Here is a 143,742-nt window from a genome sequence, read left to right as displayed (position 1 = left end):
TTGGGTAGAGGGAACCTCAGTTGAGAAAATGCTTCCACCAGCTTGGCCTGTGGGTCATTTTTTGGTTCATGATTAATGTGGGAGGGCACCGATCATCGTGAGCAGTGCCACCCCTGGGCAGATGGTCCTGGGTGTAATGAGAAAACAGGCTGAGCAAACCACAGGGAGCAGACCGGTTGGTGGCGTCCCTCCATGGTTTCTGTATCAGTTTATGCCTCCAGGTTCCTGCCCTGAGCTCCTGCTGGGTAGGACTTCCTTTGATGATGGAATGTGGTGAGGAAGTAGGACAAAAATCAACCCCTTTATCCACAAGTTTCTTATAGTCATGGTGTCTTATCACGGCAGTAGAAATCCTAACGAAGACGGTAGATGTGTTGTGTGTGCCGAGAAACGTGCACATTAGTACACATGCTCTCAGGAGGCCAGAGGCATCGGATCCCTGAGAGCTGAACTTATAGGCAGTGGTGAGTCACCTGACATGAATGCTAGAAACTGAAGTCAGAGCAGAACGTGTTTTTAACTGCTAAGTCATCTCTCTAACAACATCATTTAAAAATAGCTTACTGTGCTGGGTGTGGTTGCACACTCAGGCAAGCATATCTTTATGAGTTCAAGACCAGCCTGGTCTATATATTGAGACACTGTTTCCAATAATAACGATGATGATAGTGATGGTGATGATGATGGCAGTGACCATAAAAGTAGCATTCCTTTCTATTCTTCACCCTAACTTCCCAAAAGAAGCCACTTTCAACTCTTAGTTCTTCAACCTGGTATTTGCTTCTCCATTGCTTACTTGTTTTGATTTTAATTTTACAATTGTTTATTTACTTACTTATTTCTCTGTGTGTTTGCTTGTGTGTGCAAACATGTGCCCCAGCACTTCTGTGAAGGCGTGAAAGTCAAAGGGCAACTCTTTTCTCTCTTTCATGAGGGTTCAGGCGCCAAGCTCAGATCAACAGTCTTGGCAGGTAACGCTTTTACCCGCTGAGATGTCTCGCTGACTCCTCCCTCTGTGTTTTATACTGCTAATCTATTTATAACTTTTAGATAGTGTCCACTACGTTCCTTCCTTAGGTGGTCTCTACTGAATTCCAGATCGGACTATCATCTACTGCTAACGTGATACTTGGGTCTACAACTTTACTGTCTACACAGAACCTTCTTACCCTTCTCCCCTCAGGAAATGGCCTTTGCATTCCTCCAGTTGACTAGATCTTCAACCTTGGGGTGCCCCCACCCCCAACCTCTACCTACTGTGGTAGTCGGTGTTAATAGCTTTATAGAATATGGAATCATCTAGGAGATGGATCTCTGCCTGTAGGGAGGTCGATGCGAGAAGACACATCTTACCTGGAGCAGGCCCGCTCTCTGGGCGGAGCATCCTGGTCTGTATACAAATGGAGAAGGGGAAGTGAACGCTAGCATGCTTTCACCTCCACGGTCATGGTTGTGATTGTGACGTGAGCAGGTGACATCACCTTGACTTCCCTGCTCTGACAAACATACCTTCAAGTGTGATCTAAAGCTTTCGTCAGAGTCGTTTAGAACTCTAAATGACTAGAACTCAGCCACTGGAAAAGGACCTCACTGTCCTATGCCCACAGAACATCTGCGTACTGTCACCAAAACGTATCTCAAACCTGGTTTCAGGGATTAAAAAAGTTCTACATTGTAAAGGAAACAGACAGCTGCAGAAAGGGAGAGAAATCTTTGCTCGCTGTGCATCTGACTGAAGATTAATATCTAGAGTACACAAGGAACTAAACGACACTGAGTGGCAATGGGGCCAGGTGTGGTGGCACACGCCTTTAATCCCACACTTTGGAGGCAGAGGCAAATAGACCTCTATAAGCCCAAAGCCCATCTGGTCTACACAACAAGTTCCAGGGGTGACACAATGAGACCTTCTCTCAGAAAACGAAAAGAAGATTGAAAAATAATACAATGGTTTGAACGAGATGTCCCCCAGACTCAGGCATTTGAGCACTCGGTCCATAGTTGGTGGTGCTTTTTGTGAAGTTTGGGGAGTTGTGACCTTGTTGGAGAATGTACATCTCTTGACATCCCCTGTGCACTTCCTGTCTGCTTTGTACTTGAGGCTCAAAATGTGAGCCCTCAGCTTCCTATTCCTGCTGCCATGCTTGTCTCCAGCCACCTCCGTCCACCATCGGTACCCACACTTTATCCTGAACCCCATGCCCATAATTCCTTAGCCGGGGCCGCCAGCTTGGTCTCTACTGAACCACACATCTCACACTGCCTCATCAAACCCCTATTGCTCTGGAAACACGAGCCCACATGGACGTTGCCTTCTACACTTGCCTTGGTGTGGTTTCACACAACCGTGGAAAAGTAGGTGATCAATAAATGAGCTAATAAAACAGCCAACTGTTTTCAAAAGATAAATCCAAATGGCAGATAAACATGGAAAACTGTGCCTTTCAATAGTCACCAGGAAAAGCACAGTAAAACACCACCAAGATTCTCTCTTACCTCGGTCAGGCTGATGGCCCTGAAGAACCCAAATTACAACAAACAGTGGGAGGGATGTGGGAGGTAGGGAACCCCATACACTGAAGAAGCGGTATGAATCGTATAGCCACTGTGGAAATCAGTATGGAGCTTCCTCCAAAAGCCTCAAAAACAGATCTGTATGACCCAGCTGTCATAGTCACTCGTAGAATGCCAGGTCAGCATGTTGCAAAGACACTGCATGCCCACATGTCATCACAGCACGATTAAGTAGCTAAGTAACAGGACCAACTCACATGTCCAAACATGGAGGATACAGCAATGTGGCACATATACACAGAGGAATTGTTAACAGCCATGAAGAATGAAATCCTGCTGTCTGCAGGAAAATGGGTGCAGCCGGAGATATGATAATATGATTATATTAAGTCAATGAAGCCAGGCTTGGAAAGACAAGTAGAACGTGCTTCCTCTACCTCTGGTCCCTAGACTTTATAGAGAGTTGAAAGTGGACACATTGTATGAACGCAGAAACACTAACAATACAGACGGGAGTAGAAAGTGCCTAACAGGAAGTAGAAGGGCTGGGAACAAGACTACAGGAGCATGTGGGAAGTATGATGGATGCTTGTATGAAAATGTCCTCACGTAACACAATTCACATTCAAACAAACTGTTCTGTAAGTTGCCTTGGCCATGGTGTTTAGTCTCAATGCATCAATAAAATAATATATACTTAAAATTAAACTTAAAAGGAATCCATTCCCCAAGTCGACCATTTCTTGCCACCCCTTCCTCTGCCCTCCCACATCTAGGATGGGGCTGACTGTCTCAGACATCGCAATGGTTTTTCTTCCCGTCCCCACTCTTGCCCTCTCAGCAGTGAATTCTCCACCCAGCAGCCAGACTTGTCTTTGCAAAGGTCAGTGAATCCTGTCAAATCTCTGCTCACATCTCTCCAGCACTTCCTGTTTCCCTCAGAGATCTGCCTCTGCTCTGTCTTTGGTCTAATCTTCTACTCTCCCCTTCCGGCTTTCACCCAGTAGCAGAGTGAGGCTTCCTGGCTGTGCCCCAGGCACTGTAAACTTGTTTTCACCACCCCCAACCCAACACCCCCTACCCTTACCCCTGCATCTACAAAGCTCCTTTCTACATAGTGGTGTGGCTTACTCCTTGATTTCCAACCGCTCACTGTCCAAATGTCCCCTTATTGCAGTGGCTGTCTGTGATCAGTCCTCATGAATGAATGAACACCCTCTTATAACTCTCTACATACCTCTTATCTCACTTTATCTCTCCTCCCCATGTTTATCACCACCTGACACATTACATTTTTTTTTCCTGTCTGCTTTCTTCCCTGGGAAGGTGGGGAATGTGTCTGCTATGAGTATGTCCTGATCCAGAGCCTAGAGTGTGCCTGGAATACAGACAGGCACTCAATAAATATTTGATGATGGAATGAACTAATAAGAAGTGTCAATAAGTACATGCATTCAACCTCTAGACTGATGCTTGGAGCAGAGTTTTATATTCTACATTAAGTTCCCCCTCTTTGTTGCTTTCCCCAGAAGCAGTGCCTCAGTAGCCAGCAGGATCCCTGGTGCCTGGCACTGGGCCACCCTCCATAAAGTATTCTCCTGAATATAACACTTTAGGGATTTCCAAGAACACAGGGGCAGAGCCATTCCTTAGCTTGAAGGCTGATCTCTGAGGTGTACTTGGGAGTGAGCCTGTTACACTCTCAGTTAAGAAATTCCACAGCCTCATGCAGCCTCTGTGCAAGCATTTACCGCTTTGGAGCCTAATGGGCATGGAACACCTTGCTAAGACACTCTCTGACTCAACACTTTCTCTCAGCCATCACTCTACTCACCCCTGCTGACTGATGTAAAAAAAAAGTTCCTTGCTTGACCTCGGTGGACCTGGGGAACAGCTGGATTCTGGCATCTGTGTAATCATCCTTCCTCCCTTGGCAACTGTTACAACTTGCCAGGGCGCTCTTTGCTGATGTCTGTCAAATTTGCATTGGAAACCCTGGGTGTTCAACGAGGAGGGTCTTCATCTTTAGAGGTCTCATCTCTGTTCTCTCCCAGAGGAGGGGGCCTGGCTGGTAATTGGCAGGGCTCCCCCAAAAACCTTCCTAGCCTTTCTTAGTGCTGGTGATGCCATTTTGGGCACACCTCCCAATTTGTTACAACAGGGGACCCAGCGTCCTTAGAAGTCGCGTATGCTGCCATGGGTAAGAGGGGCAATGGTCTCTGCATGAACTTGAATTCTTTTGCGTTGGTGCTGAGCGACCTACAGGAAAACAAATGATGTGACCCTACCCAGTCGCCCCCTCCCTCCATCGTAGTGCTCCCTTTATCCCCAGCCCCTCCTCCATCGCACTCCTTCTTGGAGGTGGTTGTATCTCTGGCCCTTAGCGTTCTTTTACAACGTGAAGGTCTCCAGCACGTCCTTCTAAACTCCTTGCTTTCTTTAAAACGAAAAGGTGTCTTTGCAGAGTTTCTGAACTTCAGCCGGCCATGTTGGGCAAACACATCTGTTTTATGAGAAAGTCCCCTGCGGCTAGGTTCAGGAGGCCCCATGCAGACAGAGGTCAGAGGCCAAGGATCAGGAGAGCTTTTACCAATTGATACAGTTTAGCAACAGTCACTCAGAAAGAGTGTCTTTTCAGAAAGCTGCATGCTTGAAGGTTAAATCCATGCTTGGGTACAACATACAAGAGGTAGAAAGTTCATTGTTTTAAATGCTACATCGCCGCCACCAGCAGCCAAACCTACCTCATTTGCCCTAGCAGGGGATGGGGTAAGGGTGGGGGGTGGGGAGGGGTTGGGGGTGGGTGTTCTGTGTAAGATGACTGGGTTGGCACCTCCTTGTTGGTACCCACCACGTGCTCTCAGCAATTTGGATAACACTGGCTTTTGCCTTTAAGTTTTTCTGACTCAGAACCATTTTATTCAAAGCGCCCTAGATCGTGGGCGATTATTAAGAAGAAGGACTCAGGCTCATTCGTCTGGAAAGGTGTGCAGGATTCCAGGCTATAATAGGAACTCCCTCTTCCTCACCACCCCATGCCTGAGCAGTGACCCACTGGGCTCTAAGGAGGGGCTTCTTGCTCAGAGTCAGCTTGCTGGGCAGCCCCCTGGAGTCAGTTCATGACCCCAGTGCGGTGCGGTGGGGAGTGAGATGCTGACCTCTGTACCTCTCCTAGGTGAGAGGAGAACAACTCTTCTTTTCCCTCCTGGAGCCTCAGAATCTTGCCTGTGGTTAACTCTCCTACGGATTGTCTCTTGGCAGGTGTGGGCTGTGAGCCCAGTTCCAGCGCGACCTTTCTTTTGTTTCTTTTTTTTTTTTTTTTTTTTCCGGAGCTGGGGACCAACCCAGGGCCTCGCTAGGCAAGCGCTCTACCGCTGAGCTAAATCCCCAACCCCCAGAGCGACCTTTCTTAAAGGGCCCTCCTTCCCATGGTGTCCTTGTCTTTGCTCCCTTTAAGGGTTTTTCAGAAACCCTTGCACGGACCCCAGTGTTTTCCTGGCTTCTGACCTTATGTTCTTCCCTCTACCTGCTGCTGAGTTTCCTCTTACCAAGGATGTAGGCCAGCCGGCAGGACAACTTCTGCGCCTGCAGCTCCACACGGCACTGTACAGACCAGCTGCCTTAGTACCAAATAAATAAACAGTGTTTGTTTTTGATGGTGATAAGTAGCCGTGAGCAGACAGAGGAGAATAAAAGCTCAGGGACTGCACATTCCTTTTCTAACGCTTCCATCAACTCCTCCTGTGACCTTGACTTTGTAATACTTATCGCAAGTACAGGGAACTTCAGATAACTTTCCCAGGGCTATTTTGAGTAATACATACTAATTGATTAAATCGCATAGTGCTTACAAAACAGTTTGTAAATGCAAAGCTTGCCTGCAACACACTAAGTGATTCTGCCTGTTTAATAAATAAATGGACTGAAGGAGAAATGCTCACATTGTTTGTGGTCTCCCCCGCCCCCTCTTAACCTATAAAAAATGGGAGCTAACAGGTGAAGGCACTTCTTGCTCTGAAACCCTGGGATTTGATCTCTAGAACTCACAACCAGATGGGTAGAAGAAAGAAAATCCACTCCGCACAGTTGCGGATCTCTACGAATGCACACACACACACACACACACACACACACACACACACACACACACACCCTACCCCTGTTTTAGACATGAGACAGGGAGGCACAGCGCAGGTCAGTAAATCTGCAAAGTCTCAAGGCCAGGAGTCAGGGCCATGGTGCTGGACTTGTTCCTTCATTTTCAGGGTTGCCCTTCTCCTCTCTGCCTTAATGACCGCCTGTGTGCTTCTAGTTTTCTCTCAAGCCAGTATGGAAAAGTTTTTGTAATTCTGTTAGAATATGTGGAGGATTTGAATGGAGTAATTTGTAGCGAACGCTTGTTGAATCATTTACAGTCGCACCTATCAGAGCATTAAATTCTGACCTCATGATGTTAGTTAGCACTGTTGTTTCCACCTCACAACTAAGGCACAGAGATGTTAAGAAATTTGGAGGCGGTAGGGTCACACAGCTATGCAGGGGCAGAGGTCAGCTTTGTATTCCGAGATGTCTCTGACCAGATTACTACAGATATTCCTCAGTTAGGCTGTGGTTATGTCTCAATAATCAGAAATTATTATCAATAGAAAATGAAGGTCACAACCACTGAGTGTTCCTTGGTGACTTAGATCTTTTTTTTTTTTCTTTTTTTCCGGAGCTGGGGACCGAACCCAGGGCCTTGCGGTTGCTAGGCAAGCGCTCTACCACTGAGCTAAATCCCCAACCCCTGGTGACTTAGATCTTACATGTCCTTCCAACACTTCTATATTAAATGCTTGGCCCTCTTAGGATACGGACTTGCCCCTAAAAGATGGTGATCATTTAAAAAATATTCCCAGATCCCATAGCAGGAAGAAAGAAACCAGGAAGTGACTTCCTGCAGCTCTCTTTGGGACAGAGATGTCAGACACTACCTGTTGGTCTGACTGTCTGTCTGTGACTTGTCAGCTCTCTGTTTACATGCCCTGGCTCCTCTGTGTTCTTGCTACCTACACTAAGTTGAACTAAATCACAAGATGTAGAACTTCCTGCTACTCCTCCCTCACTGTTTATAAAAGTCACACCTTTCCTTTGTCCAGGGGATTTATCTAGAGACTCCTGGGGGTGGGGGGAATATGCTCAGAGAAGTGTTCTGAAAGGCTTCTTTCTAAAGAGGATGTTCTCCTCTCCTCCAGTCATTCCTCTTTGGTGGTACCTTTCTCTCTCTTTCCTTCCCCTCTCTGTCTTTCTCTGTCTCTGTCTCTGCCACTTGCTCTCCTTCCCTCCCTCCTCCCTCCCTCTTCCCTCCCTCTCTCCTTCCTCCCTCCCTCCTTCCCTCCCTTTCTTTCCTCTCTGTCTGTCTCTCTCTCCTCTCTCCTTCTCACTCTTAATGAAGCTCCTTGGTCCGATATTTCAATCACCAAATACTGTATTGCTTCTGTCTAAACTTCCTTTCCCCACCACATTGAGTTCTGATGCTCCAGACATCAAGCATCGAGCACAGATGCTGAGGCTGTAGCAGGGAGAAAACGGTGTAACAGCATTGCCACATTCTGTGACTGTGATCGGACACGGGAAAGAGACTAATCCACACCTGTAATCTCATTCTTGCCAACTCAGAGTTCAGGGGGCCAAGAAAGAGAGATTATGAGTTTAGGCTAGCCTGATCTACTTAGGAAGACCCTGCCTCAACCATTCTACTTCCTCAAAAACCCTAAAACCTAGCTGGATGTGGTGGTGCACGCCTTTAATCCTAGCACTTGGGAGGCAGAGGCAGGCAGATCTCTGAGTTTGAGGCCAGCCTGGTCTACAGGACAGAGAGAGCTACACAGAGAAATCCTGTCTTGAAATGCGAAAATAAAATAAAAGTCAAGTCTACAGAAAGCCTAGAAGGTTGTAGTGTGGGACAGATTGGGTTTTTTTCTTTCTTTCTTTTTTTTTTTTTTTTTTTCCCGGAGCTGGGGACCGAACCCAGGGCCTAGCGCTTGCTAGGCAAGCGCTGTACCACTGAGCTAAATTCCCAACCCCCAGATTGAGTTTAAATGTCACCTCTGCCCCTCATTACCCTGACTGACGAGTTGTCATTGTCAACTTGACACAAGTCACCTGGGAAGAGCAAACCTCAGCTGGGACATTCCTCAGACCAGATTAACTCGTGCCCAGGCCTTAGAGAGATTGTCTTCCCTGATGGCTGATGTAAGAGGGCCCAGCTAACTCTGGGTGGCCCCATCCCTACACAGGGGCCCTGGTCTGTGTAGGAAAGCCTGCTAAGCAAGAGTCAGAGAGTAAACCAGCAAGCACTATTCTTCTATGGTTCAGTGCTTCCCTTGAGTTGCTTTGGACAGTGTTTTACAGTAACAGAATTCGAGGTCATCCTCAGATACATAGTGAGTTCAAGGCTCCTGTGGGCTATAAGATTTCCTGACAGACAAACAAACAAACAAACAAACAGACAAACAGAATCCAGCCGGATATCATGCTGTTCACTCATAATCCCAGCCTATTGTTTTCTAGGCTCAGGGTTACAAGTTCAAGGTCAGCCTGAACAACTAAATGAGACCTTGCTTTCGCAAATTAAAAACTGGAGTTCGACGGTTTGGTGCTTCAGGTCGCTTGTTGCTCTTGCAGAGGACCCAAGTTCTGGCTCCGGCCTCACCTGTCCGTTTCAGTGGATCCAGAACTCTGACCTCAGTGGGCACCAGCACATGCGTGGTGCACTTACATACATGTGAGCACTCATCACATAATAAAATAAAGAAATCCTTTTGAATTAAAAAAATTAAAAAATTAAACAATGTAAAAGAAAAGCCCGGTGGTAGAGTACTGGTCTGGGATGTGGGGGGTTCTGGGTTCAATTCTCGGTACCAGAAAACAGTTGGGAGGTTTGGGTTTACAATCAGTCATCCTCATATGTTCTGGGCTGTTGGCCAGGCAGACATCATGTGTGAACATGTCAGAAATAAACAGTTCGCCTCATGGCCAGAAGAAAGCCCGAGGTAGGACAGACCTTTTCTCAAAAAACAAAGATGAAAAAAAGAAGAGAATAGCAGGGATCCCACAGACACCAAAGGGGGACTGGATACATGCTTCCCCATCCCAACAGCTCTGGGTGGCTTCTCTTCCTGTCCTCATCCCAAACCTACTAAAATCCAAATGTAAACATCAGACCTGGAAGGGAGTGAGGATGTCATGACCGTCCCCGGTGCTCCTCTCTAGTAGATGTAAAGTTTTCACTGGGCATCTCCTTGGTCCCAGGAAGTAGGACAGGATACAGCCATAAGCAGCACAGGTGGGGCCTATGAGAACTAAGTGGTTTCCAGAGGCCCAGCAGGGGTGGGTTTCCCGGAGGCCATCTTGGGTTGCTGCAGGAGTCTGGGCGGTTCACAAAAGGCCCTGCATCCTAAGCTTACTCCCTAACTTCCCTCTAGGGAGGGCTAGTGGAAATCCTAAGATACAGGGCCCAGTGGGAGGTTTTAGGTCATTGGGACATGTCTTTCTGAGACACTGGTCTCTTTCCCTATTTACATTTGCTCTGAGGTGAATGGACTCCTTCCCGCAAGTATGCTGCCTGCCCAGTGGGCCCCAAAACAATGTGGCCTGTTGGCTGAGCACTGATATTGCCAGACCTGTGAGTCTTTTGTGTACCGTTGTTTGCAGTTCTAAAGACTGAGCCTGGGACCTCGCATATTCCAGGCAAATACATGGCTGAAGTGTTTGCTTGTTTCTTTTAAATAAAATGTTATCACATTTATTTGTGTGTAGCGGAGGTCCCTTGCAGGAGTCTGCTCTTTGCCTCCAGACATGCAGGTTCCGAGCATTGTACTTGGGTTTTCAGGCTTTAGGAAGGTACCTCTACCCACTGAGCCATCGCCAAACCCACTTTTGTTTTTTGGGGGACGTTTTGTTTTGTGTGTTATGCTGCCCTCTGCTTCGGGTCTCCTGTGTCTCTTCCCGTCTATCCCAGCGGCGAGCCAGGACTAAGAAGAGTCACAGAAGATGCAACGAGAAAATGACGCTGGGAATCTACTTCCTGCCCAGTAGCTTCGGAGAGCGCTCACCACATGGAGGGAACTCAGGCTCCAGGCCAAGAGCGCTCTGCCTCAACCTCCTTCCTCCTCTGTCTTATTCCCCTCTGGGGTCGAGTTCAAGAATCATCTCATGTTCTGTTTGATTTACTTTTCCAATGAATGTCATCTCCAGGGCTAGCTTGTTGGAGACACTACTCAACTGGGCCAGGCTGGCTTGAGTGGTGTCTTATAATGTGGAGAGAAAAAATAAACAGTACTCAGCCGTCCCAAGTCACCGAGCCAGACAGTTTTTTGGATTCCTTTAAATGTTCTTCAAGACTAGCCCCTCATTTGTTTATTTTGGGTTAAGGGTCACAGTAAAACTTGTTTAACTATGGTGCTAGGATTTTTTTTTCTGACACCATTTTGCAAGTGAGCAAACTAAGCAAATATATCGAGTATTTTGAGAAGACATGCTCAAAGCTCTCGAAAGCCAAGGAACTCTTGGTGACTCAAGCACTTGGCATCGAGGGAGATACTTAGCAGACAGGATCATGCCCTTCACCTTCTCTGTGGACTTACCCTCCATGAAAGTCAGTTCACGGAGTTGTTGCTGGAATCTAATGTCTACTTCTAGCCCAGACTTTCCTATCAGGAAGTATAGATGACTTTCACCCTTGTGATTTTTTATTTCCTGGAGAACATTTAAGAAGAACAAAGCAGAGTCGTGGGACTTGAGGGGAAACCCCAGAAGCAACATGGGTCTGAAATCTCCATCCTTCTCAGCCACCTGCAAAGCATCATCCTGGGGTAGTCAACTGTCACCTTTTGCAGAGGTCCTGCTTACAGTGACTGCCTGACCCGCCTGCCTTGCTCAGGGCTGGCCTTGTCCCTATGCACAATTGTACGCACAACACCCAAGATGATTCTCAAAGTGTATGGTAGATCATGGTTCCCTTAAGTAATAAATAACCTTTAGTAACTTTTATTCTCCGGGACTGGCCTTCATTCTTACCTCACATTTCCTGCTTGTGCCACCAGGCTAACCCATTGTCCTATAGGTACATAGGTCCCCCCCCCCCCCCCGCCCAGTTCTACTAGGTTTCCACCCCCTACGAGCACTTTATCATATTCTGATCTACTAAGAAACACTCTCTCTGCCTGTGATGGCTTGTATAGGCTCGGCCAAGGAAGGTGTGGCCCTGTGGGAGTAGGTGTGGTCTTGTTGGAGTAGACGTGTCATTGTGGGCGTGGGCTATGAGACCCTCATCCTAGCTACCTGGAAATCAACCTTCCACTAGCAGCCTTCAGATGAAAATGTAGAACTCTCAGCTCCCCCTGCACCATACCTGCCTGGATGCCGCCATATTCCCGCCTGGATGGTAATGGCCTGAACCTCTGAACCTGTAAGCCAGCCCCAGTTAAATGTTGTCCTTATAAGAGTTGTCTTGGTCATGGTGTCTTTTCACAGTAGTAAAACCCTAAAACACTGCCCATGCCTCTCTCAAGTGACTCTCCTCTGTCAGAGTAAACATCACTCCCTCTTGGATCATTTCCCTGACTATCCTACTTAAACAAGACTTTTGTTTTCGAAACAGTAGCCTAGAATGGCCTTTAGCCAGACACTTCTTGTCATTTGTCTCTTCTTTAGTGTGCTCTGTCTCTCTGTCTCTATCTCTGTGTCTGTCTGTCTGTCTGTCTGTCTGTCTGTCTGTCTGTCTCCGGTCTCTTGTAGTTCATGATGACCTCATGATGACCTTTGGCTGCCTATGTAGCCAAAGATGAGCTTGGACTCTGGACCCTTGAGTTCCTGATCCTTCTGTCTACACTTTCAGTGTGATGGTATCACAACATGCCTGGCTTTTACATTTTAATTAATTTATTTTTTAAAATGTTTATTTACACTCTCTCTGTCTCTGTCTCTGTCTGTCTCTGTCTGTCTCCTTTCCCCCCTCTCTGAGTGTGTGTGTGTGTGTCTGTGTCTGTGTCTGTGTGCGTGCGTGTGTTCGTGTGTGTTCGTGTGTGTGTGTGTATGTGTGTGTGTACATACGCTATGATACATGTATATGGATCAGAGGACAACTCAGTGGGAGTCAGTTCTCTCCTTCCACTGTATGGGTTTTGGAGCTCCAATTCAGGTCACCAGGTCTTGTGACATGCGCCTTTGCCTACTGAGGCATCCCACCAACCCTCAAGTTTTAATTGTCTTAAACCACATGTGACAAACTTAAGTTTCACAAACTGTAAATGGCATGTATGACATGTATACTTTCAGATTTATTTGTTGTTGGTTCTTTCCTCATCCAGTTCTTTATATCCACTGGGGGCAGGGAGTCAGTCCCTCAGAATTTGCTGTCTTGTCCTTTATGGGTGCCATGAATATAAAGGTAAGCTTCATCTCATTCTCTGTTCCATTACTGCTGTCTCTTCAGTGTCTACTCAGCGCTCGGCACACGGTGCAGGGCACTGTGTTAGCTGCTGTGTATAAACTTCCCAGGTAGAGCTTTCTAAAGTGACTTAAGCGCTGTGACTGCAAACCCTCAGTGTAGGCTCTACCGAGTGTTCCTCACACTCTCAGGCTGTCAGTTCCAGGGGCCTCACAGGAGCCCATTTAACCTGGGCGTAACTCGTCTCAGGCCAGTTTCCCGTACTTGAAGCTTAAAGGGTTCATATAAAAACCTCAATGTCTACTTTTCTTAAGAAGTCAGGAGATCTAACTGGTCAAGGCCACGTTACCATATGATTATGAATTCCCTCCTTCCCTCCCTCTCTCCCTCCTTCCTCTCTTTCCTTCCTCTCTATTTCTTTTACTTTATTTTGGTGCTGGAGGCCAAACTCAGGGCTTTGTACATCCTAAACTGGTGTTCTACCACTGGGCTACGTCCCCAGCTTCTATCATGGTTTGGCTCTATAGCCTTGGCTACGTGGGAATTCCCAGAGATAGATCTGCCTGCCTTTGTCTCCCAAGTGCTGGGATCAAAGGTGTGCGCCACCACTGTCCTGTTCAACCGCATCACTTATCTTACAATCTCCCTCAGCCTCACCACCATTCCCCATTATTCCCAGCAGCAGCAGCAGCAGCATCTGCCTCACCAGCCATCTTGGAAATTCGAGTTTTTAATACAGATGTTTGAAAACACCCTTCCAATATAGAAGCAAATTGTTTCCGCTTGCTCTAGAAGGTTTAGAGCTGCATTTGATCAGAGAATACTCCCGCTCTGTGGACAGCAGGGTGCAAATCCAAAGAAATGGTTGCTCCCAAGTAAATCTGCATCGATTTCAAAACGATAATTAAATTTGGGGTAAGCTTTTTGCTTTTCGCCTCTCTTCACTTGTTTTGGTCACTGTGAGGAAAAAAATAGTCCCGCTGAGGGCAAAACATCCAGTACTCCCGAGTTTGATTTAGCCTCGCAATTAGATACATTTTTATGAGTACTAATTGTCCCTTAAAATAAGCCGGAATGCTGCGAAAATGGGTGTCACAGTCTAAAATTACTCATCTATTTTGAAGTCTAATTCATAGCTCCCACTTAAATGTTTATAGATTATAGTAAAAAAAAAAAGCAAGAACTATCAAAATTATAAAATGTTTGAGTTTAATGTATGAGGAATTTGTCATTCGTGATTTAATTACGTAGCTCTTTGCAGCTGCTCGGGCTCCTCCTGAAATAAAAATATCTCATTCTCAGCTCTGGAAACCAGAAGTGTTAGCACAACAGAGTTTGCTCCTTGATTTTCTTAAAATGAACTTTTGTTTGTATTATGTTTTCTTTATGTGTGCACGGATGTGAGGAGGAGCGCGTGTGACATGGCCCGCACACTGGGGCCAGAGGACAGCTTGCAGGAGTCAGTTCCCTTCTTCACCCTGTCTTGTGGGTCCTGGGCTTTGAACTCAGGTCATCAGACTTAGCAGCAGGCACCTTTACCCACCGAGCCATCTCACTGGCCCACTTCTTTTCCTTTTGAAGTGTGAGCAAAGAGAATATGGAAAGTTGGAAAATTTTTCCCTATTTTTTTTTTTTTTTGGTTCTTTTTTTTTGGAGCTGGGGATCGAACCCAGGGCCTTGCGCTTCCTAGGCAAGCGCTCTACCGCTGAGCTAAATCCCCAACCCCTTCCCTATTTTTTTAAAATCTTTTTTTTTTGTTGTTGTTGTTGTTGTTTTGTTTTGTGTTGTGATGTTGGAGGGTTTTTGGTTGTTCTTTTAAGTTTTTTTTTTTTAATATTACTTAGTTAATATATATGAGTACACCGTCCCTGTCTTTAGACTCACCAGAAGAGGGAATCAGATCCCATTACAGATGTCTGTGAGCCACCACCATGGGGTTGCTGGGAATCAAGCGTGAGAACCTCTGGAAGAGCAGTGCTCCTAACCACTGAGCCATCCTTCCAGTGCCCCATTGCTTTTGTTTTAAAGGTAGGTTCGCCCTGTAGAGCGCTGGCTGGCTGGCCTGGAACTTAGTATGTAGACCAGGCTGGTTACAAACACACAGAGATCCAACTGCCTCTGCCTCTCACTTGCTGAGATTAAAGACACGTGCCACCATGTGTGGATCTCACGCACCCTCGGGTTGGCCTTAAATCTGTTTCGTAACCCAGGACGACTTTGAGGTATTAATGCTCCTGCTTCCATCTTTCGAGTGCTAGGATACATCACTGCCGGGCTTGTGTGGTGTTAGGGATCCAATCCGGGGCTTCCCACATGTCAAGAAGCCCTCCAGCAACTGGACTACATCTCCAGCCTGTGGGAAATCATCATTTTAAGACATAAAAATCTTAACAAGTGGGAAAGGAGTGCAGCTTGGATAAGGAGTAATCTGGGTCTCTAATTCACATTTTCTCTCCAGCCTGGGGAAGCCAAGCTTCAGGGTGGCGTGAAGGAATTTGCTTATTTATTTATTTTGAAACAGGATCTTGCTATGTTTCCTAAACTGAATTGCCGGGCTGGAGCTAGAACTGCAGGTGTCCCCGCCAAGCCAGGCTAATGAGTGTTCACTAAAACCATTGAAGTCTTTGGTGTTTCTGATTATTTGGTGTCATTTTGATGCTAGGCATCCATATTTTGTAAGGCTCCTTGGGTGTTATCTGATGATCAGTAAACTTAGGGGACTAATTGCCTAATTCCTGAAAACTTTAGACACGTGATATCTATCCATAACCCATCATCTTGTTTGCACACTCAAGAAAGACTAGAATCTATGAACACCCTGAGGATTCCCCGCTCCTGCATTGCCAGGCTGATCTGGTCCTTCTATCCCAATCATCTCAGACTCTGTGGCTAATCTAGGGGGTCTTCAGAGGCTAGCAGCTGGAAAGCTTACCATCTAGGTACCATTTTGTAACCAGATGAGTAAAGTCAATTTCATCCTGATGCTGCATCCATGAAGCAAAGGAGCGAAGACTCATAAACTGGCCCATAAAACAAGGATCACAAACTGGTGACCCCAGGTCCCATCCAACCTGCCCGTTGGTTTTTCCTGGATTTGTATATTGTTGGAACATGGATGCCATATAGGTTCAAAATAGGAATATTTCACTTTTGCAAATCCAGATGTTTCATCTTCTCTTGGGAAGTTGTAATTTTTGCAACACTTGGCCTCTCATTCTTTCTGGTGACGGTTGCTTGGGGAGTGCAGCATCCACACCTTTAAAAAGGACCATGAGTGGGGTTCTTATATCCCCTGATGTACATGAGCCAGCTCATACATTCCCTGCTTGGTGTCTGAAGCTGTTGAAGTTGTGGACTTTGGTCCCAAGGTCATTTGTGGGTCTAGAATTTCTTGGTTCTCTGGGTTGTGTAGAGAGCTGAGATCTTTTTAACCAAGCTGATACCAGCAGAGCTTCCTCTATGGCTCCAGTTCCTGCTTAATCTTTGATCAAGAAAGCCAGTTCTGCTGGAGTGGACAGCTGAAGGGATGGGGTGTCTGCTGCTTCTTCAGAGAGGACACAGAGCATTGAAATCTCAATGTTTCCAAATCCCTAACACAGTAGTTGGTCGGCACACATCTTTGCACAACTGGTTCCAACAAGAGTCATCACATGATTAAATTACAGGTTAGTGCAAGTTATAATGAAAATTATAAAGCACCGAGTCCAATGTCTTTGTACCAATATAATAATTACTTCGTGGCTAGGGTTACTGAAAATAAGTGTCTTTTCAGGTAAAACAAAAGGTAGAGAAATCTCAAAGGCATTGTAAGCCCTGGGGTGGGGTGGCTAAGGGAGAGGAATTTGAGTTCTGGATACTTTAGAACTGAGAAAGCTGTTTGCGAATGAATCCAGTCTCCCTGACAAGTATCAGAAGGGTGGTTCTACTTACAGTCTGTGATAAAACTCTGTGACCTAAAGCAACTTGAGGAGGAGTAGATTCATTTGGCTTATACTTCTAGGCCACAATTCATCATTGAAGAGAGTCGGGGTAAGGAATCAAGGAAGGAACATGAAGGCAGGAACTGTGGTGGGACGCTGCTCACTGGCTCACCTTCTGGGTCGTTCACTGGCTCCTGTTTAACTAGTTTTCTTATACAACTCATGACTACTTGCCCAGGAAATAGTGGTACCCCCTGTGGGATGGGCCTTCTTATATCAATTAATAATCAAGATAACCCCTCATCGATATGTTCATAGACTAACCTGATCTAGACAATTCCTCAGTTGAAACTTCTCCTCTCTGATGACTTGAGGTTGTGTTGAGTTAACGGTTAAGACTGGCCAGAACACTGATCAAGAAAGAATGGGTTTATCACACCACTGCCCTCCGACTTCCTTCAAGAGTGGCCAGTGCAGACAGTGTTCTGAGCTTCCCAAGGTTAGTGTGTCAAAAACATACTTCCTATGATCACCAAGTCAACCCAACATGCCCATGGACCTACATTTATGGATATGATGTTATGCTTTTCTTGAATTCCTATTCTATTTTATGTGTATGGGTGTTTTTTTTTTTTTTTTTGGTTCTTTTTTTTGGAGCTGGGGACCGAACCCAGGGCCTTGCGCTTCCTAGGCAAGCGCTCTACCACTGAGCTAAATCCCCAACCCCGTGTATGGGTGTTTATCTGCATATCTAACTGTACATCAGTTGTGTGCCTAGTGCTCATGGAGACCAGAAGAAGGCATTGGATCCCCTGGAACTGGAGTTACAGATGTTGTACTGGTATGGTACTGTGTGGGTGCTGAGATTTGAATCCAGGTCTTCTGGAAGAGCAGTTCATAGGCTTAACCACCAATCCATCTCTCTAGCTTCTTTCTTTTTAAGATTCATTTTTATTTATGTATATATGTGTGCTCCCATATATATATATATATATATATATATATATATATATATATATATATATATGTATGGAGTGTGTGTGCAGGTGCCCTTGGAAGCCTTAAGGGGACCTGGAGTTGGATCTCCTGGGACTGGACTTATGGGAAGCTATGAGCTGCTTGTTTTGGGAGCTGGGAACCGAACTCTGGTTCTCTGGGAGAACAGCAAGTGTTCTTAACTACTGATCTATCTCTCCTGATGCATAATTCTATGTTTAAAAGAGAGATAAAATTTGAGCCCGTGAAACAGCAAAGGATACTTAAATATCTGTGCGAGGAAAATATCCACTGTATTTTTAAATGGGGTGTGTGTGTGTGTGTGTGTGTGTGTGTGTGTGTGTGTGTGTGTGCGCGTGCCATAGATACAAGCATACTACATGTGTGTGAAGTCAGAAAACAACTTACTGGCTGGTTCGCACGCACTTCTGTGTTGAGGGAAGGTTTCTCTTGTGTTTGTTTGTTTGTTTGTTTGTTTGTTTGTTTGTTTCTGCTGCTGTGCTGTGATTTCCAACCCAGCTGGTCCATGAACTTCCAGGTGACTCTCCCGTCTCCACTTCCCGTCTCTCTGTAGAAATGCTGTAATGACAGATGTGCACCGCTGGGTCCAGCTCTTTACATAGGTTCCAGTCGGGTAGTCAGACTTGACTTATTAGCACATTTACCCACTGAACTATCCCCTGGACCTCAGCTGGATGTTTTAAAGCAGACTATTGTTGAGAAATAATCAATGTACTGTGGAAATGGGGTGTGGTGTCAGTATGCCTGGGCCTGGAGAGGTGATGTAGTTGAGGGGTGAAAGAGTAAAGAATATTTATGCAAAAGAGTCTCCAATTAGCAATACACGATCCTGGTCTGTTGAGACTGGCATTAAAGCTTCATAGGAAATGAGAGACATTAAAAGAAGCAAGAATTGGCAAGTTATGAGGCTAGAAAGCTATGTTACAGCCAAATCAGAAAGGTCCCAAGTGCCAAGGGCCCCGAGGCAGTCAGACATTACCTTTAGATAAGAGTGAACTGCTTAAGGTTTTTGCATGAGCCATCAGAATTACCATGCTTTTATTTTAGTCTGAAAACTGTCACCACAGTGTCCAGCAGTCACTAGAGAGATGAGTATGATTGGGATAGGGAGAGAGGGGGAAGAATCAGTTAATTTGAGGTTTCTAACTTGGGTTTGTCATTATCTTTAATCTTATGAAATGTAAAATATTGGTTAATTTATATTTTGTTTAATGGCGTTTCTTAAATGTTAATTTAGGGCTAGTCTTGAATGATACCCCACCCCCCATAAAGTGATTTTTCATTCTTCTTTTTATTGAGGAATAGATATTCTGTGTGTGTGTGTGTGTGTGTGTGTGTGTGTGTGTGTGTGTGTGTGTGTGACTATGTGCACATGTACTGGGAATTGAACTTGGAGCCTGGGTCATGCTAGATAGGGCTTAGCCACTCTGCTGTAACTTCAGTCCTCAAATTATCAGTGGAATTTCTAAGGCTGGGATGTAGGTCAGTTAGGTTAGATTTGCCTCTCCTCCATGCATGAAGCCCTGGATTCCATCATCAGCACCATGTAAAACAAGATGCAGTGATGCACATCTGTAATCCTAGCATTTACTGGGGAGTAAATGCAAGTAGCCAAGGAGTCTAAGGTATGCTGGGGCACTGTGGCTTAAACCCTTAATCTCAGCACCTGGGAGGCAGAGCCTGATGGATTGCTTTGAGCTTGTAGTGGGACCGTGTCTCAAAAACAAAACAGGAAAAGACTGTGGAAGAGCATTCTCTGCCACATGAGGAGTTCAAGGATACCTAGGTTGCACAGATCCTGTCAGACAGAGAGAGAGAGAGAGAGAGAGAGAGAGAGAGAGAGAGAGAGAGAGAGAGAAGAAAACATGTATTATTTTACTCTACTATACTTCATCGTTAAATGATATGTCAAAACTAACCACATTTGTTTAAGGATCACCCTGATATCATCAATTTATAGACCCTTTCTTTGGATGTTTGAATTTCCTGGGGCCTTTTCTGGTTTTGTCTTTTGCTTTCAATGTATGCAGTATTTTCTAGTTTTCCAGTCAGGCGATGGACAGACATGGGTCTTCCAGACAGCTGGGGCTAAATGGAAAGTACTTTTTCTTTCTTTTTTCCCCCTTTCTTCCTCTTCTTTCTCTCCCTCTTTTTTCTTCCTCTTCTTCCTTCCTTTCTCATCCTCCCTCCCTCCTTCCCTCCCTCCTTTCCTCCCTCCCTCCCTTCCTCCTGTCCTCCCTTCCTTTCTTTCTTCTTGTTTTGAGATATGCTCTGGCTGTCCTGGAAACTGCTGCTGCAGACCAGGCTGGTCTCAAACTCATAGAGATCCACCTGCCTCAGTCTCTTGAGTGCAGAATGGAAACTACTAAGTGAAATGTAGTCTAAGCAAGACATCCGATTATGACAGTCTACAAGAAAATAAATGGCACACGACCCACTGAGACAACTATGGTGTGCTCACCTTGGTTCATTCCATATACGACCTGTCTCAGCCTGACAGAAAACAGGTGATTAGGGGTAATGTTTACCAATGACTGTCCTTTGGGGCTTTCAGAGGGAAAAGGAGCTCCACCATTGAAAATAAAATTACAACATGTGAAGCATCTTTTTGCTGGGTTTGGGCTCAGTACAGTGCTGCGTTAGGACATTACATAACTGTTCAATTCCTATGACTATGGAAAGTGACAGCCGAAAGGGGAAAGAGGACTGCTTCGTGAATTTCACATAACATGGGACACATTCTGCCACTGATACACATAACTGAAGAAAAAGAAGCACTTCGCAATGCCCTGGAACATTTTGAGTTGCGGGGGCTTGGAGAGAAGGGGCCTGAGAAAGAGATACACACATCTAGTGAATGGGCCAGGGCCCACGGGTAATGCTCGACATTTCTCAAAACAGCCACCCACAGCAAACTTGACATTTCATTATCTTGCTAATACTTTTATTATGTTGAAGAACTGCTCACAAACTCCTTTATGAATATTTTTATTAAATATTACTATTCCTAATTATAGATCAATATTATTGTAATAAAAATAATCCAGTGTCAGAATGTTTTAGTTGGAAGAGGTGACACAGAGTTGACATTTTCATTTTAAAGTCTAATTTTCATTTATTTATTAATTTTTGGCAGGGATTAAAAAATCCTGTATTTTGTGCAAAAAAAAAAAAAAAAAAAAAGGTAGGGTCGGAGTCATCAGCTTCCACATTTCTAGAAGGGGACATTGGTGGACAAGAGGACTGTTTGTGAACATGTCTGCTATGTAATGTGAAAAACAAAGGCTTGGTCAGGGATCTCCTGCCTGTGTCTGCTCTGATAGACTATCCCTAGGGTAAGGCCTCTGAAGTCAGACAGGTCTGGACTGGGAAACACTCTGCCTCTGTGAGCTTCAGAATAAGTTACTGACTTCCTACCTCAGTCTCTATATCTGCAAATGAAAGCGATAATCTCTGAAGCATGTGTATGTGTGCGTCGTGTATGTATGCGCATGTGTGATGTGTGTACTTGTGTGTATGTGTGTGTGTGTGTGTATGAAAGAGAGAGAGAGAGAGAGAGAGAGAGAGAGAGAGAGAGAGAGAAAGCCAGTTCATCTACAGCAGGCTTCATCACCTTTGAAGCTGATGCTTTTGGGGCCAGGGAATGCATGGCTGTGTTGGTGGCTGTCCCTTGCTTTGGGAAAGTGTTTATGACCCATCCACTCGATGCTTGTATCAGCTCCCAATTCCCTTCTCTCCTCGTCCTGACAATTCGAAATGCCCCAGATATATTTGCCAAATGTCTCCTGGTTGACAACGCCTGCTCCCCAAATCTCTAACTTTCAGAATTGATCTGGTGCATAACAGGTTCTCAAAGAAGATTAGCTGTTACTGTCATCATCGTCGTCGTCGTCGTCGTCGTCGTCGTCATCATCATCATCATCGTCGTCGGTACTGCTTTCAGGAGCAGCAATTTTATGCTCACAAAAACCCTTGTTCCTTTTGTTGGACTTCATAAAAATGTGAGAAAAAATATTAAAAAGGTCAAATACAAGAGGGAGAGAAAGAATGGTCCAAAAAAAAAAAAAAAAAAAAAAAAAAAAACCCTACAATCAGCTCCCAAACATTCTGTCTAAACACAGTGATTTTCTCTCTTTTCATTTGTAAGGAGAAGTGACCCTATATGCAACCTCTTAGGTGCTTCTCAAATATTTCCCAAATTTTACCAGGTTCTGCAGCTGCCTGTGACGAAAAGGTTGTCACTGTGCAGAGCTGGCCATGCAAGGAAGGGGGAAAATAGCCTGGCTAAATCACTGGCATACTATTATACAAGTTTCGCTCTGGTGAGCCAAGCCGTCCTCGACTGTAATTTCCGTGTATTTCCTCACCTCTCACCTCCCTCCACAGTTATTACTTAACCCACTGACCCACATAGCTGCTTATTAACATTTAATACATGTCCAAGTGTTCGTGGGCTTTGAACAAAACATGAAGAAGTTTCTGATTCGCTTTCAGCTCGCTGCCCTTGAACCGTTACATGAGAACATCTGTAAAGTTCGGCCCCGCCGTGGCTCTAACCAGGGCACATATTATGAAGAAGAGGCAGGCCCTCCCCCGCATGCATGCAAGCTTTCATTCATTTAACAGAGAGTGACGAGCTCTGATGAACTCCTATTGTAATGGCTCTGTTACAGAAAGGAGGTCACAGTGCAGACTCACAATGCTCCACAGAATCTATTCTCTTCTCGTTGTTGGGAAAGCAGGAGATGGGCAGACCGAATGAGTCAAAGGCATATTCATTCAAACAGGTCCTGGAAACCCCTAGCCCTGTACTTTAGGGCTCGGCAATATTTTTGTGCTGGTTGGTTTTTGAGTCAAATTGATACAAATCTCCACGTATCTGAGAAGAAGGAATCACCATGGAGGAACTGCCTCCATCAGATTGGCCTTGGTTGATGACTAATGTGGGTGGGGCCAGCTCATTGTGGGGGTGGAGCCACCACTAGATAGGCAGTTCCTGACTTTGCTTGAAGAGAGACTGTGTAATAATAATCTCTTTCCTTCCCAAGTTGCTCGTGATTCTGGTATTTATTGCAGCAATAGAAGCCCCAACTTAGATAGTTCCCTGCGTTTTAAAATCAAATGAGAGGTGGATGTGGTGATGCATACCTGGAAACCTAGCACTGGGGAAACTGAGGCAGGAAGGTGGAGAGCTGCAGTCTATCCTGGCAATGTACAAAGTAAACTCAAGGCAAGGTGCACACTAGAAATGAACCTCCCCGTTCATTCTCTGTTCCCCAGTGCATTCCACTGTCTCAGCCAAAGAGGAGCCATGGCGTTTGGTGAGTTTCCTTTTGATGACCATGTAGAATCCTGGGGTTCCTCATCCCCCTTGGTCAAAGCTTGTTGAGTCATCCACAGCTCCACAGTGTTCAGCTTAACATCTGGCCCCATTTAAATCACCCCACACATACGTACCTGTGAATTCCTTTTGGCCTTTAACAACCCATCTTCACAGAGACCAATGGCTGTCCACCCTCCTAATGCTACGGCCCTTTCACACAGTTCCTCGTGGTGTGATGACCCTCCCAGCCATAAAGTTATCTTGTTGTTACTTCATAACTGTCCTAGTAAATTTGCCACTGTCGTGAACCACAATGTAAATATCTGATATGAGACCTTTGTAAGGGTCTCAACCCATCAGTTGAGAACCACTGGGCTTAGAAAACTGTCATTCTTACTTACCAGGCACAGATAACCTCTGAACATATTAATAAAATGGATCTTGAGAGGATGGATGAAGGCTACACAGAGGAGGAGATTCTGGCCATGATGGAGATATAGGGAAAATTGTTCACCACGAGCTACATTAAAAACAAAACAAAACAAACCCCAAACCTGGTCACCTGAGGTCAGTATATTCATAAGGAAGATGCTGTTCCAAGAAGCCAGTGTGCCCAATTACAAAGCTTCCCAGTGTGCAAACAAAAGAACACCCTAGTCCCTGTGCCTGAGCTGGACTGGCTCTGGCTGACTGGTGTAATTTACCTCCCAGTCACCCCAATGCTTTCCAACTGCTCTGTGCCGGGCTCCAGGCTGTCTGGGAGAGAGGCTGACTGGCTCCGTGACCCTGGGACTGCAGTCTGTGATGCAGACTACGGTTTTTGTGTTAATAACAAACATTAACTTATTTTTTGGTGGCGTTGGACTCCTCGGGTGCTACCAGGCCCCTCTCGATCACTGTGCCGTATTACCTGTCAACCTTTCCATAACAGTGTCCACAGTGGACAGGACGGTTGGAGGAGAATCGGGGCTGGATTTATGGTCAGAGACTTGAGTTTAAATGTCTGCACAGCTGTTTATTGAAACAGATAGACTTTGGCCAAACCACTTATCCTCACTGAGCCACAATTAGTTTTCTGGGCTATAAAATGGAGTTAGGAAAAGACGTATCTATCTGTCACGGAGTCTGCAGACACAGCTAGCTCCCTGCACTTTATGTGAATTATTTACTCGTGTGATTGTCATAGCCTTCGGAGGTAGTTAATACCCTAGTCTCACCCCATTTTACAGAGGAGAAAACTGAGGGGTAGCGGGGAGTTAAATAAGGCCCAATATTCTATGCTATAAAAGCAAAGCAAGGAAAGCCCACTAGTGGTCCAGGCATGAAGAGGGATAGACGGAGGGAAGTGTGGTTTCCACAGCTCTTCTCCTTTTTAAAAGTCACGTTCTTAAAACAAACTCACAAATGAAAACGTGCAGCTAGACTAAGGTAGCCGCTCAGACATAAACTCAGTCCCAAGCGCTCAGTGAACTCCTGTGGAGTTAGAACGGCCATTCTGAAGTCCCAGAGCTTTCCTGGGGTTTTACAGGGTCACTCTCAATTCCATTTTTAGGGAGGGAGGGAGGGATGGAAAGAAGGCAGGCAGGCAGGCAGGCAGGCAGGCAGGCAGGCAGGAAGGAAGGAAGGAAGGAAGGAAGGAAGGAAGGAAGGAAGGTAGGAAGGAAGGAAGGAAGGAGAGAAAGAAGAAAAAACCTTCCACACGAACCCAGTCCTTTTACTCCTGGGCATGTATCAGAGAACTCCATGTCTGCCCATAGAGATCTTTGCCCTGTTTATTGCTGCTCTGTCGATGACAACAGGAAAAGGGAGCCAACTTCAATGTCTATCAAAAGGTGAACGGATTATGAAAATTACCCATACAAAATGGGGGATTATTCAGCTGTAAAGAAAAATAAAATCTGTAGGAAAATGGATAGGTTCTAGAGCTCAGAAGGAAACATATTCCCCTGACATGGGAATCCTCCACTGTAATGATTTTGTATAGAGGAAGCCAAAAAGATGGCAAATTATAGCATTTAGAGAAGAGGCCAGGGAAGGGTAATATTAGATGACCAGGAGCACACAACGCAGGCAGAGATGTGAGTCACGAAGGAGGGTGTAAAATTAATTATTGCTCTATTTTCAACTCTGCCATAATTGTTTTTTTTTCTTAGCAGACAAAGGCTTCCTTTATTTTAATGACTGGCCCATGTGATCTATTACCGAGGCCACTAAGTACAGACAGGAGAGAGATAACTTTAAAAATATGGAACATCATAAATTTGCATGCCCTGCTTGCTCAGGGACCACGCTAATTTTCTTTGTATTGTTCCAATCGTAGTGTATATGCTGCTGAAGAAAACATGGTCATCTTCCTTCCTCCCTTCCTCCCTCCCTCCCTTCCTCCCTCCCTTCCTCCCTTCCTCCCTTCCTTCCTTCCTTCCTTCCTTCCTTCCTTCCTTCCTCCCTTCCTCCCTTCCTCCCTTCCTCCCTCCCTCCCTTCCTCCCTCCCTTCCTCCCTCCCTCCCTTCCTCCCTCCCTCCCTCCCTTCCTCCCTCCCTCCCTTCCTCCCTCCCTTCCTCCCTTTCTTCTTCCTTCCTTCCTTCCCTTATGGTTAGATAAGTCCAAAACTCCTTTTAATCCAGAGCTGGCCAGTACACAGTTGGCCAACACTTCTCCCCTTAAACTGTTTTCCCCTAGACAAAGACTAATAAAATCTTAGAGCTGGGTGTAACCTCTGAGAGTGTCAAGGGAAAACTTCTCAATTTTAGACAGGATGACTCTGGGTTCGGAGCATCCAAGGGGGCTTGAATGCCAAGCATTGACCGAGCGGCCCACATCTGGCTGTTCCCATGGTTTCTCTCCATTTTGGTAAAGGTAAACATGCACGGTAATGTAGTGTCCCCCTCACCCCCCACCCCCAGACCTCTCACACAACATCAACAGCCACTTGGCCAATCCCATGCAGTCTGTGTTCCTCCCATCCCCCACCTCCTTCTCCTGTCTCCCTTCCACTAGAAACATTTAAGTGATTCTCCACCATCAAAACACTTTCTCAGGGGCTGGGTGTGGTGGCTCACACCTTTGATTCCCGTACTAGGAGACAAATCTCCGTGAGTTTGAGGCCAGCCTGATCGAGGCACAGCACACAGAAAGCGTATCTCAAAAAACAAAACCAAACACAACAGAAAAGCCCTGGAAGGTCTCTGATTTTAAGGTCAGTACCAGGTTATTAACACACCAGGATAACTAAACCTGATTTTAAATTTGACAGGATTTAAAAATCACAAGGTATATGAGGGTGCTTCAAGGAGATTTAACTGATGTGGGCTGGGGCCCTGCACTGAATAAAACAGAGAGTAAACCAAACACCAGCCTCTGTACCTCTTTGCTTCTTAACTGATGATGAGCGAGCTCCAACCTCTTCAGGTCCTTCTGCCTTGACTTCCCGGCTATGACAGACTGCATCTTCAAACTGTGAGCCAACACCAACCCTTTCTTCCTTATGCTGACTGTCCATAATGCAACACACTAAAAAACGTAACAGTTTTGGAGTCCGGAGAGGTGGCTTGGGGGTTAAGAGCACTTGCTGCTTTTGGAGCAGACTGATTCCCAGTATACACATGGGGTGTGAGGTCATAGCCATGTGTGACTTCAATTCTAGGGGCTCTGACATCCTGTCCTGAGTTCCATAGGCATCGGGCACACACGGACAAAAACACTCATACACATAAAATTAAATTATCTAAAGCCTAAAATAAATAAATAAAAAGAGCTAGGGTTGTAGTGGCCACACCTAAAACCTCAGCATTGGGAGGTAGAGGCCAGCCTATTCTATATAGGAAGTTGCAGGATAGCCACAGCACGATAACAATACCCTATCTCTAAGCAAGCGAGCAAGCAAAAAACAACTTTGCTTAAAAATCATCAAATATCAAAGGTCAGAGCAACGGGCTTGGAGGCGGGAGTGATCTGCGAGCGAAACCTTCACCATGAGTCTCCTCAATAAGCCCAAGAGTGAGATGAACCCCAAGGAGCTGCAGAAGCGGGAGGAGGAGGAATTCAACACCGGTCCCCTCTCGGTGCTCACGCAGTCGGTCAACGACACGCAAGTGCTCATTAACTGTTGCAACAAGAAACTCCTGGGCCCGGTGAAGGCCTTTGACCGGCACTACAACATGGTGCTGGAAAATGTGAAGGAGATGTCCCCAAGAGGAGCAAGGGCAAGAAGAAGTCCAAGGCTGTCAACAAGGACCGCTACATCTCCAAGACGTTCCTGCGCGGGGACTGGGTCATTGTGGTGCTGCAGAAGCCGCTCATTGCCCGCAAGTAAAATGGAGGACGGCTTCGGCCTTCTGAGAGCTTGCTCTCTGCATGGCTGAGTCCTGCAGAGCCCTGCCCAATGGGCTAGACATAAAACCTTGTGCTTTTTGTTTAAAAAAAAACATCAAATATGCTTTCAAGGTTTGAATTGTTTTATTTGTCACAGATTTTGAAAGATAGTTGTTATGATGCTGTGGAGAAGACAGGCATGAGGCTTTAAAGGAGTCTGCCTTTCATTCGAAACAGGTATGTATGGAGCTGGATCCAGCTCATAGTGGATAAAACCATAGTGCACCATGGTGCAGAGCTGGACAGACCACAGAGAGGCTATTTAGGCTGTCAGGGTCCCAAGCCTGCTCTGTACTTCCTAACCAGTGACCATAGGTAAGTGAGTGTCTTCCTTTACTCAGGAAACACCAGCAGGGCTATATGCCAACATGGTTATGACCTGTTAATAAGTCATACAGGCGACTCTAATAGAAAGTGATCCTCTCTGGTGATTATGTCAAAAAGAATAACACATAACTGTTATTATATGTTATTATTATAATGACGATAATTTTGGCCAGGAATTGCTTTCTTGTCTTTATTTTTTTCTATGAAGTTCAGGCTGGCCTGGTATGTGTTATGTATCCCAGGCTGACTTTGAACATTCAACAATTCTGCCGACATAGTAGCAGTTAACCCCCTTAAAGGGGAAGCTTTCCTTCTTTCTCTCTCTTTTCTGAACATGCTTTTCCTAACACTTCGAATTTCACTCTTTCTCCAGCGCTCCTCTCCCTATGCCTTGTGGATGCTTTTCTGCTGTGTGACTGACTTCCTAGCCTGCCTAATTTCTCCTCTCCATTTTCCTCTTCTGGGAGACCACTGAGATTCCAGCTAGCTTACCCTGGGGTGGTTTTATTTGTTTGTTTGTTGTTTTGTTTTCTTTTAAGCTCAAATAAGACTGTCCTTGGCCTTCCACTTGAGTTCATCTTTAAATTCTTTTATTAATAAGACTGAGAACCCAAGAGGGAGCCCTGAATTTCCCCAGAGACACTGCCTCTGGGCAGGGATTGCAGACATCCTACAGTATACTTAGCTAGGAATTCCCATTTTGTTCTTTTTTCTTTTGGACAGAGTTTCATGTATCCACTGATGGCCTTGAACTTGTTAGCAGAGAAGGACTTGAACTTCTGACTCTCCTTTTCTTCGTGTCATCTCTCTAGTGCTTAGGAGTTCAAGTCTGTGCTTGCACACCTCTGGTCCGCACCACGTTTATACCATGATGGGCATCAAACCCAGTGTTTTACACATGGCAGTCCAGCACTCTCCTAACTGCGTGTTCCTGAATGACACAGGGTGTGTAGAGGTGGGCATGAGGAGGTCAGAGGACCACTTTCTGGAGTTGGTTTTCTCTTCTCACCTTTATACAAGTTCAAAGGATCAAACTCCCAGGTTGCCAGGTTTTGGGGGCAGATACCTTTGGCTGCTGAGCCACCCCTCAGGTTCTGAAATTGCCTTTCTATTGGTGTCTCTGTAGAGCCTGGAGGAAGCTCTGGGGCAGTTTCCCTCCTCTGGAAAGTTCTTTGAGGCAAAGGTCAGAAGCATTCAGCCAGGTCTTAGTTGTTTTTATTCCCACAGGGGGCTCAGATCTCAGAAGAGAGCCAAGATTGTCAGGGAACTCTAAAGAACTCTGCCTATACTCTGGAGGCTGAGGCAGGGGTATCTTTAGGTGTAAACCAGCCTAGGCTACAAAATGAGTTCAAGATGACTAATAAGATCCTGTCTGAAGATATAAGAGAATAAATAAACAGTCCCCCTAACCACGGGTAGCAACAGAGGCATCTGTTTGTAACTCAGTGGTGGGAATGCCATCAGAAATGTCCTAGGATGGATGATAAATTATGCATATCCAGTGCAGAGCATCAGGCCTGTTTTTAAAGAGCACAAAGTTTGCTCATCTCTCCCCCATTTACCTCCACTCTCTTGCCTTTCTTCCCCAGGGCCATATATTACGCCATCCCCAGTCACTTTAACCTCTGAAGCCTGGGGACTAGCCATGAGCTGAGCGTCTTAGCGTTTGCATCTGGGAATGGTCTATGCCGCAGCGTACAATCTTTTCCTTGTCTGCCTATTAAGAGTAAAAGATAGACGTTAATGGGAACTGTTCACTTGCAAGGTTTAGGAACTGCCCAAAGTCTGCAGACGACTGTGTGTCCCAGTCTTCCACCAATCAGGAAACCTGGTTGCTCCAGTCTCTTAGTTAAATACATATTTACTTCTTGTATTCACTCAATCATGTCAGACTTGTAGACGTAAAGTGTTTCTAACTCCTGTAGCGGCAGGCAGCATGACTTCTTTATTGGGTAAGAAGGAAAATACAGAATGATGAGGAGGTCATGGTGTTTATTGTGCAATTAATGTAGATTTTGATTGCATACATTTATCACAATGATAACGACGGTAACGACATTGAATTTCTTGGGAACAAAGCAAACCCTGATGGAAATTTTAAAACTCTAAAGAAAATGCACTGAGACACATTGTCAATAATTCGGTTTTGCAAATATAGGGTGCCTATTAGGTGCACAGGTTTTGTTTGTGCAATCCTCCTGAGAGCCACAGTTGAATTACAATGCAGTTTCCTCAAAGAATTATTATTTAGTGGAGAGACTATGACAAGGTTACAGATAATTGTCATGCAAGCCGAAGAAAGATGCATGACTTAAGAGGCATCCCGACCGTGTTCGGAGGGAATTTATGAACTCTGAATGCCTCTCCTTTTTGCAGGGGGCAACATAGGTTTAGATAACAGAGCCTGCTGTTGTTTACTTTTCTCCCATGCTTGGGATCAAATCCAGGCCCCTGCACATGGCAGGCAAGAAGTTCTATCGCTGAAATAAGTCCCTGGTCTTGTTTTTAACCTTTAAAAAAATATTTAAGACACCATAAAAAAATATTTAAGACACCATTTTACTAAATTGTTCAGGCTGTAAGACAGACTTTACAGCCTCTTAATTTTGTGGTCATCCTGCCTCAGCTTCCTAAGTAGCTGGAATCAGAAACCTGCACTACCAGCTCTAGCTTTTTAAAGAAAGAAAGACACAAATGACTTTTTGAGCAGTGTGTGGGATTAGGTGCTGGGTCCCTTTAATCTCAGCACTAGGGAGGCAGAGGCAGGCAGACCTCTGTGAGTTCAAGGCCAATGTTGTCTTCATAGGGAGCTCTAGGTCAGCCAAGGTCACACATCACACAGTAAGGTCTTATCAGAAACAAATAAGTAAATAATAACTAACGGAATAAATAAATAAATAATAAATAAATAAATAAATAAATAAATAAATAAATAACGGCAGCTCTCAGGAATGATCGACTGCTCATAATCATGAGTGTGTGTGTGTGTGTGTGTGTGTGTGTGTTTGTATGACTACAGGGTTGTTTGTATTTTCCAGAGTCAGGGTCTTACTAAGTAATACAGGTTTGCTTAAAATTCACAATCCTCCTGCCTCAAACCTTTTGAACATGCTGTTAGAGACATGTACCCCTTAGCCTGGACGTGGGATATTCTAGGCTTTCTGATATTAGACATCTGGTAGGAGATAACGCCAAGGATGGAAGCTAGAGCCTTGTTCCTGCTAGATTCATGGGCCTCCCTTTTCAATTTTACTCTAGAGCACAATCCCTTGTGGTTGGAATTCTGCCTCCACAAGCTCAGGGTGGCATGTGAGAGCAGGTACGTACAGTCACCCCGAACCTCCATGTTGGGCTGGGGGACCAGGGTGGTAGAGTGATTGTCTAGCATTCACAGAGTCTTGATCCCACCCACCAGGATAAGAACAGGCGCCACTGCTCATACCTGCTAAATGAACACCAAGAAGCTGAGACGGGAGACTCAGAAGTTGTTAAGGCAGCCTCCCCCACCCCCGCCCCAGTTCACCAGGATTACAGTGATTGAGCATGAGTTAGTCTCTTCAGGAGTCCAATTCTGTTTCAAATATCTGCAAGTTTTTAGGCTACTTCTTGCCTGGGTTTCCTCTTCTGCAACACCAGGAGAAGAAAAGAACCTACCTTGGAAGTTTAAATGAGTTAATGCCTAAAACGAACTTAAGAGTAGTGGCAGGGACTGTCAAGATTTCTGTTTTTGTCTTGTTTGACCTCTCAAAGGGGTTCGATACAGATGACACCCTTTGCTCTGGAGGGCGGGGGGATGTCGTCTTCTGCTACACACAGCTCCTTTGTCTTTCCGACCCTCTCCTGCTTACAGGGCTACTTTTCAGCGGTTCCTTTTCTTTCTGTTAAAGGACAGAATTACAACAATGTATTTAAGAGTTATTTTTATTTTAGTATGTTCGCGTGAGGGAGGCCGTATGATGTATGTGTGGGTGTATGATGAAATGAGAGAGAGAGAGAGAGAGAGAGAGAGAGAGAGAGAGAGAGAGAGATACTCAGGCATGCAAAAGCCATGAGAGTACATGGGGAGGTTAGAGGACAATTTTAGGGAGTCAGCTCTCTCCTCCTCTTTGAGGCAAGGTCTCTATGATTCTGCTGGGGTTCATGTTCTGGGATGTCTGGTTCACGGGTGGCTGGGGGCTTCTCCTGCCTCCAGCTGTGGCCTCACTTTAGGATTCCTGGGATTACAGACTGACTCACTCACTTCTTCCAGCTTTTCACGTGGGGTCTGGGGTTGAAGTCTGCTTGCCAGGGTGATGTGGAAATGCTTTGCCCGCTAAGGCAACTCGCTGACTCTATTTTTATTTGTATTTGTGGCTGGGGATCAAAAGCACGTTTCGTAAAGGTATATAGATTTTGATTGGCTCTCTTTTCAATGCCAGAATGGAGGTCACACAGAAGTCCATAAATTCGAAAAAGTGTTCCAAAGAGCAAAGCCAAGGAGGCTTGTTTTAAAGACAGAAAAAGACTGAAGAAAGTTAGAAATAAGAACCAGGCTTGTCATATCAGCGTTACTGTCCTTGCAAGGTAAGACAGGAAGCAGTCCAGGAGAAAACTTGGTGAACAGTCAGTTGCTTCAGGTTATTTTTGTAGGATCAGGACAGAGGGGACTCTGTTATCTGTTATCTGTGTCTGGCTGAAACAACCGGTACAGGAAACCAGACTGCAGTCACTCCCAGCTTTTTCTGTGAAGGGTCACCAAATAGCCTCGCTTCAGTCTGGTAATGCTGGATTTTAGCATGAGTGACTCCATATTGATTTTTTGATCTAGCCTGTCGGATCTGGCCCAAAACAATGGCTTCCTGCAATTTTCCTTTAATATGCCTGTCCTTTCCATGTGGGCAATTCCCTAAGGAGACATCTGCCCTCTGCTTTCCTTGTCATACACTCTCAATGGAGTGAGCTCAATCTGACCCAGGCTGCAACCACCTCTCTGGGACGGTTTTAGCGCAGAGCTCCAAGCCTGCATGTTTGCATAGATACATTACACTTTTCACCATGTTCTTCCTACTGAGTTTTCCCATCTTTTAACTCATCCTTCCTCACTTTTTTCAAAATCTTAACCCACCTGGCTACTTTATCGTTAGTGACGCTTTGATCTCCAGAGGATGAGGGTCATATTTCTTGGCTTATAAAGACTTTTGTCTATGATTGGTCCAGACCTTCATCTGCAGACTCCGTTTCCCTACCCTTTCTGTCTCTCTTGTTCTTCACATTCTGCAAGCCATTTCTTGTCTCAGGCCCTCTGAAGGGGGTGGGAAAGGGGACTTCTCACTGTTTGCCCAGTTGGTCTCCTTCCTCTCTTTCCCCTTGTTATCTTCTTGGACTTGAAGAATTTAATGGCCACCTCTTTGAGGATGTCTCTGGAGGTCACTGCGTGTAAGATTTAGGTGTTTCTTTGGCTTCATCATGCAGTGAGTAACTATTAAAAAACTTGTCAATGTTGTCCTTGCCACTCCCACGTGGTTTTCGTCTTTCCCTGGGAATTCTATGAGGGCGGTAGCAGCAGCGGCAGCAGCAGCGGCAGCAGCAGCGGCAGCAGCCATGTTTCCTTTAATTTCATATTCTATGGACCTAACACAGTAAAGCTGTTCAAAATATAGAGTGAAAGCTGCAGCCGAGACCATTCTTACAAGCCATGAGGTGCCTTTGTGAGCTGGGTGTCCCACAGTGTGTGTCGTGTAGACACATCCTTAACTTCATGGATAGAAGATGTTCAGATGACTGTTGACAAAGCAAGGACTATTAAACAACAAGTTAGAAAGCTTTATACTGGTGGTGGAAGCGGCACGGCACCATTAAAGGTCCGTCAGGGAACACTTCCGGTCTGCAAGGCAAAATCTCTGGCCTCGGTGGAGATCCAGCATTGTAGATGGGCAGGGTTAATCTAGCCAAGGGGCCAACACGCAGGAAGGTGGGACAGCCCCCAGGAAGACGAGTTTGCCTTAAGGCGTGCTGAAGAGATAGACCGACTAATTTATCCCTTTAGTAAGGTAACTTACTTTTCCTTCCCAGAATTGTCTAACTCAGTCTGTACAGGATCACTGATCTATAGCTTCATAAAGTCTGCCAGAAAAGCATCAAGTTTTCTTTTTCTTGTTTCTACCCTCGTCCTAAAAATGCTTTCCCTAACACTTTGGGCTTCAAGCACTCTCAAGACCCATTCCCTACCCTGTGGCCACGTGCTGATCTCTCCACACAGACTTAACCTTAGCAGCAAGGTTCTTTTCTTCCCTTTTCCCATTTTTGATAGCTGCTGAGATTTACCTCTGGCTTCTTTGGGTGTGGGTGTGGGTGTGGGTGTGGGTGTGGGTGTGGGTGTGGGTGTGGGTGTGGCTGGTTGCCTGGGATGGGAGGAGTGGGTTCGAGGGTTCTTTTAAACTCTAATAAAATTGTCTTCAAGCTTCTCTTGAGTCTCCTCTTAAATTCTTTTATCAGTGAAACTAAGAACTCCTAGAAGAAAGACCAACTTCCCTGGTAACATCAGGTGACTACAAGGGGATTCTCTCAAAGTTTCTGATAACAACCCCTTCCTTCACTTCTAAGAATCCATCTAAGTCAATACTTAGAGGCAAGCAATCTTCACCAGGATGTTCATGAGCAAGTAATTCATGATAGTCAAACACACTGAGAAAAATGCAGAAATGAGGACTGGAGACATAGCTCAGTGATGAGAGCATGGAAGGGCTGTTCTTCCAGAGGCACAGGGTTCAATTCCCAGCACCCACATAGCAGTTTCCAACAGTCTGCAACTCCAATTCTAGAGGATCCACCATCTTCCTCTGACCAATGTACAGACATAGAAACAGGCAAAACACCCATAGACATAAAATAAAATCATAAAATAAAAATAATTCTGTAATAAAATTACAGAAATATTTAAGCGTTCAGAATCGGGGTACGGCTATAGGATTGTACAATAGGTTGTTTCATAGAATCCTAAGTGATACAGAACAACATTTATATTACTTATGAAATACATGGATTGAAAAATAAACAAATTTAGTATGACTTTAAATCATACAAGGGTGAAATACTCACTCATGTTCAGAGAAAAGGTTGGGGGAAACCATTAAAATGAGCTGTTTGATGTTGACAACTTGATTGATTTTTTTTTGCTTTTTTCTTTCTGATTGTTGGTATTTCCTAAATCATCTAAAATAAATGTCCTTACTTTCAGAATCCAAACTATTAAAAGCAAAAAGCTGGCTGTGGCACATGCCTGTAGTACCAGCACTTGTGAGGTAGAGGCAGAAGGATCGGGAGTTCAAAACCGTCCTCAGTTGTATAGTGAAGTCAATTTAGAAATTTTGGTTGTGTGAGACTACAGTAAACAACAACAACAACAACAACAAAACCACCACCACCACCATCAAAAAATCCTTACAATGTAGCCCTGGCTGACCTATAACTCCTATGTAGATAGGCTGGCCTTGAACTCACAGATTGGCTTGCCTCTGCTTTCTGTGTTCTGTGATTAAAGGTGTTGTGCTACTATGCTGGGTTCAATGTCTTTTGATCTATCTGTGCAGCGTTATTTTTCTCTCTAGTGAAAAACCTACATTTTTCTTTGGATACATATCCTTCAGTATTTTGGACTACAGAACATAGGTGAAATGGACCCACCCCCAGCTCCTTTGTGGGGTGGGTCTATGAAACACACCTAGCCAATCAATGTTTTCTGAAACTCACAATGTAGACCAAGCTGGCCTCGAACTCACGGAAATCTGCATGCCTCTGCCTCCCTAGTGCTGCCACCACACCCAGCCCCAATCCGTGTCTCCTACTGATGAGCAAGTGACTTAAGACCAGCAAGTGAGGCTCAGTCACTACTTAGGTTGATGGGGCGGAAGAGCTCCAGCCTCTGCTGGCAGCAGGAAGCTGGACACCTAGCTGCTTGTGTACACATCACACCAGCAGAGCAACACAGGGCAAGTGTCCCCGAGAGATGGAGATGGAGGGGAAAATCCATTCACATCCAACACACATGTGTGTGCACACACACCACTGTCACCACCGCCATCCCCATTCAAACCCTGACAGCTTCGAGTTCCCAGATGCCAGAGAATGTGCAACGAAAGTATCCCTGAGTCTTTCCGATGTTAGCACCAAAAGAGATGCTGTTTCTTTGTTTGCTTGTTTAAGTCAGTCTGCAATATATTCCTACAATCGGCAGCCAACAGCCCCTCACTAAAATAATGACAAAGACAGAAAACTACATAAAACACAATCGCGACAGCATCTAGAGTTATCCCAACATATAGTACAGAACTGACCCGTCTGTTCTCTCTGAGAGAGAACACAGTTTCATCTTTGAAAATGTTCAGTTGGACAGTGCTCACCTACAACGTGGTTCATTCCTGTAGCCCTGCACTAATAGCGTCTTGTACATGTCTTCTTGCAGTACAAAGCAGGCAGGGGGTACTATTGAAAACAGCTAGCAACCCTAAAAGCACAGTTCCTGGAGGCTCTCTGCTGTGCTCAGCATTCAGCCTGTAATTGCTGGCTCTAAGGAGATGTGAGGTGGGTGTCTCAGGAGTGGGCTGGAATAAGGGCCACTTAGGATGTGTTCAGGGGATGCCTTTTAAAAACAAATCAGTACAATAAGATTTCAATATTCTGCCAGCCAATATGGCCTTGTGGAGTGTACTAGCTCAACGTGAGCCCTGTTCTCAGATGTTATTGCTTCTTATCAGAACGGCTGTTTGCCCTGTTACACGGTGAATTCCTACAGGCAGACATTCTGTCTTATTAATTTGTGTATAGGCTTTGGTGCCTACTGGCAAGTCCTGGGCATTCAATAATGCTTGTTGAGTGGTAAATTCGACTGGCAATTTAATTCCCCACTCTGCTTTTTATTTTTCTGAACAGAAATTTCTTGCCTGGAATTAGATTGCAATATGGTTTCTTTTCACCACACTTCTGAAGATGTCAGCTTCTCCAATGTCAGTTGATTGAAGAATTGTAATTTCTCCTCTCGCAGGCATAATGTTGATCTTTTAACTCACAGTGGATTTTTCTTTTCCTTAACCCAAGATGGATTTTAGAAATAAATCAAGGTCCCAGACGTGTTTGGGGATCCCAGAAGGGGCTGCTTGAGCGGAATCACTTACCTTGGCCAACCCCAAAGTGAAGTGTCACTTGATGCCGCTCTGCAAATGTATGGCCGGAACAATTTACTAGGACGTTGGGCGTGGGTCCCACCTCAGATCCTGAGGATTGTGAGCATGGGGTCACATCTACTAGCAGGGCCTAGCTCTTCCTTGCTGCCCCGTAGGTGCTCCAAAGTGTGCTTTGAAGGGAGGGACAAATCAAATGCTATCAGGAGAGGCAGTTGTAGACCTGGACCATTTGATCACTCTCTAGGACTGATGAATTTTAAGTGAATAGTTTTAAAAATGAGTTTTCTTAAACCTGTCACTATCCAAAAGGGTGGCTTCAATGTTAAATGGTGCCAGAAAGCTGGGAAGTGATAGATATATATTTTCAAAGAGGCCACATGCTTTTAATTTTTTTCCGGTGAATATCTCCCTTTTATTTTTCTATTCTTAAAAATATTTAAATATTTTATGTATTATCTATCTATCCAAATATCTATCTATCATCTATCTATTATCTATCTATCTATCTATCTATCTATCTATCTATCTATTACATTTTTGTGGCTGTGTGTCTGCCCTGCTTTAAACTCCTAAACAGGAGGCACCTTCAATAAATAATCAATCAACCAATCAATCAATCAAGAGAAATTATAAAGAATATGTAGGGGAAACTTATGGTAACCAGAAAAAAATCTTGGAATGAGGCCTCACACTCAAACAGTAACTACTAAGTGTGCAATCCTGGTGTGCTTTAAGATCCACAATAATAAACGTTTATTCTCTCTGCTTCATGAGGTTAACTGTAAACCCGGATACTGGGATACAAAACTATAAGAACCTTTCCAGAGCAGATTGTTATTGTCCACTCACAGATAGCCACGGTGACTGTAAAATGTTCCTAGGTAGAAACTGTCTTAAGATTATTACTTTAGGAGTTGGAGAGATAGGTCAATAGTTAAGAACAAGAAAATTAAGACTAATTGAGCTCCAGGAACCCACAAGGTGATCCACAAACATCTGTAATTCCAGTTTCAGGGGATCTGACATCCTTCTTCTGACTTCCCTGGGCACCAGTTACACACGTGGCACACACACATTCACGTAAATAAAACACTCATACACATTAAAGAAAAACTTTAAAAGAAAATTATTTTACTTTTTTCTTGCCCCTAAGGCGGACCAGAGTCGGAGGGAGGTGGGGAAAGGGGCGCGAGGGGCGGGGGGGAGATTGAGGGTGAGATAAAAATAATAACACAAAAGAAAAGGCACCCAAATGCAAATGGGCTTTAAAAACCATTATTTCAAAGCTAACTACTTCACCGGGAGCCTCTTCTTACTCCACTGGCCCAGTTTCCACAAGTCTCAGCAGGAGCTTGGTTGGGTGGAGGTCCACGCTGGCCAATAGAAATCAGCTGTATTCTTACAGGTTTCGCAGCAGGTGGAGAAACTGAGCGTGAAAAATTACTTAAACGTGGGCTCGGTCTTTTACCGAGGTCAGGGACGCCCGCCTGATTTGTCCTCCTCTACTAACAGGAACAGAAAGAAATGTTGGGGACCCAGTTTCCTAATCCCTTCGCCCCGCAATCCCGACTAGTAACACCTCCATCATTAGCCGAGTATATTCTCCCCGCTCCTGAGAGTGTTGGAGGGACCTGTGGTTGTCCTTTATTGTCTAGAGAGCACCTGCCAGGTGGCTGGCCCGTGCCTAATGCGCGCGTGGCGCCTGGCTTCACAAAGCGCGGGCAGCACCTGCGTGGTCAGCCAGCCGCCTCGGGCTGAAGAACCACCGACGGAGGGAGAGCGCTGGGAGGGAGAGGATTCTGGGTGGAGGGCCTATGGGGGCTCCAGGTCTTAGAGGGCACAGCGCCCCTGGAATCAGCATATTCCAGTCCGAGAGCCCCGGGCACCAGGCAGCGGGAGGGAGTGCGACCCGGGCGGGAGAAGGGAGGGGCGTGGCCACGCGCTGGGAGGAGGGCTGGAGGAGGGGCTGTCGCGCGCCGCTAGTGGCTCTGGGGGCTCGGCTTTGCCGCGCTCCGTGCACTTGGGCGAGAGCTGTAGCAGAGAGAGGAGCTCAGAGTCTAGCGCAGCCACCGCGATGAGAGGCGCTCGCGGCGCCTGGGATCTGCTCTGCGTCCTGTTGGTCCTGCTCCGTGGCCAGACAGGTGGGAAAGAGCGGCAGGCAGGAGGATTGCACCCCCTGTGGGCGCAGCCCGGGTCCGGGAGGGGTGCCACCTGGGTGCGTCCAGAGTGGTAGCTTTTGGCTTTTCCCAAGCCTGTGTGTTACAGCTACAGCGAAGGTGGCGGGCGGACGCTCGACTCCGGTGGCTCGCCTCGCTCACCTGAGCTGGGAGACCGCAGCCCAGGCAATGGAGACCCGGGGCCGAGGGTCTTCTGGGAGCCGGGACAGCGGCTGCAGGCTGCGGGCGAGTTTGGTGATGCTTTTGTGCCGACTAAGCGCGGCCTCGGGCTTCGCAGGGAGAGCGTCCTCTTTCCTAGTGAGGTGCTGCCACGGCTCCCTTTTTGTTAAAAGTTGCGCGTGGGTGACCGGCGCCCGGGAGGACCAGCCCACGGGTCCCCGGACGCACGCTGGGCAAACTTGGAGAGCCTTTTCTCGGGGCCGCTGCTTCCCCAGCTCGGGCGCTCTTTGTGCACAGTGCTGGGGGCTCAACCGCAGCCGCTCTCGTCGTGCGCGGCGCCACCCGTGGAGACGAATCTTGGGCTTGCTTGTCCCCTCCCCCCCGTTTTTTTGCACGGGGAGCACGCGGCGTGAGGCTCTGGGGCGGGACCCCACGAGCCTGTAGGTGGCGGCTATGGGGACAACTTGAGCCGGGCGTGTGGCGAGCAGCCGCTAGGTTGCAGACTTTTTCCTTTTGTAAATCTCGTGCTAGAGACTCGCCCCTCTCTGCAGCCGCACGGTGTTCATTGCTGCCACGCGCCAAGGGAGCTGCTGTAGCCTACGTTGGCTGCCAGCTTCTGGGAAGCAGCGACTGCGTGCGGGGACGCAGCTGTTCTTGCCACCTCGTGCGGGCTGCAGCAGGACCAAGTCAGCCCGCTCCAGCTTTGGAAACCTCTGGTTTTAGTGTGTGTGCCTTGTAATCGCAGGTGGCCTTTTTTGCGGGGGATCCCGAGATCCTGACACCCTCTCCCTCGTGATAGCCATACTCAGGGCTGCCTAGGGAGGCTAGGTGGTGGGGGTGAGGGGTGAGAGTAAGCGTCCTGCAAATAGCATTTGTTTCTGTTCTGAAAACCTTGTTACCTCTGGAGGGTAACTTGGGTCTCCAGATCTTGAGGCTCCTGGAGCTCCTCAGCCCTGCCCCTTTTTGCCAGGTGTCGCTGGTGCACTGCCTGTGCAGGTTGCCTGATTAGTCCCGGAAAGCTTACTCTCTCCCAGGTCATTTTCAAAACAAAACCCAGGAACCTTTTAAGGTTACCCTGATGCACTAGAGAACAATCTGCGCGCTGGAGTAAAGCGTCAGATGGCCAGCATCTCTGTGACCTGTTTTGAGCCTACCGTTTGGCGGTTGCGTTTTCCTGATCTCATTCCCTCAATGCTTTTGAAAGGCCGGGAGAGGGCTTTCCTGTGGGGGAAGCCTTGCAACGGAACCTCTGCACTAGGGGAGGGGTCATGGGGGGTCACAAATGAGTGTTCAGATTCCTAGGTGTATTTGACCAGTTAGCTGAAAATGACCCCAGTGATCTTTGTGTTTTCCACCTTGTTCTGCTTTAGACCAAGGTGGAGCACCACAAAGATCACAGTTCCCTTTTGAAAACAGAAACGGGTCAGTGGTGTGCATTTTCCCCCTGGTTAGTGTGCTCTGGCCAGTAACTTTTTGGCAAAGGGAATTTGAAGGTCTGATTCCTGGCACACAGTGTGTTTGTAATTCCCTTCTCTACCCCAGTTTCTAACCTTCTTTGCCTCCCTGGTTGTGTGCCCTTGGGCGGTCATTTAAATTGGGAGTGGGTGGGGGGCTTGGGTTTCCCTGAAGGTACTTGAAAACATTTGCATCATGAAGGATCAGGGGGAGTTCAGAATTTCAGAAAGCTGCTTTCTTGTCTAAGGGCCATTTGGGGTGTGTGTGTGTGTGTGTGTGTGTGTGTGTGTGTGTGTTTTTTACTGTTTTGCTCCCGGCTTAGGTTTAGCGGGAAGCAGTTTGTATTTTTGTTTATGTTGTAGCCTTTGGAGGGCTAACATGTGCCTGCTTTGCAGTTACCCCTCCTTCCAGGGCATTTACAGCTCAACAGGATGGCTCAACAGGATGGCCCTAGAACAGTGAATCAGACGTCCCCCTGTTCCTGCAGGTGCAAGCCTCTAGTCATTCATGCACCTGGCATTCTGGTTTATGATCCTGCTGGAAATAATCTGATAGTTCCGTGTGAAGAGATAGACCCTAATAGTTAAACTTCTCCCCCATTCCGGGCTTTCCCCACCCATCCACACATTCCTTTTTCCTATGACGTTATAAATGGCATGCCTGCCGTGCTTGTGCAACACGCTTTCTAGTGTGCTTTCCATATTATATCATGGATGTGCTTTGTGCATATGTGGGGCTTCACAATCAGCAAATGCCTGCCAGGCCTCGAACTGAGAGCTTTGCCTGCCATTTCTGTACTCAGGGGGCACAGGAGGTTGGACCACAACAGCGTCTATTCCCTCTCCTCTACTGTTTTCCAATTGGAGGATAAGTCACTTGGCCAAAACAGCCAGCGAAGGAAGCCGAGCTCAGCTCCATGTGCATCCCTTATACAGAGTCTGTTGTAAAGTAAGATACTTACAAAAGTATTTAATGAGTGGTTACAATAAGTCCAGCCCTGTTGGAGGTTTTGGGGGTCCAGGACTGCTCATCTGGGTAAGATGGCTTCAGGCTGCCTGTTTTAGGATGTTTTGGTTAGTCTTCTCAATTTGAGGGATAATTTGCCAGGACGGTTCACTGCTGTATAGCTTGAATGGGGTATTCGAGACTATCATATGAGGGTTTTGGTGGGGGGACAGGAAGATAAGTTATCTCTAAAATGAAGTTGAAAACCATTCCCAGCCCCCTCAAATAGAAATGACGATAGCATTCTATATTTGTCCCTGATACCTGGCTGATCTCAGTGGCTGCTTGCCGTGGCCAAGTATGGTGAAATACAGTGACCATTCACCATACTCCCAGAAGAAATTCTCATCAGCAACGTGCCAAGCATTTTGTGGGCTTCCCTGTGGCTCACTGAAGTGGCAGATGTTGTTTTGGTCATGGGTTCTGCCACTGTTGTTGACAGTCCATAGAAGTTACTCTTAGGAGTTTTGAGTCATTTCCTTCAGGATCCTCTAGCTGATTAAAGAGGAGCTTGAGGAAATGAGCCAAACCAGCCATGGTGTCCAGAGCAATTCTTTGCCAGATTGAGGTCTGGGACCGCCCCTTAGAAGTGGTGGTGGCAAGGCCACAGTCTCCTTTCTCCAGAATGAAATTAGGTTCAAGAGTTGGCAGGCCGGGATGCAGAAAGTGTTGTAGTCATGTGTGGTAACTTTTCCAAAAGTGGGATTAGAAGACATTTATAGGGATCCAAGTATGCAAAATTTCATATGCAGCTTCAACAGCACCAGTCGATATTTTCACGGGGCAAGCAGAGCTTGGAAGGGAGTTATCGGTGGGAGGGAGACATTTGAATGGAGGACTGACTAATCCAGCAAGGCTCTTGTTGAAAAAATGGGAGCAAGGCTGGCCCCCTGGCTGGGATTCCTGAGTCATCGTCTGCCTTAGTTTTTGATAAAGAAGGAGTAGTTTGAAGCCAGTAGCCAGCTCGTGGGCATGCTTGTTTGACTGGCTGGATGCTTCTAGAAAACAAGGGAGATGGTTTCTACTAATGGTCCAACCTGGTCATTTCCCCACCTATCCTGTGCTCTGTGTTCCACTTTGGCCATGGTATATGTTTCCATGCACACCTTGACTGCTGGGTTTCTTCCAACAGAGCTACAGAATGTAACGTTTAAGTTCGATGATGATGATGATGATGATGATGATGATGATGATGATGATGATGATTGTTGTTATTATTATTATTAAGGGCAGGTGGCATCAGAGTTAAGAGCTTGGAATTAACATCTGTGAGTTTTAATCCCAGAATGCCACTTACCCGAGGTGTGCTCAGGGACCAGATGTCTAACCCTTCTGAGGTTTGCTGTCCGCATCTGTATAAGGGGAGAGGGGTAATGGGGGCTCCGGTGCAGAAGCTGGGGGTTGGTTGCTGGAGGGTCTGTATGAGATGTGCTTAGCGTGGAGCTCCTCAGAGGAAGTGGGTGGTCTCCAGGATGCTTGGATTTTATCACCCTCTTTCAGCTTAGTCTCTTAGGGGAAAAAACGCAACTGCTCTCAAACCAGATTACACTGCTTGTTGTGGCTTTTTTTCTTTTTTTCTTTTTCTTTTTTCTTTTTGGTATTAAGATAAAATTTATGTCATGAATGACTAGTTTTTTTTTTTTTTTTAATCTGCTGCGGTGATGTGTGCTGCTTTTTCCCTATCTCTATAATCAACATCCCCTCATTTGACTTTCTGCCGAAGGGCAGACAAAAAGTTTGGGATAAAAGTTTAGGGAGAGAGAATCCAGGTAAACCTCTCCTCCTCTGGTCCCCCTTCCGAAGGAAGTGGCTTCGAAAACACCAAATGGGAGTGGCTCTCCTGGACTACTTCCCCAGGAGTACAGGGCCCTCGTGAACTTGCCCTTGGCTGGGTTCCGACCCACAGCAGGCTGGAAACCGCTGCTTTAACGGCTCTGACACTCACGGGACCACACTTTAAACACAGGCAAGGCTGGTGAACACTGTGGATCAGTTTAACGACGTTTATCAATCCCCTGCTGGGTCCTCACAGGGACAGCAGATAGGAGCTCCGGTGGGAGGGGACGCCCTCAGAGTAAAGCTGGGGGTGCATACCCATGGAGGGGGTGTGGGTGGCCATCATTTTCAAAGACAGGAGCTTCAAGTCTGGTTGGGCGGTATTAGCAGAACTAGGGGGCGGTAGACATGCGCACGGGAGATCTTACTTTGAGATAAGAGGGCACAGTACCTCACAGAAGGGGAGCAGGGCTTCTGCCGCTGTGATAGTTGAAAGAATTAGGACAGATGTGGAACACGATGTTCAGATCTGACTTGAGGACCATCCAGTCTTCGGTCTGGTCAGGTGGCTGAGGGCACGGAAATGGAGGATAAGAAGGTAGAAATGTGGCCCCAGATTAGATTAGCCTCAAGGAACGGGGAGGGGGGGAGGGAGGGAGGGAGGGAGGGAGGGAGGGAGGGAGTTTATTTAGTGTTGAGCTTGGTCCAGATTGTGAAGAAGGCCTTGAAGGCCAGGCCAAGGTGGACTTGACTGGGAACAAGGTCACCTGTTGGGGCCACCTGCTTTGCCTTCTGTCCAATTAAGCACAGCATGGAGAACAGTGCCATGCCCTGCCCCCAAATGTGGGATATCCTTATTATAGGAGGTCAGGATGAAGGAGAGGGGTTTTTGTTATCTGTTTGGATTTTGGGTTTGTTTGTTTTTTTTCTTTTTAAACTAAAATGTGTTTATCCAGAAATTGACCCCTTTTTGACATTTTGGAATGCACAGTTCAGAGTACTAAGAACATTCCCATTGTTATGGACCTAGCCTTATCACTTCATCTTGCAAAACTGAAACTCTGTACCCATTAGAAAACCCCTACCCCCGCTAGTACTGTCACTGGACTGTTCTGTATGTGTACTCTAGGCAGACCCCACAATGGCTGCCTTCTTCTGGTTGGCTTGTTTTAGTACCATGCTGTTTTCAGGGGTCTTCTGTGTGTGTAAGGCAGGAATAAATGTTTGTATTTTTTGAGACAAGGTCTTGCCATGTTAACCCAACAGGCTTCTTAATCCTTAACAACCCTGCCTCTGCCTGTCTGGTTCCTGAAGGACCTGTACGCTTCACCATACCTGGCCGGGGTTTCCTCCTTTTAAGGCTGACCAGTTTTCATTCTCTTCAATGTAAGCTCCGTGTCTTGTTTCTCCATTCACAGCTAGTGGGCACCTGGATTGCTTCTACCTTCCGGGAACTGCGAATGATCTTCAAGGGGACACTTTGAAGGGCTATTACCAAGAGTGTGTCTTAGTGGGAAACAGCACAGGAGGACAAATCATTTACATTCTTAGTGCTATTGGACGAAGGGATGGGAAGCCCTGTGGGTTAGGAATATTCTGGAAATGATCGAGAAAGCCCTAGAGACCCAAGGGGGATAAAGACGGCATCTGCCTGGCACCCAGGAAGGAAAGAGAACTGGGGTTCCGCTGATGTAGGTCCCTGGGAGTAATGGCGAATGGCAGGCGGGTGGGTAGGGTTCACGGGACAGGCTGAGAGTAGGAAGAGGCTCTTTGTGGGAAAAAGTAATGTGCTGGGCTCCACAGGGCTTGGGTTGCATTTACCTCAGACTCAATTTCACAGACACAAAGCTCGATATCAGTGAAATTCTTTTTCGGGTCAGGGCCATATAAGTAATAAATGAAACCCCAAAGTCTCGAACTCCGGCTCGACGCTATTATGAGAGGATTTGGGGGATTATGATGGGCTCTGTGTTAAGTGTGTGCCAGTCATACGGTGGATGGAGCGATGTCACGAAAGGAACTGTCCAGTGGAGGTGTGAATAAGATGTTTTGGGTGTAGACGCAGACACAGAACTGATGAGCAGTTTGAGAAGCAAGGCCTTCGAGGGCAACGTAAAGAAACTGGATTTATTAAACCTGGGGATGATAAAGGAAGGGAGGTTGGCTTAGTGGCTGTCAGTCTTCGAGTATTTATAGTCTCTGACTAGAATGGTACAAGCTGCCAATGGCATACATTGCTTCAGAAGGAGACTGGGATTTTTAATTTTTTTTTTTTTGGAAAAAAATTTTTTTAATTTTTTTTTTTTGAAAAAAATTTTTTTAATTGTGGGCTGAAAAAAGACTACCACAGTTGGTTAATGGATCTCTGTGGGAGGTAGGGGAAAGCCAAATGCCATTTTGATATGGTCCCATCCTGCCTAACTCAGTTGGCTTGATGTCCCTTTTATGGTCTTACCATCCTCATTACGTAATCTGGAGACGGGACAGTAACGACACTTTTGTTTTCTCACTTGTTGGCTGTGGGGTGTTTCTTAGATGTAGTGTGAAGACTCCTAGGTTTTTGACCCCCATGGAAAACAGCCAGCGAGGAAGCCACAGCCTAAAAATAGGTTATTGATCTGTTGGGATAGGTCATCTAACCACAGAGCAAACTGAGCTGTGTAGTGAATGGAGTGCCAAGATAAGAGAACTGAGGAAGTCTGAGGTCTAGAGAGTTCCATCCTCACCTAGAGGTGGTGGCATGGTGTTGGGGGTCTCGTGTGTGAGGAAATCACCCCACACTGTGGCTAGGCAGAAAGCCCAGCTGAATGCAAGATGCTCGGCTGGGATGTGGGAGGCAGGAGGCACCACCACCGTCCTTTTCTGTTGATCCTGTGGCTTAACTATGACTCTTCTTCCCATCCTCCCTTTGCCTTTGGTCATTTCACAGTCATGGTTCAAAGACACACGGTAGATCCACCAGGGATCTGGGCTAAGGTGGCAGAAACTGCTCTCCCGCTCACTAGCTTCTGATCAGTAACATTGTGTAAGAATGAACGAAGCTATGTGTAAGGTGGGGTCCCGGGCTCTAGGGACCTCAGTGCTTGGCAGACCCACCGGAATGTCACATGTCATCAGATTAGTTGACAGTCTGGTCATACGCCTTACAGCTGGGTTAGATGACAAGGCTTCAGTGGGCTCAGAGGCCCTCCGGGGACCTGAAATAAATCATAAAGACCGGGCTGCGATTCAGTCAGTGCCTGAACAGCCAAGGTGTTGAGGGAGCCAAGAGGCTCCCATAGAAAGAGGCTCTGGAGGATGGAGTGCAAGGTGACAGGGCCTAATCTTTAGGGCACCTGGATTTTTCAGAATTCTTCAGAAATTGAAGCATTTCCCACAATGCCATATGTGATGAGATTTTTTTTTTTTAAATGAAATCTGGTCAAGTAATTGCCTATTCAGAGAAAAATAACTTTTTAAAAAATGGAAAAGTATGCATCTCACTTGTGCATGTGATTATGCCTGTGTATGTATCATGCAAATCCAGTTCGGGTTTGAACTGGAGTTGTTTTTGAGTCCACAGCTAATTACACCACTCCTCAATCCTCCCCGCAACCCCCCTGCAAGCTACTCCCAGCCATGATTACAGTTATCTGAACTCCTGACGGTGGCAAAGAGCTGCTTCTTCGATTACTGACAAACCCAACCTCTAGTGAGTAGAGGAGTAGGTTTGCATGCAACAGGTTTTAAAAGCCTTTTTTTAAAAAATAAAATTCTTGTGGTCCAGCAAAACCGGGGATGAACGAGACCTTACGTAAGGTCTTTGCTGGGGCTGGAGTACACAGGTTCTTGTCTGAGTCCATGGCCACTGGGTACTAGAAGGCTCTTAGGTGTGCTGACGGGCCTCCTCTCTAAAACAGTATTGGAAAGAATGCTAGGTCACAGGCGTCCATATATCCGGGAATGAGATCGTTTCTGGGTATATGGACTGTATTTTGTTTGGAGTTCGGGAAACTGGAATTGCCTTTGGACCCAACAAAGATGGGCAGAATACTGCCACCTAGGAGAAGATGTAGGTCCTTGACCCTTGCCTGGGAATAATACCTCACCCTTGCCCTATCAGGTCACTAGAAAAATGGAAAAGGGGTCCTCTTGTCTTCCTGGCTTGTGCCTTTTAAATTAATTGTAAAGCAGAATATCCAGCTTGCCTCAGGTGACAGGTGTTTCAAAGGATGAGGAACCGGGGACTTCCGAACTTTCTGAAACCACTGTAATTTGCATATAATACTCTACTCTTAAGTGGAGGGATTGCTCTATATCTGAGAACAGAGGAGAGGGTGGCTGCAATGGACCTTGGCAGTGACCCAGTCAATATTGGGTGGAAGAATTCAAAGAATGGAATCCAGTGCAGATTTAGGGGGGAAATACACTGTGGATATTGGAAGTGTTCAGGGTAGTGGCGTTCATTGGCTGTTATTCTACAAGGCTAGTGTTCGCTTAGAAAGGGGAATAGAATTGTATTTTAAAAGCCCAGACTCTTAAGAGAAACTAGACAGGTATTGTAGAGGTAAGTGTTAGGGGGTAGAGTTATTCTAAATGTGTTTCCACTCCCATCCTAAGTGTCAGGGCAGATAACCTCTATTGCTGTTGGAAAGGTTTTTGATTTAATAAATGGGTGATATTTGATTGACTGGTAAATGTAGACTGTTGTTTTTTGTTTCTGCTGTTTGTTTAACAAGGTTTCAGGCTAGCTTGCTACACATTATGCTTCGGGTGGACCCCAAGCCCTTGATCTTTCTGCTCATCCTCCCAAGTGCTGGGATGATAAGCACATGCCACACAACCAGGTTGGGGTTTCTTAACAGGAAGGCATTAGAATAGCCAGTAGCAAATTCATCCTTGAATGTGTTTTTGTGTTTATTTCCATATAATATGTATGCTTAATGCAGGGAAATAGAAGCTACATTTTCAGCTGAACCAGAACCAGGAAGCATCACTTTGATAGAAAAGGACCCACCGCCCCAGTTTTAAAATAAGCTAGCATATGCAGGAGGGGTTCTGAGTTTCTTCTTCAGATCTGAATGTGTTGCCTAATTTACATTTCCAGCATTTTCAAGGGACATTACTTAAAATCATCCTCCGGTTTAGAACCGCTGTCTCCTTAAGGGGCTGGGAGAGGGAGTGCCAGTGAGCAAGGAGCATCTTCTGAGACAGGAAGCGCAGGGGACAGCAGCAGTGTCCGCTTCTGTTTTGCTGCTCTTAAACAGAGTAGCTATTAAAGTTGGGTGGGTGAGTATCCTAGATCTGGGACTTATGTTCTAGTGAATCCTTTCCTCTCAAGAGCCCAGGAAAGCAGGGAGGGAAAGAGTAAAGAAAGAAATATGAAGGCCCTTCTCAACAAAAATCTACTGAATTCAGACTTAATGACCAGTGGTGTCTGGTCTGTGAAGGGACAAGCAGAGAAAGGCCTGAGAGGGCAAACTAGGAGGTCAGGGCTAGGAGATGGGTTTGCAAGATTGGAGTGGAGGTCAGTGGGAATTTTGGGATGATTCCCAGTAAGGACTGACCATTGGTTGTTGACCCAGAGGATTGCCATTTGACTCTTTGACTGTCATATATGACAGGGACCAAATCAGAATTGAAACACTGGGTCATTCCCCCTTCAGGATTTTGGGGAATCTTTAGGGTGCCATGATGTCTTGTCAGTGTGAAGATTTGGAACCCTTTGTTCTAGAACATATCAGAATGTTCCTTTTTCATAGCTGAGGGAGATGTTTCAAATGCTATTTGGATCTTTAGGAGGGTGGGGGAGAGGGGCTGGTTCTACACCACATATTAAAGTCTACAAGGCTGTACTGGGACAAAGTACAGCTTAGATATTTACGGCCCATAAGTCCCACTCCTGTTGCCATGTCTGGTCTGGAGGAAGTACCAGCAGAGGACTGGCACGGGAGGGACCATATTGAGGTTTATTTATTTAATTTTTGCACCTTAGCCTTTAGAATGGCCTTTCAGATATCCAGAAAGTGTTAAGCTCTCAGCTCTACAGTTTTAAAAATGGGATTTGCCGAACTGAGAATTGAGACTCGGGAATTAGGACTAGAAGTTTTTAATCTGTCTGTCCTTGGATAGTGGACATCTGGTCCTCGTGGAGGGATCTAGGGACAAATAATAGTCCCCTCTCAGCTGGAACTGGGAAGGACACCCCTACGTTTGGCTGACAGACCCAGTTGAAGGTTTTAGGGGGAAGCCGGAGGTGCTTGACCTGTGGCTTCAAGCACTGTTGATGAAATCACTGGCTTTGGACATGCACTGTGGATTTCTACCGGTCTACAGAATCATTTGTCTGAAGTACTTGTTCTGTTTGACAGCTTGTTCTGATCCAGGGTAATTGGCGTTGTTAGGAGGACCTACTGTTTGGGGTGGGAATCTCAGGGCCAGTGTTTATCTAGACCTTTGTTCTTCTTTATACTTGCTTTGTTCTTGTTGTAACACACACCATGACCAAAGCAACTCGGGGAGGAAAGAGTTTATTTATTTTACTGTACAGGTTAGCAGTTTAACGTCCAGGGAAGTAAAGACAGGAACCTGGAGACAGGAACTGAGGAAAGGACAGTGGAGGGGAACTGCTTCCTGGCTTTCTCCAACCTGGCTTGCCCAGCCTGCTTTCTTACACAGCTCAGGACACCCCCTCCACCCCCCTGCCTAGGAATGACACCATTCACAGTGGCCAGGGCCCTCCTACAGCAGTCAGCAAATAGAAAAAGCATTACAGACAAATCCACGGGCCGACTGGATCAAGACAATTCCTCTGTCTAGGTTTCCTCTCCCCAGGTGACCCTAGGTTGAGTCAAGTTGATAATAAAAACTTTTCAGTATAATCATGTTTAAATTTACTACCCACTTGACGAAGAAAGAGTAAACACATTTTGAAAAGCATCAGGTAACCTCCGATTCTATTGTTCCCCGGTCTATTTGAAAATGTTGGCAGCCATTTTTGTTTCAACATGGAGGAGCATTCAACTTGATTAAGTTGCACTGCTGCTGGTGTTTTTAAGACATTGTTTTATGTAGCCCAGGCTGGCTTCAAATTTAATATGTAGCCGAGGATACTTCAAACTCCTGGTCTTCCTGTCCCCACCTCTCAAAAGCTGATGTCACAGGTGAGAGTCACCACACCTGACCAACATGTTTCTTTTCCACAGTGGCATTTCAAGGACAACACAGTGAGCTCTCAGATCCACAAGGCCAGTCTTTGAGCCTTGCCCCTCACTTCATTCCTATGAAGCTTAATTTTCCTCCATAAATATTTTCAGTAGGAAGCTCTAACATACCAATTTCCTTTTGTAAACAGTCACGGTGTCACATCCGATCACTGCACTGCCCCCCCCCCCCCCAAGCCTCCCGACACACGGGGGCAGGGACACTTTACTCAAGCAGGAACACAAATCCTAGCTCTACCCCTCTGTGGAATATTCAGTTCTCACCTTTCCCCTGTGGAAAATAATATAAAAGTATAAACAAGTTTGTAAATATTTGACTGAAGCTAAGAGGGAGCTTCGACTTGGAGGTCCCGCCCACCCCCCCACATTGCCTCTTGAGGGGCTTCATTCAGCCTTTGTGCCTGTGGAAGAGGCTGCGTTTGCCCTGTCACTTCAGTACAAATTATGCTGATTGCACCCCTCCAACAATTAGCATGTTTCAGTCTCTGCATTTCCTGCAAACTGTTGATTGAGTGGTTGATCATGATCACATTCTGTTTTTAAAGAGAATGCTGGGTAGACATTGTATCTCTTTAGTAGACCTTTAAGTATTTGCCATGACAACAGTGTCCTTCTAATAGGTGCCTTTGGACAGATACCTTTAGAAGCACTCCTGTCTGCCTTTTCTGAGAGCTGTTTTTCTATTGGTTTTTCTACCGTGAGTGACATTTAAATTAGCCACTAGTCTGCTCTGTTTCTTTTGTGCCAGGAGCTGGGGATTTGAAGGAGTAAGTACCCATTTCCCCCTTGCTAGTTATCTGTTTGCAGAACTCGCTCTCTCGTTTCCAATCAATTCTGGCTGTGACAGGGACTCACCTACTCTCCACCATCACTTCCTTTTCGTGCTGAAAGTCAGCCTGCATCCAGTGTTGAGGGGGATGCCTGGTCATGCGCCTCTTTCTGAAGGGATGCATGCCCGGGGAAGCATCTCAATGATGTGCTCAGGGCAGCTTGTCTGTGGTCTTTGTTCTAAAGGTCATTTGTCTGATGGAAAGCCTCAGCCTTTCCTGTCTTTGCTCAGGTATCTTTAATATTCTTCCTGTTTTGTCTTTTTGCCGTAAAGTGCTGTCAAAGCCAGACTCCAGTCTGATTTTCTTTTGCCTCTGATTTGGTGGCACATTTACCTAGATCCCCGTCGGGAAGCTTTCTTTACTGTGTGCAGGACAGCCATTTGTAAGTGTTGACTGTTCCAGTTAGTCTTCCTGGGGAGGAGATCGAAGTCTTGACATAGAATCGAGCATGGCTTTCATTTCCCCTCCCTCAAGAGTTGTTGAAGGTGAAAAGTTTTCTTAGTTCTCCACTGGCTTCAGTGCCACCAGCAGCATGTGTTGGATAGTCTCTCTGTCTTCCAGACCTGCCATTTTCTCAGAAATCCTTTTAGTTCCTTTATCATTTGTTTAGAGTCAATTTTTTTCTTTCTAGTTCTTTTAAGCCCCAGGGTTCTTCTGTGTCTTTCAGACTGGCCTCAAATTCTGGCTCTTCTGCCTCCGCCTCCCAGATCCTGGGATCACAGGAGGGCCATTGTACTCCGAGAGGAGTTCTTGTTTTTGTTCTTGTGTTCTGTATTTAATCCAGTTGCTCTTTAGTTCTTTCACCGACTCTGGAGATCTCCATTTTTTTCCTCAACACGCTTCCAAGTTTTAAAATTATTTACTTGTATATGTCTCTGGGTATATGCATGCATACATGTATGTGCACATGTATGCTTTTGTATGTGTGAATGAGATCAGAAGAAGGCACTGGGTGCTCTGGATTGTTCTCCACCTATTTCTTTGAGGCAGGGTCTCCTCAAGGTCCTTGAATCTGCAGCTTGGGTTTTCTCTGATAGACTAGAAGTCAGTAATCCTCGGCGGTCCTGGCTCCTTCCATGTTCCCTCGAGTCTGGGATTACAGGTGTGCGTGGGATGCCAACTGTTGTTACCTCTCTAGAGGCAGTGGTACCTGAGAGAATGGAGCCGATAAATGAGGCAGACTAAAGTCTTATGCTGTCTGCTCAGACTAAAGTCTTGCGACTTTATTGATTTGTTTTTTATTTTTAATAGTCTGAAGGTTAAGAAAGTCACATGGATAAATTCTCACGAGTTCGTTGTATCCAATCACAAGGACAAGCACATGGAAAACACGTTTTACCCTAGAAGCACATAAAGGATCGTGTAAACATTTAATTATACCAGCAAGCATAATGAGGAATATGAAGTAAATTCACTTCTGTCCGCTATACCTGGGAGGAGCAGGAAAACCTTGTTATGTGGGTGTTGGGATCTGAGCTCTAGTCCTCATGGCTGCAAAGCAAGTATTCTTTTTTTTTTTTTCTTTATTAACTTGAGTATTTCTTATTTACATTTCGATTGTTATTCCCTTTCCTGTTTTCCGGGCCAACATCCCCCTAGCCCTCCCCCCATTACCACCCTCCCTCCAACAATCACATTCACTGGGGGTTCAGTCTTAGCAGGACCCAGGGCTTCCCCTTCCACTGGTGCTCTTACTAGGATATATATTGCTACCTATGGGGTCAGAGTCCAGGGTCAGTCCATGTATAGTCTTTGGGTCGTGGCTTAGTCCCTGGAAGCTCTGGTTGCTTGGCATTGTTGTTCATATGGGGTCTCAAGCCCCTTCAAGCTCTTCCAGTCCTTTCTCTGATTCCTTCATCGGGGGTCCCGTTCTCAGTGCAGTGGTTTGCTGCTGGCATTCACCCAAGTATTTGCTGTACTCTGGCTGTGTCTCTCAGGAGAGATCTACATCCGGCTCCTGTCGGCCTGCACTTCTTTGCAAAGCAAGTATTCTTAACCAGTGAGCTATCTGCTCAGCTCCCTGTGTTAGTGTTCTGACTATACTGCTCTCTGTGGCTTGTTTTATTTGCTTAATCGTGTGTGTGTGTGTGTGTGTGTGTGTGTGTGTGTGTGTGTGTAGAGGGTAACTTTGAAATGCTATTTCATAATTTAATTTCGGATCCTTCTGAAGTTTATTTTTGTTGATCTCTTAACAAGTCTATTTGTTATGTGTGGAGGTCTGAGGACGACTTTTCAGTGTTGGTTTTCTCCTCCCAGGGGTCATTATCAAGCAAGCCTTCTTAGTGTCCCTTTGGTGGTTTTGGTTGCTTTTGCTTTTTGAGACAGGGTCTCACCATGTATCCCTGGCCAGCCTGGAGTTCATTATGTAGATCAGGCTGACCTTGAACTCCCAGAAATTCAGCTGCCTGTACCTTCTGAATGCTAGGATTAAAACCGTGATTCACTGTGCCAGTCTTTTATTTTTATTTTTATCTTTTTTATTTTATTATTTTTTTTTTGAGGTAGGTTTCATGTACGCCAGGCTGGCCTCGAACCCACAATGTAGTTGTGGTTGGCTTTCAGCTTGAGTCTCTTTCCATTACTTCTTGCCTACTGGAATTACAGGGCCGTGCCACCAGCTGAAAGACTTTACTTTCTATATCAGAGGTGTCGCCTGCTTTTAGTTTCTCTTAAATAACTCTTTGGAATTCAGTAGTAGCTCTCTTGTACTCTGGGGAGGGCAGACCAATACCATCTCCTAAGTATGGCCGGCCGGAGAGCTCTGCTCTTGTGTTAACTAAGGGATAATCTTACTCTGCCTTTCATGCCTCTCCCTAACCCTTGTCCCCAGGTCTTCCTTCTTCTCCTTGCCCCTATTCTGTCCTTAGGTCCTATCCCTAGCTCTGTCTACCCTTGTGGGGCTTCACCTGGGGTTGTTAGTTCGGAGGGATCAATCTCTCTCACTCCAGAACACTCCAGCACATTGAATATACATGAGTCGCAGTCTCCTGCACTCCCTGTCTGTGTGGTTCTTCTCAGAACAAACTCTGGGCCGAGCCATGTTTGCTGCTGGTAGTTTGTCCCAACTCTCACACAGGGCTGAGATGTTATACGCTGGGCTCTCTGCTCATTGGTTCACACAGGCTGTGATGTCATATGCTGGGCTCTCTGCTCATTGGTTCACACAGGCTGTGATGTCATACGCTGGACTCTCTGCTCATTGGTTCACACAGCGCTGTGATGTCATACGCTGGGCTCTGCTCATTGGTTCACACAGGCTGTGATGTCATACTCTGAGCGACTCCCACATGGAGTCACACGGGACTGTGAGAATGTGATGTCATACACCCGGCGCCCGGCACGCACACCAAGTCATGCAGGGCTATGAGTCTTTTGAAGTGTTGAATTCTGTGCTGTTCGCCCAGATGTTGAGATTCATCAGCTGTGTTACCACTCCTGAAGCCAAAACAGCCCCCAAACTCTTCAAAGTCACTTTTAACCTTATGGTTCTGTTAATTTATGGATTTGCCAAGCCTGGACCAAAGTGAAATATTAAATGACTGGCTGATGCCTTTGAAAATACAATTTCCTTTTAAAATACAATTTAAAAACATTTGTCGCTGGAGACCAGAGTTGCGTTTGTAAACTATCTGAAAACAGATCTGTGTGAAAACAAATACTTCCTGCCCCTCTGATATCAGCTGTCTGAGCTATTGTTTACGGCAAAGCGTTATGGTAGAAATCAGGCAGGAGAGCAGGAAGCTCTTTAGGGAGTTGTCTTTGAGGACCATTTGTAAGAACCAACATTCTTTGCCATTGTCTGGTAAAAGATTCTTGAGTTCTGAAGGAGACAGTCTTTTTTTTTTTAAGTTTTGAATACCATATATACCATATAATAAAGGTATCATTGCTACCTAATTGGGCACATTCTCACCCCATCTCTTACACCCCTAGTGGAAAAATTTGCATATTTCTAATTATAATAATTTGAAAAAATGTTACCGATTGACATATTAATTTAAATTTCCAGAAATCTTAAAATTTTCTTCGTCCAACTTGGGTCTCTTCTACTTGGTCCTGATTTCAGTTCTCACACTGACAGGTTTCTAGCCAGGGGTGGAGGTGAGCGAGGGCCTTAAATGCCTTTAACCCCAGCACCTGGGAGGCAGAGGCCAACTGGTCTACATAGGGAATGCTGGGATCAAATGGGCTCTGTCTCAACAAACAAACAAACAAACAAACAAACAAACGTGCTTACAATTCTAGAGTGGGCTTCCCTTCCACACCCTCAGGGATGGCCATAGGAAGCTGTGTGGAAAGAACTGGAACTTTCTCAATGGACGTACTGGATGGTTTGTTGTTCTTGTTTTTCTCAGTCCTAGAGAACAGTAAATCGGTTTCAGGCATTTTTCTCTTGTTCCCTACAGCACTGAGATCATTTTACTTAGGATGAATTCCTTGCAAAAAGGAAGCAGGCTTAAATGTGTGGCTCTGAGTGACTGTCACCCCAGAAAAATTAAGAGAAAAGTGAACACTCATTAAGCAAATTGACAGCAAGCAGCCTGATGAATGTTGAATCAAATCTGAATCCACCAATCTCGTCCATTAGTGTGCTTTTACACCAGGGCAATTGTTTGGGTCTAATCATTTTCTATTTTGCGTATTGAATGTGGAATGGCTACAGAATTAACCATTGCAGGGTAATTATCTGATTAGCAATTGAGAAAACAGTCACTGGCTGGTATCTGACCACTCACCAAGAAAAGCTTGGTGGGTGACCGACGGCCTTGGGTGCAGGCTTCTGAGGGGGACCCTGAAACCGACCGTTGGGAGCCAGACATTTACTAGAAGGGTTATTAGTGCTACAGACAGACAGACCACAGCACGGTGAGCGCTCTGAGGATGGTTCAGGCCCCAGTGTCACAGACAGTGTGATGGGGTTCAGAAGAGACAGCAGTTTCCTAGGGCAGCCGGGGTCCCTTTTCAGAGTTCTCTGAGGAAAGAGGCAGCAAGGTTCTGCATCCATTGCAGGCAGCATTTATTTCTAGTGGAGAGAGGTAACAGTCCTGGTCAAGCACGGCCCACGTGAGGGGGACCCCTGTGTAAGGGGACCCCTGAGCTCCATATTGTACCCAGAGTGGGCTAGGAGACCCCAGAGCGGGAGCATGGGAAGACGGAGTGCCAGGTCCTCCGACTCACTGAGCCAGATTGAGGTCTGATGCGCTGCAGAAGTTGTTCTGGAGTCCTGTAGCTGTGACTGGTGCATTCTGCAACATTTCCCACTTGAAAGCTCGGGGATCTGAGAAATCTGTGCATGACTGGCTGCCAAGGCTTGTCAGGGGGACCCAGCGCGAGGCCGATTTCTAGGTGTAAAAGCCAGGCAGATTTGCTCACTCAAGAAAATCTGTTTCTGCAGGTTCTCCCCGAGTTCCAAGATAGAGATCCTGGTAAGGTTTCTTGCTACACCAATGGCTAAGTGTCCTGAGTCTGAGGGTTTTCTTTTGTCTTGGTTTTTCCCCACTAGGCGATGGACTACTTTGTAGGGTCAGGGGCTACCATACCAGTTCATACACTCTCTCCACCAAATCATGGTTTCCAGTCCCTTTATTTAACTAGGCTGTCAGGGGAAGCTGCTGCAGGCTGAAGGCTGAGAAGGGGTCAGAATGTCTGGGCTTCATCCCAGCCCAAGGCTCAGGGCCCCTTGAGTCCCTTGAAGTTCAGACTGGGTGCTGTTCTCAGTTCTCTATCTGGCAGCCTAAGAAAGATAGATGGACGTTTCAGTTAGTCGGGACAGGAAATCAGACAGCTACAGTCCTGGGCGCTGTGCAGAGGTTTCCAGAAGCATGCGTGTGCGGCTGAGGGAGGCAAAGCAGAGGCCTTGCTGCAGGTGATATTTTCATAGGATAAATAGGGTTAGTACCTGCCTTGATGCCAACCTTTCAGAGGCTACCGCCCACCCAGCATTGCTCACGTACGTGGAGGTATACAGATATCCCCTCGGGAGGCCAGGTTACCTCCTGCTTATCACCCACAGCTGCCTTGGCTTCCATAAAGATATGGCATCTGCTTACTGCTTGGGGCACAGTGCTCCTCCATGACTCCCTGGTGCACCCCACTTTCCAGCTCCTGCGTCTCCCCTTACAATCCTCTTTCACCCCTAGGGTAGATCAGGTCAGCTCCTTTGTGCTGCCTGGTTCTTCACACTTCTCACAGAGTAATTATATAAATGTGTAATTATTGGTTTGTTGCTCAACCGGGAGCTAACTATAAACAGCGCGCGTGAGCATGGGGAGGTCTTGTACACTGTTGCTCCAAGGGCCCAGCACACAGCGAGACTTCAGTGTGGTATTTTTGGGTGATGGGGATGGAGGTAAGTCTAGTCTTTACCCTTATTTCAAGGACATCTGAGCTTAAGGATTCTGCTGAGTTTTAGGAAGGCTGCTGTGGTGTAGCTGGTGTCTTGGCTTGGTTTTAAGCTCAGTTCTGGCTGTGGGGTGTCTGAGAGAACAAGCTCTTGATGGTCAGTCCTCCAGGGAGATGGCAGAAGGAGACCCTGCACTTGGAGATCTTGGAGATGTCGTGATGTGGAGTCGGAGGCCAGCGGCCTGCATTGGGAAAGGTGCTGGGAAAGTTTTCATGGAAACGAGTGCTATCTTGTCTCCCCCAGGGCTTCTGAGCACAGCCACCCACTTGTGCCCAGAAGTGGAGTAGTGGGGTATCCTGTTCTTTCCACACAGTAACAGAAGAGAGACGGAGGGACTAGAAGGATGGATTAATGGTTAAAAGTGCTTTCTGCTTTTCTAGAGGAGTCAGTTAGGTTCCAGCAACCAGTTTAGGTACCCATAACCAACCACCTTAGCTTCGGGGGCCCAGTGCCCCCTTCTGGCTTTTGAGGGTGTGTGCACATGGACAGACAGACAGACACACACACACACACACACATACATAGGCACACACAACACACACAAATAAAAACGTAAAGAAGCACCCAGTGGCCTGCTAATTGGTTTTGCCCTGGCTAAAACTTCCTATTCCCTTTCTAGAAGGTGACAGCTTGGGAACTACATCTCAGCAGCTGCAGCCTTAGATGGGGGCATTTTTCTAAAATAAGAGACTGAGCCTCATTGGTCTTTATGAGGGGAGTTGGCAGTGACATTCATGCACGTCATTTATAAAAACAGCGTAGCCTTAAGAAGTGTTTTCTTGTGAAGATGGCGTTTCAAGACCTCAAGAGTAAAAATGCTCACGTGCTTATGGGAAATCTTGCTTTGAGTAGTGAAACTAGCAATCTGTTGACTACTTGGAATCATTGCATGCACACATACTCTGTTTCCAGTGCTGAGAACTGAAACAAGGGCCTCCTGCCTGCTCTCCAAACACTGCGGCTGAGCTACACATCAAAGGCCCTCGACATTCTTTCTCATACCTGTTGCAAGATTCTGCTTTGGTTTAGTAAATTAGGAACACCGTAAATTTAGGAACAAACGCTTTTTTAAGAGGTGTGTGAGAACTGTAGTGTAGGGAGCTGATTAGGGCTGTTGGTGCCCCAAAGGGATGTGATTTTTGTTTCGCAGTGGCCATTGTTTTAACATCATCAAGTACCATTTTCCTCCTAACTTCAGGGAATGCTGCATCATCTCCCCTCCAACCCCCAGCCTTCCTGTTTGCTCGGCTCAGGGTTTTCTTGGTACTTTCTTTGGCACTCTGGGTACCACCAGGTCCTTATCTTCTGGCCGTGACATCACATCTGAAAGGAATTAGAGGGGGTGTGTGGATCCTGAACAACTCCATGCATGGCTTGTAGACATCTCCACTGAGGCCTGAGAGGCCAGCTGGCTTCTCTGAAACTTCACTGCTTTGGTTGCCTCAGGATCCCCGTGTGGCCCCAAAACCTACTTTGGTGTCCCTGTATTCCTATGGTGTCACCTGCTTACCCAAGCTCAGGGCAGCATCTGTCACTTATACCCTCTGGTCTGGCTTCTGGTCTAGACATTAAAAAGGGCTGTACCCCCACCACGCCGCCATCCGTCCCCACTCCCGAGAACTTCAGGCTACAACTGCTCACTTTTCATCCTTGCTTTTTTCTGGGGATGAGCACATGCAGGCCACCCAGGCTGAGCCTCTGCCCTTGACCAGAGACTATTTTCCTTCCTTCTGGTAAGGCTTCCCACCAAGAAGGGTGCTTTGAGTTCCTCAGGGAGCCCCCTTAAGTTCTGCAAGTTCTACACAGACTTGCTGTCTTCCTGGAAATCTCTAGCACCTACAAAACAGATTCTCCCCTTTGGCAAGGTAACAGGAAGACGGGAGAGATGGGCTCACCAAATGGTTCTCTGCGGGATTTGCCCGGGGCCTGTTAGCCAGGGCTGCAGTGTACGGTCGCCCTGGAGTAGAAGTCTGTGGCAGAACAGTTTAACAACTGCCTCTGCCCTTTCCTCCAGCAACTGCCTCAGGTACAGTTTCTTGTGGGAAACATGACTGCTTTCGTCCCCGCCTCCGTAAGATGACATCTTGACAGTAGAAACAGAAGGAAAAATTTCCTGTTTGCAAGTTGTGTGGGAAAAGGGAAGGTACAATTTTCCTTATTTGACAGGTTCCTTAAAAGTAGTTTTTAGAGTATATTTCTGAGGAGAATGTATTGACTTACCCATTATGAAGAAAATTAGCATACCCGTCTAGTTTAGTCAAGTGTAATTAATGCGGAACATCTTTCAAAGCTGGGAAGTCAGAGAGGCCTCTCCAAAGTGTTGATCACAGTTGAAAATGCCTCAGGGAAACCATCCAAATGTCAGGATGAGTAGAAAAAAAAAAGAAGTGTGGCCCAAACGAGCGCTGGAACGTTAGCCTTGAATGGGGATGGGGTTCTGACATGGTACAGCATGTCTGTGACACTCCAAGGGAAACATGTCAGCCACACAAGAACAAATAGCGTATGCGGACTCTTCTTCAAGGTACCCAGAAGGCCCGGTTTGTAGAGAGATAGAAAGCGGGCTCGGGAGCCCGGGCAGAAAGGAGTGTAGAGGTACTAGCTGCTGGGCGGGGAAGATGGAAACGTGAGGAAATGAACAGTGATGGTGACTGCCCAGTCACACTGAAAGATCCCACGCAGAGAGACCCTTACTCAAGTCTTGGGAAATCGCGGACCCCAGACACAGAGAGACCATTTTGGATGTAATAAGCAAAGGCGAGGTTTATTACGGAGACCTATTACAGAGATCTCCGGGCCGACACGTATCCCGCGCAGGAGACAGAGGTGTCGGCCCCGAAACTCAAAAGTCAGAGGGTTATATAGAGAAGGCTAGGGGGTTTTGGCGTGGTTACATACAATTGGCTCATTCAAACATAGCAGTGAGAACAAAGCAGAAAGAGTACGTGCTAGAAGTCAGGGGCTTATCAGGGGCTGGAGGACACCTAGTTGAAATATGGCCCTGAGTGAGCTGGGGGGAGATGTCTTCCTGCCAGACGTCCCATGAATCAGTCTCATTAACTCAGGCTGGTTCCTGCATTCCTTTTTTTATGGCTTGTCAGTCCTGCCTGAACAGTGTTTCCTGTGCTCCTTTATCTTTATGGCCTGCTAGTCTTGGCTGCAGGGCTTAGCCCTGGGTCTGTGGCCTTTTGGGGTTTATTTTTTTAATTTTTATATTTTTAAACCTAGAATTTATATAATTTTCTTTTCATTCCTGTCTTCTCCTATTAAATAATTCTAATCTTAGAATTTTGATATCAAGTATTATTTGGTCTCACCAGTTGTCCTAACTGACTGGTACTGTTGTCTCAGAACCATCAACCGCACAGCACCCACTCGATTTTTAACAAAAGCAATTAACCTGTTTGTCACGCAGGAGCCAAAAACTAAAACCAAGAAAATTATTAATAATGGCCCAGCTGTAGCAGAGAGTAGGGTAGTCATCCAGGGAGATCTACTAAACTAGCTCTCGAACTATCTCTGATGTGTTTTTCTGTCTGTCTGTCTTTTGTCTAACCTTTTTTTAAGTTTATTTATGGAGTCTTTAATTACTCCTGAATGGTCTGTATAGAAGCAACATTTTTCTTTCAGTATAGCACACAGACTCCTTCTTTAAGGAATATCAGGTCTAATCTTTTCTTATTTTGAAGGACTACCTCTGAGAGGGAAGTTAGGTATTCTTGGAGGTCAGCTAAAAAGTCTTTGGCATCAGGATTCTATCTGGACACTATCTAAACCTATATACCAAGGTCATGACTGTCTTTCAGAACTTCTAAACTTATATAGGTTGTGATCCCTGAGGCACAGTCCCAAGAAGTGTTAGGAGTACTAACATATGTAATGTTACATCATTTGTAATAGAAATCAAGCCTATCCCCACACCTATCTCGATGGAACCCAGGACAAACGTGACTAAATTTCCCTCTAGGTCCCAGCTCTCAGCCCTAACAGCTAGTACACGGCTGGTGAGGGCTGAGAACTGACGGCTGTCAGGGTGGTCAGCAGCACCAGGTATGGTCCTTTCCAGCGAGGATCGAGTGTCTGGGCTCAGTGTAGCTGCTTCCGACCTGGAACTGATGGGATGTCTCAGGGGTCTCCGGGGCATAGGCTGCTGTCAGCTGTGAGCAGATTTCTTTCTGTATCACCTGTAGGTCTTTTAGCCTGGCACACAAATCATTATTACTATGACATGTTGGTTCAGTAACATCATCTAATACAGTCAGGGGAGCTGAGGCCCCATATAAGATCTCAAAGGGGGTAAGGCTGAATTTGGAAGGGGTATTTCTTGCTCTGAAGAGAGCAGGAGGGAAGGAGTGTCACCCAGTCTGTGCCAGTCTCCATGGTCAATTTGGTCAGGGTCTCTTTTAGAGTTCTATTTATTTACTCTACCTGAATTGAGCTTTGAGGTCTGTAAATACAATGTAATTTTTAATCGACCTCTAAATACTTGGCCACACCCTGGCTTACCTTGGCAACGAAAGTAGGACCGTTGTCTGACCAGATTACCTTGGGCATTCCAGACCTGGGGAAGATTTCTTTCAGTATCTTCTTGATGATTGTAGAGGCCGTCTCTCGTTTGGTGAGGAAAGCTTCTATCTATTCCTGAAAAAGTATCTACAAGCACTAGGAGATACTTGTGATTATATTTTTCTGGTTTTATCTCAGTGAAGTTCACTTTGACTTTTTATTAAACTCTCTAGGTCTCTTTGTCTTGTTTGTTTGTTAAGCATTTGTTTACTGACGTATCTTATATTTTTTACTGTCTCTCTTGGCTAAAATCTTAAAGTCTATTACATATACCTTAACTACTTGGACAAACTTTTTATCTCCTAAATGAGTCCATTTCTGTATTTGGCAAAGTGAGTCTTTTCTTTGTTTTCTGGGGAGTATAGCCTTCCCCTCAAGTGTGTCATTGTCTTTTTATCTTTTAAACAACTTGGGCCTTTTCTAAGTGAGGCCATCCCTTAGTCTAATCCTAGTTCTCAGTGGCTGTCTCTTGCAGGCCTGTAACCAGGATAGGCTCCTGTATAGCCATTTCCCGAGCCACTTTATCTGTTTTGTCACTGCCCCATGTCACTGAATCTCTTCCCTCCTGTTTTCCTGGGCAATGAATAGTACTCACAGTTGTTGGCTTTATCAGGGCATCCAAGAGATGGCAAAGGCATCTGTGGCGCTGATGTGCTGGGGGGGTAGAGGTTCAGCCATTCTAGATGACATTGTGTTGTCCACCATGGCAGCACCCACTTGTCTCTGACCTTCATTCATGAAGAGAACTGTTCCTGTCTGTGGACAAGGTCCTCGGCTTTCAGCAGGGATCAATCAGCCAGTCGCAGAGGTCTTTCCTCCACCCATGTGCTTCTGTCAGTGTTTGACACTCGTGCTGTGGTGGCTCCAGGTCCGGATTGGGCAGCAAGGTGACCAGATTGTCCCCAACCGGTGGAGAATCTAGTCCATGGCAGCTGACCAGTGGTCCCATCTTTGGACACTCTATCAGCCACTCTATCACAGTTTAAGTCCTGGATTGGGTGATAATTGTTAGTGCCCGGCTGGCAGGAACGGTGTGTTTCAGGCAGAAAAGCACTAAGCCATTCAACTCCCAGCATCAGTTACTGGTGTACTGAGACAGGTCTTAAGCTCCACATACACAGTCTATAGATATGTATACACATGGCCTCATCCAGCCATTTCAGCCCACGCAAGCCAATTTGGAGAGCAATTTTCTCATGAGCAAGGGATGGGGGCAGTCAGGGATGACTATGAACTAGTGGGTTACCCGGCCCACGCCAAGGTCCACTGTTCTTCGGGCAGTCCATAAGTATTGTTCGTTGTAAGTAGCTCCTTGCACTCAAGGTCTTTGGATATTGGCCCACAGGGGGGCATAGGAGCACAGAGCATTGGGTCCCTGTATCCACAAAACAACTGGGCGGGCTTCCCTTCTATCTCTGTGTATAGCCAGCACCAAGAGGCTCTCCAGTGTCCCCTCTTGTTCTTTCTGGGGCAGTCCCTGACCCAATATCCTTTTTCTTCGTATTAGGCACACTGATCTTTAGTCAGGAATTCTCTTCTGTTGCCAGGTACTATCTTCCTAGGTTCCCTAACTACTGTGGCCAGTATATGTTCCTCTCTCGTCTTTTATCTCTCTTTATCTCTCTAACTTCCTCTTCTTTTTGTCTCTCTTTTTTTTTTTAGCTTTCTGTTCTTTTTACCTCTTTCTCTGTAACTTGTACTAACTCTCAGCAACTTAACTTAACCCTTTAAATTTTTGTAACTTTTTCTTCATATCCTTTCTTTATCTTAGCCAGATTGGTGGGGCATTTTTTAGCCCCTCAGAGACCCACCCTTGGAGCCTGGCGGCAGACCTGGCACTCCCTACCTTTAGGCGTCTGAAAAGAGCAGGCAGAAGTGAGGGCCTTCCATCCATCTCTGGAACACTTTTTCTGGCCTCTAGTAGGATTTTGTCTTTCCTCGGTGATAAAGAAGACCTGTAACAGTTACTAACAAGCATCTCAAATGGGATGGTGAGAAAACAAGAGAATCTTGAGAATAGAGGTCCACTGAAGAGGGCAAATAGCATTTAGTCACACAGCTAAGCCAGGAGGCTTTCTTGGGACAAAAAGACCTTGTGTCTGTGAAACAGAGAAGTGAGCAGAGGGGCAGTCTATCTGTTACAGGTTGTCTCTCTGGACTTAGATTTTCCCTTAAGGAGTACCTTCCTTTAGTGTCAGCTCAGTGGCTTTATCGCTCAAGAGACCCATCCTCTAAATGGCACTAGGCTTCCAGTAACAACTAATAACAAAAGGGTGGAGAGACGATTAGAACCTGGGTGTTAGATACTAAGCAGCTGACAAAAGAATTGTAACCAGTTCACCTGGGGCTTCTTGTCTCTTATATCTAATAAAGAGATTGTTAATACTATAGTACCAACCTTTAATAAAAAAAACTATAGCTCTCTCCATGTCTCTGAATATCAGGACTGTAGTAGTAGTCCTTTACCAAACTGTCTCAGTGGGCTAAGGGCCCATGGAAACGAAAACATTAATCCTGACCTCGGCCACAGCCAAAGCCTGAATTCTAAATTCAAACTGGCAAAACAAAACAAAGTTCTTTACAGTTTGTTGTAGATTCTTTGAAACTATTTTAGGGGCTTCTCTGCCCCCCAACCTGGTACATTTCTACCACAGGGGCAGGAACTGGCTGCTGTGGGGATAGGATCAAAGGCATTCTCCATGCTAATGATGACCAGTGAGAAAAGTAATTTAATGCTGGAGACTGGCTCCTCTCTTGGAATAGGGCCAGCAGATAAGGCAGGCTCCTTAAAGAACTTCTCTTAATGAGCACCCTCTTTCTGTGAGCAAGAGTTGAAGGTCTGGTCACTAAAAGCAGAAATTCCTTTCTTGTTCTTGTTTTTTTTAGAGTCCTCTCCCACCTCACTTTTAGCCTTTTTAGATCATTCTTCATGTAGCATTTCTAACACAGCCTGTCCCTTTTTTATAGCCTGTTGACAGCATTTCTGATCTTTTAGGCAGCTATGCACTAAGTGTCATACCGGCTGAAACTCCGCCTTTAAGATTCCTTGTTCCCAGGCAAAATTTAAATCTTCCCCAGCTTATCACAGCTGTCTACCGTGAGATTCCCAGAGATAGCGAACCAAGGTGTAGCAATTTACTAAAAAATCTCTCTATAGTGTTTCTTTTTATCTTAAGCCTTTTCCTTTTAAACAGCTCCTGAAGAGCCAGAAAAATTGGGTGAGACTTGAGAAGTCCCCATGCTCGCTGCAGCAGCTCCGCAGCTAATTTCGCTCCCCCCTACTGTGTGCTGCGAGCACAAGCACAGATAAAACACTATGTTTTAAAAATTAACGTTGGCTATCAACCAACACACTGCCACTAGAGCGGGGTCCATAAAATTAAGTTTCTTACTCACTATACTTGTTTCATACCGGAGGCCTAATCTGGGGAACTTTTTTATTTATGAGCGGTTTCTTCCTCAAGGCTTTTGTTAATGTCTGTTTACACAACTGTTAACAGCAGCTAGGCTGATCAAGGGGAGTAAAGGGTGGCGCCTCTCTCCTTGGGAGGAGGCTCAAGAGAGAAAGACAAAACTCCCTGGCAGAAAACAATTTTTCTCAAGCAAATTATTTTTAACTCTTAACTTAAGCACCAAGAGGACCAAGTAAAACTCTTTGACGAACAAAGCAAACAGTTTCATGATTTCAAACACAGTCGTCAGTCCAAGATTCAAACACAGTCGTCAGTCCAAAATTCAAACACAGTCGTCAGTCCAAAATTCAAACACAGTCGTCAGTCCAAAATTCAAAAACGAAACAAAAGCCAAAAAGACACTCGACAATACCACAGAAAACAAGCCAGACAAACAATATCAAGACAAAGCATCTTATAACCAACTTTCACAGATGCCTGGTACCTTCAGTACGTGGCCCAAACTGCAGCTTAACCTTAGCTGCTTTTGGGATGAGATGGACCATCTGATTCCACCTCCCAACAGGATTCCAGAGTGTCCTCTTGTCCTAACGACTAAGCACACTTGTCCGTGCCTATATTTAAATAGGCAGCCGAACTCGACCTCTGACGGAGTGGGATTCCTCGTCCACTCCCGCCTAGGTAAAAGGAGCATTCCATCTCCTTTGTTCCAGAAAACCAGAGTCAGGTCCTCCTGACTGTCCATAGCCGGGCTCTCCCGACTGTTCTCCGCCCGTGGAACGTCTTCCAGGGGCTGCAGCCTTGCGGGCCCGGGGCGTCCCCCCTTCCGCAGCCAGGGGGTCCTCACGGACCACAAAGGCAGCTGCACTGAGTGGGGATACACATCCACTCTCCTACAGGGCAGGAATACACATCCACCCTCTTACCACAGGGCAGGAATACACATCCACCCTCTCAGCACAAGGCAGGAACACACATCTGCCCTCTTACCACAGGGCAGGAATACCCATCTGCCCTCTTAACACTGACCAGTACTAAGACACACATATATACACACACGGCGGAACCAAAACAGAGACAGACACAGACTGACAATTGCGGCGCCGCTCACACAGAAACACTCAGACAAACATCCAACTCACCTCCAAGGGGTCTTCGGAGTCTGGGGTAGTCGCGCAGATCCCGGACGAGCCCCCATAAATATGAAAGATCCCACGCAGAGAGACCCTTACTCAAGTCTTGGGAAATCGCGGACCCCAGACACAGAGAGACCATTTTGGATGTAATAAGCAAAGGCGAGGTTTATTACGGAGACCTATTACAGAGATCTCCGGGCCGACACGTATCCCGCGCAGGAGACAGAGGTGTCGGCCCCGAAACTCAAAAGTCAGAGGGTTATATAGAGAAGGCTAGGGGGTTTTGGCGTGGTTACATACAATTGGCTCATTCAAACATAGCAGTGAGAACAAAGCAGAAAGAGTACGTGCTAGAAGTCAGGGGCTTATCAGGGGCTGGAGGACACCTAGTTGAAATATGGCCCTGAGTGAGCTGGGGGGAGATGTCTTCCTGCCAGACGTCCCATGAATCAGTCTCATTAACTCAGGCTGGTTCCTGCATTCCTTTTTTTATGGCTTGTCAGTCCTGCCTGAACAGTGTTTCCTGTGCTCCTTTATCTTTATGGCCTGCTAGTCTTGGCTGCAGGGCTTAGCCCTGGGTCTGTGGCCTTTTGGGGTTTATTTTTTTAATTTTTATATTTTTAAACCTAGAATTTATATAATTTTCTTTTCAACACGAAAGGACTTAGTACACCACTCAGCTGCATACTTACAAATGGTTAAAGCGGTAATTAAATATTACGCATATTTTATCTAATAACATTTCTGAAGTGCCCCAGTCGCCATATGCGTGTACATATGTATGTGTGCACACACACACACATGGATGTGTGAAAATGCTAATCATTTCTTACCTAATGCCTCGTTCGACACCATTAGAACTTGATGCTGTGGGATTGGAGATCGAGCCCAGGGTCCTAAAAGCCATTTTTTTTTTTTTTTTTGGCTTGTCACCATTACCACCTCGCATCCCCTCCTGGGTCTGCAGAATTGGCATTTAGCGGAATCCTGAAACTCCTGAGAGAACATGGCATGCTGGGAGGGTACCACCAAATTCACACTCACAGGCCAAGCCTCCTGACCTGGACCTGTGGCCAGCACCTATGTCTATCCCCTCAGGCCCCGTGTGCGCCATGCAGCCAGGGAGGCTGCTGGGAGTAGGGATATGCTGAGTTGTCTGTGGCCTGGAGTCTAACTGTCCTGCTCTCTAGAGTGTGGCCGAGCTGACCCTTGCCTCCCTTCTTGACCTGTCCCCTGCTTTGTCCTCAGTGGTCTTTAAGTGAAGGAAGTTAATGTTAAAAGAATGGACAGACAGCCCCGACACCATCCCTAGCCAACGGCCGCACAGATGGTGGCTGGGCCCTTGTTCTGGTTGGTGTTTATTAAAGACCACTCCTTGGTGCTTCTTATCTGGTTCACCTTTCAATAAGTGCTTTCCAGAAATCAAAACACAGAAACCTACATATTTACAGCGGGAGCTGTGTTGGATGGCGGGGAAAACCCAGTGGAAATGAGGAATTCTTCCTACACATTCCACATACATCGTCCATGTCAAACCCAGGACTTGTCATTCCCCAAAGGCCAAGTTCCTAGTGGCTGGGGGGAGCTTCCTCTCTTCGGGCATCTTTGAGCCAGGGCCAGCGGGCAGTCCTGTTTCTTCAGACACTCAGTTGGACTTTTCTTAGGATGAGTGATCAGGGACTGTTTTAAAGGAAAGTATTTTCCTGGGAAAACCCGTACTTCTGGTAACTGTCTGGAAGCAGTTCTGGAAAGCGATTAAGAACCCTTACTGGGCTGTGTTGGACCAGGAATTACTGACCTGCTGGCATCTAGTTATATATGCCACAGGCATTCGAGGACCTTCCGTGTCCTGCCCCAGATCCTTAAGGAGAACCTTTTATCTTTATCCCTTATTTCTAAGTATTTGATTATGGGTCCTGGACTTTTCAAAAATGTTTAGATGACACCGTTGTATTTATCTTTTTATTTTATTTATTTGCATATGTTTATGGGCATGTGTATGCCATGACACACGTGCATGGCGGGCACAAGGTAACTCTTAAGGAGGCGGGTCTTTCCTTCTCTCTTTCAGATCCCAGGATTGAATTCAGATCAAGGTTGCCAGAAAAATGCCTCATCTGCTGGGCGGACTTGCTAGCCCCTGGGATTTTCGGCAGGCACCTTAAGAGCAATGATCTACGTTTTCTGTGGGGTGGAAATTTAGAGATGAGATCTCAACTAGCCTAGTTGGTTGAGGTCAAGGATGACCTTGAACTCCCGACTCTCCTAGTCAGGCTTTTTTTTTTTTTTAAAAGAGGGGCTGGGATTACAGACCCAGGTGCCCCACCACAGTATAAGACGTCCTCTGGAGTTGAAGTCAGGGCCTTTGGTGTCTGAGGTCTAACCACTGAGCTACACCCCCAGCAGGACTTGGACTCTCACATCTCTTGAGACTTTTGGACTTTAATTCTTGGGTGAGGAGACTTCCATCAGTAGAACTCAGAACGTCTGTGTGTCTGTTTCTACCTGGTGCAGCCTCTCCACTTACCCCCGCCCCCCCTTGCTAGTTGCTTGAAAAACAAACGCAGCCAGTTATGGGTTTTATTTAAAATGTACAAATATTAAATCACAGCCAAACCAAACATTTCACATTTTCGCTCTGTCCTTCAGTCAGCGTGTAGCTGTGCTTGAAAGGCAGATTGTAAAACCCTCAGAGTCCTTTTCAGTCCCTTAGCAGCAGCAGAACATGACATCTCTTTGATCTTGGGTATGCTTTTCAGAAGGCACAGGCAGCCCGGGGGCATCTTCTTTGCCTCTAGATAGCTGTTTAAGATTTTGGGGTGGGGGTGGGGACATCCCACTAAGAGCTTCTGAGGAATCCGAGAGAAGTCCTTAACAGAGCGTTAAGAGGTCGGCCGGCACGAAAGCTGAAAGCCGGGAGCTGGGTTGCCCTCTGTGGTGTTATTGCTCAAGAGACAGAGACTGGAGATCACCTCAGTTTAGGCATTGGAGACCAGCCTGAGCGAAATAGCAAGATTTTATGGAAAAGATTGAAACAACAGTAACCAACAAAACCCCAAAAGCAGGGAAGCGTAAGCACACGTTACAGGAAAGCTGTGATCTGGACGTGATCCTGAGGCGCTGAGCTCCTGCACTCTGCTGCAGAGGCAGGAAGGGTTTAAGGTACAGGTGGATCCAGTTGGCAGAAGTTCCTATGCAGCAGAGCAGGTAGGAGGGGATGGAGAGGGTAGCCTCCCATTCCTGGCCTGCTAGGGCACCCCTGACTTGCTCGGAGCTTCCTTCTCTGGCACTGGGGAACGAGGCTTCTTCCAAGATCCTTGAGATTCCCCTCACCCCAGCTTCTTACACAACATGACTGACTGCAGACTTGTCCCCATTACTTTATGAAACCTGGGCAAATCAGTCAGGCCTCATTCTCCGCCGGTGTTTCTCTACTTGGTCTCCTCTGTCAGTCCTAGCAGAGAGTCGCATCTCCCTTGTGTCACAGATATAGGTTCCTCAAAAGACTTGGCCCAAAACATGAGAGGCTTAGTGCAGTGTCTCGCCCTGAGCCGCCGCGGGTAACAGACACACTCAGTGTGGTGTGGTGTAGGATGGTGTTCTTAGCCACTGGCCCATCTCCTAGATGCACCTTCCCATCCCTTACTCCTTCTTGCTGTTTATTGAGCACAGTCTGCATCCCTGGTCTCTAAGACTACAGGACGGGTGTGCAGACCGTACTAGAGGCTGACAGCTCGCTGCTGAGGGATGCTGTAAGTCCACCCCCTCATGGGAGTGGTTTGCCCTGATTCCCTGACTCCATCTACTTTGAGAAGCTGCTCTCTTCCTCAAGCCTGTGTGCAGATTCCCCAGACTCCAGTATCACAGTCGCTTTCCCTGGAACCTATTTTGGTCCTTCTGGGAAGCACAGTAGCTGCCCCCTTTCATTCAGCCTGTAACACGTTGCTCCCTCCCTCCCTCCCTCCCTCCCTCCCTCCCTCTTTAGTTCATTCATGTTATCTGTCTTCTGTACAAGGCTGTCGGCTGCCCACCAGCACTGTGTTTTAGTTATGCGATAGATTCTTGCTGAAGTGGCTGGCTTCTGCATAGCAGCATGCAGACAGTTCTAGGCCCTCTGTGACCTGGCTTCCCTTAGTGTGTGGGTGACCCAGAGTCTCCCTGCCTCTGGGAGTGGTTTGAGGGCCCATATGACATTCATTGAGTCCTTCCTCACCGCTCCCAGCTTAGTTCTATTCCCAGGATCGACTTTGTAAGGTCTCCAGGGTGTCGTGGGCAATTACCAGGATCCTTTCATCTTGGTTCTTACCCGCTATATTCCTCTGGGGCTGTAAAAGTATGTCAGAAACAAAGTGACACTCACGCCAGCCCTTAGACTTTCTTTTTACTATAAATTATAACCAAGCACAGAAACTGAGGAACATTTGAGCTGCACGGTCTAGAGGCTCTGTCTTCTCCTGGCCTACTTCTCCAAAACCAGACTACGTGCGTTTCCTTCTCAACCATTACTTTATCTGGTTCCTTATATTTACCTCCAAAGGAGGAAAGACTTTGAAATGACTTCCCCACTTTGAACCCCACGCAGAAATCCAGGCTTTGCAGGGATGGTCCTTTTGAAAGAATAAGGCAAAATTAACAAGAGCCAACCACTACCACAGGGGAACAGCAGGCTCAGCCAGCCAGTCGGGAAGGATTCTTGGTTGGGACTCAGTTTCATTAATTGATACATTGTAATAAACACAGGTATTGTCTTAGACAGTTTTTTTTCTTTTTTAAAGGAAAGTTTCCATATAACATACTGTATCTTTAATAGAGAGCCAAGTTCTTTTCTTTGAGATTTGGTTGCTTTTGAGTTTCAGAGGAGTTCTCAGAGGTATTCTGAGCAGCCATTCCTGCTGCACGTGCTCCATACACCAAATGCAAGCTCTGGATTGTAATTCAGTTTCCTCCCAAGAAGTTCTCCTCAGACGTGCTGAATACAGGCTGCAGACTGGAGGCCCCCTCTAATCTTAATCTAATCTAAACATTTCACCCACATTGAATCTAACAGTAGATCTCCCAGTGAGGCACCCCTTACAGTTTTTGTTAATCATGAGCCTTCAGCTGTTTCCAAATTACATGCACACACATATGCGTGTGTGTGTGTTTTCACAGCATGTACTTAATATATGTAACTGATACATAATATACTATCTGTGTGCATCCTAGACAGGTCTGGGGATAAAGTCAGATGATTCAGGCAGGTGTGAGAAGTAGTTGGTCACCCTAGAATACAAGTGTCTGGGGCTCCAGCTCCTGCCGTGTCAGCATGGGCTTCTAGGTCCTTCAGCTCAGAGTTAAAAGGGCTCTTTCAACACTGGCTGCTTCCAGGAAGGTGCACAGTGAGCATCACCAGCTAGAACAGCAGCCAGTGAGGAATTCAGGTGGTTTTTTGTTTGTTTGTTTTGCAGTTGTTTTTAATGGTGCAATTTAAGCCATACTGGGAGCCTCAGAGTGTTAGGTAAGAGTGAGCCAGGGCCGGCTGGAGAAGGCTTAGGACACTCTCGTTCAGGATTTTTGTTTGTTTTATTTTAACTTCAGGTTTTTGGTTGGTTGGTTGGTTGGGCTGGTTCCCTTGAAATGGAGTTTTTCTATGTAACCCTGGCTATCTTGAAACTCATTCAGTAGACTAGGCAACCCTCACACTCAAGAGATCTGCCTGCCTTTGCCTCCTGAGTGCTGGACTAAAAGGCGTGTACCACCATGCCCAGCTTCATTTTATTTAGGTTTTTTTTGTTTTTTAAACAATGGTACGATATACTCAACATGGAGTATGCTATTCTAAAGTATCCAGTTCAGCAATGATGAGAGAGGGTACACAGTCGGGGACATGTGGGACAGTCACCATTCCTTCTCGTTTCCAGGACCTCTTTCTCCTGCCAGAGTGACCTTGTGTTAAATGAGCTCCCTCCCCTCCTCCAGCCCCCAGTAACCAACATCACCACACTATTTTCTGATTCTGAATCGCCCCCACCCCAGGTATTTCATGTAAGGAAGGACAAGCCTTTATTCATGCCTTTTCGTGTTGTAGCATGTCAGCGCCTCATTCTTTTTCTATGGCTTACTAATATTTCATTGCGTTAACACCCAACATGTGTGTTTCATCTGCCTGTAGACAGTTGTGTTCTTTCTGCTTTCCGGCTCCATGGAATAATGTTACAGAGTGCCGTTGCGGGGTGGGGTATGTGTGAGTCCCTGCCTAAGGCTGACCTGAGACCTGAGGTTCTAGGGAAGAAGCTCCGAGCGGAGGATGTGTTGACATCACCAGTGCTAAGGCCTTTCATAGCTGTCTACTTACGCGCCCCGTCTGTCAGAGGACTGTCATTCTTGTTTGTTTGTTTTGTTTTGTTTTGTTTTGTTTTGTTTTGGTGAGCAGGAGCCCACACTCGGCAAGGACTTCTAAGTCCTTGCTGGGAGCAGCTGTGTTTGCCGTCTGACCCTCCCTCCCCATTAGATTCTGTCTCTAGGGTGCTGAGTTTTATCATATGTCATTTCCTTTGGTTCATTAATTAACATGTGCAGGGACAAGGAGTGAAATCTTACTACTTTGCATAGCCACACGTGATTAAGGACGTGTATGCATTTAGTGATACAAAAGTCTTGGTGGAGACGAAAGACAGACAAATACACTGACAGTTGAAAGTTTGCCGAATTGAATATCAGGTATGCACATCGAAATGTGTATTTCAGAGCAGCCTCCTAGCTCAGCTGACGTACTGAGGAGTGTGGGTGGGAGCATGGGGTGGGGAGGGGGGAGCTGAGGAGATAAGGGGTCCGGGTACATGGGCCCACACAGCCCTGTGCATGGAGGTCAGAGGAGGGCCTCAGGTGTTTCCTTTACTGTTTATTGCCCTTCTCCCCTGAGACGTGATCTTTCACTGACCTGGAGCCTGCTGTCTGGGCTGGGCCAGCCAGCCAGAGCTTGAGCACCTGGGATCTGCTGTCTCTGTTTGCCCGCCTGGAGTTACAGTGGCATGCTTCCGTGCCTGACCTTTTATGTGGTACTACTGAGGAACCAAACTTAGGCTCTCAGGCCGTTCACAAGACCTCCTCTCCCCGAGCATCCCTGTAATCCTGGAGTATCTTTCTGAGGGATAGTCCTTTAATGTGAACCTCTATTTTTCTAAACCTGAATCTCTGTCGTCATCATCATCTGGTGAGGCCATGATAACAACATTGAAGATGGTTTAGAAACAAGACAATAGACATTACCTTCATTTGTATCCTAATAAGACTTTTTATCTTATAGCGTGTGTGAAGATTGAGCTTATAAGTCATTGTTGAGAATAAAAACCCCGGATACATCCAGTGTCAGTTGTTTTTTAAATTTCACCAAATTACATGAGGTGTCAACTAAAGGTTTGGGTCAAGTTTGCTGTCAGTGTCCTGAGAGTATTCTGTATTCATTGGAACAGTCAGTCCGTCCTTCCATATGTCCATCCTCCCTCTCTGATGTTTCAGCAAGGGTTTACACCATCGGAACATAAGGAACTGAAACAATAGCACACCCCCCCCCACCCCCCACCCCGGAGCTGAGGACCGAACCCAGGGCCTTGTGCTTGCTAGGCAAGCGCTCTACCACTGAGCTAAATCCCCAACCCTAGCACCTCTTATTTTATCCCCAGAGGCTTCCTAGGCCTCTGGAAACAGTCCTCGCAGCTTTATCTCCATAACCAGACTGGGCCATTGAGACGTGGAGCCCAGACTGGCTCTGTCCACCCTTCAGCATCTCCCTGGTTGCTGATGCTTACTGACCTTTGATGACTGTGGTCCCTGTCATTATTGTCTTGGACAGACTCTGTCATTTTTTCTTTTTACCGTAACATTTGGAGGTTTGTAGATGTTGTTACCGTGAGCACTGCCCTGTAAGGAGTATTGTATCAAAATAGGTGAATTCCAAAGCTTGAAGAAAATAAAAAAAGAGGTCCTTCTGTCATGCACATTCTTTTTAATGTACTTTTCAGTTATGTACACACATACTACATATGTCTATATAGTGTGCATATGCACTATGTATAGTGTGCATATGCGCATTATAGCTTATATAGTATATGCATATAGTATATAGTATATTATAGTATATATATGTACATACATACATGCATACGTGTGTGTGTGTGTGTGTCTGTGAGAGAAAGAGAGAGAGAGTCCCCTCCGTCCCATTCCTGTCAGCCTCTTGTCAGCTCCCTTCCTACCTTAACAGAGTCTTTTTGTTTTGTCTTTGTTGCCTTTTACTCTAATGGGTAGAGGTTGGGGCTCCGTTACTTGAGCAAGGGCGACTTAAACCCGGTGGCTCAGCGCTGGGGAATACATCAAGCCGCTCACTTTGGTTTCTGGTTTCCATTGTGTAAGGCGTTGCAGTGGTTTTTAAGGTGTATCTTCCTGTAACCACACCACAAGGACCGACCGCCGTCACTGGGCATGGTTGACCCCAAGAAAGCTCTGGGTCTAGTTCGATAGCTTGCACACCAGGTGTGACCCGCAGGACTAATTGAAGGTTGCGGAGAATAACTATATAGATGAGTCTAAACTTTCGACAGAATTCCCTTTGCAGCCACAAATAGCAGGGCTATTTTTATTGTGGCGTACACAGACGAGGAGCGGCTTGATATTAGAAGAAAGGCTTTATTTTGCCAAGACGGCTCACGCTCAGCACAGTCCTTGTTTTTCTTGGCAGGGACTTCTCAGCCATCTGCGAGTCCAGGGGAGCCGTCTCCACCATCCATCCAGCCGGCCCAGTCAGAGTTAATAGTTGAAGCCGGGGACACCATCAGGCTGACGTGCACTGACCCCGCCTTTGTCAAATGGACTTTCGAGATCCTCGATGTAAGGATTGAGAATAAGCAGAGCGAATGGATTCGAGAAAAAGCCGAGGCCACTCACACGGGCAAATACACGTGCGTCAGCGGCAGCGGCCTCAGGAGCTCTATTTACGTGTTCGTTAGAGGTAAACGCTCCCGTTTTCTGTGTCGCTGTGCTCTGGAGTGTTCGCTACCCTGTCCTTACTTTTAAGTGGCCGCGTAGTTGACCAGAGCACAGGCAGAATTTTGCTAGCTGGTTCAAGGAGGCCTAATGTACTTGTTTTTCTTCCCCAACTTCCTCATGGCTTTGGGTGTGACCCCAGCTGGGGGTCTGCAAGGCCAGAACTGGATTCCAGTCTGGTTAACCCATTTGTCCTGGTGCTTTGGGGTCAACCCTGAGAAGAAATTAGGCCCTTTGGGAAAACTGTATTTAAATGCCTGGAGATACTAAATATTCCCACTTAGTAAAAAACACTTCAGGGAGCCGAAGGCCTCAAAAGGCCCGAACAGAGTAGCACTTCAAAAGACTTAGGGAGTAAATTCCAGAAAACAGCTCAGACAGCTAAGCATCCCTTGTCAGTCATAAGCTCTCTCGGAGTTGGTTCTTTTCAACAATTTACAGCCTCTCGGAAACAAAAGACAAAGAGACGTGACAGTTGGAGCCCTGTACCTCATTTTCTAGACGAATTCAGCAGTTTGTAGTTGCGTGTTTGCTCTCATGTCAAGAACCCGCAGGACGCTATCCTTTGGGTGATGTGAAACAACGCTAATGACTGTCTAAGAGACAAACGAGAAGGCAGGAAAAAGGCAGTCCAGGCGGTAGCACCAGTTGTACCGGGACTGGGTCTGTCACTTACAGTGGGCAGTTCTGTGAGTCTCTGGTGGATGTCTGCCTGGGCCTGGGAGGTGTGCTGCGTAGGGCCTCCATTTCTCACTGTGGGCCTCAGATAAGATGAGCAGTCTCCCTCAGGGGATTGTTAGGGAAACACAATTATACAAATCTTAGCATGCTCAAACAGGGGTTAATAAAGCTGCCTCGGAAGATCGCCGTGAAATTGACTGTGCTTTTGCTTTATCAGTCGTCCTTCCTTAAGTGGGCAGCTGAGGAGACGTGCTCAGCGATAAGCCACAGCTTAGCTTGAGGGTTCGGCTCCGGGACTGTCGGGCCCACCCGAAAGCTGCTGGTGACATTGGAGAAGACATTTTGTAATTTCCAAATGGTAAGGAAGGCGCCATTCAGCTTCATGGCAAGCTGTGTAGATGCCTGCATGTCTGAGGAGATGGCTGAGGGAGCCACTCAGCTCGCACCCTTTCTTCACGTTCGGACCCTTAACTAGTGTGTGTCACGGAAAGGGAGAGGAGAGGAGGGAGGCTCCTCCACCCTGGTGACTGAGAAAGTATAGACAGAAAACCACCTGCAGCTTCTGATGTTTGTTTTAATTAAGTGACATATATTTCAGTGGTAACTGATTCTGTTGGTGTGTCTATAACATTTGGTTTCCAGGTAGAAAGGATAATTTGGAAACAGAATTTCAGAGGGCTGAGGCGGTAGCTTGTCAGTCAAGTGACATGAGGACCTGCGTTTGATCCTTAGTTACCCACATGAAAAGCTGGGGTGCTGGAGGCCGGTGAGGAAGCTCAACCCTTAAGAGCACTGGCTGCTTTTGCTGAGGACCCAGTTTGGTTCGCAGCACCCACACTGGGCAGCTCACTGGCACTCAGTAGTATTTCAGTTCCGGGAGATCAGAAGCTCCACTCCGGCCTTAGGTCTGCATGCGCAGGGTCTACGTATGGATAAGCTAGCTCAGACTTGTACATGATGAACAAAAGAGCGAACTTTGAAATCCACTGTGTTATTCAAGCTTGTAATCTCTTAAGCCTGTAATCTCAAGCTTGTAATCTTTTAAACATGTTTTCAGAGAGTAGGTTGTGGCGGAACACGCCTTTAATCCCCGCTGAGACAGGTGGACCTCTGAGTTCGAGGCCGGCCTGGTCTACAAGCAAGTTTCCAGACTAGCCAGGGCTGCATTGTGAGACGCTGTGGAAACAAGCCAGCAAGCAGGGTGCCTTCAGTGTCCAGGTCCAGCACGTTGGCTTTTTTGTCTTGCTTCACAGATCCTGCCGTACTTTTCCTGGTTGGCCTTCCCTTGTTTGGCAAAGAAGACAACGACGCACTGGTCCGCTGCCCCCTGACAGACCCACAGGTGTCCAATTACTCCCTCATTGAGTGTGATGGGAAATCTCTCCCCACGGACCTGAAGTTCGTCCCCAACCCCAAGGCTGGCATCACCATCAAAAACGTGAAGCGCGCCTACCACCGGCTGTGCATCCGGTGTGCTGCCCAGCGTGAGGGCAAATGGATGCGGTCTGACAAATTCACCCTCAAAGTGAGAGCAGGTACGTCCCCTCCCTCACATCTTGTGGGAGATGGAAACCCTATTCCCGGGGATGACGTCTCTCTTCCCACTTAGCCTAGGGCATCAGGACACAGCTGATGGACACAGGACCAGGACCAGGTGATGGTAGACATTCGTGAGTTCCTCCAGAGTGACAGGTCCATGGCTCTTGCTAGCTAAGATGTCGTTAAACCTGCTGGTTTAGGGCATCCCCAAGTGACATCCTTGCCACAAGTGTCCCTACTCAATGGGAAGATTTAATTTGAGGACCTTAGTCTACAAGGACATTAATATGTATGAACACGTGACCTGATTTTTTTTTTCCCTATAGCTGACTGGCTCCCAAGCCGCTCACGCTCTGGGAAAGAAAGTGCCTACAACCCGGGGAACTTGTTACCATGACATCACCTTGAACCCTCCAGTAGCCAGGAGATAAACTAGGCTTTAGAGTTGAGATTCCCTAATTCAGCATCCCTTTGGGATTCAACTGATGAGGAGAATTTTTAATTTGCTTTTGAAAAATTGTACTCATTAAAATGAAGGGAATTTTAATTATTTATAACCTGGGGTTTTTAGAAGTAAGCAAGGTGTGATTGTATAATATATGGGAAAAGGACCCATTTGGCTATAAAAGAATACTATTGGCTGTAGGCTAGGTCCTCAAGAAATCATCAAGGGTAAAGATTAAGTCTGCTTTATCATGCTACCCTCTTCCACCCGAGGGGAAATGCCAGAAGTATTTATGGTCTTTTACTGGGCACTCCTGTCTTTTTCACTCAGCAGGAATGACTTTACTTGTACAGTGAATGACTTCATAGTTCTATATTTAGATATGCAAATGATACAGGTTGGTTAGTATTATGCTTTGTATATTATTTAATGATACCTAACACAAGCTGTGCACAGTCAAGAAAATGCAAGGTTGGGTCTGGAGAGGTGGCTCAGAAGTTAAGAGTGCTTGCTGCTCACTCTTCTAAGGGATCCACTCAGATCCCAGCTCCCGACATGGGCCAGTAACTCCAGCCCCGGGGTCTTCCACACCCCCCACTTGACTTTCTCAGGCACCCTCGCACATGGCATATGCATCCAAAGATACACACTAATAGATAAAACAAAAGTCATTTTTAAAAAGAAAAAAAGCATGTTAAATATAAGACGAGTTTAGGTTCCCGCTGTAGCAGAAGGACTGACTTCGGGGCTGTATTCCTTTCCGTTCTAGCCATCAAAGCTATCCCAGTGGTGTCTGTGCCCGAAACAAGTCATCTCCTTAAGGAAGGGGACACATTTACGGTGATATGCACCATAAAAGACGTGTCTACATCCGTGGACTCCATGTGGATAAAGTTGAACCCTCAGGTGAGTTCTGTTTAATTCCTCTCCTGTGCTGCAGTGTCTGTGTTCTCTACACAGTTGGACCAGGGGTGAGTCTGCTGGTAAGCCTAGCTGTTAGCAACTGGCTGAGGTGTGTTCACATACTGGCTAGCTGTGTATATTACAGCATAGGTGTTTACTGTCAGTGATGAGTAACCGCCACATTGTTACTGTGTTTGAGAAAAGAGAGGGCATCTGTCTCAGGTTATTACTTAACACTCTTTTAAATTAAAAAAAAAGAAGAAGAAAATCGATGAACAACTGTATATTATCTAGATAACACGTACTTCAGGTAAAACTATTGTCTGCTTAGGGCACATGACAGAAAGAGTTGTCAACACTTTTCCCCCTCTTCTTGTGAAGAATAAATGCTGTCATGTATGGCCCACAATGCTCTTCGGAACCCCGTAGAATGGATGGCCGCATCATTTTGGATAATTGGATTTTTTTCTGGATTTCCCCTTTGGAGGCTGGTTATCTGTGTCAGATACTGTGCTGGACATGTCGTACATACCTTTTAGCCAAATCCTTCTTTCCGCCATCTTTTTGTCTTTCAGTTCTAAGGCTTGACCCCAAAGGCCTTATGCCTGTGAGGCAAGGACACCGTCTAGCCGATTTTAGACTGTTTTATCTGGATATTTCTTTCTTTTCTTTTTGTCTCAAATAATCAATAACTCTTAAATTTTCCCCACTATTTTCCATTAAAATTCCCACTGACTGAGTTCCTCTTCTACTTTTAAATAATTTTAGTGAGACAGTTGCCTAGCCATCAGTAGTTCCTCTCTTTTTTTTTAACATGTAGGAATGTGAACAGGAAAGAAAGAAGTACATTTTCTTTTTCCTCTTCCTCCTCTTGGCCAGTGCTCACCGTTGGCAATTTCAGGCTGGCATAGAGAGTGCTGTGCAAAGTGCATAACCCTGGTGCTCCACAGGGTGATGGACGATGGATGATGACTTGCTTCTTCTGTGAAGCCTGCCACTGGCCTGGAGACTGGATTGTGCTGGAGACTCGTTCTTTCAAACCAATTCCTCAGAGGAACAAGTTTTAGTTTTCAGACCATCTTAATGCAATAGAAACAACAGCTTCTGTATGGATTTGGGGCTAGCCTTACAGAGCACAATCTCATATTAATTGGCTTTCTATAATCCTCGATTTCAGATGAGAGAACAATTTAGACGGTGTGTGTATATTTGAGCCTGTGTATACTTGAAAATTAGCCCTTTTAAGATGAGAAATTCAATTTGCCCCAGGCGGTTTTGTTCTGAACCGCGGTTCCCAGGAGCCCCACATGCCATTCCCAATTAACCCACTGGCAATGGTAGCTAAGTCTTTAGTATTAGGAGCTCTTTGGGGAGGTCCCAGTGTGTGCCTCCAAGGGTTAAAGAAAAACCAAATCACGTGCAGACAGCATGCAATGTGTGACTTGCAGATGGGACTCCTGGCCCTCTGCCAGGGTTCACCATGAATCTTTTATTGATCCTTTGGCATAATTTGGAATGCTGTTAGCACTATCAGATTATTTAAAAAATCCATAATGTTTGATCTTGACCATTTAGAGGAAGCTTCACTCTCGAGAAATTGAGGCTACAATGAGATCTTTAGAGTTGTCTCCATTATTGGTTCAAGCTTAAAAGTCTTGGGGTTTATACGGTGCTTTTCTAATGCTTCCGAACGCTACGCCGTCTATTGGCTTTCAAAGGCAAGCTTGGCGGGATGCTAAATTAAGGTCTTTGGCTTTGGGTGTTACCTAGCACATCATTTGTGACCGAGCTATTTTGTTCTACACGGACCACCTCAGACCTTGTGTTTAGCACCCTTTTGGGGACTCTCTGACCCAAGGAAGAGTGGCGTTCCATCTGCCCTTGATCACCGTGCCTTTTGGCACAGAAGGTAGAAACATTGGCCTAAAGACAGGCAGGAGGATGTCGCTCATTTTGTTCTACCATGGGATATAGTGACCCCACACACAGAAATGGCAGGCTTCTAGCACTAGAAACACATAGGAGGGGTGGCTCTGGGTCTGCTGAGGGCCACAGAAGATTATGGAAATCCCTAAGTGTTAATCACACCTTTTAGAACAAAGGCCAGGATCGGGCGTGTCTTTGACTTGATCTTGGCTCTCCCAGCCAAACAGATTCTCTTCTTTGTAATAAACCCTGGGTCATCCTTTTTTATGTGTGCCTCTTTTAAGGACTTCAAATACTGTGGGCTGGACGTGGTGCCACCTCCACCTCAATCCCCAGCTCTGAAGAAAAATTCTTAAGCCATAATTATACAAGGGGGAAAAGAAAGAAAGGCATTGTCTATATGTTTGCAGCTAGCAATACTGTATTTATAAGTATCTAGAAATATCTAGAAGTATAATGTGAGTTGCACAGGCCATTTAAAATTTTCAGATAGGCACATTCCAAACTAAGTGATTTTTAATGCCCTATTTGACCCAGAATTATGAAATATCATCATTTCCTACTAAAATTAACATAAAAATTATTCATGATGCATTCTGCATCTTATAATTCAGAATCTAGGATATAATTTATGTGGAGTCAGAACTACAGCATTTGAAGTACTCCATGGTCGCAAGTGGCTAGTCCTTGTTAATGCCAGGTAGCTCTCACGTTTTCCAGGTTTCTCTTGTCTTTCCCCCATGTGCGTGCATTGCCACTTGGTCGTAACTTTAAGATTGGTGCTTTGCTCCTGATCGGGTCTCCCTATTGTAGCCCAAGCTGGCCTTGAACCTGTAGCCATCTGTCTCGCTCCCAGGTGTTGGCATTATCATTGTGAGCTGTCTTAAGTCACGTCAACGGCTCTCTTGTTTCCTACCCAGACTTGATCTTTTTTGTTGCATTTACCCAACGGATATTTGTGTCATCCCAAGAGTCCCTGCAGTCAGTATCAGGGAACTTTTGTCTTCTGTTATGAGCCTTAAGACACAGGTGATCTGAGGACCTTAGCATCCTGCCAAGCTCCTTTGTGGCATCGTTCCTATCACTACCAGCACGGGCTGCTGGGCCTACATGGCAATGTAGCTATAGCTGACATTGCCCTTGGTCTTTGCCAATGTCAGCTCTTGCTTGCCTGCCTGCCTGCCTGCTTGCCTGCCTGCTTGCCTGCTTGCTTGCTTTCGTTGATGCTGTTGTTTTCTCCATTATGACGGGAATGTGTGCAGATGACAGCAGATTTGGAAGATGCAGAACACAGACTTCTTCAAATCTTTTGAGTGGAGTTGCCCATATCAAAGTTTTCCCCTGGTACTTCCCATGTAGTATTTCTCTATGTCTGGCCTGCAGACGACCCTGTCACAAGAGTGATCCCCCAAGGCCAGAGCCACATTCCTTTTTGGTTAGTGTTCTCATACACTTTGTGATGTGGTCTCGTAGGTGTTGCGTGCCTTATCCCTTGAGTCGTTAAGAAAATTCTACTGGGTTGATAACTGTGGTGGTGAATGTCAAGTCAGTTGTACATATCTGCTTCTAATTTTATTTAGGATACCAAGTGCTAATAAAAGGGTTGTATGTTTTCTTTCAGTCATTAGATTCACACATGGAAAAGGACAAAGGGGGGTTGATAGAGTGTTTGCCTGGCATGCATGAATCCCTGGATTCAGTGCATGGCGCGTCATAAACCGCTGGGCTTGATGGGGGCATGTGCCTGCGATCTGTGCACGCAGGTGGAGGGACGCAGGGGGAGCGAAGTTCAAGGTCTTTCTTGGCTACAAAGGGAATTAGAAGCAATCCTGGTCTACATAGAAATCCCATCTCAAGGGGGGAAAAGGAAACAAAAAGGAAATGTTAATGTGACATATGTATGCTGACTCACTATGACATATCGGTACTCGATAATATTTCTTTCGTGGTGACTCTGAAAATCTAATACCATGGAGAACTTGGAATGAATTTCCCTGTATTTTTCCAATCGTTCATAATGACTATCTTTCAATATAATCCTGTGATATGAAGGGTCCCAGTGACAGGCTTGTCACGGCTGTATTATTCCCCCTCAGTAGTGTATAATGAATGCTAATACGGAGAAGTTAATTGCTGCTATTTTTAATTTAGGAAAGATCCTGAATATAAATTATATGGTAATCTTTGATTTTTTTTTTCCCCTCTCCTTCCCCTTCTGAAAGCCTCAGAGCAAAGCCCAGGTAAAGCGCAATAGCTGGCATCAGGGCGACTTCAATTACGAACGCCAGGAGACGCTGACTATCAGCTCAGCAAGAGTTAACGATTCCGGAGTGTTCATGTGTTATGCCAATAATACTTTTGGATCAGCAAATGTCACAACAACCTTGAAAGTAGTAGGTAAATATCTCTATGGGAATGTATAAATTATGGGCAATAGTGAGAGAGAAATTACTAGGTAGTTTCCTTTTTATGCAAATGGGATTCTAAGAACCAATTCTTAGAATTTATTATCACCGAGTGAATGAATGAATGAATATTATCCCTTCAGCTTCTCGGCAGCAGAACACAAAACCAGATCCTACCAGTTTACCCAAAAGACAGAAGAGAACAGGCCACTGAACCTCAGCCCCGTCACTCTGTGTGCCCACCTTCCCCCTCCCCCACAAGCAGAGCGTGTACTGACTTTCCCCCACGTTGTAGCCCTCTACACAATGGTTGGAGTTTTGCAATGGTTGGAGTTTTGCAATGACCGTAGATGGTCTTTGCCAGGCCTCAGAAGATGTGTAGAGCATAGAGCCTGGGGTACGGACTTCTCAGTCTTCCGGAACGTGTTGTTTGTCAGTTGTTGGCTTTAGTCCCTTTGTGGTCTGCTGAGTTGGGCTTCTTCAGCCTGCTGGCTCTTCTCTCAAGTTCACCGATGGCTCACACCTTCAGGGAAGCTGCACTGGTCCTAGAGAGCCTCAGAGAAGGGTCCTGGGGGTCTCCTCTGCCCCCGCCCCAGGTTCACCACCTCTGCTCTGTACAGTAGTAGGTGTAGCTTTGTAAGGTGTGGATGTAAGAAAGGCCACAAGTGTTTATTTTTTGAGGCAATTACTTATAGAGTTTTCCTGTTTGGTTTTTTTTTTTAAATTGTTGTATTGTTTTGTTTCGTTTTGTTTTTTATCTAGACCAATAGTAACTTTCCCCAAAAATATTTCATTCATAGTTTTTTTGTTTGTTCATTTTGTTTTTTGTCTTCTGGATATTGTTTGATCTCACCTGATTTTTTTCTGGATTTTTTTTCTTTCTGTCTGTCTTTATTGTAATTAATATGTAAGCTTTTTTTTTAAATACAACCATTTCCTTGGTGCTTGCCTTTGCTAACACCCGTGTAGAGCAGAGACGCTCATCTTTGTAAGCAGTAATAAAGCAACGCACTGTTTGCTTGCGTCCTGCTCCTCACCCACCCCAGATTTCGTTAATTTATGGAACAGAACTCTGATTTTTTTTTTCCTCCTGTAGTAGCATCATAAAAATTTGGTGCTTCTGCCCAAGTTCTAATGGAAAGTCCCTCAACAGATGAACACACAGAAGACACTTTGCTTGTAATTATAGAGTCATCACACACAAAGTGTACTCCTCTGTCCCCAACTGTGATCGTGAGCCATTTATTAATTTGAATAGAAGGCTATGCTTTTAAAATATTAAACTCCATAAGCACTAATTTGCTAAGTTGATTAGGGAGAATGTTGATATACCCACTTCAGCTCCAGAAAGCAATTAGGAAGGAGGTTTTGAGCATATTGTTGTATGTAATCGGATTTTAAAAATCCATTCATCAGTTTCCAAGAATTAGAAATGTGTGACTGGAAAACTCTGGGGCTATGAAATCTGAATCTGGTTTTGTCGTCGGTCAGGAGTGGGTTGTGGGTGGGACAGGAAGAGACAAAGAAAGGCTAATTCCACAGGGACTGGGAATGGAGTTCAGATCCAAAATGGCAAAGGTGAGAGAACTAGACTTTTGGACCATCTGACTATATATATAATTTTACACACACACACACACACACACACACACACACACACACACACCCGTGTACAGTGAAGGCATTTAACATGATATTACAGGGATGTATACAGGCTATAAAATGTTATTATAGTGAAGCAAATAAACTTAATCCACCATCTTCCATGGCTATGTTTTGGGGTGTGTGTGTGTGTGTGTGTGTGTGTGTGTGTGTGTGTGTGTGTGTGTGTGTGTGTAAGAGCAGATAGAATCTGACCTGGTTTTAGGTTAGGGGCTTTGCTACTTCTCTTTCCAATGTACCCCAGGTTTTCTCTGTATTTCTTCACAGAAGAAACACCCTCCAGCTCCCACCACGTTGGAAAGGAGATGAGACAGATTTTATGGGAGTGTCAGGCAGTAGAGTTTAAACTTGATTAAAAGTTAATGTTCCGCTATTTTTTTTTTTAATGCAGAAGCACTTGGGAAAAAAAACTTTTTTTTTGTTAGCCTTCCTTCTTTTATGTTATAGTATTTAAGGTAGAGCCTTAATCCTTCTTACATTATAGGAATCTAAGGCTTCATCCCACTCTGTAACATAACCCTACTGTGTTGTCAGCTCCCTGTTCTATGATGAAATGCCTGACATACTAACAGGTTAAAGGAGCGAAGTTTCACTCATGTTCTAAGACTTAAGGCAGCTCTGGAACATCATGGTAGGAACAGGTGGCAGAAGAGAGAAGCTCGCCGTATAGCAGCCAAGAAAAGAGAGCAAGCCAGGAAGGGCCAGACACGAGATAGGTGTACCCCTAGGGACCCATTTCCCTCAAGTAGCACACCCACCCACAATGGACATCCATTGATGAACTTAGAGCCCTGGTGATCCGGTCCCTTCCTACAAGTCCAATCGCTAGCAACCAGGCCTTTAACATGGGTTAATTCTTCACAGGCAAAGTAGAACACTTATATTGGCAAGGTAAGACTACAGAAAACTCAGGACGGCTGGCATATATATTTTTTATATATACATAGTTGGTGTTTTGCCTGCATGTATGTCTGTGTGAGAGGATCAGAAACCCTGGAATTGGGCTTACAGGCAGGTGTGAGCTCCTGCCGTATGGGTGCTGGGAATTGAACCTGTGTCCTCTGGAAGACCAGAGGACTTAACCACTGGGCATCTCTCTAGCCTTGCCTTTATCTGTGGTAACCTGACTTTTTTATGGCTGTGTGGTTATCTGAATATATGACCTTTTGAATCAACATTGATTCTTTTAACATAGCAAGACCTAACAAACAGAAAAGCCCTTGTCATTAAGAGTGGCAGAGGTTATAGCATTTGTCACTCAAGTGTTAGGACAGGGCCAGCCCCAACTCCAGTTTTTATTTTGGATGATTTTTTTTTTCATTCCTCACTGAAAATCATTTTCAAATTGGTTCAGTAGAGAGAGAAAGGACACAGGATTGTGGTTTTGACCTTGAACTCTTAGGCAACCAAATATCATTAAAAACAAAACAAACCCTGCAATGACCACCTTCTGTGTATACACAGATAACCTGCAAAATTAGTAAAAGTTTGCAGTACAGTTTAAGCACTTGAAAACAAAATGGAATAAAATTTAAACTCTTAACTTCATATAGCTGCTTCTTAAAGATTTGAGTATTTTACTTATATTTTTATATATGAGTTTTCATTATACATACAATTTTATTCATATTCCTATTCTCTTGCTTAAAATGTATCGAGGCTCTGAAAAAAGCAGCTGCTCTTGGCTTCTCTCAGACCCATGTTTTGAACATAGACTTTGCCTATGTGGCTCTGGGTCCCAACATAAATCATCGATTTCATCATAAATTGGAGATTACAAGTATTACTTATAAACTGGAGTTATCACTAACCTGGGGCTTGTTCTACTCACGAGGAGCTGAGTTCAAATCCCCAGCACTTACATAAAATGCATGGCTGGATGTGGCTGTAATCCTAAGGCTAGGGAACAGAGACTGCAGGTCCCCAGAGTTTCCTGGCTAGCCAGTCCTCCTGAAGTGGTGAATTTCTGACTCAGTGGAAGACCCCTGGAGTTCTGTTCTAGGTGGGATTTCTTTGTGTAGGCATGGCTGTCCTGGAACTCCTTCTGTAGACCAGGCTGGCCTCAGACTCAGAGGTCTGCCTGCCTCTGCCTCTGCAGTGCTGGGATTAAACGTGTTCACCACCACCACCCGGCTAGTCTCCACACTCTAAAGGTGCATTATCATAGACACAGACACCAAACACAACACGCACGCACGCACGCCGAAAACCCATAGCCTGTTTCTCATCTATAAATTAGAGGCTTTATGTTCCAGAATGATCGTAGGCATAAATGTCATAATTATTAAATGAAATGTGTGCTAAGGTGCCCGAGGCAGCTCTTGGCACACGGTGAGCGCCATCCCCCGAATGGTAGCTATAAAATAATATCAGCAATTATCTTATTGCTCTTTTTCGAGCTGCTCTTGGATTATTACATAACCATCTCCAAGGCCATATCATTTATTTACTTCAGTTCTGTCATGTCAAGAGTTATCGAAACCCGTGCAAATAGTGCTTTGTGCATCTCCCAACCCATTTTAAGAAGAGTTCTCAAATGGAAATTATAGGATTTAGGCTTAAAATAGATCATTTAAAAAAAGAAACTCTCGATTGCTAACTGGTTTTGAGGAGCGGCGTGCCAGTTTGTCATGTGCGGTTCCCCATGCTTCTTCGAAGCACACTCGAGATTCTTGGGCTTATTTTAAATTAGTTTTGCTATTTTTGATAAATGGAAAGTGCTATCCGTATTTTAATGACCGGTTTAGCTAAACAATCCTTCTCCCGTAGTTTAAAGTCCTCTTTCCTGTTACCTTCATTCATATTTGCCCTTTGTGATGTCTTACTTTTGTCGCTTCCAAAAAGCACCCACCCATCTCCCCCACAAGCGGTAAAAGCCCAGTTTTCACGTAAGAGCGCGGCCTGACTAATGGCCCGTTGTGTGATAACAACACGCAGTATGGAAGGGCCAGCCATCATTTTCTTCAAATACATTTTTTTTGCAGCATTTTAATCACATTTTAGGGCTTATTCTTGCCTAGTTTTTTTTTTGTTGTTGTTGTTGTTTTGTTTTTTGTTTTTTGTTTTTTAACTACATTTGAAATTCTTCTGGGCCTAGGTGAGGGCTATTTAATGAAATTTCTTGAACTTGAACTTCATGGTCTTGAAGACAAGGGGATGTAGAGAACTTTCAGGGAACTGCTAGCAAGGCAGCAGCACGCATCCGGGACTTTGTGTGCCCTGCCTCATCCAATATGCAGTGAAGAGCAAAGGCGGCCAGCACACATCTCCTCACGTGTTGCCCATCAACACTGGAGGCCGCCGTTTGCCGCCATTTTTGTGATTCTAAGTTGACGTCCTGTGTTCTTGTCAGTGGCGAATACCGATTGCTGTCTTCTTCTGTTCCGATTAGAAAAGGGATTCATCAACATCTTCCCTGTGAAGAACACTACGGTATTTGTAACTGATGGGGAAAATGTAGACTTGGTTGTTGAGTTCGAGGCCTACCCTAAACCTGAACACCAGCAGTGGATCTACATGAACAGGACGCCTACTAACAGAGGGGAGGATTATGTCAAATCCGACAACCAAAGCAACATCAGGTAAGGAGGGGACTTGTGCCCATTTCTCCCCGAAATCTTCCCACTCCATGTTTTGGTGACCTCGTGTGGGAAGATACCACATGAGGAAGGACATCTGGGGTTTCCTCCGTGTCCTCGGCCAACAAGTCCATTTTGCTGTGGGTTTCAAACGTTTCCACCACGTATCTGAAGGAATGGTGACTCAGCGTCTCATTTGGAAAGTGAGGGTTACTTTCCCCCTTAGTTTTAAGGCTAACCCAAAGCAATGACTAACCTATCTTCAGGAGACAGTACTTCTCCTAGTATTGTTACTCCATTATTAAATCTCTGAGGCAACCATGAACCATCAGGCTTCAGGCCCGGTGACTGATTATTTTTTTTTATCAGATCACTTATTAAATCTTCAAAGCATCGTAATTACAATAGTGGCAGCCATAACACCTTGTGTGCTTTTGTTTGTTTCTGTCATATGTGCTGTACACGTCAGCCCAAACCTTAGATGTAGCGCTTGCCTTTTGTTAAGTTTAACTTGGAGTGCTGTGGGTATGTAATGGTGCAGGGACACAGTGTACCTCAAAGTGTGTGTGAAGGTCGGAGGATAACGGTTGGGAGTCAGGTCTCTCCTTCCACCTTTACGAGCATTCCAGGGGTCCACTCAGGGGCTTGTCCTGAAAGCACCTTTACCCTCTCACTGACCCGTGGCACTTTTAGTGTCTCCATCTTTATAGAAGAGGAATTCAAGGCATAGAAGGTTGAGGTGATGTGACCAAGACCAAATGACTATTAAGGGGCCGATGACTGGGCAGAGTCGATGTTCGTCCATTCAGGAGCTGTTGGTTGTTGGATGAACACGAGAGAGAGCTGAGGTGCTCTTTGCTTGAGACCTTGCATGCATTTGTCTAAAAGGCTCAGTTCCCTCAAAGCCAAGCCTGAGCCAGGAGCTGAGAGGCTGGGTTTATGCAGAGAGAAAGCTATGAGGGGGCAGGAAACCACCTGAGAAAGGTTCTTGGGGAATTCTACACTGAGCTTTCTGTACCTGGCCACTTGGTTGAAGGTGACAGATGTGAGGCATCCTGAGCTCCACCCACAACGAAGGTCTGTGGGGACATGGGAATAGGCCCCATAGAGGACACACAGGACCAAGGTGCCTGCATGAGAAGCTGAGATTAGAACATCTCGATCTATCTCTCAGTGGAGAGAGGAGAGTGAGCTAGACCAGTGAAATGGGCAAGTCGGTCATGGCCTGCTCAGGGGATCTGTCCACGTAGAGCTCACACTAGTTTAAGGATTGTTCCTTCTTCACAGTCATCCTGTAGGCCCCTGAGTAGAGCAGATACTTGAATAACAAGTACACCTGGGGACTCTGGGAAAAGAAGTCCGGGAGGAAGAGGAAAACTAAAGTAGCTTGACAGAAATAAGGCAGGGGGACAGTGAATGAAGGACTTCATGATTGTGTGGATCCCAAGGGTCTAAGCGTCCACATGAAAGTCATGGGTGTGTACAGGTTACTGAACTAAGAGTTCCCAGGACAGAGATCAAGGTGCTGGCCCAGTGTAGGCAGAGGATGAAGTGGTCGTGAAGGTAGCCTGGGCCAGTGACCCCAGAGGCTTGTCTTGTCTATTTCTGTATCTTCATGCAGGTCATTGGTTCCCAGATAGAGTGGGGTGTGTGTGTGTGTGTGTGTGTGTGTGTGTGTGTGTGTGTGTGTGTGTGTGGTGTATGAAGTGTGTGTACGAAGTATATGGAGAGAGAGAGAGAGAGAGAGAGAGAGAGAGAGAGAGAGAGAGAGAGAGAAAGTGTGTGTGTGTGTATGTGTGGAGTGTGTGTGGTATGGGTGGAATGTGGGTGTGAGTGGAGTGTATGGAGTATGTATGGAGTGTATGGTGTGTGTCTATGTGTGTATGTGTATGAAGTATGTATGAGTGTGTGTGAGGGGTGTGTGTATATGGTGTGTGTATATGGTGTGTGTGTGTGTATATGGTGTGTGTGTGTGTATTGGTGTGTGTGTGTGTGTGTGTGTGTGTGTGTAGGAGTGTAACACTAAATGAAATGATTCATCGATACCTCCCTCTAAATACGCATCTCTTTCCAAGTAGAAACTGACAGAGATGTGTGCCCCAGGACAGACTCTCCCCAGGGAGTTGATTTATTGTCCTTCCTTTGTAGATATGTGAACGAACTTCGCCTGACCAGATTGAAAGGCACAGAAGGAGGCACTTACACCTTTCTGGTGTCCAACTCTGATGTCAGTGCTTCCGTGACATTTGATGTTTATGTGAACAGTAAGTAAATCGCCGGGTTCCTTATCTTTTTATTTTGTGTTATTGCACACTGCAGCCCGTGTGTCTAACAGCTGCCGAGCTGCGTTTCTTGTGTGCTATGTAAATAACGTTTCATGATAATTTTGACCTTAACAAAGACCTCGTGGTTTGGTGGTTGGAAGAGAAACCAATTCCCTGTCCTTCATTTCACCGGCCACATGACCTTGTAGAAGTGCTGTGGATTTCTGAGAGGCCGCCTTTGGCGTCCACAGAGGAGCCAAAGAGACTGAGCTTAGAAATTGTTTAAGAGAAAGTGTATTATTATTGATTGTTCAACTGCAGAGCCAGATGTTGAATGGAGCTGGCATTTGCCATTGGGTGGGAGAGAGGGAGAGAGAGCTACTGTTAAGCCCTGACAAGAATTTTCTCTGACCAGAGCCTTCTCTCTTCAGCCTGTGATACACCATTTGTGTTTAAGATTGTTCTCCCGCTGTGATCGAAGTGATATTGACTCAGCTCAATGGGTCACTCCTGAGTACTTTAGGAGGCCTGGGGAGCAGGCAGCAGGTGGTTTCGTGGAGGGCAGTGGTCTGTAGTCATGGGAACCTCAAAACCTAATACGAAAGTCCTGCACCGCTATGGTTCTTGGGGGGTGGGGAGCCATGCAAGCAAGCAGGAGTCGATCCTGGCTGTGGCTTCTGCCCCGTGCAGGGCTTCTCCGTGGCTCTGTTCTGGGTCTATATTAACAAGGAGTGGTGGACACTGTCATATCTACTAAGGTGTTCCAGAAGATAGTCCAATAAATAAGTGTTAGAATTATCCATCCCGTGTGTGGGTCTGGGGAAATGGGAATGCCCCCGTGTTAGTCACTTGTTGCTGTGAGAGAGCGCACAAGCAGCCTGAGGGGAGTGGCTTCGGTTCTTGTTTGCAGGGAATATAGGCTGTCTTGGCAGGGAGAGTGTGGCTTTGGGCTTTGGTCTGGGCAGTGGGAGCATACAACTCATTTACCTCATGGCTAATCAGGAAGTGAAGCGCTGAGGCTGGAAGCCAGGCTACAACCCGCTGTGGCCTGCCTTAGTGGCCTCTTCTGCCAGGCATGCCTCCTGCCCTGAAGGTACCATGCTCTCTGAAAACACTACCACAAGGGGATCAACAAGCCTGCGGGGATATGTCAGGCCAAACCAGAATGATTCCCTACAAAAGCAACTTAGGAACTGGGCAGTATGCTGTATGTACTCTAAGTGGGTTGTAGATGGCCGAAGTGGGCGGAGGCAGGGGAGTGTCTTCCCTCCCTAGAGTAGCATATCTGCAGTGGTTTGAGGTATATCTATCCCTCTGTCCCTGTCCTGCTGTGATAGCCATTTGGGTGTGGTCAGATCCATTTGTTTATGAGGAAGAATAACCTACTCTGGCTGGCTTTTTTTTTTTTTTTAAATCACAAGTCTAGAGTTACTTAGCTGTATTTCTAGAATTGTGCTTCCTGATTAAGATATATCTCAGTCAGGGTTCTCCAAAGGAACAGACCAGCAGAAACGTGCACGCACAAGCGCGCGCGCACACGCACGCGCGCGCGCGCGCGCACACACACACACACACACACACACACACACACACACACGGTATTATTAGATTGGCTTACAGAATGTCATCAGTGTAGCCCAGCAGGGGCTGCCTCATTCAGTCCACCAGGCTGAATGTCTCAGGAGTCCCATTCAGATGCTGAGGGCCAGCAGGATTCCTGGAGGGCCCTGGTCTTCAGTCTACACTGGACTCTTGAAGAAGACTGAGGTTGAGGGAGGGTTTTCCTGCTACAAATAATCTGATCAAGAAAATCCTTCACAGGAGTGCCCAGCTGCTTGGGTGTTAGTGACTCCAGAAGCAGTCAGGTTGACAAACCAAGACTAGTCACCAGAGACATCAATGTGTTTTGAGCTGGGTGACAGGGTGCATGCCCTTGATCCTAGCATTCTGCAAGGTGGAGGCAGGTAGATCTCTGAGTTCAAAGCCAGCCTGGGCTATTCAGTGTCAAGGGGGAGAAGTGTCACAGGCCCATAATTAAGTACTTTAGTGTTGCTAACTCTCCCAGAATCCTTTATCTGTTGCTGTACCCTACACTTCCTTAAAGGGTGCTGGTGCTTGGGCTGGTGCTGGTGCTGCTGCTGCTGCTGCTGGTGGTGGTGGTGGTGGTGGTGGTGGGAACGAGTGATCCTAGACTCTGAACCCCAGAGCTACTCCCATCCAAAGGAAATGTTAATTAATATTTCTGTTCCTGAGAGCAGTTTTGATTATTTGGTATCTCATTGGCCCTCAATTCAAATATTTCTAGATTAATTCAGATGTTAATCAAGGGAGCTTAATATATTACACATGGGCAAAATTACCTACTTCTGAAAACCGTAATAATTCAACTAATTTAAGAGACAACCGTAGGCAAATCAGTATCTTTGCAAGCATAATGTGCAAAATTGTTCATGCAAAACTTGATTCTGAGTGTAGTAGTTCCCCTAATCCAAGGTAGACCAGTACTCCCAGAAAATAGTAAGAGCCAGTTACTAGAAAGGCAAAGTAAAGAAAGAGGCTGACAGTGGGTAAGGCTTTGTTGGGCACTCAGATCGCTCCTTCTGAGTGCCACAAGTAACAAGCAGATTGTAGAGGAACACACTCTGTGTGATCCACTGAGAAGCTCATCCTGTTAGTCTTTACCTGGGTCTCTGGCCCCTCCTTTCCCAGCGTGTTGTCTGCCACTTGGGCATGAGATACTAACCTACTACACTTCTAGCTTTTCTTTCTGGGAGCAGAATTGCAGTGGTTTGATTTTTGAGGTTGCCTTGCTATCCAGCAGGGTCAGTTATGATCACTTCTGCTAGGGACACCGCTGCCTTCCAAAATGGTTTCCCCCTGCAGGAGGGGCCTCTTCTATAGTCTCGGGTTCTGTGCTCCGACAAGCACCCTGTCATTGATGGAATGCCTTCTTTATCACTCTGAGAGGAAGGAAGGTGGGGCAGTGGGCCCTGCCCTCTGAGATTAAGCCTTTGAGGAAGGCTTTTCATTTCTGTCAGTTTCTTGCAAATGCTAAGTTGACAAAAGCTGTTCATTTCACTCACAGGGCACATTGGATTTACAAATGGCTTTGACAGTGGGCATATTTGTTCAAACTGTCTGCCTCTTGTGAGGCATGTCCCAGTGTCTCTGTACTGTTATAGTCCACAGTATTATGGGTTAGGTTTCTTTCTTTTATTTATTTGTTTTGCATTGGACTTAAAGTCAAGGGCTCAGAGTGTGGTTCAGTTGGTAAAATGCTTGCCTGTCAGTGCTCCGGCCTTGCCCAAAAGCAATCCTAAGCATGGCGGTATGTGCAGGAAGGTCAGAAGTTCAAGGTCATTCTGGGCTGCAAGGTGAGGCCAGCCTGATCTGTGTTTGACCGTGTTTGAATCTGTCTCTAACAAGCAGTCAAACAAAGGTGCTTTAAAATCAGAACCATGGGAACCATTGTGTCCATGTTGACACCACAGGGTAACGGTGACAGTTATGGGTAATTCTATGCATGGTTTATTCTGTAAATAAAGCTTAGCCTCCAGGGGGGAAAGGAATTATGTATTGCAAAAATTAGAATTAATAAAAGTCAAGATAATAAATGCACCGGGTTAGAAGAGAAATTCAGGCTCCTTAGTGACATGGTGCATAATTGCTTCCCAGATTCAGTGCTAAGAAATGCTAATGCACAGTCCTTGATTTGGAGTGGTCTAAATGCTTCAAGAGTCCATTTGTTTGGAAAATATCTCATGTAGATTTCAATGCAGTTAGGGTGGGGGTAGGGGGCTAATTCCTCATGTGGGAGACTTGGGGATTTCATTAAAATAAAACAAAGCCACACTTTTCTCCCCCATTGAATTTGCATCACTATAATTCCTCTTGGGAGCATCTATCCAAGGTGCACATAGAAGTTGAATTCTTAGTTTTGAAAAGTCGGTGCCCTTTGAGAAAACAGTGATGCAGGGGAAAACTGCTGGAAATGGTGTAATTGTAAAACTCCAAACTTTGCTCCAACGGGCTTTCTCCACGAGGCATGAGTCTTTCCCAGAATCCTCTCCATATTGGAAAAAAAATCTCATCCACCAGCTGTGTGGCAGCCCGCAGTGCAGTGCTCACTGCGAGCCTCTGGGGTCGTGCTTACTACTCGGGTCAGACGAGTTACATGTCAGCCAGATCTGAAATCAAAGGCTTCCTCACTTGACTTTTGCGCTTTTCTTCTCATCCCAGTCTGTATTTTTTTTGGATAAAGGACAGACATTCTAATGGATTTGAAAGGGCAATCAGCAAAGTATGTCTCTTTCTAAATCTCGCTTGACTTTTAGTGTCAAATAGCCATGTGACTTGTGGAGTTATTCATGTAATTACTGGAGGACAGGATGCTGGCTCCAACACTAGTTATCTTTAAACCTCTGAATCGTCTTAAACCTTCAGACAGCATCTGATAGTCTTCGTAAATCAGCTTTAGGAATTCAAATACATGGGACAAAAGGGTCATCAGCAGCTCTTCCTCCGGTCCTAAAGATCTTACCTTTAGTGACAGACTTTTCAGCCATTGAGGAGGGCTGCTGAGGTCCACAGGTATGGGGACAGAAAGGATTCACCTTCCTCATGGTGCTTCCAAAGAGCTGACTTGTCTCAAGCTAGACTGGGGTCCCCAGCGATGGCTTGACCCACACCACGTTGACTATCAGTACCACCAGCTTCTATCTACGGGAGGCTGCTAACAGGGCACCAGAAACAACGTAAGGAAATGCCCAATAATGGATTAGTTCTAAACCATTGCATCAAATAATTAAATCCTGCTGGGTGCTCACTTGATTATTTATAGACCCCGCAGTACACCAAAATCAGCCAAAGTAACGAGTCACCCGGAATGAAGGTTCTCGACGAGAACGTTTTCCTTTGACCGCATTTGCGACGTCCAGACTGCTTCTGATATATTTTTGGGTCGTTGAGAGATAAAATCTGGTCACAGAGGGCCCAAGCCTGACTAGGTGGAAGCTGCTATACGCTGGGCTGCCTGCATGTAACTCACATGGCAGGTCCACTCGCCAGCAGTGAAGGTGGACCTGTCAAGCCAGCCGTGTAGGCGTCAGACCGCCTGCCAGCCATCTGGGTTGTCCACCTGGCTGGAATCTCAGGGTCCTTTTCCAGTGTGAGACGGGGAATGGCTGCCTGCCTTCAAGGGCTGCTCGGTTTGGGAGCTTGGAGCGAGTCTGCCCTTGAAGAATCTCATTGAACAATGAGAGCAGAGCCAGCTTCCTATCCACAGTCTCCTTTCCTTCTCCTCTTCATGGATTGATTACTGATGCTGGGATTGAACTCTAATGCCTCCGAGTGCCTCCTGCCTCTGAGTCGCATTCTCAGCACCGATGTTTCTATTAAGGATGGGGGTGTGAGATTTTCCTAACAATTGTGTGTCCAGACCACCATGTTTGAAAACCCCAGTGCATTTCTCTCTGGGGTTTTGTTTGAGAAGGTTTCTGCCGTAGAGTGCTGCTTTGAGGCTTGGTCCTGGAGGAAGTAGTTTGGATTCTGAACTAATAGAGAGTTGTGCTTCGTGGGATCCTTACTATTTACTTGCCTCTTGGAAGCCGTGGGGCCTCCAAGATGGCTGGAACGTAGTCCGTGCTTGTAACTTTGCAGTCTTGTTCCATGAGGATCTGCAAGGGCAGGCTCGCTCCAAGTCCCCAAACTGAGCTGTCCCTGAAGGCAGACAGCCATTCTTCTCACACTGGTCCAAGACCCTGAGATTCCAACTGGGCGGGTGGTCCAGATGGCACGGTGATCAGACTAGATGGTCCGAAGTGATCTGCACGGCCGGCTTGACAGGTCCACCTTCACTGGCAAACGGGCTACACACAGGCTGTCCCGCACCGAGAGCTTACAGAGCACCCAGGCTTGGTGTCTGGCACTCACACGGCAGCTCACAACCATCCATTACTCAAGTTCCAGGGGATCTTACGTCTGACCTGTACAGGCACACAGTCGGTATACATTCATACATGTAGGCAAAAGGGTTATATACCTGAAATACGATGAATAAATCCCAACAAAAGTGAGTTGTGTTATTCTCTATCCCGCCTCGTTAGTGCTGAGTGCAGATGTGTTGAGAATGTCTTTCCAGTCACAGAGCGCTATCCCACAGCCTCCCTTGGCTATCTCTTTGTGCAGATCTTTTATAATCCCTTTAAACCCACGTCGAATACGATTTTGAGACATTAAGGAGAGAGACGGTTCTAACACGATGTGACAGAGTTTTTAAAGAAACCTGTCAGGAGTTTATAATCATCCTGTTTAATCTTGAATGTGTGACCTTGCCTAAGTGCCTGGAAGTTACGAAGTCACCATCTGTCATTGTATCTCATGCTAGATGCCTTCCACACTGTCAGTTCTCGGGACCATTCTGAGCTAAGAATAGCTCTCAGGTTGCCTTAGTATAGTAGTTAATCTGCGTATAAAAAGCAGTTGACATTGGTCTGTTTGCAGACACTGGGCATTTATTTGAGATCTGATAGGACTTGAGTCTTTATCACCTCTTAGACTGAGAATTGTTTTGTTGGTGACATTTTTTTTTCCAATGGTTGTTTTATGTTGTGTGCATGCACTCCCATGTCCATTCCAGCCACAGTGTGAATAGAAAGTCACTCACACGCCCTTCCAAGCCACAGTGTGAATAGAAAGTCACTCACACGCCCTTCCAAGCCACAGTGTGAATAGAAAGTCATTCACATGCCCTTCCAAGCCACAGTGTGAATAGAAATGTCAGAGGACAATCTAAGGGAACCTGTTCTCTCCTTCCTCCACGTGGGTTCTAGGGATTGAACTCGGGTTGCCAGGCTTAGGGGCAGGTGCCTTCTCACATGGAGCCATCTCACGGGGCCTTTGATGTGTGTGACATTATGTCTCTTCATAGAAATAGACTCTCTAGATAACTGGAATGGTATAGACGTTGACATAGAAGGGAAACAAATATGGAAGCCAGATGTTAGTGTAGAACTCTAATCTCGTTGACTCTGAAAAGAAGACAGCAGTAAATACCTGTAAACATCCTTCTCTGCTCCGAAGTTGTCACCATTACTTTGCTTCATGCCTCATAAGCTAATCCATCTCGTGGGGCGTGCCATTAATTGGAGTATATATTTGAATGCCAACATCTTAGAGAATTCATCCTGGGCCCTTTGTTGCCTATGTTGCTTATGTGGTTAGCCCCTTTTGTTTGTTTGTTTTTAATTAAATGGTAGAAAATCGAAGGAATGGGTTTAGTGTGTAACTGTAAACTTTGATGGAGTTGCCCCCTGACTCCTCCAGACAACAGCACGAGTGGCCGTTTTTATACTGTGGACCTCCTGCTGTGTGGAAATTTCCTTCACATTTGAGCCACATGTGTTTCTACATCAAATTAGCCCCGTCCGTTTATAAATGTATGCAGGGTCGCCTCTAATTCAGCAGGAATTTAAATTAATCTAAGAATAGGTACATAATTTTTTTTCCTGTGGGCATTATGTCAATATCCCCTGAGTTATGTGGCAAAGTGAATTACCTAGTTTACAGCAGAAAAATAACATTTCGACCTGTGCCTGTGCACCTTCACGGCCTGCTTAGCTGCTTTTGATGGGCGCTCAGGTCCCCCTGCTCACATCCGGGATGCACGTAGCACTGAGGAGCTTATGAATTGGGATAAGTGAGTCGGGTAAAGAAGGCTTTCTCCGAGTAGAGGCATTATTTGGGGATTCCATCTTGAAACTGGGAGTTTGTTTTTGTTTGTTGTTGTTGTTGTTTTTAGACTGTGTATGTTGCAGCATGCATGCGTGTTCGCATGTTCCCATGGATGTACTGCTGCGCGAGTGTGAATGGTGGCCAGAGGTTGCTATTTCCTGTCTTTCTTGATCCCTACTTTGCATTTTGTATTAAAGCAGTAGTAGTTCTCAACCTATGGGTCACAACCCCTTTGGGGGTACCATATATCAGATATCCTGCATGCCTGATATTTACAGTACAATTCATAATGGTAGCAAAAAATTGCAGTTAGGGAGTAGCAATGAAATAATTTGATGATGGGGTGGGGGTCACCACAACAGGGGGAACTGTATTAAATGCTAGTGTTAGGAATGTTGAGGACCACTGTATTAAAGATGGCTCACTTGAACTGTAAGCTTACTGATTTGGCAAGCCTAGGTAGCCAGCTTGCTCTGGGGAGGCTGGGTCTTGGCTTCCAAGTGCTGAGGTTATTATAGATGGGCCATCATGTCCCCACCTTATGTTTGTATAGTAGATGTTGGGGATCCCAACTCTGGTCACATTTTTTTACTCTTGTATGACAAGCACTACCACTGAGCCATCTCCCTAGCCCCCGGGGGCTCTTTCTGTGGTATTTTAGAACAGGGATCTGGAAAGCTATAGAGGAGACTGCTGGGTGTGAGCAGCCAAAAAATTAAGAAAAAAAAAAAAAGTAAGTAGTTATAAAGGTCAGAGATTGGGGCTGGAGAGACGGCTCGTCGGTTAAGACACCAGCTGCTCTTCCGGAGGCCCCGAGTTCAATTCCCAGCAAAGCATGGTGGCTCACAACCATCTGTAATGAGATCTGGTGTTTTCTTCTGGTGTATCTGAAGATAGGGCACTCATACATAAAATGAAAAAAATAAATCTTTTAAAAATATAAAGGTCAGAGTTTTTTTTTTTTTGAGATACAAGAATAAAACTCATAATCTAGTTGGGAATATCACTGCATTAAAGTGACATTTTGTTGTTAAAATGGGTTCAGTGTTTAAAATACCTCAGCGAAGTTTTTAAATTTTTTTGTTTATTGGACAAATTAGTGTTTTAGAACGGAACGCCTGTTTTAGGTTTGATGGTGCATGTAGATCAGTTTGTAGAGTTGACTTCACATGCAAGGTGGTGCCTTGGGTTTTGTCCTAGACAGAGATGAGCTTGGCGTGGGGTCCTCCTGTCATGTCAGTACTCTGACTTTGGAGGCAGGGGGATTTGAAGTTCAGGGTCATTCTTGGCTACTTATGGAGTTTGAAGTCAGCCTGGACTACATGAGACTCTAGCCAAAATACACATTTGCTGCTTTTAGATCTCCACAAGAAGGGATAACATACAATATATTTCCACAATGTCTACAGTAGTGGTTTCGGTGACACAGGTCTATGATATATCTTTTAGCCAGTTTGGTTTTTTCGTTTTAAAGTCAGCTACAGTTAGCTTATACTCTTGTTTGAGGTGGTTTACATTCCCTCATTATAACAATATTGTGACAGAAATGTAGCTTCTGCCCAGACCCGGCCAAGATGGTGACGAATCGTGAATGCCCACTGTGTCGCCATTCCGTCCCAGCCAACCCAGAGTTATGAAAGCAAAAATTCATCCTTCCGACCACTTTCCATTTGGCCTTTTATTATTTGGAGACCCGAGTGTGTATGTCCTCTCCTGCTGATTATAGAGCCCAGGCAAATTGTATTCAGCATGGGAGCTGGTTAAGGTGGGCAGGGCCAGAGGAAACCTCTGCTCAGAACCCCTCGCCTGCAGGAGAGGAATGGAAGGCGAGTCCTGCAGCTCCGTGGCCTGGAGCCTCCCAGGGTTCGCTGCCAGCTCTTGTCATGTGTACTGCGATCCTAAAATTCATTTTGTTCTTGCTTTCCACATGGACCTGGTGGTGGGGAGAAGAATATTTTTTTTTTTTCAAAATCACCAATCTGCCGGATAAATTGGTGTTTCGGATTTTAATTGCATGAGCAACGAATTCTCACAGTCCCTGCCTACACACCGATCTGTGTTGTTGGGGACACCAGGGTGGCTTAAACCTGTGGCGTTTTTCAAATGGAAAGGGGCTATTAAAGAAAAAAATCTGCCTACGAAACATGTAACTTAGACATTTCTTAGGCTTATCAAAAACCCCAACTTGGGAGGAATTAGGGAACATGTCATTCAATATCCTACTTGTTTCGGGACGGCTCAGAAACCACAGCTCTGACTTAACCTGGAGAATCGAAGTTACGCCTCTTTGGCGGTGAAATGCATATTTAATGCCGTACACGGTGCGTCGAGCCACTTATAAAATGCAGATAAGCTCAGGTTTTCATTGTGGGGATCGGTTCCACCTGGCTCACTCTTTATGCATTAAACATTCTCTTAGTACGGCCCGCCATGTCCAGACACCGCTGGGCCAGTGTTAGCCTTTTCAGAACGAGGTATCACAGCACCAGTGTTGAGAACGAGGCTGGGACGAAGAGGAAGTAAGAGAACAAGATTGTAGTTGGCCGCACGCCCTCGAGGCAGCCACAAGGACCTTAAGGGTTGGTGATCCTGAAACATCACCCGTGGGCTGCTTCTCTGGCAGGCTTCTAGCTCCCCCCTTTATCCGGTTTCTTTAAGGTGCTTTGTTTTAAAACAAAACAAAACAAAACAAAACAACAAAAACCAAGCGCTGGCTGACTCAGATCTTTAGCTTCTAGAAGCTGAAGGTCGGGGCAAGAATCTTTTAGTTTCTCTCATATCTAAGGTTTAGGACCCTCCGAGGCTCAACTGGACAGAAGCAATTCAGCCAGCCTCAGGTTATAACGTATCTGGGATTAACAAAACAAACACCAAAGCCGCCTAATCAGCCAACACGCAGCAGCAAGTAGGCCAGCCAGACCACATCTCTGGTTTCCGCTGGCCAGGATGCAACTGCTCCCAGGCGTCATGCTAGAAAGAAGGCCTGGATCTTAGAGAGCACTTGTCACGAAAGCAAAGCGCAATGGGTGGCCCAAGTTTGAGCTGTCGCAATTTTTTAATTAAAAATGTTTTATATGTTCTTTTTTTGGTTCCGCGTTCGCCGTATGATAGGAAAGACAGGTCAGAAGAATAAAGTAGGTGCTAGCCAGAAGTCAGCGTTATTAATGCCTCACAAGGCAGCGGCGCTCGACATCCCTAATGCTGCAACCCTTTAACGCAGTCCCTCGTGTTACAGTGACATTGAGAACTTGTTCCCTTGGGTGGTCTTGTACTCATTCACCAGCTCTTACTGTGTGTCTGATGCCACCAGACCACTGGTCTAACAGGGGGCTCCTGTCACTGAGAGTCTGATGGAGGAGGCAAGAACAGCATGAGTTGAGTAACAAAGCCAAGTGCTCCTAGGGCTCCAGGGAGAGGGATAGAGACCAACCAACTTGCCTTGGGAGAAGTGGGGTTGCTTAGAAAAGGAGGTGACGCTCTCCCGTGCCATGTCCAGAGACCCACCGTATGGCTGTGCAGTCCCCAGCACAATAGCATGCTCCTACGAGTCCAGTGTTCTTTTGTGTCCTACTTTTCAGCCTGATCCCACAGTTGCCCATGATAATTAAACGAAACTTGCCAGATGGATGCTTTTTGCGAGACGATGGCTCGTCTTCTTGCTCTATTTGTGAAAGCTGGTGTTAGATCCAAGTCCTCAAGGATGCTCCTACCTTGAGAGAGCTTTGGAGAGCTGTGGCTCTTCTGCGTGCGTTTGCCAAACGGCCTGCCATCAGGGAGACCAGGTTGAGTGACAGGTGGGTGTGTCATGCGTGTGGACACCGATCCCTGCCAACTCTTCTTGCCTCGGAGGGAGTGAGGTGCTGAGGGGTCCTTCTGCAGAGAGGCCCTTGATCTCCGTTACCTTCCTCTGGGGAAGTGAACTCCGTAAGCTTCTACCTGTCTTTGTGTTTCACAGCTATTGGTCTTATTAGTCTGTGTATAATTGGTGTAGAAATCCCAGCCCTCCAGGTTCACACACTCACACACACACACACACACACACACACACACAGTCACGGTCTTGAAGCAATTTTCAGAGCATTAAGTGGAAACTGAAAGGGAGTAAATGTTATCAACTTAATGTGTAGCTAAGTCCCTCAACTGGGGAGCATGATATTCCAATAGAAAATAACCAAATCAGTAATAATAACAATAATAATAATAATAACAACAACAACAAAAGAAATGTGTCATTCATCTGTGAGTCAATCTTGATTCTTTTAAAAACCTTCGTGTTGTATTTATTCGTGTGTATGGGGGGCAGTGTGTACCACAGCATGCACATGGGGAGGTTAACGGACAACTAGTGAGAGTCAGTTCTCTCTCTAGTTGGGTGTCTGGAATCAAACTTAGATAGTCAGAATTGGTGGCAGTCGGCTTTACCTGCTGGGTAAAGCCCCTCCCCCGCTCTAGTTCTTTGCTTGCTCCGTCCCTGTTGCTTAACCAACATCCTGTCAGACGGAAGCCGTTGTTCCCTTCCTATAAATGAAGAACTAGAGTGAGGAGAGGGATTTGGAAGCTTCACCAGTTGGATTGTCCACCTCACACCTGCCTTGCTGGTTCCTGCAGCGATGCGTTCACCCACGCTTCCCATCTCTGTCCGCACAATGCCCACCGCTAAGTGCACTCATCCTCAAAGGACCAGAAGCCTTGGAGTACTACAGTGCCACTAGAACCGGGCACTAGACGTTCACCTTGCTTTCACTTCAGGAGCAATTTCCAGAATTCGAGATCGTCGAATATCAGTTGATTATTGTAGCTACACAGGGCTGTCGAATTAGAGTCTTCCTGCTGGCACAATTTATGTTTTTGCTGATTATACCCAGGCTGTAGATAAATGTATGAACGGGACTCTGGGGCTCATCTCGGCCTCCTTTTCTGTGTGTGCTTTGAGGGAAATGAAGGTTTAGCCTCTCCCACTGCCTCTCACTGTCGTGGTCTAGCTTTCCTGTAAGTATGACAATCCAGGTCTTCTCAGCACCACCTCTTGCACTGCCTGAAAGGAGTGCATAGCTTCTGTTTTTCTGCAATAGCATCTAATTTCATCCATTCCAGTCCCTATAGCAACATGAGGTGTTGGAGCAGGTAGGGTGGCTTGAAGACTTATGGGCAAGGAGTCCACGTTAAGAAAGCTGATTTGGACCTGAGGCAGAAACTAGCCAGGCTGGTCTTGCAGGCTCTGGGCTACAGAGTTCCTTGGGATCCTTATACCTTGAGGTGGATGGGGAGGATCCGGGCAAGGCCGCACAGCATACCCACTGACCCCTCGTGCCACCTCTGGGTGTCTAGCAAGTCCCTCGGGTTCCTCAGCTGCTTCTGGATGGTCTAGGGATGGGAAGAGAGAGAAAATGGAGAAGAATCATGCCGTGGTTGTTCAGCCGACTGACGTGGCTATTTCTCTTCCTGCAGCAAAACCAGAAATCCTGACATATGACAGGCTCATGAATGGCAGGCTCCAGTGTGTGGCGGCGGGATTCCCGGAGCCCACAATAGATTGGTATTTTTGTACAGGGGCAGAGCAAAGGTGAGAAGATTATTTTTGGCACTGCTTAAAATGCAGAAGGGAAGGGCTATAATTCGCTTGAATTTCAAATGTGTTTTCAGACTTGCTATTTATTTTTTAGAATAAAAGACTGTCTTTTGATTATTTTTTTCCCTCCTATATCTGAGTGGCTTCTTAAGAAGGGATAATGGCTATACTTTTCCTGGTCGACATTAATTTTTGTTTGCTGAAAAATGATTACTGAGTGACTTCTCTATTTTGGTGGTTTATCTTTTTGGGTTTATCATGCAATTTCTAGCCCGCAGGTAGATAAAGCAATTTCCCAGGACAGAGTAATTAGATTTCCATTCTATACACAGGAGGTAGTGTGTGTGGGAAGTGTGGCTGCAGTTATCATGAAAAAAAATTACCTCAGAAGTTAATTGCCAAGTAACCAAAAAGTAATGATCGCACAATTACAACACACATATGGCATTTGTGAGCAGTGGGTTCGCAAAAGTGTTTCTCCTTGATTAGGTGCCCAGCCCCCGAAACAAGGAGCATCTGCCACTGTGTGGCTTTTCCCTTGAAGTCCACACTTAAGCCTTAAATTGTCCTCTCGAATTACCTGAGGATGGAAATGGGGTCAGCGTTGCCGTTTTTTTTTTTTTTTTTTTACCCATAAAACACCATGTTATACTCCAGCCTTAAAAGACTTAGGTTGGCCTCATAAATAGTAGTGGAAATCTTATTTTTCACTGAAGATGTTTTATGACAACATATCAGGACTGATTGTATCGAATGATTGTTTTAGTGTGGGTTTTAGCAGATCGTTTGGTTTGAGGGAACAATAAAGAAGGCATAAGAACTCTGAACATCGTGCCCTCTGTGGCCTGGCCTGAGTGTATTATCTCTCCTGCTCAGCAGAGTGTTTAAGTGGAAACGAACCGTGTGCCAAATGTTGGGGTAGCATGCACCATGCGAGGCTGTGCCCACGCCTCTGTCTTGCTGGATCTGTATTTTATGGCTGGAGAGAGACAGCAGACAGGGCGAACTGACGTGTGTAGGTGTTTCAAAGACAATGGGAAAAGAGGGGTTTCGGGACTGTCTCTCAAAGAGAAGACCCTGCAGCCAGAGTGGCCACCACCACGCGATGGGACCACTTCCAACATGGACCCTGGGCTCCTCCTTTTGAGTCTTTCTTGTCTTCCTTCTTGTTGATTTCTTCCAATTTCCTCCTCCGACCTCTCCATCTTCAGCCATCACACATCCTTTCTGAGAATCTGGCCTGGCAGCATCGGTTGCTGGCAGCCATTTTTGAGTCTCTTGAAGATGGTACAGCCATAAAAACCTAACCCTGGAGAATTCACAGAACCTGGTAGAAGTCCCTAAGAGTGAGGATAGAAGTCCACATCCAACCCCTAAACCTCACTTCCTCCTTCCACTCTTCTGCAGTGCCTTCCTCGCTCACAGGGCCCCAAGGGGTTTGTCTCTCCTCAGGCCGTCCTGGTCGGTAGGTATGGCGGGGAGTCTGAGTTTCTAGCTTTGCCATCAAGGTGCCAGGCCTTCATTTGACTTCCTGGCATAAGCCCACACTGTCGTCGTCCTCTTGTTGTAGGTGTACCGTTCCTGTCCCGCCAGTAGACGTACAGATCCAGAATGCGTCTGTGTCACCATTTGGAAAACTGGTGGTTCAGAGTTCCATAGACTCCAGCGTCTTCCGGCACAACGGCACGGTGGAGTGTAAGGCCTCCAACGCTGTGGGCAAGAGCTCTGCCTTCTTTAACTTTGCATTTAAAGGTAACAGCAAAGGTATATTTCCTTTTAATCCAATTTAAGGGGTGTTTAGGCTCTGTCCACCATACCATAATCTTACATCCATTCCAATATTGGTCATATCATCTCTGGTTGTGCTAGCATCATATCGTGCTGCTATCGAACTCACAGACTCGTTCCATATTAATCTGCTGGTGAAGGTTTTGCCTTTACCGATGCAATCTTAACCATTTTTCTTTCCCTGGTCTCCGTGTGTTTGTATGCACTTCCTGACTAGGAGTAATAGATGCACAATTATAGTTGGGTAGGGGAGCTTCCCTACCTTATGCACCAGTATAATTAGGACACATTAGAAATTGTTAAATTCGGGGCTGGGGATTTAGCTCAGTGGTAGAGCGCTTGCCTAGGAAGCGCAAGGCCCTGGGTTCGGTCCCCAGCTCCGAAAAAAAGAACCAAAAAAAAAAAAAAGAAATTGTTTAATTCAAAGGGGAGCCGGCTCAGCAGTTAAGAGCACTAACTGCTCTTCCAGAGGTTCCAAGTTCAGTTCCCAGCAACCACAGGGTGGCTCACAGTCATCTATAGTGTTTGAAGACAGCTACACATGTATAATAAAAAAAAAATAAATAAAAAGTAAATAGAAATGTTAAATTCAATTTAAAATTTCAGTTATTTAAGATGCGTTACATTTTGTTAAACATATGTATTGAAATGTTCACAATATCCTTTACATGATCTTGTCAGCAAATGACAAGATCCCATTTTATTTGTATGTATGTATGTATGTATGTATGTATGTATGTATGTGTGTATGTGTGTATGTGCTTACCCATCTGCATCATCAGACTCATACAGAGCTCACTGCATGCTATGTAGATGGCCTCTGTCACCTAGGCTCTTTATCTAGCCACTGGGTAACTAGCAGGCCAGATGACCTTTGTAGGCATTGGTGGATGGGTATATCTGAGACCCTTGAGTTTCTTTAGTGCCCAGTTTCTGTGGAATTTAGCACTGGCCATAGGACTCATGCCAAAAGGCTGTGTATCCTCAGCTTTCGGATGAGGAGGGGCTGAATCATAGCACCCTTCTCTGTTGCTGATTTTCCCAGACAGAGCATTGAAAAGGATGCTTCAAAAATGTCTTCCCTCGATGTGGGAAGACATTTACATTCAGTGTAGAAAATTTAGAAAATGTAAGAGAGCAGAAAGAAGCAAATGTAAACCACCCAGAAAGGAGGTCCACTCAGATGCTGCTTTTCATTGAAAACAGCATAACATCATGTGCGTTACTTCAGAAATGTCAGTTTCTCTGGCCTCTGGTTTCAACTTACATCTCTGAAGAGGTCTGTGCAGCTAGTAAGGGTGCGGTTATGGGCATCGTGATGTTCCAAAACACATACCCAGGTTCCAGCCCTAGCACCAGGAAGGAAGGAAGGAAGGAAGGGAGGGAGGGAGGGAGGGAGGGAGGAAGGAAGGAGAGGGAGAGACTTTGTATTTGTACAGCAAGAGAAAGATGCGTTCCCTGCATGCGCCATGAGGGAAATGGTTTAGTTTGGGACAGGTGGTGGCCAGGCCGTCGTCAGCTCACAATCACAATTCTCTCCCCTTGCAGAGCAAATCCAGCCCCACACCCTGTTCACGCCGCTGCTCATTGGCTTCGTGGTCACAGCCGGCTTGATGGGGATCATTGTGATGGTTCTTGCCTACAAATATTTGCAGGTGAGCGTAGAATTGTTCTCTCCCTGGGCCGCTGCTGCTGACAGGGGAGGTGCTGATCATTCAATGGTGACACATCTCTCTTTCCTTTCTCCTCCAGAAACCCATGTATGAAGTACAATGGAAGGTTGTCGAGGAGATAAATGGGAACAATTATGTTTACATAGACCCAACGCAGCTTCCTTATGACCACAAATGGGAGTTTCCCAGAAACAGGCTGAGTTTTGGTCAGTAGGAAGCAGGTGCTTTCCACGCTGCCCTTTTGTGTACACGTAACTGTGATTTTTAGGGAACCCGCAGTGGCTTCCTTGCCTTGTTTCACCTAAAACAAGAAGTGCTTTTCTGTCAAACTGCACAGAAGTTGGCAGGGTTAGCGAAAAGAATCCTGTGGAGAGGCAGCTCCGGTCACACGTGTTTTCGATTGCCTTGTTGATTTGGGAACCTTGTGAACACTGTTGTTTGTTCTTTCCGCTGACCCTGCCTTCTCCCTTCCTAAAGGAAAGACCTTGGGAGCTGGTGCCTTTGGGAAGGTAGTTGAGGCCACTGCCTATGGCTTAATTAAGTCGGATGCCGCCATGACGGTTGCCGTGAAGATGCTCAAACGTAAGTGTCTCCGGGGTGCTTACTTCTGTACCGACCACCAGTTTGTCTAATAGTCCCCCCCCCCCTTTTTTTTTTTGCTAAAATACACCGTTTCCCGTTTTAGCAAGTGCCCATTTAACGGAAAGGGAGGCCCTAATGTCAGAACTGAAGGTCCTGAGCTACCTGGGTAATCACATGAATATCGTCAACCTCCTTGGAGCGTGTACCGTGGGAGGTGAGTCTTGGGTCTGCAGCGCCTGTTGCCCTCTGTCCGCCTCTCAAGTATGATCCAGGCAGTGCTTAATTGTAAACTATTTGAGAGAGATTTTTCAACCGAGCGCTTTGTTCTGTTTCACTGGGTTTGGTTTTCCACGGTGTTCCTAAGAATGTAGATTTTTATCATTCCTGAGTGTTGGGAGCCTTCAGACTCCTGTCCTCTTGTTAGTTTGAGATGTGGGCCGTGGCTGTGTTAGAACCACTCACTGCAGCCATATTTGGTGCCCATTACTCAGATTCTTTTATCTCCCCCAACCCCCGCTATAGTCCAAAGGACATCTATTGCACCCTCAGTAGAATGTTTTAAACTCCCACAAACTTTTGGGTGCATACAGGATTTCTCTTTATGGGGAGCCATTCACACACACACACCCCTTCCTCATTAGATATTGTGTGTGTGTGTGTGTGTGTGTGTGTGTGTGTTGAATTATAATACTCTCCCCCTTAAACAGTGTAAGCACATAGAGATGCAATTTTTGGTTCTATCATCCCGAGGGCCGGGGTAGCTTTATTTATTGCTGTGCTATAATCTGTCACTTGGGAGTTAATGTTGATTTGCCGTCTATAACTGAGAGGGGCCCCGAGCCTCCCGGTTTTCAAATGCACCACAAGGTAGAACAAGCTTTTCCCTTCCATTAAAAACAAGCTTCCAATTGTTGCCCCTAAGTCAGCGTTCCCATCGAGGGTGTCTTGACATTTCCAGAAGGCCTCTTGTTTGTCCTACAGGAAACAAAGGAGTGTGAGGTGAGCTGTTGCTGTCTGTCTAGGGAGGACCACGGGACAGTAGGCAGCTCTAGACAGTGTCTCCAGACAGCCCCTGTAACTGGTGCTTCTACACACCATGAGTTGTTCACGAGGCAGTTTCTACTCAATTAGTGGCCTGTTAAAACTGCGCTCTTTAAACATTCCCAAGCAACAACTCTGTTTTCAAGTAGTAATGCTCAGGAAATCGGGTCATTTCAGGCTTTTCACCCACTCTCCACTGTGGGCTTGGCTGCTCTGGGGCTACTTCCTACCAGGCTGCAGCATGAGTCCTTCATTTTCATAGTAACATTACAGCAAGGAGGCAGAACCATGCCTGCCGTACACAGAAGTGAATCAAAGGATCCCTGTAGGATACTTGATCATAGTAGAGCCTTCGAAAGCAGTCACTTGTGGTTGCCAAGCCAGCAGTCATGCCTGGCCCCGAATGTTCATGTCATTTAGACGCTCAGGTAGAAAGGGGCTTGCTTGTCCTGTGTCACTCTCCGCCATGTTGCCTTTTGTGATAAGCGATGCTAATAGATAGAATTATGTTGGGACTAAGAAGGCTTAGCCACTGAAGATGGATATAATGGCCACGCTCACCCTTGGATATTGCTACGGTTGGCAGGGTTATCTATCTATAGTCTATCTTGCTTGTACCTAACGTTTTCTTATATCCTCATAGGGCCCACCCTGGTCATTACAGAATACTGTTGCTATGGTGATCTTTTGAATTTCTTGAGAAGAAAGCGTGACTCGTTTATTTTCTCAAAGCAAGAAGAACAGGCAGACGCCGCACTTTATAAGAACCTTCTGCATTCAAAGGAGTCTTCCTGGTAAGGCTGATTTGCATAAATAGTCAGCTGTTGACAGGCAGTTCATGGGGTCATAAGGGTTTGCAATCAAGGCTGATTCTTTAAAAAATGAGCAGAGGTACTCCTAGGTGTGAAATCAGAATTATTAAATTATTTAAATGTGATTAACTATTTTGGAAGTTCAGATAGTACCCTTGAAGATTCAAATTGAGATTTTTTTCACTGATTTAAGTGTGTGTCTCTATCCTTGCCTAAGCCTTAGTCCTATGGAACTGGCTGTGTAACTACTTATAGGGAAGAGGGTAAAGGCTACCCACATGGTCAGTAAGTCCTGGAGACTGCAGACTGGCCAAGAACACCGAGCATATGTAGACTTCAAGTTATCAGCATCATTTTGGTGTCCCCATGCCCCGTGCTCCAACGTCTTACTGCATTATAAAGACATCGCTATTGAAGAACGTTGGTTGAATGGACCTCGTCAACATCGTTCTCACGGGCCATGACGCCAAGGATGATGTCTGTGCGGCTTTCAGTGCCTTGGAGGAAGTGCCCTAGTTTGATGTACATCCAGAGTAGAAACCTCTGCTCTGGCTTGTCCAGCCTTTCTTCCCAAGTCTGCTTGAGGTCCTTCAGTGGACATCAAAATCGCCCCCCTTGTGTTTTATACTGCTTCAATTGGCCAGTGGATCCTAACCTCCATTTCACGTTGACTCTAAACCCCGGGTTCAAATCCCAGCACCAGAAACTAAAATCATGAAATGCCATAGGAACTGTACCTTATTTTTAAATGGCAGGGATTTTGGTCTTCTGAAGCATTAAATCCAGGCTTCTAAGGAGGCCTCAGTAAATACCCATGGGATATTATTTTATTTTATTATATTATATTATATTATATTATATTATATTATATTACCAGTAAATACCTCGGGTAGCCTTCCCCACCACTGAAGTTTAAAGTCCCAGGGGAAGTATTTTCATTTTAGCCCTGTAAACTTGAGTTGTTTAATGCTGTACTAAAACGCCGCAGAGCTCACCTTTTGTTAGTTGATCTTGAGCACAGACTCTTCACAAGGAGGCAGGAGCCTCGTTGGGGAAGTTTTAGTTTTTTGTTGTTTTTTTGTTTTTTAACTTTCTGAAATAATGGCCTGAATCGGGCCGTCCTGTGTGATGTTCTTTGCGCTTTGGGATCCCATATGGGTTTGGAGCCACCAGCACGCTCTGAAGGAGGTTGTTGTCATGGTGTTTCTATGCTAATCAGAGGCAGGAAGTACTAGAAATCTTGAAGAGTCTCCAGCCAAATGTTGCAGATTCAAGAGGTCCAGATGGTCTAGAAAATCATCCAAATTATTGGTGTTTATCTGAACCAAACTTGGTTTTTTTCAAACCTTCTTCCCTTAGTCGATATATTTTAACCATCTCCCCTCTCACATGTCTTGGAAGTGCCTGTTGACTCTCCACTTGTCTGAGTAGGGGCTAATTTAGAGTCTGAAGTAACCTGAGGTAACATTTTTTAGGTCTGTTTTCCCCCATTAAATAAATCCATGATAGCCGGGGATAGGACTCTTCTCATTCCTGAGAATTGGACCTTAACATTGAATGGTAAATGCTCAGATCTCACAGAACCTGATTTTGAAACTTCATTCAACACTTGGGTTACTTTTCTTTCCCTAAAGTCAGTCTGCTCTATGGCGAGTCGGGTGAAAGCTGGAGCCTGGCCCATCGGCGCCATCCCCACACCCTTCGCAGCTCTGATCTCTTCAGTTCTGACTCGGGTCCTGTTTCTCTCCTGCAGTGACAGCTCAAACGAGTACATGGACATGAAGCCTGGCGTTTCCTACGTCGTACCAACCAAGACAGACAAAAGGAGATCCGCAAGAATAGGTGGGTACCCACCAAGCAGCCAGTGCAGCCCGACTGCAGGGGTTGTAATCAAACCTCATGCCTTATCTTGTCTCAGGGAGAGGGGCTAGGGGTCAGGTACTGAGTTCAAAGAAACATGAGACAGGGATTTTGCCTCTTTCCCACTAACTGAAGTGAGTACGGCACTCTCAGGAAGAAGCAAATGGCCAGTGGCAGTTAAGGTTCACAAGTAGACGACTCAGGCAAAAGCACACGTCTTTATATCTAATATCTTACTGTTACATTTGTGAGATTCTGAAGATAGACCCACCATCATCCTAAGGTTTCTGGAACCCAGCCGGGGATTATCAGATAGCTATTAGCTTTGTGATTCAATGTCCACTTTTGTTCCTTCCCGAGGAGGTGACTGGCTCAGGAGGAGTTCACATAGCTTGTCCACTGCTAGCTTCCCATGCGGCGGCTGCTTCTCTCCTCTCCTTACCATTAAGGGCTTGTTTGTTTGATTGATTGATTGATTGATTGATTGATTGATGGTTTGATTGATTGATGGTTTGTTTGTTTGATTGATTGATAGATGGTTTGAATGATTGATTGATGGTTTGATTGATTGATTGATGGCTTGTTTTGATTGATTGATTGATTGATTGATCGATCGATCAATCGATTATTTTTGGTTTTTGTTTTGCATTTTGGGTTTCCGTTTTGCTTGCTGTCTCCCTAATAGACTCGTATATAGAAAGAGACGTGACTCCCGCCATCATGGAAGATGACGAGCTGGCTCTGGACCTGGAAGATTTGCTGAGCTTTTCCTACCAGGTGGCCAAGGGCATGGCGTTCCTCGCCTCCAAGAACGTAAGTGGCAGCGAGTCTCAGAGTCTCACGAGAGGAGGCACAGAGTCCTCCCCCCCCCTTTTTTCTTTAAGCCTTGAACATTTCGTAGTCCTAGTTAGAATTCAGAGTGTCATTTTGAAGTGTGGAAACCAAAAGCAGAGGAAATCTCGTTTCTCCACGTTCCAACTGCTGTCTCTTTGGAATTCCTGCTCTAATTTATAAGCTTAAAAGTGCAAACCTATCTAAATGAGCCTCCATGAATATTCTTTTATATGCAGCGAATTCATTTAAAGCGTTGGCTTCAAGATGTAGGATGTGCTTCTAGAAAAATAGAAGGATCGTGGTTTTATCAGAGAATGGGGGGGCAGGAGTGTGCCTCACTGTTACCGTGCCTGGTGAGGCATATGTCTGGGCTCCCTCGGGTGAGACCCACAGACTATATGTGACTCAGGGAGCATCAGGAAGTAAGAAGAGGTCAGAGAGAGCAAGGGGCAGTTAGGAAGAGAAGGGAGGTGGGAAGAGAGGGATGGACGGCACGTGATTCCGGAAGGGATGGATGTGTTCCCAGGAGGAAGGTGAGGCCAAGAGTGAGGTCACAGAGGCTCCTCTGGTGACATTCCCAGGTAATTACCAAACTAAAGACAGGCTGACAAAAAAGACCCTCTTCCTTGTGTCCTTGGGAGAAGGCGTCTATGAACCTTTTTTTTAAGGAGAGGACGTTCAAAGAGATGCATACAAAATGAACTTTCATTTTAGAAATTCGATTTGACTATTTATAATACATTTTCCTATGAATGGAAGGAGGGGAGAAAAACGTTTATTAGAATTGGGTTGGAAAGCAATTACAGTCATTAAAGTCTCGATTTGTAAAAACGCAAATGGGAATATCATGTGCGGCATAATTTTTATTTTCGGTGTACTAAATACTTTAAAACAAAAGGTTTTTCTTTTTTTATGTAAACACCATCGCAGTATTAAAATCTTCTCTCGGGGAGCCGAGATGAATGGCCGTTGTCGTTTTTTTCCCCTCTTCTCCCCCAACAGTGTATTCACAGAGATTTGGCAGCCAGGAATATCCTCCTCACTCACGGGCGGATCACAAAGATTTGCGATTTCGGCCTAGCCAGAGACATCAGGAATGATTCGAATTACGTGGTAAAAGGAAATGTGAGTGCCGTCCTCCGTCTCCCGAGTCTGCGTGGGATGCTGTGGTGTCCGGTTTTGACTCAAAATGGTTTTTCTATGATCACCTCACCCCAACTCCTACCTAGCAATCTCACGCGTTTTAGCGAAATGTTCACGGGACGTCACCGTCACTGGTGCTTCCTAGTAGAGTTTTTAGTTATGATTGGGCAGTTAGGGGGCCTGCGTTATTACAGCCTGAGACTAGCAATGAATTTGACTTTACTCAACTGTAACAAATGTAGACCTGAAGGTCTCGGTGGGCTTCCCCACCCCACCCCACCCCATTGAAATACCATGTGGAAATGGCTGTAGTCTAAGACAGTGTATGCGCTGCTCGGATGCTGGGTCTTGTAGTTGATATAGGGCTGTTAAGTAGATTCATAAGTAATGGTTGGTTTGTGGGACACAGTGGATTTTTCAAAGGGTTGTGCTTCATCACCAGCCTCGTGCCTTAGAACACGTCCTCTTCCAATTTTTCTAGCAGGAGAAACTAAGGTCCGGTATATTTTAGTGATGTATATCTGAGATAGCTAGCCAGCAGGGGCCAATGGGTACGGAAGGCCATAACCTCCTAGACATATATTCTTAGCTGCATCCCCTCCACCCCCAGTCCATATTTATTCCTGGAGGTCCATTTTTGTGTCCGTCTGATAGCAGACTTCCTTCTCGTTCATCTCTGTGGCACCTCTGTCAGCAGGCTGTGCACGACTTGGGTTTGTATTACCGGCTTTATGTCCGCCTCATCATATGGTTCCGGAAAGACTGTCAGGGTCAGTTTTTTTTTTTTTCCAGGAGATTTGATGAAATCAACTTCCTGGCTTAATATTTGGAGGAAGCTGGGAAATGTTTTGGCATTCCAGGATAAAGGAGCAAGATAAGGAAGTGACGTGTCTGGGCCCAGGCTGGCTGAGCTCTAACCTGGTCCCGTGTCACAGGAGCGGGGCTGACTCAGCACTTGGAGGGGTTTTATGGGGCAAGAGTTCTTAGAACAGGGCCCGGACCCTTTGGAGGCTGTGCCCCACCCAGTACCTTCCTGGCTCACTCTGTAGTAGTAGACAAGTCAAGCAGTCGAACTGGCCAATAATTTGAGAAAGTTTCAAGCAAGGAACTATACATGACGCAGAGCAGCGTGGAATTTTAAGTGTAGTCGTTATAAAGTCCCTTTGTTCTCTGAAAGTTCTTTCAGAGAATCGAGAATTCTTAATTATTTTCCACACTGGGCTCTGAGTCTATGGGCCCATGTGCCCGTTGTCAGAATACCATGTCCAATGAATGGAATGCTTATATTTAACCAAGAAAAGCAGATATGCTGAATGAAAAGCAAATTTGATGGTAGACAATGCACACATTTAGGACAACATATCATAGAAGCTGTTGTGATTTCAAAGGGACAGCGAATGAAAGTTTTTGTTTTGTAATTCCTATAAATACTGTGGTCAGATGTGAAGTGTCTTGACTGTGGCAGACAAGTCTCCAAGCCTCTTTAGCCGCTTTTTCTAATTTTAGAAAATGCTAGACTTACGGGGCTGGGGATTTAGCTCAGTGGTAGAGCACTTACCTAGGAAGCGCAAGGCCCTGGGTTCGGTCCCCAGCTCCAAAAAAAAGAACCCAAAAAAAAAAAAAAGAAAATGCTAGACGTAGAGGTTAACATTTAGATACCCAGGCCCCTTGAATTCAAAGACTAGCTTAGCACTCCAGTTGAGAATGCAGCATAAAATTTGGGGATGGATAGGAGATGGTTTTTATAGTTGGTGAATCATCCCCTCCCTCACCCCACCTCCCACGCTAAAATAACTCCAGCCCTAGAAGGGCTCTCTTCTTAGTGTTCAGTCGTAAACGGATTTAAAGGATTGATTCCGCCTCGTGTGACAGATTAATATCCAGAAATCCTGATAGACTGTAAGAGGCCCTAGTAAACTTGGCCTGACTCAATGTCTCCTGACATAAGCACCAGCTACTCCCTCCTTCACACACACACGCACATGCACGCACACACAGCACTCACAGCTCATCAGTGCCTGTCTGTCTGGGTAAATATTAGTGAGTTGGACTTTGCTAGGCATCTTTCTTCCTGCATTGCCTCATTTGTCCAATGAAACAACTCCCGGTATTTGAAGTTATTTTTATTTTGCAAAAGATGGTTCTGAGCATGGCTTATCCGCCTTTAGATAACTTCTCTAGTAGGTGTGTGAGGGGTAGTGAAGGGTGCACTTGGCAGGGGTCCAAGAGTGAACGGGAAGAGATTGCAGGCCAGGCAGAGAATTCCACAACAAAAAATTTAGTGCTGAATCCCTCTACCTCTCTGTGTTTTGTCATTCCTGTATGTGGCCTCCTCATCCTGGTCAAAGATGACCAGACTGACAGCTAGCCTTCATGGTCTAAAGCAGATGCATGAAGGGATGCGACAAGAAAGAGGACCTCGTTTGTTTTTCTCATGCCACTGCATAAAATTTAGATCTTAGCAGCTAAAACTAAGTGGTCTGACTATAGCTTGCTGCAAAGGAGGCTGGGAAATGTAGTTTTAGTTGGAAGAAGCCATATATGTTGTCGGCAAAAAAGGAAAGAGCAACACAGTAAGTCTCCTCATTGTTCCAGGACATTATTGGAAGGAAGGTTAGAACCCGTGGGCTTCTCTGTTCTTGGTTTACTGTTCTATACTGACTCAACGCCCCTATTTTGAAAGGGAGATATTAGAACTGTGAATTATAAGTAGGGGAGGTGGCTGGAGGTCACGAAGTTTACAAGTCTTGTTAAGTGGGACTCACCCCTGCCCTCCAGCCAGATCCGCACCTGCAGGAATGCTGTCCATCTTGTCTATTGAGTGTCTTCATTAACTGGTTGAATTTGCTGTGTTTCCTCCTAGGCACGGCTGCCCGTGAAGTGGATGGCACCGGAGAGCATTTTCAACTGCGTGTACACATTTGAAAGTGACGTCTGGTCCTATGGGATTTTCCTCTGGGAGCTATTCTCTCTAGGTAAAATGTGCCTTATCCAAGATGACCTCATTGTCCAAAAGTTTCTGGAGGTTTCCGTGGTATCTTGTCCTCTCAGACTGACATTGATTTGCCACCTCTCTCTACCCTCAGGAAGCAGCCCCTACCCAGGGATGCCGGTCGATTCCAAGTTTTACAAGATGATCAAGGAAGGTTTCCGAATGCTCAGCCCTGAGCACGCGCCTGCCGCAATGTAAGGGCCCACACGCCTTTCCTTCCGATAACGTCCTTTTGAAAGACAGAAATGTTGACCGTCTTTGGCTAGCCCGGTTTGAAATGTCACTTGGTTCCTTCGGCCACCCCGCTCAAATGTCACGGCTGTGGTTCTATTCATAATCTCTTGTCACCGATAGCACAGAAGCTTTTGACAGTATCTCTCACACATGGGGTTTTATTCTCCGTATGTCACTTCCCACATCCTGGCCCAGAGCCCCAGATTTGTTATTGAAGTTGTCATGTGCTGGGCAGCAGAAAGCAGGTTAAGGGCACGGGGAGTGACTAACAGTGTTCCCGACCCCCGGTTTGCAGGTATGAAGTTATGAAGACTTGCTGGGATGCTGATCCCCTGAAAAGGCCAACATTCAAGCAGGTTGTTCAGCTCATTGAGAAGCAGATCTCAGACAGCAGCAAACATGTGAGTAACATACAGGCCGTGCCCAGAATCCTCCTTATTTTGTGGTCGTAGGCCTCAAGCTTCAAAGGACAAGGACCCATCTCTCCCAGCTCCCTGGCTTGAATTATAAGCTAGGCTTCCTTCCGAGCGTGGAAATGGAAGCCCACCCATTCTTTCTGCTTATGCCCTCCCCCAACCTCCGATTCTGTTCTAATCCATCGAGATGTCGATGGGGGAGGGGCTTGTGTTCAGTTGTGTGGAATTAGATGTTGTCATAAGGCCTGGCCGTGCTTCCTGCTAGCCCTGGAATGTCGATCATGGGACTGTCTGGTCTCCTCCTCACGTGGCAGTGCCATTCACCCTGGGTGGGTGGGGGTGAACTCATATGAAAGTCACGGAAGAAGATGGCTGGCTTGTCCACCTCAGTCAAGTGAGCTTTAAACAGCCAGAATCAGCCGCCACGGCTCAGCCATGTAGAAGCCTTGTTTGAAGTTAGGACATCCCTCCCAGTGATGTGGAGACCGAAATGAGCTAAATCCATTATTTCCTCTTCTGCTTCTAAGGAGGAATTGGCCATCTTTATTGGGACTAGACTCCATTTCAGCTGCCCCCCACCTCCCCCAGCAAGCCATCGGCTGGGAACTCTCTTTTCTAAGAGCACATGACTGATCCCTTTGAGTTAATGCTTGCTCTGCAGGGCATCAAAGCACATTTCGAATGAAACATCGTTTTCCACCCAAGCGCTTTGATTCCTGACAAGCGACCTCTGGAAGAGTCCTGGGCATCGCTGCAAATTGCACCAGCAGTTGGGTTGCAGTTGACTTTAGGGAGCTGCAAGCCTTCCTCTCAGGCTAGCTAGTGCTTGCTTTCAGACACACCCCATCAAAAGAGAAACACTGCAAGCATTGTTAACGTTTCCTTCATGAAATGACTTTCATGGGGGGATACTGAGGTATAAGCCCAATCTTGGTTTTGGCCACTATTTCTTTGCCAAGCCCCTTGTCTTGAGGATTCTGCAGCTGTGGGTGGCCCTGCTTGCTGGGTTGGTCACAGAGCCGCTGTGTTTGACCGTGGGCTCTTTCTCCACAGATTTACTCCAACTTAGCAAACTGTAACCCCAACCCAGAGAACCCCGTGGTGGTGGACCATTCTGTGAGGGTCAATTCCGTCGGCAGCAGCACCTCTTCCACACAGCCTCTCCTCGTGCATGAGGACGCCTGAGTAGAAACGGAGCCCGATGGGCATTGCTGTGGTCTCCAACCCCATTCTCCTGGCTTCTATGATGGTTATTTTGTTTTCCTTTGACTTGCATCCTACTCCAGGGTAGCGGGATCCCCGCCCCACCCCCAACCCCACTGTGATTCTGCCTTTTATGAGCACACTTTAGTGGCTGATGGCCTTTCCTTTTCGCCATCAGCCACCATCCCACCAAGAAGGTCCGAACGGTATGTATATATTTTCCCATTAGCAAAGTAGCCCCTACTGTAAACGGAAGGCCTCATGCTTTAGAGGAGGAAGGGTAGGGTGCAACGGGGATGCCTGGAGTTCTTCACAGTGCTCCTCCGAGTGTGTTTGAAAAGTATGGCCAGTAGTTCATTTGAAGAGTTTAGAAGTAGTCCCGTTTTGGCCCAGAGAGCCTTCCATAATGACGGGCAGATGTATGTAGCAAGACTAGAAAGGGAAACCCAAGCCCTGTGTGTGGAAAGTAGACCATTATTAGAACAGAGGACACATGAGAACATCTAGGCCTAAGAAGTCTGGTCATGCTGAGAACGAGACCTAGGCTGAGACGGCGCAAGCCCTGGAAGCGTGGACATAGATGCTCTGTTCTGGGCCGCTGCGCGGGCTTTTGCGCAAGCTTTTGTACAACTGACCTGGTTTTTAAATAGTCTGCTGTTGGGGAGTAGAATTGGAGACAAGGCCTCCTCCCTAGCCAGCGTTTGTATATACTCACTGTACGTTGTATGCGTTCATACTTTGGAGCGGGGGATCCCCCCACAAGCTTTAGTTTCTGTGTACAACCCTGGGATTAGGTCTGCTGTGTGTAAGAATAGATTTAATTAAGAGCCATACAAATTTGAAGGAAACAGTTAATGTTTTGGTTTTTGATTGTCCTTTTGTTTTGTTTTGTTTGTTTGTTTTTTGTCTTGTTTTTGGAAAATGTAACTGCTAAGCACAATCTTTATAAGACCTCTTTGCCAACAATGTAGATGCTCTGTAGATGCTCCGGGACAAGCCTCCCATGCCAGAGTGGCTTTGCAGGCGAGAGAATTGATGCTGTTTGAAAAGGTTACCGTCTTACCTGTGATTCCCACAGGATGGAGAAAACAGTGTGGGTCCCGGTTTGGATTCTCACCTCGCAGGAAGTGAAAGTTAGACTCAGCCTTTTACAGGCGTGTCCTAGACATCCATCGGGCCAGTAGCTATGTGAGTGTGTATGTGTGTGCATGCGTGTGTATATGCGTGTGGGTGAGTTATGTTGGAGGGTCCTCCTCCAGGATCTGTGATAAAGCAGCTTCCATCGCTGCTCCTGTCTCTCTCCTGCTTCCCTGCATGGCGCTCACTGTCTAGAAGAGTTTACCCAAAGCCACCCCAGAGGCTAGCGGAGTGGAGTGCGGAAGGACCTATTTATCTGAAACCCTCCTGCACTTAACAACACTCTTATCATAGTGAACATACTGTATCCATTCCTTAGACCTTTCGTAATGCTGGCATCCCAGGCAAACATAGTTAACATGTACCCCGTAGACTGGGGCCTGGAAGCTCCCTTGTTGTCATCCCCCGCATTGCCCGGGACCACTGTTTGGCATAAGGGGCCAGCATGTACCTGGCAACATTCATGTGTTGTCCTACAAGATTCAGGCATGTTGCCCTCACGGTTTTCCCCACCCCCTCCTGCCCTGTATCCTTTAGCCCACACTTAGAGACGTGTGGCCATTAACCTGGAAGTGATCGTTTGCACTGGAGTGCTACACTCTTGCACCTTTCCAAAGTTAGCTGGTTCGCAGGTCGTGTTGTCACGTACGAGACTGTCACCGTTTAACCGTGCTCTGTCTGAAACATTTCTTTGTATTCCTATTGGCTTCAATGTCGACTAAGGAGAATAGCTGTTAACTGTGGACGTCAGGTACTTCAGGGGCACACCATTGAGAATTTTGTCTTGGATATTCTTGAAAGTTTATATTTTTATAATTTTTTTTTACATCAGATGTCAGATGTTTCTTTCAGTTGCTTGCTGTTTGGAATTATTACGTGGCTTTTTTTGTAAATATTGAAATGTAGCAATAATGTCTTTTGAATATTCCTGAGCCCCATGAGTCCCTGAAAATATTTTTTATAAATACAGTAACTTTATGTGTAAATAATAAGCCGTGCAAGTTTAAAGACGTTGTGTTCCACGTGGGTTTTTTCTGATATGTTGTCCGACTGTTGACAGTTCTGAAGAATTCTAATAAAAATGTAAATATATAAATCAAATATATTTTTCTGTTTGTTTTCTGTCTCATTCGATCAAAGTTTTGTGCACAACTTGTGTGAAATACATGAAGGATTCTCATGCCACATTGGGATTCATATCCTTGAAAACTCAATAGACATTTATTAGTAATTTTAGTGCGTGCTATTTTAGTGTTTTGTTTTTTGTTTTCTTGTTTTTTTGTTTTTTTATCCTCACAGCCCGGAGCCTCTGTTTCAGTTGAGAAATGGAGAAAACATTTTGAGAGTTTTCCACAGAGCCATGGTGAGCATTAGGTTGATTCACGGGAAGTGACTGCTTGTTGGGAAACAGTAAATAAGAGACTCCTGTGAGGTCCAAGCTAGTGCACACAGCATGTTTCCTCCTAAAACAGATGGACTGAAAATGAGCTTCAGTCGAACAAACAAGGCTGTACCAGGGAGCTGGAGAAGTTTACGTTCTTGCTGGTGTAGGGGTTGAAGTAAGCTGATGAGGTCAAGTAGACAGATGCTCTTGTCCCACCATCAGGGCTCTGGTGACATAGTTCTGGTCTTCTAGCTTCTGGAACAGTTTAGTGCTCTTGCTCAGAGACCTGTGGTATATGAAGAGAGTGTTCTGTGACTAGGTCATCCCATGGAATCAGAGGGCACCAACCAAACCGTTGGAACTGTCTGAGAAAAAGTACCTCCCTAGACCATGTAGCCTGAAAGGAAGGAGGAAGGAAAGGGAAGGAAGGAGGAAGGAAATAGGAAGGAAGGAAGGAGGAAGGAAGGAGGAAGGAAATAGGAAGGAAGGAAGGAGAAAATCCCTAGTGTGGTAACACACAGTTTAAATCTGATACATACCTGTAATTCCCATGCTGGGGAAGTAGAGGAGGAGTTATGGGGCTACTGGCCAGCCAGTCTAGCCTTGTCATAGTTAAGGCCTAGCCAGTGAAAGAAGTTGTTGGAAAAAACAGTGGACTGTGCCTAGGGTGTAACCCGAGGTTGTCCTCTGGCCTCCACATGCGTGTGCCAGCACACTCAGCACACGTAAACCTAAATACACACACTGGGATGAAGCCCCAAGGCCATCAGTCTTGACCCCCTGTATAGACATGTACACCCGCTCAGCTCAAGTGTCCTCTAAGGGAAAGAAGGTTGGGAGGTGAGCTTTGATGAAGACAAGTCCTTTCAAATCAGAATTTTTGTGGCCAGGAAGGACTCAAAACGGCAGTAACTGGGAAGATAGTCAAGCAATGGCCCCCGCCTTGTTACAAACAGGAATGCATGTTAACTGACCACAGAACAAAGAGGCCTTTTCTTGCGGAACGCTTTCGCTGTCGTTTAGCCCTTGTGTTTGAAATCTTGATTTGGAAGTCGTTGAGTTCATGTTAATAGCCCGTCCTGATTTCCCCTACTGCCCCAGGCCCTCGTTCAAGCTCAAACTTAGTTCAGATCTTGATGTCAGCCCTGTCTTTAGCATTTACTGCTGCGTGAGTGTGAGCTGATTGGCTCTTGAAGTGTAGGTCTTGTAGTTCTACAATCTTTAAAGCCACCCCCCTTATATGCCTACACATACACAAAGCTCAGGAATGGCAATGATCCGAGTGGTAAATTCGGCTTGGTAAGCAAGCGGTAGGACAGATCAAGTCAGAGAGATTCAATAATCACTTCCAGGTAGTACCTTTCTCCTGAATCAGCAGCTCTCAACCTTTCTAAGGCTGCGACCCTTTAATACAGTTCCTCACGTTGTGGTGACCCTCCCTACCATAAAATTACTTTAGTTGCAACTTCTTAACTAATTTCACAACTGTTATGAATAGTAATATAAATGTCTGTTTCTGATGGTCTTAGGTAACCCCTGTGAAAGGGTCACTTGACCCCCCCCCCCAGAGGGGGATGTAACACACAGGTTGAGGCACTCACAGTCCTGGCATGTGGTGACTTTGCCGTTGGAATGTCTGTGCTCTTATCAAGATTCCAACCTTATAGGCAGTAATTCGGGCTTCATTCCCATGTTCACTAGCTCACAAATATGCCCCTCCTTTTCCACTGCCAATCTCGCCCCTCATGTCTCCTGTCTCCTAAGCCCCCATCATTCCAGACCAACAAAAACCATCTAGTTGGAAGCTGCCTCTCAATTCCCACATTCCATGCTTCTGGGGACCCTGTCTATTCCCACCGGTTCTGCTTGCTCTTGTCTCCGCCTCCGCACTTTATTTAGTCTTAAGGTCAACAGAATACCCACACCACACGCTCGCTCACCGACATGTGCTTGCTTAGTATCAAAGCATGCAGTCCGTGGAAGATGGTTCTAGAGGGGTTTTCAATGGCTGTGGTAAAATACCATGACTAAAATATGACCCAAGGAGGAGAGTTTATTTCCACTTACAGTTGTCCATCATGAAAGGAGGTCTAGTCAGGAACCTGGAGGCAGGAACCGACTCAGACCATGGAGGAACGCTGTGTAGTACTACTGTCTGCTCCTCCTGGCTTGCTCAATTTGCTTTCTTATAGGTCACTCCCCCCAGATTCACCTGCCCAGAAGTGGGACTGCCCACAAGAGGTTGGGGCCTTTCTTGTCAATCAGTAGCCAAAAACATGTTCCGCAGACTTGCCTACAGACAAGTAGGGACATTTTCCCAATCGAGGTTCCTTCTTCTCAGATGACTCTAGCTTGTGTCAAGTTGGCAAAATAAAATAAATAAATCCCAACACAAAACGTTATGAGTTCCTGGAGACTTCTCCCATAGCAGCCTGTGGAGCTGTAATCTACATCCAGATCTGAATCTTCACTTTAGTCATGGCAAATACTTAAGATTTTCCCAGGCTGACAGCTCCCACTTTCATGTCCTGCGAAGACATCCATCCCAGCCCTTCTTTGGTCCAGCCAAGGTGCAGTGGGAACCCCACCCTTATCCTTGCTTTGGCCTGAGGGAGACTGGCCTGACTAATCACCCCAAAGAGGTCAACAAGTTGCTACTTTCTTGAGATATGCTCCTGAAGTGCCAGCCGTCCACTGAAACCCCCACCCCCACCCCCAGGGCTGTAAATACAGTGTTCCACAAGTGGTTAATTAATAGCTCTCAAACAGATAATTAAATATCCCATCGGTTGGGAATGAAGGAGAGATACCTGGGAGAAAATGGTCCCAGGAAAAACAAGACGAAACTGGCCAGAATTGGACATAAGAAGGGGCCTCACTGCACCTGAGGAGGAGGGAAGGCTGAGAACCCTTACTGAGGCCTGATCAGCTGCTCCACAGAGAGGGAGGGTAGGGCTTGTAGGATGGTAGAGAGGAAGGGCCTGTGGCACTCTGGAGGCTGGAAAGTACAGGTCCAGATGTGGCAAGAGCTGAGAGGGTCTGTTCTACTCTCTTTAGTCTTCTAGAAGATTACTGGTGATGCTTGGCTTCTCTCTCTCTCTCTGTCTCTCTCTGTCTCTCTCTCCTTGTCTCTGTTTCTCTGTCTGTCTCTATGTCTCTCTCTGTCTCTGTCTCTCTCTCCTTGTCTCTCTGTTTCTCTGTCTCTGTGTCTCTCCCTGTCTGTCTCTCTGTCTCTCCCTGTCTCTCTGTTTCTCTGTCTCTGTGTCTCTCCCTGTCTGTCTGTCTCTCTGTCTCTCTGTTTCTCTGTCTGTCTCTGTGTCTCTCTCTGTCTCTGTGTCTCTGTCTCTCTCTGTCTCTCTCTTTGTCTCTCTCTCTCTCCTTGTTTCTCTGTTTCTCTGTCTGTCTCTGTGTCTCTCCCTGTCTGTCTCTCTCTGTCTGTCTCTCTCTGTCTGTCTCTCTCTCCCTGTCTCTCTGTTTCTCTGACTGTCTCTGTGTCTGTCTCTGTGTCTCTGTGTCTCTGTGTCTCTGTGTCTGTCTGTCTGTCTGTCTGTCTGTCTGTCTCTCTCTCTCTCTCTCTCTCTCTCTCTCTCTCTCTCTCTCTCTCTCTTTCCCTGCTGATGGGTCTCCCAACCCAGTTTACACTATTTCACTCTTCTAGTATCATCTCAGATCATCTTTCTCAGTTGTTTATTGTTCTAAACTTTACATTTGACTTGGTGCCATTCAGTTGGTATGTTAAATCAGGTTTGCGTTTCTATATTTTAATTTGGGTTTGGTATTCAGTTAACCATTGGACATTCAAGATTCGGCCCACAGGAGAAACAGTTTCAGTTATGGTAAGACGGAGGAGTAATTCTGTTCTTATTTTTACCGAGTGAAGGCCTGCACGTGGCAAAGCTCCTTAGTCTAAATTGCTTCACGTGTGATCTTGGCGTTCTCCCGTTGGTACTGAAGGGAAGGGTGGTGACCTTGAGAGCATTGTTTGTTTCACCTGCTCCCAGTTTTTATCATTGCTATTGGGAAGTCAACTCATGAGGTCCGGAGATCACTCTGAGGCTGGAAGTGTTTGTAGCATAAACATGAAGACCGGAGTTCAAATCCCAGCACCGGTATAAAAGCCAGGCGAGCCATTGTAGGCCTGTAATCTCAGCACTAGAGAGGCAAAGACAGGAGAGCCTCTCGGGTTTAATGCTATCTGGTATGCCTGAATTGGTGAACTCCAGGTTCTGTGACAGACACTATATTAAAAAAAACAAGGTGGAAATTGACAGAAAGACACCAACATCAGCCTTGGGCCTCTACACTCATTCGTGGGCACATGATGTGCACCTGTGCACATGTGCTCGAGAGTGTACAACCACCCCCCTTACACACACACACACACACACACACACACACACACACACACACAGAAGCTTAGAAGTCAGCTCAGTCTATTCTGAGGATACTTACATCTTTGTTTTTAAATTTCTCTTTATCTTTAGATTTTAATACTTTATCATAATATATGCAAACTTGAGTTCCTTTTTATATAATGGATTTCACGAATCTATCTGCACTTTGCTTGCTCCCTTTTAATCAATGCTGGTAAATTATCAGCTCTTTTGACTTGTACGTGCCCCGTCCTGCCTTCCTTCTTCTGGGACTTTGCGGCATTGTAGAGATTCTCGTCCTACGCATGCCCCTGAGCTCCCCTCCGTTCCTCACACTTACTTTCTTCTTGACATTCTGCGCTGCGTGGAACACATTTCCTATTCTTATTTTCTGAATCCTTTTTCAGCTCCTGGCCTTTGAAAAATACTTTTAGTTCTTCCGTTGACATGTAACTAATAAGCCAATGTGTATATTTGACGGTTTTATTGCTCATTTAGTACCTGAGATCTGGTTTTAGATTATTGTTGTTCCGGAACTTTCCATGATCCAGTTAGGCGGTATTGTGGTTTTAATCAGGTAGTTGTCAGTTGTTCTGGTTTTCTGAAATGAACCTTTGGTTCTCATCGCACAGATTCGCTCACGGGTTGTCTCTGGGCTCTTTCTAGATCTACTGGTGGTTTGAATGACAGTGACCACAGACGGGTTGACTTGTTCATGATCAGCAGTGACGACATTTCCGTAGTGCCTACGACACACTGTCATTTGTGTTACGTCCTGCAATTCTCTCCACTTAATCTCGCTAAGCTCTAAGATTCTGTTTCCAAGGGCTTTGCTGTCTTGTCCTAAACCGGACACCTATGGTAATATAGTTGGAAAGAATTCTCTAGTACTCTACTCTTAAATCCAAAAATATTTATTTACTTATTTAACAATTATCATCATTGTTCGCCAGGCTAGACCCAGACCCTACGTATGGTGGGCAAGCACTGCGGCACTGAACTCCCCTCCTAGTTCATCCAAGGATGGTTTTTGGCAGCATCAGTCCAGCCGACTCATAAGCCAGCCCTCTATTGTCTTTTCCTCAGCTGTGGGTGACCATGATGCCATTTCGTTTCCCCTTAAAAAAAAAAAAAGATAAAAGGTGGTACAGACATCATAATGGCTGCTTTGCTATCTCCTACTAAGGCCTCTAAAATAGCGGTGAGAATGCGGTTGAACTGGAATGTTCACACGAGGAAGGTCCCAGGATAGGGAAGTCTCAGGATTTCTACTTTTTCACTCCCTCATGTGTCTCATGAATGTCCCATGCCCTACAGGAACCTCTCTTCCTCTGTGTTTCAAAGAACTGCCTTGTTCATTTGAGCCTCATGAGAAAATAAACGCTCAGGCCTCACAGAGGGTTGTGGAAGCGACAAAAGGACAGAGGAATCTCTTGATGTGAAAGCATCCCTCTCCCCTGAGAGCAGCAGTAATCTCTGTTGTTCCGCACCCACAAGCTGCCCCCCACGTGTCTCCCCCACTGTTGATTACACCCTTGTTGGTTGAATGCAGCTTTTATGATGTGGGTTTTTCTCTGAAGGGTTTGACCTCCCAAAGGCTGGGTCCTCGGCAGAGATACTCCTGGGCGAGAGGAGTGTTCTTCAGCGGTGGCCCATCTGCGTGCCTGCCTCCATGGCTGGCTTTGAAGTGCGTGTGCTTTTTCTGAGCGCTTCGGTGGGACTGTGGTGTGCTTTATGAGAGAATGACCTTTTTCTTTGTGGTCTGTGGCTTAGCAGTTGCTGTTGGTCTGTAGCGGATGAAGAATGAGGACAAGCAAGGACTGTCCTCATGACTGCTTGCTTCAGGGTGAATAGGCATTCTGGGACAGCTGAAAACCCTGTGCGTCCTCAAGCAAGGACTGTCCTCATGACTGCTTGCTTCAGGGTGAATAGGCATTCTGGGACAGCTGAAAACCCTGTGCGTACACAATAGGATGTCTGGTCTGAGTGCCAAACTTCCCCGTCAAGGCAGTGAAGGCATTGTTTGCTTCTAATGTGTCACATTGTGAGCGATGTGCCATTCCTACTGACTGGCATAGAGAACTGGTGAGAAGGAACGACTTTCTCTGTTCCTTCAGCTAGATTCTCTACTGGACTCAATAGTTTCCATTCAGTGGGCTAATCAATTAGCAACTACCTAGAGTAGCTTGTTAAGAGGACAGATGTCTGGCAGGCAGTGGTGGTGCACGCCTTTAATCCCAGCACTCAGGACACAGATGCAGGCAGATCTCTGTGAGTTCAAGGCCAGCCTGGTCTAAAGAGTAAGTTCCAAGACAGTTAGGGCTACACAGAGAAACCCTGTCTCAAAAGCAAACAAACAAAAGAGTACAGATTTCTAACAGGTTCTGGGGAAGGAATTTGATTGGTTATGTCTGTTTAGAATTGGGAATGGGAAAGTACTATGCATGCTTTTACATTTTAAGCGCAATACATCAATTTAAATTTAAAGACATCAATTGAGCCAATCTTTCCTTTTTTTTTTTTTTTTCCAGAGCTGGGGACCGAACCCAGGGCCTTGCACTTGCTAGGCAAGCGCTCTACCACTGAGCTAAATCCCCAACCCCAGAGCCAATCTTTCCAATGACCAGGTACAATGGTTATTATCTCATACATGAGGAAACTCAAATGGGAAGAGTGTGTGGGCTAGTCTTGCTTGTGAACTTGACTATATCTGGAATTAACTAAAACTCAGGCAGCTGGATATGCCTTTGAAGGATTTTTTTCTTAATTAAATCATTTAAAGTGGGAAGACCCACTTTTTAATTTTTTTAAATTGATTCTCTGAAATGGGAAGACCCACTTTTTAAATTTTTTTGTTGATTCTCTGTAAATTTCATATCATGCACCCTAATCCTACTCAACTCACCTCTTCATATTTGCAACTTCCCCCCACCAAAAAAATAAAAATAAAATATAAACTTTTAAAGACCACCACCAACATCGAAAACCTCACTGTGGACGCGGTGGTATGTCACCGTCACGGTGTGTCACCCTTGCCCAAACAGCTTTACTTGCAATTGCTCATTGTAATGAGTCACTGCTTTGTCTCGTGGCCCCTGGCTCCTTCTACTCCACCAATACTGGATCCTCACCAGAACTCCTCTCAGAAATTCTGCTGTTGCCCTATGTCATGGAGACCCTGCAGCTTTGGGTCTGCAAGACCAGCCCTTTCCCGTGCTCTGTAGATGGGGTAGATGTTGGGGTGGACCAGCTCCAAGCCCTGGGTCTCGGCCTGGGTGGAAACTGAATTAGTCAGGTTGCCAGCTCTCCTGCTTTGCCAGGTTAGGGGTAGGGCTAGCTATCCACTCTCACGCCTGTGGGACCTGCTCTCTTTGCTGCCCAGGCAAGATACAGATCACTCTTCCAACCTCAGGGCCCGGTGGCCCATGCTACCATATGGCAGAAGAGGGGAAGGGAAGACCTACTTTGAATCCAGATACTTTGAAGTGGGAGGATACACTTTTGATCTGGGCCGTACTTTCTGCTGGCAGCTCCTCTAAAGGGCATGGAGAAAGGTAATTGCTCTGTTCGCCTGTTTGCTCTCGCTCCTGCTAGCAAACCCATTCCTGCACTCGTACCAGAGCCTACTTCTTTGGGATCCTAGAGTATACTGGAAACCAGTTAAGACATCCAGTTTCATGGACTGAACAACTATTGGATTCTTAACCTTCCATTGGCAGACAGTCGTTGTTGGACTAGCTGAATCATGGCCTATAAACCATTCCAATGAACCGCCTTTCTACCTACCTATCTATCCCATCAATCTATCTCTATCTATCCCTGTCTATCTTCCTATCTATCTATCTATCTATCTATCTATCTATCTATCTATCTATTTACCTATCTATCTAGATATAGATATCTCTTTAGATTTAGATAGATGGGATGGGATGGATGAATAGATGATAGATAGATAGATAGATAGATAGATAGATAGATAGGCAGACAGATAGAGAAAAAATCATTCTATCAGTTCTTTTCCTCTAGAGAATCCTGACTAATACAGAGAAGTCTAGGTAACCTGCCCAGGGTCACATAGCTAGTATATGGCAAAGACAAGACTTGAGTCCAAAGGGACGAGGCTCAGGGTACCTGTTCCTCTGAACCATTATGCCAAACCATCTGTGCATTTTCTCAGTGCGATTGATGAGAACAGGGGATAGGAACTGGCTAGGCACTTTCAGGATGAAAGATAAATGGTTTTTTTGTACCCTTGGCCAAAATCTGGAAAATCCTTAGGCCTGTTGACAGCTTCATCTGGCAACTAGAGATGTCAGACATATTAAAGCCAAAATAGCTTTGATTTTGTGATAACCACAGGTCAGGGAGGTCAGGATGGGGGTCTGGGTTTCCCTGATTTCTCTTCCTTTATAGGAGTGCCCATTGCTGAAAACCGTCCTGCGAACTGAACTCACGAAGGGCCTGGGCACCCAGAAGGGAAGCAGACAGGGCTCATCCCTGTGCCATCCCTCCGTCTAGTAAGGCCTACTGACTCCGAGTCTTAGCCAGGTTCTAGGGCCCTCACCCCTGTACAGGAGCACTCCCATCTTTCTTCTCTCTCTGACCGAGAATGACCCCAAGATTGCTCATACGTTTGCGAACTTGATCCCAGTTGATGTTTGGGAAGAATTAGAAGGTGTAGCTTTATTGGAGGAGGTGTGTTGAGGGGTGTTACTGGCCTTCGTGGACTCAAAAGCCCACATCAGTCCCCCACCCCCTCTCTTTTTCTCCCCTCACCCGTGGGTCAGGATGTAAAGGCCTCAGGAACAGTTACAGCGACATGACTGTTAGCTTCCCACCAGGATGAGAGCGGACTAATCCTCTGAAACTGTAAGCAAGCCCCCAGTTAAATGCTTTTTAAAATAAATAAATAAATAAATATTAATAGAACAGTAACTAAGGCATTCCCCATAATAAAATACTTCTTTCTAAAACTCACCTGCTGTGGGCCATGAATTTCATTGTTCGAATTCACAAGACACAAACAGAGCCACTTGGCTCAGGGTGCCTTTTGCGACCCTCCAGTTTCTGGGATCCTGAAATTCCCAAGCCTAACGAAGAGTCTAGAAAGTCTCCAATTCTCACAGAGACACCCCAGTGTTCCTGTGCCTTGGTCACTACACACAATGTTAGCCTGGTTCAGAAGGGTTGTCTTGCTTTTATTCATTGCCTAAAGATTCAAGAAAGAAGCTTTTCCACCAAGCTGCTTGCCTGACAGGAGCTTCGTGGAATTCTACCGTACGCCTTTCCTCCTACGTCAACAAGAATGCAGTCCTAACCTTCCAAAATGTGATGGCTTTTTCAAACAGAGAGAGAGGAGGGCGTGAATGAATGGGAGAATGAATGCCAAGGCTGGGTAGGCATTCTGATCCGTAGCACTGGCCGCGTAGCTGGGGTCTCAGTCTGAGTGCTCAGTCTCATAGCACGCATCTCTCTCAACGCCTACCGCCACCGTCACACCCAGGCTCAGGGGAGAACACCATGGAAGAGCAGGTAGAAAGAACATACACGCTCGAGGATGGGTAGGAGCCCTGTGAAATACAAAGTTCTGGACTTGATGTGGCCACCACACTGACAAACTCCCGCCAAGTGGGGTTACCTGTTCAAAACCAACCCAGCCGAAGTTTGAATGGAGGAAGGGCTCTCCAGCCCCTACCCTTTACTGGCAGTTGAGAGCTTCTGGTAAAAGATCACTCTTTGGATTTCTCCTGCTCCAGTGGATGGCCATACACTCATATACGTATGAACAGCACTAATAGGATTTAGTATGTTATCAAGCAAACACAGAACATGAAGTTGGGAAGGGGTCATGTTAGAAACACTTGGAGGTGGGTAGAGGAGTGGTTATGGTCATGTTTCATTGCATACGTGTACGACATTCTCAAGAGCAAAGAAAAATTAATATAAAAAATCCCTCGGGTCTCTGAAACATATGACAGGGAAATTTAAAGACCATGGGATAGCCAGCGACTTCAAGCCTACCGTCTTCCATCGTCTTGCCACCGCTTACCTTGAAGGCATCTCTTCAGATCCTTTTCTTAAAGGGACCATTTATAAGTGCTTAAAGCACATGTTGGTCTTAGTCCTCACAATAGCCCTAGAGATAGGAGTTAAGTCCGTTACAAAGTTGAGGAAGCTAAGGTTAAACAAATTCTAACAGACCTCTAAGTCCATCTCGGTAGACTTAGAAAACGGGGGCTTTAGGATACTTCTGTGGCTGACGAACCCAGGCTCCCGTCCCGTCCCACAGTGATCCCCAAACTCTAGTCTTTTGTGGGAAAATTCTGCAGTCCCTTGACATTCAGCAGTTTAAGAGCCCATCCTGCCTTCCTGTGATGGCTGTGACGGACTGAGCTCCCCGGTTACTGTAACACTTCCTGCCTTTGGGGTGTTTGGGGGCTATCCCTAGCTGCTCACACGCAGACTGCTGAGCTGACGCAGACAGGAAGATGTGAAAGGATTGTCACCCATGTCTGCTGGGTCTTCAGACTGCTCTAGCGCCAAGGCTCTTACCTCTAAATTCCTTTTCAATTTTTTATTAAATATCTACTTGTTTCTTCATGTCTACAGGGAGTTAATCCCATGACCCCTGCAGGCAGGAAAATCTGAAGATGTTCAAGCCCCTCATTTAAAATAGGTAATTTGCATATAACATGTGCACATCCTACCATATGCTTTAAATCGTTTCTAGATTGCGTATAATACCTAATACAATGTAAATGCTATGCAAATGGTTGATATGCTGTATTGTTTAGGGAGTGACAAGGCAAAAAGTCTATAAAAGCTCACTGCAGGAACAGTGTGTGTGTGTGTGTGTGTGTGTGTGTGTGTGTGTGCCTGTGTGTGTGTGCCTCTGTATGTGTGTATGTGCCTGTGTGTGTGTGTATGTGCCTGTGTGTGTGTGTGTGGTGTGTGCTTGTGTGTGTGTGCCTATGTGTGTGTGTGTGTGTGTGTGTGTGTGTGGTGTGTGCCTGTGTGTGCCTATGTATGTGTGTGTGTGTGGTGTGCCTGTGTGTGTGTGCCTCTGTATGTGTGTATGTGCCTGTGTGTGTGTGTGTGTGTGGTGTGCCTGTGTGTGTGTGTGTGTGTGTGTGTGTGTGTGGTGTGTGCCTGTGTGTCTGTGGGTGTGTGTGTGTGGTGTGTTGTGGTTGTGTGAGTGAGCAGTGTGTGCTTTGTGTACTCTCACGAACATGTATTTTTACATGCAGGTATATGTGCAAGAGTGCATGTCCCTGTCTGTGTGTGTGCGGATCCCAAAGGTGGACATCGTGTATCTTCTCTAATTGCTTTCCACCTTGAGGCAGGATTCCTCACTGAACCTGGAGCTTACTGATTGGGGTGACTACCTGTCCAGCAGTCTCCGGGGAATCTCCTGTCTCCTCCTTCCTCCGATCTCTCCCTGTTTACTACTACACAGGTAGGAAATTTTTTTTGTGGGATCTAGGGATCCACTCAGTTCTTCATGATTATTTTGCAAGCACTCTATGCCCTGAGCCATCTTCCCAGACTTAGGGGTACCATTGAAAATTCTTTCTATCCTTGTTGGACGACTCCATAGACATGGAACTTGCAAGCTTAGAGGTCTGAAGTATTTGCTTAATTCTTTCTCTTCTGTAGCTAATCAATGATAACTTTAATATGGTTTCTCCCATACCTTTCTACTTTTATGTGTGCATTTCTTAAAGAAATAAAGTTATCAGCTTACATTTTTAACTTACACTGGCTCATAGAAATTACTCCACATAACCATAAGTCAATGGAATTGTCCACATTATGGTCACAAAGAGAAATCTAATATTTTCAGGTAAGAATTTGCTGAATAGCTCTGAGATCTGGGTTTTTTTTCAGTCCACTTCCACCCTATACAGAGGCTGGCATATATCTGGGTTAAAAGCTACACCAGGGGATGTAGGTAAAATTTGACTTTAGTCAGTTTATTAAATAAAGACAATCCACATGAGAGAGCCTAGCGCTGTGCTGGGAGAAGTGTGTGTGCTCATTAAAAGTTAATTAAATCTGAAAATATAATCGACTTTAATAAGTAAAAGTATCCTGAGAAAGAAGTCAGGATATTGGTGTGCCTGGGTTGATTTTTATTGAATGTATTTTAAAAGAAAATTGCTAGCCTTTTGGGGTATCTAAAGGCAACTGGAAGAAAAGGAATCATTTTCCAATCACACCCATACTTGTACAGTTCAGCTGCCTGTGGTTAAAATACAGGCAAACCACGCCAGGGTAGCATTAGGTAGTCACCCGTCTTATAACAATAGGCTATCACTTTTCCTTTGAATTGCTGTCCAGTGAGTGCACCCCCCTTGTCCATGTCAATCAATCCTTCCTTCCTCCTATCCGGGCTGATTGGGAAAGCATTAGCCTACCCTTGATGGACAATGAAAATAGCCACCCTCCAGGCACTTGTCAGGCGTGTAACCCCTAACTCCCCGATATTTAGAGTCCTCCAAATGCCTCCTTGATAAAAACAATGCTTACGTGCAGTTGTCTGAAGAACCATGCTCTGTCTCACTTCTCCTTTGATATCCGAGTTCTGTCCATGAACATAATAAGCTGTCTGTGTGAGTAGGCTGTGTGATGCTATCATTGCAGAATCGCTTCACCGGATTGTACTCGGGGTAACTGTAAGCTTCCACCCTAGATCAAGGAAAAGATAAGAAAGAAATAATGTGATCAATGTTCAGTGCATGTAGACAAGAAGACTTGAGTTTTCATTCTGCTGTGCTGTGTGTAACCAATCTGACTCGAGGGAAGTCTTAAACAGTCTTTGAGCCCGGGTTGTTTTCCTCCTCAGAGGCTGACTGTAGAATTCACTGGGGTATCATGTTAAGTATGGCTAGTAATACACATCACCATTCCAGAGCCACCATTGTTTTAATCGTTGTCTTCTAGTTTTCCTGCCATTCCTAAAGTCTCATGTTTAAACTCACTGTATGTTCTGGGTCCACTTATTCTCTGGTTTGCACGTCCACTCGATCACACCAGCAAAGCTGTATGCTTTCCACAGCCATTGTGCTCTCAACATATTTATACCAGTTGGACTTGCTATTGTCACAATGTGCCGTATTTACATTAAAATGTTTTCAAGATATGACTGACTTTCTTCTTTCAATAAATTCAAGGAGAATGCTTTGAAAGACTTCATGAAGGTTGTAATAGTTTGACTATACTTAGCCCAGAGGAAGTGGCACTATTAGCAGGATTGGCCTTGTTGGAATAGGTGTGGCCTCATTGGAGGAAATCTGTCACCGTGTAGGTGGGCTTTGAGGATGCCTAGTGCTCAAGCTCTGCCCAGTATAGAAGAAAGTATCCTCCCGGCTGCCTGTGGTAGCCAGTCCTTTTCTGTGCCTGCAGATCAAGATGTAGAACTCTTGCTCCTCCAGCACCAAGTCGGTATCCATGATGCTGCCATGCTTCCCGCCATGATGATAATGGACTGAACCTCTGAACCTGTAAGCCAGCCCCAGTGAAATGTTTCCCTTTGTGAGAGTTGCCTTGGTCATTGCATCTCTTCATAGCAAAGCAACCCTAAGGCAGAGGTGAACATGAGGGACCATAGTGTAGATGCGACTAGAACAGCTGTAGATGTGCTGTGTAGATGTAACCGGAAAAGGACCTTCTTTTAAAAATCCCAGGGGAAAAAATGCACTCAGAATTCTTCCAGTTGTGAGATACAGTGTCCCAATTTAAACACACTGAGGCTCCAAATCGCGGATGATGTATTGTGGGTATAATTCACATAAGAAAGATGGCACTATAATTCAAATCAGAGGACTCTTAATCAGAGAGAGAACGTTTCCCTCTGTGCTGAGACTGAGGGAATTAATGCATATTCATGGCAGTAATTTAAATAGAAGCTTTAAGGTATGCCTATATTGTGAAGCTGTTTGTAAACCCCCCACTTTATCTAGGACTTTGTTTTTGTTTTTCATTAAGAACAAAAGTTAACAACCCAGATCACTTTCACTGACTCAGCACCAACAGTACCATCAAGATTCATAAGGGAATCTTTTTCTGGTCCCAGAACAAATGGTACTTGGCCATGAATGAAATGCTCTTGCTTCAGATTTTGTGAATCAAATAATTGCTTCTTCTCTCTGTAAAAGTCACTCCTGGGAAGCTTGGCGACAAGCTCGAATCTCCTCCTTGAAATTGATAACATGCACTTTTGTCTAATCTCGTGCTTACTTTCTGCTTGTTTCTTCTTTTTTCCTTTTGTTGTTGTTTGAGGCTTGTACTGCTTTGCATAAGTCTATGTATCATTCCAAGTGTAAAATCCAATGACCTTACTGACGCTATCAGGCGGAGAGGAGTTTATGCAGGGGATCGCATGTCTAGTTGAAGGAGCCGGGTGATTCAGTATGGGCTTCCTCTCTCATCACTGAGACAAAAGCAGCTTAAGGAATAAATGAAGTTATTTTGGTTCAGGTGTCAAGGCACAGAGTCCGTGAAGTGGCTGCTTGTCTTAGTCAGGGTTTCTAATCCTGCACAAAACATCAGGACCAAGAAGCAAGTTGGAGAGGAAAGGGTTTATTCAGCTTACACTTCCACATTGCTGTTCATCACCAAAGGAAGTCAGGACTGGAACTCAAGCAGGCCAGGCACAGGAGCTGATGCAGAAGCCATAGAGGGATGATACTTACTGGCTTGCTTCCCCTGGTTTGCTCCTTTGCTTTCATATAGAACCCAAGACTACCAGCCCAGAGATGGCCAAAACTCACAATGCTCTCCCACACTTGATCACTAATTGAGAAAATGCCTTACAGCTGGATCTCACAGAGTCATTTCCTCATGGGAGGCTTCTTTCTCCGTGATAACTTGATCTTGTGTCAAGTTGACACACAAAACCAGCCGGTACACTGCTTCAATTCAGGATGAATGTTTCTTGCTCAACTAAACGTCTCTAACCCCCCGCCCCCCAATCTCACAGAGATTATCACAGATGGGTTCTAGACTGGTACCCAAGAGCTGTCCTGAGAAACACCACCAAATAGATTCCCCAAGGGACAATCTGGAAGTGAAAGTCAAGAGGTTTCCACTGGACCTGTTGACTTCTAAAGCTCCCCTCGAGGGTGCAGCCTGAGAGGAGGAAGCTGCTCTCCTGAGGTTTTGCTGCCACTATTGCTTTGTTCCCTTGAAACTATGGCTGGCACTGCAGTGCAGAAAGCACACATCCCCAATGTCCACTGGTGCTGACGTCAACGAAAGCAGGAGGGAAAAGATGGCCTCCCATATGAGAATCGTGTAAGTTCTCCTGATCCATGAACTCAAACATACGACAAGGCACTAGTAGCTTTTACAGAGCCCAGGGAACACTTCCTAGCCAAGCATGCTGCAGTGCTAAACTCAAAGCAGAAGGCTGCATGACCATGAAGGGTCACTCAGTCTATATGCTCACAAGTTCCTGTAAATCCTTTCCTCTCCGAGGTATGAAGAATCATATTAGGACCGTTCCCCAAGACCCTTTACTATCCAAATGCTCTGGACGATAGACAGTAAAGTTCTTAGCTCATAAGCACAGGGACCTGGGCTTGACCTACCATCTGAAAAAGATAGGTTGTGGTGGCATGTGCTTGTAATTCTGCCACTGGGAAGGCAGACATAGGAGGATTTGCTTGCCAGGCAGCCTAGCCAACTTTGGCAAGCTCCAAGGCAGTGAGAGATCTTGTTTCAAAAAATCCAAAGTAGATAACTCTTGAGGAATGACATCCAAGTTGTCTTTGTCTCAAAACAAAACAAAAGAACAACAACAAAAACCCCAAAGTAGATGTTTCCTAAGGAAGCCATTATCCAAGGTTGTTCTCTGGCTTGCACATACATATACATGCATGTAAGCACTCATGCATGCGCGCACGCACACACACACACACACACACACGTAACACATTATACTATTATTTCATATCCATATCCAACATTTTCTGAGTTGAATTCTGGGAGGAACAAATTGGAGAAACAAGTCCCTAACTTAGATCTTAGCGCTCACAGGTGCTAACACCACTTCGAGATCCAGTTTTCCCGTGAACAGTATAGCACCTGCCTCAACTCCCTCACATAAGGTCTACTGTCTGGACCATGGGAGATGATATGTGCGACACATTCTCTTGTTGCTTTACCAAACTTGCCTGTGAGGATCTCATTATTTGGAGCTATAAAGATGTATTAATAATTACATCCTTTATTTTTCCAGATCAAATTTGACTGTCGTGATACCATCATCTCTATTCAGCTGGCAAGAGATTTTTTTTTTTTTTCTAAATCATTTCTGGGAAATCTGAGAGCTGCCGAGACGGCCACAGGGAGAGGGTGGGCACTCGCTGCTGGTCACCTTGGTCACCAACTCATTGCAAAGTCATGCTGAGCCTTGGGAAACCTGGCATTTCTGTTGCTTTTATAATAACTAGCAAATGGGTCTTTACCTTGGCTGCTACTTACTTACTCATCTGTCTATCTATCTATCTATCTATCTATCTATCTATCTATCTATCTATCATGTATTTACGTAGCTTTTGAGAATGTGTCTTAATTGGTAGGCTAGGCTGTGATAAAGATTATGTTCCAGTAATCTAAGTCTAATCTCTGAGTCTAAGAGATACTTCCCAAATATTCCACGTGGTCCGGCCATGTCTCCACTTCCCGTGGCTCTTTATCCTCTCCAGGAAAATCCTATTCCTAGTGCCTCCCATGAGCCTCAGTTTTAGACAAGGAGACTAGAAAAGGGGGAACTGATGTCTTCTGCCAACTTCTGTCTGCTACACGCATCACTTTTTCAACCACCTTTACTACCTGTGTGACAGGAGTTTCTTAGATCTGTCGAGCGTTGCACAAATATACAGACATAACTCAAGGTTTCCATTCGGTCCTGACAAACATAGCCTTTGCACTGGAGACCTCTGAGATTGGCCTGAAATGATGCACACTAGGAAAGAGTCAACAGCACCATGTCAATCATCATGATTAGCGGACATGTTTACGGGAAAGGAAACAGAGAGGCAGCGGGAGGCAAAGCTCCTCTAGGTGTGTCTCACCCCATCAGTGTGCTGAGCTAAGCAGCCCATAACTTTGCCCAGGGTGTGGAAGCCTTGTGGTGTTAGGTTCACCTACGGAATGAGGTAGTTGTGGCACATGGATGGTTTTCAATCCACTCAGTGGGCATGAGGACAGAGGTGGCCAAGACCCTGGTTCTCCAATTTCATTTTCACCATTACTTCCTGGTACTAAGGCAGTTTGTGTAGCTAGTTAAAGAGAAAAGAGTTCTGCTACTTTTTCCAGTCAAGGAAAACATGTTTAGAAAACTTCTGGCTGGCTCTGAGATTGTTTCTGTGCCACTGGATCTGCTGAGAAGGGGCAGTGACCTCTTTCTTGCATGTTGCCTCATGAGAGCTCCCCTCTTAGAAACATGTAAAAGATGGTCATGAGGGGTTGTGGCTATTAGACCATAACTCAGACATGTAACAAGAGAAAGAACCCACCCCCCGGACTGCAGAACTCTGGGAAAGCAAAGTTGAGAGTGCCAGGCCTCCTATCCATTTAGACTTCTAAACATGTTTATAACACCCCCACCCCTGTCCTGATCTTGCCTTGAGCTGTATAAGCTTGAGGTAGAGGAATCAGGATCCTAATGGGCAATCTTATGCTCTCTCTGCCATCTGCCTTAACTGTTGCTTGGGTCCTGGCACTGTCTGCATTAGTGAAGTGAAATCCGAGGTCCTAGGAGCCAAGACATTGTCTCTGAAGTCAAAGCAGATGGTGTGAAGTAGTCACTGAATCCCTGCAGTCTCTCATCCAACGCCTCTCTGAACACCTGCTCTGCATGAGGCACACAGCTAGGCGCCAGGCACAATGACAAATAAGGCACGCATAGACAGTGTCCTTAAGGAGCGCATGGGCTCATGGGAGAGACGGATCATGAATATATGACTTACTTTGGTGGAATCTGGTGTACATGCAATGCCTTGGGAACACAGAGAGGGGTCCAATTGGCTTTGATATGAAGCTATTTCAAGGTACCTGGGATACAGAAGCGACTCAATACAGAGATGGTTGAGATGATAGACTTTAGGGATAGGCTACAAAGAACTAAGTCCAGCCCCCCATATTTCAAATAGGTGAATGTGGGCAAGTTGCTTAACTTCTGTTCCAGTTGTTCTACCAGAAAAACGGGCTACCAGTCCTGTCCTCACCTAAGAGGTGAGGATTAAGAGTTGATGGAGGTGAGATGCTTACCACAGAGTTTGCAGTATAGGAAAAGCCCCACATGGCCTGCTGATGACTGTGGGCAGTGAGCAGGAGCCACAGAGTGGAGAGGAGAAAGGCCAAGGCTTTGAATACAGTTAGGCAACAAGAGGAAAGTTCCAGAAGTACTGAAGGAATTTGCTCCGATGGAGGTTTGTAAACTACAAACATGAGGGGGTAATGGTTAAAAGAAAGTTGCAGAACTGGAGTCTCATCCACATCCATCCCCAAGCTCCCAGCTCCTTACATTCAGAAACCAATCTTTAGGCATGAGGAAGAAGGCCTCAGAGAATTCTAGCTTGGCATCTTCCAGAGGGGCCTTGGTTCTTCCATTCTGCAAATGATGCCGTGACCCTTTTCTCAGAATGGAGATGGAGAGTTTATTATTGTCCAGGCCTGGTCCTGACCTGAGGTAACTTCCTGGGGGCAGGTGTACCACAAATGAGTGGGAATAATGCACAAAGAATGTTCTGAGATAATTATCAGTGCTGTAAGGAAAATAAAATAGAGTTAGGAATGAAGGCATCTGTGTGTGGGAGGCAGTTGGCTTTAAATTTCATGGTCAGCAAAGTCCAGGTATGGAGCCATTCTTTGAGCAGGGTCCAGCAGCTACAGACATCCCTGGGCAGGGCTCCTCCACACTAGTTCCAAAGATCCAAAGTGGGTTTAGGGAGCAAAGACCCCACCACAAACTCAGGTAGATGGAGACTGACAGTGGAGTTGGGAAAGTGGCAGTGACTGGAATCTGTAGGGTCTTTTGTTAGCTATGTGTGTAGGTTTGTGTTGGGAGGGGCAGAGATGGAATGGAAGATTCCATCAGCAAAGGGATTCATCCAGAGGTTCCCTGTGCCATGGGACTGTGAGAGACAGATGCAGGAAAGAGAACACAGAGCCACAGCTGACCTTAGCCATAGCTGGTGCTCCTGTTGCCACTCCTGCGGGCACTGACCCCTGAATACCAGACAGCAGCCTCTCCCCCACTTCTGTTCCATGTAACCCCAGGTCAAAGTTTGAATCAGCGGGAGGTACATTAGACAGGCATGTCCAGAGACTTGCTCTGAGGAATTGGCTTACAGAATCGCATAACTAAGACTCCCCAAGGTCTTCTTTGGGGCAGCTGAAGTCCTAGGAACACAGATAGTATACAGTTCCAGCCCAGACCTTACAACTCCAGGTCTAATGGCAGGAGCAACCTGAGATCCCAGTTAGGGAAACAGACAGTGGATTCTTTCATTCTAAGGCTTGTTTTTACTCCAGGTCTTTGACTGGGTGAGACCCACCCACATTGGGAAGTAGTCTGTGTTACTCATACTGTCTATTCAAGTGTTAAGCCCATTTAAAAACAGTTTCGTAGACACAGCAAGGATAATGTTTAACCAAATATCTGGACATCTGCCACTCCATGGAGATGAGACATGACATGGCCTACCACAGTGGCTGAGTATTAGCTGAGGTCTTGTATCTACTTTCTGGGGATGAGGAAACTCAGAAAAGAAAGAATGGGAAGTCTTCTGGAGTGAGAAGCAGAGCCTGTCACCCATCAAACCTCCAAAGGCAGGTTGGATCTTGTGGAGGCTGAGTTAGAATTCCGGGTAACCAAGAAAATGACTAATGTCTACTGAATCTCAGCAAACATTACCTCTTCTTTTAAGTACAATGGGAAGTCACTGGAAACCTCTGAGCGGGAAGTGAAACAAACTAATTTATTGTTTTACTTACTTGTAATGGGGCTGGGGATTGAACCTAGGGCCTTGTACGTGCAGGGCAAACACTGTACCACAACCCCAATTCATAATTTTAAATGGCCGCCCTAAGAGAGATTGCTCAGCTGGCAAAGTGCACACCACCCAAACTTGATGACTTGATTCTGATTCCTGGAACCCACCTAAAGGTGAGAGGGGAGAACTGACACTTCAAAGCTGTCCTCTGTGCTGTGGCATCCGTACATCCTCCCGGGCACTTGATACTCGTACAATAATAATAGATTTAAGAAAACAAAAGGCTGTGCTTGCAGAAGGCGACTGCCAGGGCCAAGGCTGAGAAAGAACATAGGTGTGACCACCATGCCTGCACAAGGGCTTGGAGATATCGTGATAAGGCAGGCTGTTTGCAAAGGTGGCTTATCACCCTGGGACACCTACCTTCATCAATCTACACACAGACTTCTCTCCAAGCAAGGCAACCGAGTGCTCCTCTCCAGCAAACATCCTTGGCACAGGGGCAGTGTGTCCATCCATTCCAAACTGGTTTGAGGAGCCCATGCAGCAAACCAAACTGCACAGGGAACTTCTTTGGGAAGTTCCATAGGATGGCTTCATAGTATGGTTATATTTGCATGGTTACATGTGCAGATGATTAAAATCAGGTGCATCATGGGAAAGGACACGCACAGTAAACAAAGGCATATATCACTCAAACCTGTCAGTCAAAACAGAAAACCACCCATAACCTGCTGCTAGCTATCAAGCTCACCCCCACTTCCTGAAGGAAGCCTCAGGCAGTTACCAGGGCTCCAGAGAGCAGCTCTCCCTGGGAGCCTGCCGCCATCCTGCAGTATATGCACTTTGTGCTTTCACTTTGCCTTTGGAAAAGGCAATTTGCTACCTCAGCAGTGCCTACCGTTCTTTGAACAAGACTCCAACAACCTGACAAAAGCACCTGGTCCAAAGAACGAGTACAGTAACAGTTACATTTTATTTGGAGGTGGGAGATTTGTTGATGGATTCAAGTGGATTAGGGAATGGGAGTTCATCAAGCATGACCTCTGCTTTCTCAATAAAAAAACCTTTGGTGGCTGGCAATATGTGGGACAGGGATGGGACAGGGATTGTGGAGGAAACTGGGAACACTCAACTGTTTGGGTTTTGATGTGAATTTCGACATTTCGGGAGGTGCCTGTTGGTGATCCACCTAACAGCATAAAGAAGATGGTTAGTTAGAGGTAAGACTCCACATAAAATTAAGGTAAGTCAGAGACGGAAACTAGCAAAACGGGCCGTGGAACAGGTAGCTCGCTTTGGCCTCCGGCTCCGTTGATTTCTGCTTTTGGGGTTTGTTTGTTTGTTTGTTCCTTTGTTTG

The 143,742-nt window shown here is 45.9% G+C and overlaps 1 protein-coding gene, 1 long non-coding RNA gene, 1 other non-coding gene and 1 pseudogene across 4 annotated transcripts; 2 read left to right on the top strand and 2 right to left on the bottom strand.

The window, feature by feature from the left end:
• Positions 1 to 25,445: 25,445 nt before the first annotated feature.
• On the bottom strand, positions 25,446 to 25,550 carry LOC120096756 (U6 spliceosomal RNA). Its single transcript, XR_015637819.1, has one exon. It is a non-coding gene; the product is annotated as a U6 spliceosomal RNA (small nuclear RNA).
• Positions 25,551 to 27,177: 1,627 nt separating this feature from the next.
• Positions 27,178 to 27,518, top strand: Snrpd2-ps1 (small nuclear ribonucleoprotein D2 polypeptide, pseudogene 1; annotated as a pseudogene).
• Positions 27,519 to 39,078: 11,560 nt separating this feature from the next.
• Positions 39,079 to 121,725, top strand: Kit (KIT proto-oncogene receptor tyrosine kinase). Of its 2 annotated transcripts, none has more exon segments than NM_001433901.1 (21): positions 39,079 to 39,203; positions 75,898 to 76,167; positions 78,137 to 78,418; positions 79,637 to 79,773; positions 83,919 to 84,093; positions 89,155 to 89,344; positions 91,490 to 91,605; positions 104,785 to 104,899; positions 106,476 to 106,657; positions 108,242 to 108,348; positions 108,446 to 108,572; positions 108,844 to 108,948; positions 109,052 to 109,162; positions 110,633 to 110,783; positions 112,555 to 112,643; positions 113,347 to 113,474; positions 114,498 to 114,620; positions 117,502 to 117,613; positions 117,725 to 117,824; positions 118,160 to 118,265; positions 119,334 to 121,725. In NM_001433901.1, coding segments are annotated over 21 exon segments (2,925 nt in total). In that variant the 5' UTR covers positions 39,079 to 39,136; the 3' UTR covers positions 119,466 to 121,725.
• On the bottom strand, positions 60,813 to 67,241 carry LOC148001306 (uncharacterized). The gene is made up of 2 exons (XR_015637394.1): positions 67,191 to 67,241; positions 60,813 to 62,269 (listed from the first exon to the last, which is right to left on the bottom strand). It is a non-coding gene; the product is annotated as an uncharacterized LOC148001306 (long non-coding RNA).
• Positions 121,726 to 143,742: the final 22,017 nt, after the last annotated feature.

The sequence above is a fragment of the Rattus norvegicus genome, chromosome 14 (assembly GCF_021556685.1).
Source record: "Rattus norvegicus strain SHRSP/BbbUtx chromosome 14, alternate assembly SHRSP_T2T, whole genome shotgun sequence".
Classification (NCBI taxonomy): Eukaryota; Metazoa; Chordata; class Mammalia; order Rodentia; family Muridae; genus Rattus; species Rattus norvegicus.
The sequence above is the reverse complement of the archived record's forward strand: the minus strand, read 5'-3'. Positions and strand labels throughout refer to the sequence as shown.